The 144179-nt window shown below is 35.9% G+C and overlaps 3 protein-coding genes across 3 annotated transcripts; all 3 read left to right on the top strand.

The window, feature by feature from the left end:
• The first annotated feature begins 26606 nt into the window (after window positions 1-26606).
• On the top strand, window positions 26607-84624 carry LOC149559876 (SNF1-related protein kinase regulatory subunit gamma-1-like). Its single transcript, XM_089824342.1, has 7 exons — window positions 26607-27141; window positions 44306-44475; window positions 44619-44804; window positions 44934-45092; window positions 45189-45271; window positions 83556-83756; window positions 84032-84624. Exons 1-7 carry the CDS (start codon window positions 26841-26843, stop codon window positions 84441-84443), a joined length of 1512 nt encoding a protein of 503 aa, XP_089680468.1. The 5' UTR covers window positions 26607-26840; the 3' UTR covers window positions 84444-84624.
• Window positions 69148-75926, top strand: LOC149559877 (uncharacterized). Its single transcript, XM_089824344.1, has 5 exons — window positions 69148-74574; window positions 74697-74929; window positions 75047-75199; window positions 75285-75685; window positions 75790-75926. Exons 1-4 carry the CDS (start codon window positions 74429-74431, stop codon window positions 75584-75586), a joined length of 834 nt encoding a protein of 277 aa, XP_089680470.1. The 5' UTR covers window positions 69148-74428; the 3' UTR covers window positions 75587-75685; window positions 75790-75926.
• Window positions 76064-77089, top strand: LOC149559878 (uncharacterized). Its single transcript, XM_089824345.1, has 2 exons — window positions 76064-76195; window positions 76338-77089. The coding sequence occupies exons 1-2, from the start codon at window positions 76162-76164 to the stop codon at window positions 76919-76921; spliced, it is 618 nt and encodes a 205-aa protein (XP_089680471.1). The 5' UTR covers window positions 76064-76161; the 3' UTR covers window positions 76922-77089.
• Window positions 84625-144179: the final 59555 nt, after the last annotated feature.

Raw genomic sequence — 144179 nt, forward strand, 5'->3', positions numbered from 1 at the left:
CAAGCAATTGTTACTTAGCTTCCTCTATCTTCTGCTTTTCAACTTCTATTGGCCTCTTCTCTTCCTTGATTTATTTCAACTTTTCCTCAACATCTTTGGTGTCTAGTACATTTGGTTTGGAACCACCAAATGGATTAGTGTCATCAATGTTAAGAGTAACATTGGTTTGATCAATCTTCATAGTGTCACCATTGACTAACACTTCTGAGGTTCTAGGAGTTGGAGGATATGTTGCCTATGACTTTGACAACATCTTGTTGATAGTTGTTGCAGTCTCCTTTCTCAACTTATCCTTCTCACCAACCATAAATAAGAATAGCCTCAACTTATTCCTTAGGTATAGTGCAAGGTTGTTCAGCAATCTCTTAATCTCATCTTCATCATGAGTTTTGCAAATTGTCCTTAGCATAGACTTCCAAAGTTCAAGGTCTTCTTCTCTTGCTGGAGTCTTCTTTTCTATAAGTTTCTTATAGACTTTCTGGTTCACTACTCCTTTGATATCCTTCATACTTAGATCATTTACAATGATATGTCTCATAACAGATATATCAATTTGATCTTTCTCAAAATTATTGTATAGATCATAAAACTTTTTCATCTGAATAGAGTTTCCCTCATTTGCAATTGTTGTGTTTATCTTCTCAATCTTCAACTTCCATGGTTGTCGAGCTTTTCCTATTGCTTGTTTAGGTGGAGTCACCTTTTTAGCTCGATTGGTTTCCTATCCTTCAACCTCTTCATCATCACTAGATTCAGTTGTCAACAATACTTTATGCCTCTTGTCATGTCCTATAGCCATCTATTTGACTCTCTTAGTCTTTATTGACACTGTTTCAATCAATCTCTCTAATTTTCTCTTGTGATCACTAGGATGAACATTAGATATTGTTGCATAAGGAATGCTTTGTCTCGAAGTTGTCTCAGCAACTGAAACTGACAAGGGTTGTATGTTCAATACACCTTGTTTCATTACCTGTCTCACGGCCTCAGATTTACTTTCTATCATTCCAACCTCAGATAATGCCTTCTTCATGATTGACTCAACCTTCTTATGAGATGCCAATCTCCAAGGTTGCTTGATGAGCATGCTGTGTAATCTCATCATACGTGCCAAATCTATACTCAGCTAAGTTATCTTTGTATGAATTCAACAACAAGTCAATGTAGCTAACTGCAACATCATCACTCAACTCATAGCTCAAAGGATACAAAAATGTTTCCCAAGGTTCTACTGCTAGAATGTATGTATAGTCTGTATCAACTAGAATACATATGTCCTCTTGGAATGTATCCACAATTGTAGGTGAGATCCTAAATCTCTATTTCGTATCATTTTGGAATGTCCTCATAATCAAATTACCACTGTTCAATACCTTGTCTGCAGGGTGCCTTCTGCATACCTCTGTAATCTTTTCCATAGTGCATCTATCACTACTCATTATATGTGTTACTGTCAAGTAAGGAAATATTTTTAGCACATGAAAGAATATGTGATTTATCAGTGATTGGAATCTAAATACACCATTCTTTTTTCTCTTAATCTTTTCAAGGTTTTCCAAGAGTTGCATCCTCAGTATTTCACTCAAATTAACTTTCTCTTTCTCAACACATATCTTGTAAGCTGCATAAATAAATCTTGCTAAAAATTCATCTATCTTAGAACTTGCAAAAACTGAATAAGCAATAATTTTGCTAAGAAATCTCACATCATCTTACTTGATGGAGTTGATTACCATGGCTTTCCCATTGTATACTACCTTAGTGTAACTTTCTACTTTCTTCTTAACCATCTTTTCACCTATGGATACTCCTTGTTTGCTAAGACCAGTTACCTCATGAATTAGGTTGATAGAAATGTCTACTACATTGTTTGGCATCCACAATTTTCCATCATGTATCCTACTCAATATGATTTGAGTCCATTCATCTGTATCTAGATCACAGTAGAAATGATACTTAAACAAATCAAATTCCTTTAAGTGATCAAATCTAGGCTTCATAGTCATGATGTGGTTAAAGACTAGTTCCATATCCTTATTCATATATTCACTGCCAATCGACTCAAACTTCCAATTCAATTTTTTTTTTGCATCTTTAAGGTAAACTATGTTGTTTGAAGTAATAGACAATGTAGAGTTAGGGTTTCCATCACTAGGTTTTACAGAAACTACCTTGTGTATCACCTAATCTAGTAGTGCAAATTGAATACTAACTATTATTGAAATCACTAACAATACTAAATAAGTTAACACTCATGATAGGACCAAGGTTATCATGAAGAAGGAAGGCAAACCAAGAATGGTAAGCTCCTTGGGTGTAGCCTACGATGATGTAGATATGTCCCTGATGGATGGAGGATGTATGTTCACAACATGCTCAAGCTTCCAATAGGTAGGTGTTTTAAGAGTAATGAGGGAAGATGAGTGTGTAAGAGGGATGTAAGAGGCTTTTAATGGCATGTAATAGGTATTAATGGCATGTAAGAGCCATAAATGCTCTTGGATATGGATGAAAGAGGATAAGGGAGACTTTTTGACTTTGGCTTGGGTTAGAAAGTCTTAACCCTTGCTTAAAGTTGTGCACATGTCTAGGAGGGGGATTAGAGTTAGTTTAGGAAGGGGGTTAGGGGGCAAGTGGCTTAGCTTTGATGGGATGGGTTAGTTAGGTGGATAAGTGAGGTTAGTATGGGTGAATGGGTTGGATTAGGGGTAAAGATAAGGTTTAGGGATGTTTTTAGGGATTAGGAATGATTTATTAAATGATTTATTTGATAAAATAGGGGATGTGGGATTAAATTAAATAGGTTTGAGGATTTATTTAATTTAGTAGAGGAATAGGGTTTTAATTGATAAGTTGATTTTGGGTTATCATTTGATTTTATCAATTGGACTATAGTTAATTAAATTAATTACTTAACTAGGGGATGACGATTAATTAATTAAATAATAAATATTTAATTAGTAATTTCCTAAGAGATGACTAAATATGATTACCTAGTGATGTAATTAGATTTAGGTGTCTACATTTTTCCCCTCTTTTACATAGTGTTGGGACAACACTATTTCAAAGAAGTTTGAATATAAATGATGTGAAGAAGACTTTTTAAAGAAATATGGTTGCCCTAGTTTTGAGTAGAAGAGGAGAGAATGGATTGCGCAATGCCCCCTCAAGAAGGTGGTGAGGAGAGAAGGTGAGGCGCGATAGCTTCTTGAAAAGTACAAGAAACTAGGGTGAGAAGGAGGACTGAGAGTGGCTAAGAGAGGGGATTTATGGAAGCTCATACTCTCACTATGGGAGAATGATATAAAGGAAAACCTTGTGCGCTAGGATAACCAATAGTTAAGAACACTAGTTATAGGGGGGTGATTGGCTTTGTACATTGGACCCAAGGAAGTAATTTGGAAGATGGTGGGCTTGGGGAGATTGTGATTCTAGGATTGTGATTGGGGATGACTAAGATTATGAGTGATGTAGGAGCTATGATTATTATTGATGTAGGAGCTATGATTATGATTGATGCAAGAGCTATGATTATGATTGATATATGATCTATGATTATGATTGATATAGGATTGGATACTATGGGATTGATGCAAGAGATATGATTATGATTGATGTAGGAGCTATGATTATGACTGATAGATTGGTGGGATCATGATTGTAGGATTGATTGGATGGGATGCTTGGATAGGATGGGATGTTTTGATAGGATTGGAGGATGGGATGTTGTGATAGGATGGGATGTTTGGATAGGATGGAATGCTTGGATAGGATGGCAGTGTGAAGGAATTCATTGAAGCTTGAGCATGGGGGTGTCCCAAAGGGGAGCACCACCATATAGTTGAGCACTTATTTTGATATAGGAATATTGGGTATATTCCAAGGTTACTATAAACATCAAGGCCTTTGCACCAATATTGCATAGGACTGACATGAAACAAACACGCAAGGATTGCCCCAACATCACACATGAATCCCAAAGGCATCAGAGTGGAAATGATACTAGGTAACCCACAAGCAAATGATATTTCCCAAGTGCACCATGTAACCACAAGTGATCACATGTTTGTAATATGCAAGGGTCATATCCTATTAACTCACAAGAAGAAAAAGAAGATGAAAGAGACCTGATCAAAACCTTGCCCTTGAATTTCCCCATTTGTAGCACACCATGATATAAAAGATCATGGTAACCTTGAGGAGGGAACAACCCAAATCACTTGGAAGAGATGCACTAAGAACCAAACTTGGAACCCCGGAAAGAAAATAAATCGAAAGAAAATGTAAATCCATAAAAAAAGTTAAACCTTTTGCCAAAAAGATAGGTAGGACTAGATATTGACGGACCAAGATCAGACAAGAGGAAGGATGCATCCTACAAGGATCTATTGGTAATATCAAGGACTAGGATGAGTAGGGAAATCAAAACTTTTTAGGACAACATTTTGATAAGGGATCTCGTACAAGGATTTGCTAAAGCACCTAACCAAGATAATTGCAATTTGTGATCAAGCATGAATGGACACAAAGAGATGAGAGATATACAATGGTAAAAAGTGAAGGAATGACACACAAGGAATATACAACTAACATACCAAAGTATATACAAGGGATTATCGTACAAAATTTCAACATGATAGGATAGCGGCAGAAAAGATAAAGATGAGAAGATATTGGATGAAAGGTTTGGGATGAGAAGATTAGTGAATAAAAAGTGTGAGATAGAGAGGATGAAAAGCTTGGGATGCGAAGATAGTGGATAAAAAGATCAAGATGAGGTGATAGTAGATGAAAGCTTAGGATGAGGAGATAGTAGGTAAAGTGTAGGATAGGGAGATAATAGATGAAAAGCTCAAGATAGTAGATGAAAAGATTGGGATGAGGAGAAAGTGGATAAAGTGTAGGATAAGGAGATAGTGGAAGTAAAAATCTCAAGATGAGGAGATAACAGGAAAATTGCTCAGGATGAGGAGATAGCGGGTGAAAATATTAGGATGAGGAGATAGTAGATGAAAAGCTCAAGATGAGAAGATAGTGGGGTCAAGAGCTCAGGATGAGGAGATAGTGGAAGAAGCTTAGGATGAGGAGATAGCGGATGAAAGGCTCAAGATGAGGAGATAGCAGCTGAAAAGCTTAGGATGAGGAGATATACCTAAATATAGGGAGTGGGAAGGATGGGTCCTAATGATGATGACTGGGGTGTGACCAAGGCCTGCAAAAAGGTTGGGCAGAAGATTAAGAATGTAATTGGATGTGCAATAGAATGGTGCAGTTGATGGTTGATTTCTAGGAGCATGAGGATATGAATGGATGACATTAGGGTATATGGGGATAGCCTAGTGCTAGATACCAATGACAAGAGATGTAGTAGGCAATGAAAAGATGGAGAGATGGTGAGAAGTGCAAGGATAGAAGAAAGGGGGATGACTGGTTTTGGGGATGCCAAGATGAAAATAGAGCTAGAATGGGGGGGATAGAAAGATGGGCACAACACAATCTCCAAGGAATATAGTATCCCCAATTATCATATGTAATTCAAGAGGAGGTTTTATGAGGGCTGTGATAGGATAGAGGGTTGGATGATAAGAGGATAAGGGAGATAGATGGAATCTAGGAGGAGTTTTTTTTTATGAGGGGTGTAATAGGATAGAGGGTTGGAGGATAAGAGGATTATGAGGTAGAGGGAATCTAGGATAGGAAAGGTGAATGAGTAGGGAAAATAGGGGATAATAATGTTTGGTGGATGAGGTTTGAAAAAGAGGAGGTGGAGGAATTATATGGAAGAAAGGGTGGGTGGATAAAGGATATGTGAATACAAACTTTGATGGGAAATGGATGTCAAAAGGATGACCAAAAGCATGTATCTGTTGGGGGACTTTATTTTTATCAAGATCCAAATGAGGATGGCAGGTGAAATGGATAAGATGTGGTTGGTATGGTGGGTATATTGGGTGATGGAACATGCCCCCAAGTATATAGAGAATTTGGATAAAGGGTTTACACTTGATGCTTGTTTGCCAAGTTTTCATCAGGGTACTTGTGCAAGGCGCTTGAATTGCCAAGTTTTCACCATTGGATGTTTCTTTTTTTCTTTTTTCTTTTCTTTTTTGACTTTTTTGATGCATTTTTACTCATATATGTTGGTATGATGGGTGTAAAGAGATTGGATTAAGTGAGTGGAATGGTGGGTGGGAATTGGCAGAATGGGGAAGTGAAGACATAAGACTTGTGGGTAAATGGATGAGGAAAATGGAAATACCATCATTGGCACACACCCTGAAAGGTGATGAAATAGCAAGAAAGATGGTGTTGAACAAGGTTAAGGAGAAAATGGAGGAAGAGAAATATAAGGACTAATAGTAAAGTTGGAAGATGGAGGATTGGAAATCTAGGATAAGAAGTATATGGACTAATAGTGGATTGGGGGGATGAAGGATGTTTATATGAAGATTTGGATAAAGTATGAACAAATGAGGCTTTTTGAGTAGCGGGAATGGATTCCCATTGAGATTTTTCTTTGAGATGCATTTCTTTTATAACCATCCTAGGGATCCACATGATTTTTGACTTTTTCAGCTTGGGCCTTTGTGGCCCCTTGACTTTTTCTTTGATTTGGATTAAATGTTTCTTTTTTGGAACATGTATTTTAGAAGGGACATGTTGAAACTTGGATTTTTGTGGATTTGTGGATTTGTGCTTTTTAATATTGGCATCCAATTTGCTTTTATTAGCCATGGAATTGGAACAAGAGCATGGAGGATATGGAGGATTTATGGATGGAATGATAGAGGTTGAAGGTTGGAAGGGATTCAAGGATGAGTGCCTTTGATGATCTAGCTTTTGGATTTGAGGGGATGAAATGATAGATTGGAATACAGGATATGGATGCATATAATTTCCCAAAAGGAAGGATAGGGGCCTAAAACAGATGGAAATGAGGAAGGAGTAGGTCCCAAAATAGATGGAGGAGATAAAGGATTCATATGAGGTATATAAGAACCCAAAATGGATGGAAAGGGTGGGGGATTTAGATAAGGGATATACAGACCCAAAATGGAGGGTTGGAAATAACTAGTAGGATATGAGCCCAAAATATATGTAGAACAAGAAGGATGGGAACTTTGGGATGAAGATGGGAGGACTTGTGACCATGAAGGGATAGAAGGGATTCCAACATCCAGAGATACACTTTTATTTCTTTCTTCGATACAATGTTCATTATTTGGAACACAAGATGTGAGTCCATTACTAGCTGAAGGAGTCAAAGCTTTGGATATGATAGTTAGTTGTTCTTATATGGATCTATCATCATGGATTATAGGGTATGTATGATCATGAAGCAAATGGGATAGAAGGATAGGATATTTATTTTGATGGGTTAGTGGGAATGGATCTTGAGATGGAGTAGGTATGATGGTAGGATTCAGATATGGAGGGGATAGTGAATGCTCTTTAGATGGGGTGAATGGTAAAAGTGGATCATGTAGGGGAATAAGTGGGATGGTGGGTTCTTCTTTTGTGTCATGGGATATTTCAATATACTTTTGGACAAGATCTTGACAAGAATGGATGGGAGTGGATGGTATACTAGGAGAAGTATGGATGGTTTCTTTAAGTGAGGTAGATGGATGGGTAGGAGGTTCTGCAATGGGGATGGATTGATGGGGGATGGACTCATTAGGTTTATTACATGGGATTTGGGTAATGCTAGCAAGAAGAGATGTAGATGGAATTTGGAGGGATTTGATGGATGGTAAGTAAGAGATGGAAGGGGTTTGATAAGTGGGGTGGATGAGATAGGGATGGTAGTAATAGGATGATGTAAGAGGAGTGATGGGTGTGGGAGGTGGATTTGCTTTGGGTTTCCTTGTAAAACTCCTTGGAGACATGTGTGTTGGATTGGGAAGAGTAAGGGGATTGGGGTGAAGTATTGTATGACTAGGATGGGTTGGAGGATTTGGAAAGTGGTTTGGAGGATATTGGGATGGTGGGCTTGGACTAGGGGTGTAGCTATTAGCATTGTTCTGGAAGGGTGGAGATTGGGATATGAAGGTGGAGGAAGATGGAGGTATAACTAGCATATAAGAGGAATATGTGGGCACAATATAGGAAGGAGGTGGGGATGAGGACAATAATGGATTTCCCTTGTCAAAGACATGGTAAGGAGTACTAGTGGATATGCACACAGGAATGTTTGGATTTTGGAGGATGTTGGGAGAAATATCTCTAAGGCTTTCAATATAACCATCATAGTCGACAAGATCTTCATCATAATTGGAATAGGATGGAGTGGGAGAAAAGATGGCATGACCAAACTCATCATAATAGGATTGTGAGATTATATAATGGGGATGAAGGATGAATACGGAAATGCATATTAGGATAATTTGGTAAACTTAGATTTGGATTTGGATTAAGCTTATGATAGGAGGAAAGTCTAACTCCAAAGGATATGGAAATGGGGTGGGGAATGATTAAGAAGACTTAGCTATCTTAGGATAAGGAAGACTTGATGGAAGACTAGAATGACGTAAGAGAGGATGTGATTAGGATGACAATGATATGGAAGTTTTGGACGAATCTCTGATGAGGTAGTGACTACGCTAAGTATGCCTTTCATTTGGGTTGAATGATTTACCATTGGATAAAGCAGAGCAAACTGGACTCAGAGTTGTTGGGAATAGACTTGCTAACAACTATCTCAAAGGACATATAAGTGATCTCTTTAGCTAACAACACTCAAGCATGTCAAACACATCAATAACCCTATAAGGTTTTACTAGGATATACAAGCTTAGCTAAGGGTGTCCTCGATATATGCAAGGTACATGAGGCCCAAATCTGTAGATGAAAGAAAATAATGTCACACAGTCAGGAGGAGATAGTAACCCAAATCTCCACCTTCACTTCCCAAAGGTATAAAGTTCTTTGGGGCTTAGCTAAGAGCAACAAGATTATGCTTCCAAGAGAGGTGTCTTTTGATTCACCTCCTAATATTTATACTTTGCCAAAATTCTGGAGTTGAGGTCGTCCCAAGGGGTGATGAAATCCCCAAGCAGGCCTCCTAAAAAGTGTAAAACAAGACCGCATAAGTGATCTTGGGTTTAAAAGACACTTGTTTGTTCCCAATTGATGATTTAGATTTTGTAATCTACAATTGAAGACACTTGTGTTTATGACATACAAGGTTCTTTCAAACTTGACATTGTCGTCAACATAATGAAAATCAAGAGTTTGTCAACATAATAAATTCGAGTTTCATCAACATGAGAAATTCGATAAGGGATGAGTGAATGAGCCAATTCATTTATGCATTCAAGATTGAGTGATTTTTTTTTAAGCCCCAAAGTTGAAGTGTGAGGTATAGCAATGATTAATTGATCCGTGGCATTCAAGATTGTGTTTATTTTTTAAACATGCATTCCAATGAAAACGTTAGATTTTAGTCCATGGCATTCAAGATTGATTTTAGCAACACGCATTCAAAGACAAGTTTTAAAACATTCAAGTTCATTTCCACAAGAAAACATTTAAGGAAAACCTGCAAGAAACATGGTTAGTGGTTTCTTAGAACTCTTCAAACTGCAATGCTACAAAATATCAATTTGATTAGTCACCCAAAAATCCCAAAAATCAAAGCTTAACTATGGGGAAAAAAAAGTTTAACTTTTTTTTGTTCTTTTTGATAGGCATAAGAATGCTTAGAAAAACACCTATCCTACATAACCACCAAAAATCAAAATTTGATTTATACAATCTTAATTTTTTTTTTTTTGAAAAACAATGATCTCGCGAGTCAAACAATGATCTCGTAGTGTAGGATTGTAGTACATAGACTGGTGAAAATAGCAAAAAATTGGGCAGAGAGAAAAATACTCATAGTACAATCCCATGAAAGAGTTATCCTACAAGTTTTTGGAAAGCATTCCTGCTAGCAAGTATATCTACAAGATTGAGGGCGAAAAGATAAAACTAGATTTCTGGGCTCGACTATTTTGGTCCAGCCTTCTCGTAGGTTTTACAATGATCCCACTAGTATAAATTTATGTTCCCACAAGAGGATTGGTCAGCGAGATTGATGGGGAGGGTTTTTACTAACAAATTGTGATTCCACCCTTGCGGGTTCGCATTCCTGCCGATAAAAGATCATGATTTCATGGTTGCAGGATTGTGATTTCCTGGTGTTCGCAAGGTGTTTTAATAGGATTTTGATTGGATGGCCAAGAGCACACTTCCTGGTTGGGGATTTTGGTACTTGCAAACAATATGAAGAAACCAACTATATACAAAAACAAGTGCAAATAGCAAAAAATTGGGCAGAGAGAAAAATACTCATAGTACAATCCCATGAAAGAGTTATCCTACAAGTTTTTGGAAAGCATTCCTGCTAGCAAGTATATCTACAAGATTGAGGGCGAAAAGATAAAACTAGATTTCTGGGCTCGACTATTTTGGTCCAGCCTTCTCGTAGGTTTTACAATGATCCCACTAGTATAAATTTATGTTCCCACAAGAGGATTGGTCAGCGAGATTGATGGGGAGGGTTTTTACTAACAAATTGTGATTCCACCCTTGCGGGTTCACATTCCTGCCGATAAAAGATCATGATTTCATGGTTGCAGGATTGTGATTTCCTGGTGTTCGCAAGGTGTTTTAATAGGATTTTGATTGGATGGCCAAGAGCACACTTCCTGGTTGGGGATTTTGGTACTTGCAAACAATATGAAGAAACCAACTATATACAAAAACAAGTGCAATATGTCAGTTTGGTTAGTTAATAAAATAAGCAAAAAGACATGATTATGGTGACCTGAATGAGGGGTCCCACTGGGCATGCCAAAATGTATCACCTAATTTAGTAGTGCAGATTGAATACTAACTATTATTGAAAGCATTAACAATACTAAATAAGTCAACACTTATAATAGGACCAAGGTTATCACCAAGAAGGAAGGTAAACCAATAATGGTAAGCTCCTTGGGTGTAAACTATGATGACATAGATATGTCCCTGATGGATAGGGGATGTATGCTCACGGTGTGCTCAAGCTTCCAACAGATGGGTGTTTTATCAAGCGTGTAGGTGGGTGAGAGTTTCAACAATGGAGGTGTGGATGGATTTTAGCATGGTAATAGTGTAAAATAGTTGTGATGTAGTGGTCAATGGGGCATTATAAGTTTGCATAAAAGTGGATTCTATTTGTGAGAGGGAAGGGTTTTATTTATAGGCCAAGGGGTAGAGAGATGGATGGTCAAGATGCAAGGATGGAAAAATGGTGAGGGAGGGCTAGGATGCTTTGAAAGGGGAGCACATGGATTATGCTTGTGCAAGGCTCTAGCCTTGTGACAAGTGTCACAAGGGGATTGGGTGGTCAAAATGGAGGGTCAAGGGGAGTAATGAGGGAAGATAAGTGTGTAAGAGGGATGTAAGAGGCATTAAGAGGGATGCAAGAGACATTAATGGCATGTAAGAGTCATAAATGATCTTGGATAGAGATGGAAGAGGATAAGGGAGACTTGTTGACTTTGGCTTGGGTTAGCAAGTCTTAACCCTTGCTTAAAGTTGTGCACATGTTTAGGAGAGGGATTAGACTTAGTTTAGAAAGGGGGTTAGGGGGCAAGTGGCTTAGCTTTGATGGGATGGGTTAGTTAGGTGGCTAAGTGAGGTTAGTATGGGTAGATGGGTTGGATTAGGGGTAAAGGTAGGGTTTAGGGATGTTTTAGGGGTTAGGAATGATTTATTAAATGATTTATTTGATAAAATGGGGTATGTGAGATTAAATTAAATTGGTTTGAGGATTTATTTAATTTAATAGAGGAATAGGGTTTTAATTGATAAATTGATTTTGGATTATCATTTGATTTTATCAATTGGACTGTAGTTAACTTAATTAATTAATTAATTAACTAGGGGATGACTATTAATTAATTAAATAATAAATATTTAATCAGTAATGTCTCAGGAGATGACTAAATAAGATTACCTAGTGATGTAATCAAATTTAGGTGTCTGCAGTACGCAAGTATTGGGAAGTGTCCTAGTTTTTTTTTGAGATGACCATACACTCATTTGGGGTGTTAGTTGTGAAGTTGGGTTGTTTGTGGTGTTAATGAAGAGGAAGCAATAAGGTCAATGCAAGCCTAGGAAGTTGTAAATGAATGATTATTCTACCTAAATGGTGTGCACTAGTTGAAGGGACTAGTATCTCATAAATAGGAACCTAAGAAGAGTGGGGTAACTAGCAACCCTATTAGGTCAAGAGAAAGGCCTAAGGAGATCCTAGGATAAACTAGGGTAGGAGCAAGACTATTTGTCACATCATGGAGACTTCTATTCGTTTGATGTATCTATGTATCATGTGTTTTGAGATCCTATGAGATATTGTATTGTATGTTGATGTACTTGTATTTATGATTGCATACCATGCAACATGAGTAGTGGATGATGTTATTTGAATGTACTCTATCATATCAGTTAAATGAATGTATGCATATATGAGATTATGTATGTGTTTATTCATTTTATGATTATGGACATTGTAATTGAGACTTAAACTTATTAATAAAACTTTTTAAAATGTGACTCAATGCGAAGGAACCCTTCAGGAATGAAATGTGTATTGTAATTACATTTGTGTAAATGTTGTGTATGTGTATATTGCTTTCAGATTGTTACTTTTATGTTGTTTAAATATTTTTTTTTAAAAATAGTTTCGTAAACTTTATAACATATTAGATTTATTTCTTTTGGGTTCCTGAGTGGGGCGTTACACTCCTCCCTTCTCTCACAATATATTCCCCCAATTTATCATCTATATCTACCACACGTCTCTCATCCTCACTCTTTATGTCAACCTCATGTATCTATCTCTCTATATCTCCTTATGTTACTCTCTCATACATGACCCCTCCGTCATGTCTCTTCATATCTCAAATTCTCTCTCTCTCTCTCTCTCTCTCTCTCTCTCTCTCTCTCTCTCGTTGAATATATATAATTGTAAATATATTTAGTTTTACCATTTTAATTAAAAATGACATTTGTTTGTACTCTTAAGCTTAAATATAATAACTTAATTTTATATTTAGTTTTAATATATTAACTCAATAGATTATTTTTAAAAATACTTAGATATAATATACTATTTAATTTTGACAAATAGAAGGTTGAATGCACAAATTATTATTTTAATGTAAACATATTGAAACTCATTATTATCATAATTTAAAAAGAATGAAAAAGCTTTCATATCTTTCCCTATCAAAATGTAATAGTATAAAATTTATTCTTCAATTTTTATTAAATATAAATTCGATCTCAAGTTTTAATATTAACTTTCAATAATAAGTATGGAATTTATTTTATTTTTACACTCCAAATCTATTTTGTCATTTTATTATTAGTTTTTATTTAAGTTGTAAATTATACAATCAAACACATCTAATAAACATTACTTATCTTTACATGATTAATGAAAACACATTTATTTTTTAATTTTAATCAAATTTAAGTAATAGCTCTACTATATAATTTTTTAAATTAAATGTTGTAATAAAACTCACTTTAAAATCTAGTTTCTGAATATTATATGTTTGTTATTACTTCTAGCTACTAAAGAGGAAAGACAATATTTTTGTATTAGAAGACGTAATGCACAAACTGAACCATTTGATTTATCTGAAACTAATTTTCTTCGCATCTTGATCTTAGACAGAATGACCATAGTGATGCAAAGCATCAAAAGCTTTCTAAATCTACATATTTGAAGTTAATACTTACAGTATAAAGACAAGCTTCTTTCAAATGAAACCCATATTCCACTGATTATGTCCTATACCAAAACTCGATCAAAACTACATTACTCATACCAAACACATTCCATTTATGAATCAATATATTCCACCGCACACAAGTCAAATAAAGTAGAATCATAAAAAATTTAGTGCTCTCCTAAATTCATAACATAAATCTTTTGAATTCAGAAAAAGACAAATACCATATAAATCTTGATTGATCTCCATATGATATCATGGTCTCTACTAATATAACCAATGCATGCATGTTGTATGAATCGGGCCAAAAGACCGGTTGCTTCCATTTTATGTAACTTCATAATAGTAGTTGAATGAACTATATCAAAAGCCTCATAATATTAGACAATAGAAAATGGGTTTTACCACCGATTATTGAATCAGGTCTTTGGATGACCATAAAAGATGATGATATGCCATGTAAGCAACGTTGGAAAATCAACAATTAAGGCTTGTACTTTGTAACCATTTATTGTTGATATTCTATTACAAATGATAATAAGGGAGGATGATGTCTTTACAATCAATACACAAAACAAATGAGTCTGCATGAACCGATAACCTATGTAATTTTAATAATAAAAAGTGATTCTTGGAATACCATAAAATTTCTAATACTGAAAATTGATAACAAATTCCCAAGACCAAAATTGGTAACATCCATTTACTTATGATTGTGATAGGCCAATACCACAATCAACGACCATGAAAGACCCCCTAAACTAATATTCTTATCTCTGTCTTATAATCGATTCCACAACCAAAGTCTTAAATAATGCCTTCGATCCTAAGCCATTTCAAATAACACAACACCCTTAAATAAAAGAATCACTCTTGAACACCTCTCTACTTGATTATTATTATGTGTTGTGATTATTTGTTATTATTATTAAGTTGGAGTAGAATCGAACCCAAGACCTCCTAGATAAGAGGCTCACAATTTACCGTTGTGTTGTAGGCTCTTGTCTAAATGGAAAATAGATATTTATTATGATAAAATTTTATAATAAATATTAGGTAATGTTTTAGAAAAAAATGCCTTGTAAAGTGTGAGTAGCATTGTGTCTCTATGAAATCGATGCAATAAGACTTCAATTAATTAGCCAATCACTTTGTAGAAAAATAATTTTGATTGATTAACAACTTCAAAATTTGACCATGTGTTTGGATTGATTTTTTATAAAAAAACTTTCAAGAATAAAAATACATAATAATAATTAGTTGAAATAAAATTTATTAATAACTAGTTAATAAAACTGATTTGATTCCAATAGTATATATCCTATGACAAATACTAGTACGTCTATACAAATAAATAAACTTTCATATAAATTACGTAGAATATTCAAATTAAAGCACAAAAAAAAAAGAATCATAAGATAAAGACATGTTGAGATAGATATTCATAAATACATGTGATAATATTCTATAAAATTTGGGTACTTAACTCTACTTGCAACACTTACATGATTCTAGAATAACCATTGTGAAATTATTCTTTTCTATTTTAGAACCTTGAAATACTTATTGCCATTGATGTTAAAGGATGACATGCCAATTGTTGGTTGACCCCTCTTATATTGGAATATACGACATATTAGTTGCTAACCAATCTAGACCTTTGTTTGTGGTACTTGATAATATTATTCAAAATTTCCTTTAAATATTTATAAGAGTGAATCCTTTGTATTTATCCTCCTCCTTGTCAAATTAGTATGTAGTTAAGTTATATTTTCTTAAAGAGACCAACCCCTCATAGAGATTTCCCATGTCTTGAGACAATAAAAAAGAAATATTATTTACAAACCTCCCCAACCTTTTGGAAGAGTCATCTCTTTTAGTGAAGATACTTTTATTATTAGATATAAAGGACAATAATTTGGTGTTGTAACTTATCAATCAATCAAAGTATGGGTTAGAAGTTTTGAGGAGAAAGAGTTAAGGTAGATATCAAAGATATTTGGAGTAGTCATTTTAGACATGGTTATATAAATTTTAAGGTAGATTTTGAAGGAGTCTTGTTTTGCCCCCTCAAGACCTCGAAGTACCCATCCCTAAGACATCCCTACACTGGGTATATGGAGTATTCGAGTAGCCCCACCTCTGTCATTTCGCAACCATGTTGCCACTTGGATGGGTACTTGAATTTCTATTTGCATTTTGGTTTTTGAATGTTACTATTGAGTATTTACTATGTTACTGTGTTGAATGTTCTATGGTTCTAGTTCATGTTACAATTTTGCTATGTTCAAGCATTCCATTTTGGTATATTATACTGAAACAACATTTCATAATTATCATTTCAAGTTCTATATGTATAGTAAACAACATCCCTCCTTGCCCCACCATCCCCTTGCTATCGTCCCCTGGCCATCTCCCCACCATTGTCCCCCCATCTGAACAACTCATCCCAATATCCCAGTATCCCGATGTACCCCAAGGTTGATGTTACACAAACCTTTTTTTTTTTAAAGTTCAAGGTTGGTGCTTCTCATTCAAGGAGATTGGTGTCTCTCCACCATCAAGAGAGGATTTGGCGTCTCCTATTAGGTTGGAGCCTATGGAATTTGTAAGAAAGTTTATACAAGTAATATTTTGTTGTGGTTATTTCTCATAAGAGTTTCCATGTGAAATCGTGTGCCTCTTATATGCACGAGTCTCTATGTTGTATAATTATTTCATTATTATTATAATAGTTAAAAGCACACCAAACAAGTGCCACCTAGCGGTTAGTACTTGCGGTTAATGAATAGTTTTAAATTGTATTGTAGAAGAAAAAGTATATTTTTTGTAAATGATAAGATTGCAATTCTATTTTAAATATTAAATTACATTGTTGATATTAGAGCAAGTGCTATAAGTACTGTTTTGAGAATCCATAACAATAGTTATGCCACCTAGAATCCAGAATAATGTCCAAAGTAATTCATCAAATTCATTTAAATAACAATGTATTATCTAAGTAGTGGTAGAATTCCCCAATAATTTAGGAAATAAATAAAAAATAATAATATAGTGAAAGCACTAATCTATAGGAGGTGACAAACCACATAATAGTGGGAAGCATTAAGTAGTTCATCTAAAGACAAATAATAATAATAGTCATAAATAGTTCATCTAAAGACAACCAATAGGCATAAACAATTCAATCACATATTCAAATAATGATGTATAATATAAGTGAAATTAAATGATTGGTGTTAAAATTTCAAAATTAAATTTAACAAATAAATAATAAAATTTAATAAGTGAAAGAGAAGATCTAAAGAAGAGGTGATAAAGCACTTGTTAGTGGTAAGCATTCATAGGTGGAAAAGAGAAAATTGAAAAGCTACCAACTTATATTAATAATGATTTTAGAAGATAACACAATAATTGTCAAACAACATAATGGTGATAAGAAGGCAACTATTCAATGTATATTAATTTAGATTTTTAATATTTCTTAAGTGTACATGTATACCTAATTAAAGTTTCTTGTAAACGAAATTATCATTGGACTAGATTTATGGATATTGCTGAGGAAAGCAATACATTTTAAATAATCATGGCAAATGATTGGGCAAAAAGTGTATTTGGATAATTCAGAAAGATATGACAATATTTTTTGCAGTCTAGTAGAATATAAACAATTCTTGAAAGCAATTATTTGGTAGAAAAATTCTTTATATTGTCTTCCAAAAACATATTACCTTATTATTATATGTATCTTGTAGAAAAAAGAAGTAAGAAGTAATCAATATACACTATATATATATATATATATATATATATATATATATATATATATATATAATTTTTGTCTCTATAAGTTCACATATGTTGAATATATAATCTTAACATGAAAACAAGTGTCATATAATGACTTAGTACTTGTCGTTATTAGTATAAATTTACTTTTTATTTAATATATTATTATAATATATATAACATTTAAATTAATAAAAATATTATATAGTATTTTTATAATAATGATATATATAATAGTATTTCTTAAAAAAATTAATAATATAAGTATATATAATATTTTTAATTGAATGAAAATAATTAATTTGTCAAATATAATATTAAAAATTCTAAAAATATCAACCACATTATTAAAAATATAATTCTTAAAAACTATCATGTTTTACAAATTTTCATGTTTTTGAAAAGTAATTTATAGAAATGATTAAGTTAAATTTTTTGCATCTAACTATTGTACAATGTATTTATATACTTAAATTTAAAAATGATAAATTTAAACTATTTGAAAAGAAAACTTTGAATGAGAATGAATACATCAAATGCAAATGGTACTTTAGAGTAGGACAAACCAGTACTAATAATAAGAGCTTTAGAATAGGACAAACAAGTACTAATAAAAGCTTTACATATCATGTTTTTATAAAGAATTAAAGCTCACAATAGTTGTTGTCAATGAAGTCACTCTTGGATAAACTTCCTAAGCTAAAGAATGAAGTAGGGGAGAGGACCCAGTAGTCGTGCACCCTAACTTCGGACGTCTCAAAACCTATCATAACGATGATAAAATTTACTTTTTTTAAATAAATATTTTCTTCACCTAGTTAACAACTTATAACTAAGGTTTGGACTCATCACCATCAAAATTGGTATCATTTATATGTCTCGTAGTAAAAATGGTCCATAAACTCATTTTTTGAAAGTCCTACCTATCGTAGTCAATTACTACCCCCCATCTTTGATATAGCGTGTCCCAATACTTGTACATTTTATAATGCTAATTTTTTCATATAGAGGTAATATATGAACAAATAATATTCATATTAAGTACAATATACCATATATATTTATATGAAAACATTCCTAATTTAATTGCTAACTATCTAATTATTAAACATATGTTATTACAATATTAACATTTTTAAATGTAATAATTAATTATATGATTCTTTATATTGGGTCAGAGTTGACCTAACCCTAAACCTATATTCCCAATTGTCGTTTCACAACGATGCCATCTGTGATAGCCGCCGCCATGCCGTCTGTGAGCTTGTGGATCTCGGATCTTGTTACAGGTAAACTGGAGAAATTGGAGAAGATGTTCTTGGGATTCATGAGGTAAAATCACATATTAAGGGTTCAATTTTTCAATTCCATCACAAGGTTAGTTCATGTTGTCTCTTGCCCACGACTACCATATCCATGGCCAAATCTCATGCTTATTATTTGTGGCGGTACGGTGGCATTATCATTATCTTACTGAGGACTAGTTTCAACAATGTACAATGTTGGCGCACACAAAGTGAGAAACGCATGCATAGCATTTCGAGCATACTGTGATGAGAACGACTGTGCAGGGTAAGAAACAAATTAAAATGTCACTTCTTGTCATGTGAGTTTTGATTAGGGTTTGATTAAACTATTTTATTCTATAGTCTTTAATGGCAGATTAGGGTTTCAAATATAAAGTAGTAACGTAAATCATCTCCATTGGTGGATTAGGGTTTTAATGGTGGATTGGGCTTGTTAGTTAATATTTCAATTTATGTACATGAGTTGTGTTTGAATCGGTTTCTTTTTAGCCCTCTGTAATGGTGCCTTTATTTTTGTGTGCTTTGAACATCTAAGAAATCAAACTCTGAATTTCTCACGTTTTGGCTTACTTAGTTAAACATAAATATCTCTATCCTAAATATCTTGACTTATATCTGCAGATTCACTCGGCAAGTGCCCTACATTGTGGCTTCCTAGTACCTTTGTCGCCAAGATCCTTCATGGCCCCAAGTACAATGCCTCCAAACCAGTACCAAAACCAGGTTTGGTGAACTGTTGGCATAAATCTCCACTTCCTCTGAATAAATTTTAGGGGCATTAATGCTTGAGCTCTTCTCGAGCACTAATGTTATATTTTCATCAGTGTTCAGGTCCATTAGCATTTCAGAGGGTGTTACAATCGGATGTTATGTGTGTGTTATTTGGTTCAATAGCTTATGTGAAAATTGTAATTCTAGTAATCTTACCTAGTGCTCAAAACGACATTGATTAAGGATTCCAAGCTTGTGCTCTCTTTAATCTTAATCTTCTTGGAATCACAGTACAAAAACGTTGTGGGATGTTTCTACCCTGCCTCGGAAGAAGAGCTGGAAGAGATTCATGGTGTGCTACCTGTGGCCATTGGAATAGGTAGTGTTTGATCTTAAAAATGAATTTTAGTAGGGTTTGTATTCTAGATTATAATAGGTAGGGTTTGAACACTGAACTTCTATTAATTTTATTATCCATTGACATGTTTTGACTATGTTTTTTGTTTACATGCAAGTTGCAGAAAGATGAGGGTTTCACTCACTTGTAAAATGTGTCTATTGACACAAAAATTATGAAGAATTTGACACTTTTTTGAGCAGGTAAGGTCTAAAAGACCTTACTGGGCAATGACTCATCCATGATTTTTCTTTCTTTTTGGAATTTATAAGTTTACTGCAAAGGATTTTGTTTGATAAATTCTTTTTGGAGTCCAATCTTGCAATCTACAGAATAAGTATTGTTTATTTCTTTTATTAAATTTACAATATACTTTGGTTTTCTAATTACTAGAATAGTCTGTAGCATTAAGTATCAATTTATGAAATGATTTCCATTTCAGTCTTGATAAGATGCAATTATATAGAGCTATATTCAATCTCTAAGCATTAAGTATTCTAATACCAAAATGACCAGTTTGTAGCAAAATAACCAGTCTATAGATTTCCATTTCAGTCTTGACAAGATACAATTATATGGAGTTACAATCAATTTATAAGTGCTAATTAGTTTGATAGCAAAATGACTGTTCTGTAGCAAAATGACCAGTCTATAGCAAAATTATTTTGCTGTCCAAAACAATTGTCTCTGCATTGCAAAATGGCTAGTCTGTAGCAAAATGACTAGTTTATAGCAAAATTGTTTTGCTATCCAAAATAATTGTCTTTGCATTGCAAAATGACTAGTCTGTAGCAAAATGACTAGTCTATAGCAAAATGACCAGTCTAGAGCAAAATTGTTTTGTTGTCCAAAACAATTGTCTCTGCATTGCAACATCATTAGCTCACAAAAAAAAAATTTGTTCTTCATTTGTCATTACAGCATCATTAGTTCACCATGAAGCTAGGAAAGGCATCTGGTCCCTCCTCAGTACTATCATTTGTAGGATTTTCTACCTCCTCCTCAGTACTATTAGTTTTATCCTTCCTTGGACTAGCTGAATCAACCTGCGGGGTGATAGGAATCAAATGCCCAAACATATTTTCATCCAATAGTCTACCAATTTGGAATTGTTTTATTGGAGAATGAGGGGGGCTTTGGCTACTAGTTGCTTGGTTATTCTGAAGGGCAGCATAGTGAGGGGATAAAATGTTGTACATATCCCTCAAAATTTGATGATGCTCAAGTAAGGGGGTTGATGGAGTACTATGTTGGCCTACTCTATTTGCATTTGATTCTGAAATGGTGCCATAACCAAGCTGTTGGTTATCTGGAGTAGGGTATACGTGGGATATAGTACTCCCTGCTCTGTTTGCATTTGATTTTGAAATGGTGTCATAACCAAGCTGTTGGTTATTTAGAGTAGGGTATACATGGGATATATTATTGAATATGTCATTTACAATTTGATGGTGTTCAAGAGAAGTCATTAATGAACTCCCCTCACCAATATTTGTAGGTCCATTGTTGCCTTTTCCTAGCTTACCTTTTCTGCAGTCCAACTTTTCTTTCTTTTTCAACTCCCTCTCCTTCTATTGTTGCACCTTTTCCTCTTGTTTTCTTTTTTTAATAATTTGTCTTTCATTTTTTTGCTCATCCTTCCTTTTTCTCAACTCAATTTGATTCTTCTTCTTTTCCTCCAATTGCTTTTTCTTCCTTTCTTTCAACTCTTTAAGTTCAACCTTCCTTGCTTCTTGTTGCTCTTGCATTGTTATGTACTCATTAGATGTAAGTATTTGAGATTTTCTTCCCAATCTAAGAGTAGAATTATCTGATGGAATGGATCTCTTTGCAACCCTTTCGATTGGTAGCTTCAAAAAACTTCTTAATGATCCTTGGCTACATAACATTTGTTCATCTTCTGTCTCAAAAGCTACAGGTGTCTTAAATGCATCTACATTATGTTCAGTGTAGCCATCTTCATCTTCATTAGGTTCCAAATTTGAAGTTTCCCAATTTTTTGTTTCAGCATAATAATGAACCACCTCATCTCTTGGCATTGGAAGTGGAGAAGGAATGGATAGTGAAATGTCTTCATTTTGAAAATCAATCTGTAGTCCCGATTCCTTTGCTCCCTCTTTAATCCAAATAGGTGGATCAAACTGTGTTGGCAAACTCATTTCATCATGCAGATCATTTTCAAATTGTGTCTGGCTAATATGTGTTGGTGAGAACACATCATCTGCTACTAAACTTGTGTTTGCATTTGGATGCTCTTGCTGTTGTATCATCATGGCATCTGCTGCTGAACTTGTGTTTGCATTTGGACACTCTTGCTATTGTGTGATCACATCATCTGTTGCTGAACTTGTGTTTGCATTTGGATGCTCTTGTTGTTGTGTCATCACATCATTTTCTGCTGAACTTGTGTTTGGATTTGGATGCTCTTGCTGTTGTGTCATCACATCATCTACTGTTGAACTTGTGTTTGCATTTGGATGCTCTTGCTTTTGTATCATTTCTGCCACACATTTTTCAATGGCATCACCCTCATAACCAGCTATTCGTAAAATGCTTTCAATTCCTGCAGCATAATTTGCAATATCATTTGCAGTATCATTTGCAACATCATTTTCATCTTCAACATTGAATGCATCACTTGGCTTCATGTCATTACAAAGAGCATCTCTATTCAATGGCCAAATTCCAGTCCTTTGAAAACCAGCTGTAATATTATCAGGCACAAGGGCTAGTTTGAAAGCTTTGCTTGCAAGTTATGCTAATTCCATTCTCCTTATTTCTATGTGTGGATGTTTGGCCATCCATTTTGACCTTTCAGATTTGAAATATCCTTTGAATGGAGAAAATACACTTACATCTAAAGGTTGAAGTCGATGACTAGTGTGAGCAGGCAGTGTAAGAAGATCAATGCCTAGAGATCTTGCCTCTTGAATTGTAGCAAATGCAATATGGCTTCCATGTCCATCAAAAATGAGGAGATGCCTATTTGTAGGTGAAGCACCACCTGGAACAAATCTAGCAAAGTGATGTAGCCAATTTAAGAATAACTCCTTCGTCATCCAAGCATGTTCTTGTGCTGCCATGCAAGCTCCCGATTCACAATTTGCAATGTAATTTTTAAGTTTTCTTTTTTCCTTGAAAAGATAGAAACCTGGTATTTTATTACCTGCTGCATTTATACAGCAGAGTACTGTGATCCATTCTCTACTTTTTGATAAGACTTGAGGCACACTTTTACTTCCCAACTTTGCAATCACTTTCATACCACAGTTTCTTCCTGCTTGAACCCCTGTTTCATCACAGTTCCATATGTGTGTTGGTTCATAATGATTAGAATCATACAATGTTGACAGGTTATCATAAAAGTTTGCCACAATACTTGGTCGTAGCATCACTGCTCTATCCCTATCTAGACCCTCTGCAGTCCTTATTGTCAAATCTGGATGGCATTTGCGAAATCCAACCCACCATGATCTACCTGGTAAGCCATTTTTGAATGGATTTGGCCTTGTTTGGTAGATGTGAGCCACATGTGACTTAAGATGAATAACCTCTAATCCGCGACCCAATTGTGCTAAATCTTTACACCACTAAACAACTTCTAGCTCTTCTTCCAAGGAGAGAATCGTTCGTGGTCCCCTAATTCTTGTTGTGGTGAGCCCTACTAACCAATATGATAAGCTGCTCATATGGATGCCCCACTTCTTTGCTGCCCCTCTTATTGAAAAGAAATTATCTTCAACATCTTCAATGGCATGCTCCATATCCTCTTCTGTCCACTGAATTTCTTGGCACTTTTTCTTATTTTTGTGACATTGAGAAGATTTGACAGCTCCATTATGACCATCTATATTTTGGGCAACAAGATCATGATTTGTGTTAATAGGAGTTGGCTTGGCAGAATGGTCCCCATCATCAGAGTCAACCACATGTAATTTAACACCTTGTGGATAGCGAGGTTTCAATTTTCGAGCAGTTCTTTTGCTTCTTCTCTTTCCTATTGTCATAATGTCTGAATATAAAACATCATATATTAACTAGCATAAAAAATATTATGGAAAGTTTCAATATTTGATTGAATTATTAAATATAGTTTTGCAAAGAAAATATCATGTCTAAGAGATATACTGAACAATTTTTTTGCATACAAATGATATGTTTACACTTACACCATATGGCAGGACTAACATAGCATTTGAGAGAAGATAATTGTTCAATAACTCTCTTAGAAATGAAATTGTCACAGTTCTATCATATTCCATCATATGGTCAGTTATAATCCATCATATATTATGCTATTTTTTTAAGTTATACTCCATGATATGTTATGCTATTATTTTTGGGAACAATAGTACACTAATATCCATAGATTCGCCATAATCCATTTTGTACTCAAAAACTTCTTAATCATCTAAATATTTAATGGACTGTACATGACATAAATGTAGTCTATTGTCATTTTTCAAAGAAATGTAATTTGCTGTCATTTTTCACAGAAATGGACTCTGCTGGCATTTTCATATATGCTATTGCAAAATTTGCAAAATCTGGAGCATGCATACAATGATATGGTACATGGACAACAACATATATAGATTATAATAGATTTTATAGAATGGATTATATTCTCAGAGATAATAGCATACTATATGTGGATTATAACAAAGTTATATTATCGATTATGACAGATTTTATATAGTATGTGGCTTATGAATTTCAACAGATATATAAAATGGATTGTGGCATAATTTATATAGTATGTTGTTATTTTTGGAAGAAATAACTTTTTTAGCAGCAATAATAACATTTTCTATTATTGACAACACTTTTGAGAAATTCAAAACTCATAGCTGCAATAACAATAGTATGTTCTCAGAAATAACAACAAACTATATAGATTATAACAGATTTTATAAAATGGATCATATTCTTAAAGATAATAGCATTTTATAGAATGGATTATATTTTCAGAGATAATAGCATACTATATGTGGATTATAACAAAGTTATATTATGGATTATGATAGATTTTATATAGTATGTGGCTTATAAACTACTTTAGTAACTACATTGAAAAATAGATCTATGATTATTTGGTATAATACCTGGACTGTGATCTTAAGCCTTGATATGTTGACTACTTGGATATTTTCCTTTATCCAGTTCCTCTATGCAGTCCTTGTCAGATATTCTAGAATAAGCCCACAAAGAGAATGCTGACACAACTGTGCTTAGATTGCTCAATAAGCCCACAGAGAGAATGTTGACACAGAGAGAATGCTGACACAATGTTAAAACAAGGATTCTGTGCTCACAGATTGCTCACAATAGATGTCATTGCAAGTCTTTCTGGTCACAGAGATTGTAATTGGCATTGTAAAATATCTCTTTCATGAAATGCCATATTAATAGATTTTTTATTCCCTCCAAGAATTTGAATTTGAATTTTGGAAAGAGCTTTCATCAGTGTCTTTTTTGTAGAAATCTGCATTAATGGTTTGGATTTTGTAGAAATTTGCATTAATGGTTTGGATTTTGGAAATTGCTTGATCCGTGGCATTCTTAGTCTACATTTTGATTGGTTGTAAAATTTGCTTGATCCATGACATTCTTAGTCTAAATTTTGATTTGTTGCATTAATTGTTTGATATGACTCAGATTTTTTTAAAATGTGTTTCATTCATTGCTCGATTTGATTGGATTGATGAGCTCACATCACTCCATATATTGAATGCAGGTACTCCATATTTTGAATGTAGGTACTCCAGTTTGCTTGTCATACACTCCAAGTGTACATTGATTTATATGATTATATCTATAATGGTATTGGAAGTTATTAAAAAAGGCACATTGCTTAATACTTATAAGCAAGTTATCAGTTGTCTTGTTCATATGTTTGGGCATTTTCTTTTGTAAAATTGAACACATTTAAATATAATATTTTGAACTTGTTTCTTTATATTGTGTATAAAGTAATTTTATATTTGAAAACTATCATTTTACATTGTTTGATGTTTAGTATATAAAGAATGTACCTTGTGCAGAACTTGTTTCAAATTTAGTAAATCAATGATATATGCTTTGTAAATTTGTAATGATTTAATGTTTGTTCAATACTGATGAATAAAGACATAAAAGTCAATATTTTTTTGCTCAATCAATAGGTTGTATTGTTACAATAATTGGATCAAAAGATCACAACAACCATCACAACAACTGATACACGCCCAACTACTAAGTCCTCTCCCCTAACGCTAATTTTTCCAGCTCTAAAAATAAACGAGTAAACATATCATTTTTGTAAAGTGCATTGGCCATTGTGTTTATTATTTGTTGTAAAAAATCAATAGCCTTGATAAGAGATCTTTATTGTGCATAAAAGCAGTAGTTATTCAAGGGCTACAAGAGCGTTGCTGAAGAAATTTGAAGCTATTTCATTTGCATACATTTGTTTACCTTAGTTTCAAATACTGATGCTTTTTATTTTATTGTTTGCAAGGCTCAACTAGTCTTATTTTTTATAATTTAAATTTAAATTCAAATTCTTAAAATACTGAAATAAACTATTCAAATTGAAACCATCAAATTTTATATGCATGACGGCACGAATCGAACACAAAAAGTGCGGGGTATTCGATTTCCCCCTCACCCTGTTTAATTTTCGTTCTACTCTAGTATTTCCGACGAGCAGCTTAACTAAATAAGTCATGGAATCAGCATTCAAAATGGTAAACCCGTATAGATTCTATGATACAAATCAAAATCCATATCAACTTCACACCTGTAAGACAAACAAAAATCGCAGACCATTTTCAAGATTTGCAGGGAGGCCAGAAGAGACACTTGTCATGGTTATGAGCAAACTCGATGTCCAGCACAGCACTAATTGCCGAGAATTCTACATTTATATCTCTCATGCGGGCTTTGTTTCGGAAATCTTTGCAAAATTCTGGCAACTACAGAAAAATGGACCATAGAAGGTTAAAGAAAGCGTTGGATGATTTAAGTGGAGGAATTGCAGTAAAAAAGGAAGCCATTAGTAACACCCTGGAGAATGAAAAGAACGAAGAAGAAAATGCTAAACCTCCTTTGCAACCAAATAAGGCCCTCGAGCTTTTCTTAGACCGCATACCTCTCTCCTCTATCCCAGGCATTCGCAATGCTGCAGGTGCAATATTATCCTCATCCCATGAACTTTGCGTGATTTACAAATTTATATGTACGCTTTTATTTTCTCAATATAGTTTATAAGAAATCTCTGAGGCCACGTTAGGGTTCTCACTGTTTTCCTCTTAGCAAAGAGATTTTGGTTGCCTGTGTTCTATACACATCTGTCCTCGTCAGCCCTGATGGCAGAAAAAATTCTCATCACCCAGAAAACAAATCTCTCTGGCTTTTTGCTGATTTATCAGCTAAAAACTGTTTCTATATGCCTTGACCCGGGGCCAAAATAGTACTTAATGATAAAAACAATTGCTGTTTGAAGAATAGAACCGGAATAGCATTAGTAGTCCATGCGGTTAGCTGAAAATGGCCTCTTCCTTTTTGTAGAAATAAACCAGTCAGGAAAGTACGCCTTTTAATTGTTGGTTTGTCGAATTATAGCTTATTGTGTGTTACCCAAACATTTTACAGGGAGGTTTAAGTATATTAATTAATCGGAGGGAGGTTTAATTATATTAATTAATCGGAAAGAGAGAGATTAGTCCTCAAGTAAAACCAAACTTTCTCTCTCCACGTACTAAAATTTGTAGAGAGAAGTTCGGGTTTGGATTTGGATTTTCTCAGTCAGTTTTTCTCTCTCCATGTACTAGCCATACTCTCTCTCTACATACTCAAACTCTTTGCCCTAATCCCAACCTGAACAATTCTAACCCAAACTCCCACTTTAAAACAACTGCTGGCTGGAAATGAAGTTCACAGATGTTTGGAGTAGTAACAGGTGCGCTGATTCTCAACGACACAGGAGTTCAATTTGCAAATATAAAAAGGGTTCCTCAGTAGTTCGAGTATTTTGTAGAGTGCCAAAAGAAGGTGGCACAGATTGTTAGAGGTGATGAAGCGGGCAGACTTGTTGAGGAGGGTCTTGTTTCCGTAACTCTTGGAGGAAATGACTGTTAACAATATTATTCGCTTCCAATTTCATTGAGATCAATGCAGTATTCATTATCAAGGAGATGGCACAAATTGGGAGCAAGCAGAGCGCTAATGACATCAACAGAGTTGTTTTCGGTTGCCCCTGTAGTTGGGTTTGTCACCAAAGAAAAATAGTGAAGATATAGCGAAGGAAATGGCAAGAGACTGGGAAGGATTAAGAGTTACTGTCAAACTTACTGTCCAAAAACTGTCAGGCAAAAGGTGCAGTGATTTGAAACGTTGCAGCTCTAGTTATCAAGGTGTTGAAAGAGCCTAAACGGGATAAAAAAAAAATGACCCAAAACATCAAGCATAGCGGGAAAATCTCACTGGCTGATGTTATAGAAATTGCAAAGGTAATATGTGGGGAGCCAGAAAGATTGTATGAAATAGGATTGCAAGAAAGATATACATTACAATAACGATGTCTCAGAAGTCAATATTCCATCGGCAGAGCCTGAAACCATGGAAGACGATTCTCTCCCTGTATCACCAACTGCAAGAACAATGATCTCAGAAAATGTATTTGGCGAGAGTCAACAAGATTGCACAAATACCAAAAATCTTGATCAAGGCAAGCATTTCCATGCAATTCTAATATATAAAAAACTTTGGATATGAGACATTGGCTTCATTTTCAAATATGAACCTTGTTAACACATATGCCAAATGCAAGAATACAGACCTTGCACACTGAGTGTTTGACAAAATGGCCGAACGGGGTGTCATATCACGGACTACTATGATCGCAGGTTCTGTTCAAAATGGGGATTGTTGGGAATGTTTAAATTTTATTTTATTTTTCACAATACAAATGCAAGAGAAATTCTTTAGACCGAACGCATTCACCTTTTCTTTGCATGCTTAAGACATGTGTTGGCCTAGGTGGAGATGGTCTATGGCTCAGCAAACAGGATTTATTTTAAATGCTTGTGGTGACAAAGGAATCCTCCCTCGAATAGTGGAAGCAAGTATATGGTCACCTTGTAAAGAGCAGATTCGAGTTGAAAGTGACTGTGGGTAATGGATTGGTGGATTTGTATGGAAGATTAAATCAAAGGATGCACATAAACTGTTTGGCATCATGCCTGAACAAAATGCAGTTTCCTGGAATGCATTGATTGTGGGATACGTTCAAAATGGATATAGTGGAGAGGTATTGAGTATCTTCTCACAATTGCATCGAGTGGGTAGTAATTTCGGATCCGTGGATGATGGAACAATCAACTGTGACTCGGTTTGACTCCTTGTGGTCCTTTCTCTACCACGAATGCTATTCCAATGGTGACAACAATTGGGTCAAAAAGAATCATCCCTTGGAATCCAATTATAATGTCCTCTCTCAAATTGATTATCAATTCAACCTCCTAGCAGTTCTATTAGAGCATGTAGAGGGATTGAAAGAAAAACTAAGCAACCATAAAAAGATGTGGTTATACAACAGAGATCCTAAGAAGATTGGTCACTTTAACGTAAAGATAGAGTCCGTAAGGGAAAACATCAACAGAAAAACTAGCATCCATATCCTCTATATTGGCAGGAGACGGTGTCTGCTTTATGCTAACAGTAGAGAGAGAAGCTGGATTGCACAAAGAGATTGAGAAGCAAGTAGTATTACATGGCACAGCTGTGAGGAGGAAGTGTTGAACTAAACTTAAGAATACATCTGAAAGCATATGGAGTTTTGATAAATTGTGTTTGGTCTGATATCATGGAAATTAAGATCCCTACCAAACAAATAGAGGTTCCAAACAGATCTCTGAGAATTTTATTTGATTTTATGTTCACCCATTGACAACTGATTTCTTTTTCAACCAATCATTTACTTATCATGGGTGTCAAGTATGGAGTGCACATGGGGTTTCGGGTTATCACCTTGTGAAGGGAGCCATGTAGTGGCATTTGATTCAAGCACCAATGCATACCATGGAGTAGAAAGAGCTTCACATCATTCTTTGACTTCTAGAAACTACATGGAGTATGGAGAACTTATTAAATGCATATATGCAGATAGAGGACTCCTCTTGCGGCAAGTAATGACCAATGGTATTGATCATTGAAAAGTCTAAAGTCTATAAAGACACATTCTCAAACCCCACCTCCATCTCATGGTTTCTGGATGTTTTGTTGAAGGAGGAATATCATGAGTTGATGAAAAGTGAATACCCACAAAAGTAAAGAAAACTTTGGATGTCATTAGTATGGAGCTAATGTCAATTATGATTTGTATGACAAAATGCCTGAGATCGATATTGGTTCTTGCTCAAAGGAGTAAAAGTGAGTGAGGTCACCATGTTTTGATAATCATTTAAGGGAATTCCATGCAGTTCAAAGAGATTGAGTGGCTAGTTAAATCATTATTTTACAAATCAGCATACCACAAAAATATGTTGTTCCGGCGCAAGCACTCTTGATGATGATCATGGTGATAGCAATTATATGGTTGTTCATGGGTGTGGGAATTTTTATTTTAATTCAACTCTATATAGTTGAAAGGGATTTCAGAAGAACATTTAGGTAAAAGAGAAAGTTCCTTCAAGTTCTCCTACTTCTTATTCCATTAGTTATGGTTAGACATGAAAAGTTGGAGTTGGTTACGAACCTTCTTAGAATAACCCAAACTCTAACTTTTTGAGTAGTTACGAACTCGAAAGGTTAGTTATTCTAGGATAGCTATAAATTCCTGAAAAACAATGTAATAAGGGACTTTTTTTGGACTTGGAAAGAGGGAACACTTATGCTCTGATAACAAAGCAATTTTTGTAAAGTGTGTACAATTGTTGTTTTTTGTAATCAATTATTTCTTACTTTCTTGGTGCAAAGAAATAAAGGAAGTACATTTGGAATTCTCTTTCTAATGAATTTAAATTGTTGAAGTGTTGATTCATCATATGAGTATTTTCATGGTATGGTGTGAGTATTCATGAATTATTGAATTAGCATTGTGTCAGTGATAGTTCTCAAGCGTAGTTCTTGATTGCTTTCATTACCAGTTTACATTGTTTTTATGGAAACATTGAAGTTGTGTGGTGCATGCGCTCTTAGTGATTTTCTTGTTATTTTCTAAGTTCAATCCATCTTTATTGAAAAATCCAAAATTTTATCTTACGAGGGAGCTGCCCCTCTAAACGCAGAGGAAGGCCGGATATCAAAGGCCTATCCAACTGTTGTGAACGGTTTGCCACATACACTCCGTTGGGCCATTTCTACGGTGACAAATCTATTTACCAACATTGTGAAAAAGTAAATGGCTTGACTAAGTCCTACAGTTCTACTCCAGTGTCCTGCTTGCAGCAAATGGATTTGCTACTTTATATTTCTATTTAATGTGTTGAACAATTGGTATAGGAGCACATTTTCTGAAACTCAAAACAGTGACATTATCAGGACATTTTTAAAAACAGTACGAACTGTTAATTTGGTTTCTCTTTTGCCTGACGTAAAAGTTTGGCAAATTAGAGAGTTAGATTACATTTCCGAGCCCAGGACTTATCATTTGGACCCAATCCTGCATTTTGAGGTGGAATCTTAAAATGGGATATAGTCTACCGGCTAGACCAGATTAGGGTTGTTTATGCCATTAACGTAATTAGTCATCTAATTGTTCAATTGAGGCATTCATGGGGTTAAATAGGATTAAAGTAGGTGGTAATCAACTTTAATAATCCTAATTGGCATTTATAAAATGTTCCACTTAACGGGGTTTTATTCTTATGTAAGGTTAAGGTCCCATGTAGGGGGATTCCAAAAATATTTTAAATATTTAAACTCCTAAATTTTGCTAAGTTGGTGGTCTCATGAAGAATGCTGAGAATAAAAATTTGTTCTTTTCTTGGTGGGAAACAAAAACCTGATAAACATAAGTTTCCATCTATTTCTTTCTTGGTGGGAATCTTAAATATTAGCTAATTGACAAGTGGGAAAAATAATCATAAGCTGGTGGGGCAGTTTCCATCCTACCTCAATTTCACTTGTTGAAATATGCAGTCCTAAAATGTAGGGGGCTGCTATTTTTCAGGAAAAGATTTCAAATAATTCTGCAGTATAATTTTTTTGGTTTCATTGGACCATTTGCTCCATGAAAATAGATCTTGAAGTCTCACACAAGACCTTACCCAAACTCTTAAACAATGTAAGCCCATCCTTGGTAGACTATAGGCCATGACAGTTTGGCATGCTCGGATTATATTTTGCTTAATTCATGTAAAATTATAGTTCTGAATAACTTCGTTGAGTGGTGATGGAATACACCTTGAGCATCGGAAAACTATAGGGCTTTATAAACATGAGATTTTCCTAATTCACGAGTATGAAGGTGAAGGCTTGTGGAAATAACAAAATAAACATAGGTATATACATAAACCTTCATGCCAATACATGGCTTCTAAAGTTCAAGGTATGAATCATGGATTTTAAAGATTATTACATATTTTTATAGGAAATTGTGCCTTTCTCCACTTGCCATGAGCATTACGTTACAAGTCCTCATCTAAAAATTATCCCCCAACTTGGGTTTTGTAGTCAAGGATTTTTCTCTTCATATTGTGTAATTCTAGATACTTCTTATTTTATAATGTGTTGAGTACTTTGTTTTACAATTTTGATTGAAGGGAGTACTTGATGCAGGAGTAATTTATAGTACAGCCAACAAAATTGTTCACAATATAAATAAAGCATAAAGTAAATAATAGCACAATATGCATCGAGAACACAATTTAGAAGATCAAATTCATATTTCATAAGGTTCAACCATTCAAGCTCCTGTTATGTTTTGCAAGCAATAAAATCTCCTTGATCCCTTCATATGCACAGATTTAATTCCCTTTCACTCAAATAGTAATGCAGCCTTCAAACATTCTTCTAATTGTCATGCAATGTGCTTTTAGTAACTGTACCATGTAAATTGCATCCCTATGCAATTTCATGCTCACCTAGGCCTCATTCTAGCATTCATGGCCTCCCATGTTCACTTATACACAAACTTGCTTGCACTAGCTCAAAATTAGACATTGTCACGACGTTCTGGGCCTCAAGTCCTTGACCATGCCTTTATCGGGAGGTCAAGGTCGCCTAGGGTGGCCTTGTCCTAGGACAAGGTCGCTCGGAGCGACCTTGCCTTATAAAAGGGGCCCAAAGTAAAATCACTTAATAACTAGTTTGTGGGAGTGGGAAAATGTCTTCTGCGTTGGCTCTCTTTGAAATTAGAAACCTGATTTTAGAGGGCAGAGGTATAAAAGCAACCTTACCCCTCCGCCCCACCCCCTATTCGACAACCAATAATCTGAACTACACACCAAGTTCAAGTATTCAAATGCAAGCATTCAAAGCAACATTTCAGCCCACCCTATTATCCAAATCTAACATTGTGGCAAGCTTGAACAACTTTCATGCAAGCATGTGTTTATGATTGATTTACTTTCAAGTCTTGTCAAATCATGTTATTGCATCGACACTTGTGAACACATTCAAAGAGCATTGCATCAATGAGGTGTAAGGTTCAAATACTTCATTTTCGGATGTAGCCTTGCCTACATTACAACACGCTTCTAGTTCAATTCAATTTCTGTTTGATTTCATGGTTAATTCAAAAACTATGTTTTGACCTAGGGAAACCCTCATCGACCAAACAATCTCCCTTCCCTTTGTGTGCAGGTGACAAGTTATGAAGGCACAATTTCAGATTCAGATCTAGGAGATAGAGATCTATAGATCCACATTTAGTAGATCCGAGAGAGTAGGGTCAAGGCTGCCCTGGCCGATGTCACCCCAAACCTTGTTGACAAAACTTTCAGAGAACCTACTAAGCAGCTTCTTGATCCTAGATCTTCTATTGTTGCCTGCGTTCGATGCTCCCAAGTCAAGGTCACTCTGATTGATAGTGTCCCTCAGATCTCGGCCCAGGTTCCTCCTTCTTTCATCACTAGATCTACTCCTGTTGTTTACATATCTATTTTTAGTATCTTTATATGTGCTGAAAACCCTCACTTTTCCATCTTTTCTATAGCTTTAGCAATTGTTTTACATAATTGCAGTATCGTTTTCAACTCCTCACAAGGGATTGTTGAATCTGTGTTCAATATCTTAGGCTAAGTGGATCACTCCCCTCCAGGTAATTAAAGCAGAAATAGACCTAGTTTCCTAGCTAGTAAACTTTATTTCCCCACATTATAGTAACAAAAGAAGGATTTAATGTTTCACAAATGTATGCAGAAGATTATGATTTTTTTGGGCTTTTAAAACCTTAATTATGTTCTGCTGGTGTTCCAGTTATCCGTTTTTGGCATGGTTACCTGGAGACTTGTCTCCCCCCTAAAAGACACGTCTCGGAGATGGAGACGTGTGTCAGAGTCTTTTCACGTCTCTGGAGAGCTCAAAAAAGGTTGCAGACTTCATAATGAAGTTTCCTGAAGTCTCCCAGTCTCCTAATCCAAAAAGTGAAGTCTCCTCGAAGTCTCTTGATAAAAAATAAATGTACAATATAATATTAAATTATTTTATGTATTTTACCCCTCATTCAAATGTTTTTTAATGCAAAAATTAAGACGAATGACAATTTAAATGATTTTGAGAGCATGATAGCTGAAGACCTTGAGATGGATGATCACAACCTTGTGCAGTAGATGATAGTACCATAAACATACTAGTACTAGATAGATTCCTGGTTTCTGTTTACTGTACTAAGTTTGTTCATTTTTGTTTGCATCTCGGCAATTTAGCATCAAACAGCGATTATCAATATGATATAATGATGATAATATGCAATATTTGGAAAACAAGTATGACTATGAGATTCAGTAATGTGATTATGTGAGTTTTGAAATATTTGACTCTATATAAATGTAACATTACTATTATTATTTACTTTAGTCTTTTAGTTTCATAGTATTACTATTTTGTATTTAGTATTAGACTCTTTAAACTATGAGTTTTAGTTTCTGGATTCAATTGTGTGTAGTTTTTTATGATGATAAAAAACTACACACAATCAAATCCAGAAACTAAAACTCATATTCATGGATTGTGGAAATCTCATAGATCTCTTTAAACTATTTAAAAAAAATTGCCATCTCCAAGTACCCCCGTCTCTTATTTTTGAAAAATGTTGTACCGGTACTAGTACCAGTACTAGAGACCTTCAAGTCTTCCTGTCTTTCGGTGACCTTAGTTTTTTGCTGTAGGGTTATCTCTTTGTAGTTTTTTGAGATTGCAGTGATCTTACCATTTGTAATCTGCATAAGCTTAAATTTCAATTGTTAAGCATCACTTATTCAATATCCTTAATCAAGAACTTTTTGTTTCTCTCTATTAAACACTTATTTATTCTTCTTCTTGGGCAAGTGTGGTGTTGTATTGATGCAACGAGGTCAAGTTCATGAGACCAATAATCAAGGATTGGTTTGGGTCAGAAAAAAAGTTGATGTAGGGTAAGGTCTGAAACTTATGTAACTTAAAGAAAATTTTCCCATTGAGATTGAACATATCAGTTAGTAGCCTTAAAGGTTGAGGAAGCATTGGTTGTTGATGTCACTCTCACTGGCACTATCAAACCTGCATCTGGCTGTGAAATTATTAAGGATGTTAAAAAGGTGGAGGACTTATCACAAAAATTGAGGCCATACTACTCTGAGAAGAACAATTTGTAACTGATTTTTTAAAAGAAGAGTTAAGGTCTTGTAACAAATAAAATTCTTTTACTGTCAACTTTTGTTAGAATCAATACTCATCAAAAGATATGATTAAATAGGCATTGCCCATTTTGGATTGAGAAATTCATGCTGGTAGGAGTGGTAGAGTTTATGAAAGTGTGCACTTTGGGATTTTAGAAATATAGGATTATTAAGCAGGATATCAAGTTGAATACTCAAAGTAACTTGAGAAGCCTCACACTTAGAACTCAAGTGTTTGTCAAAAATTTACGTCTTTTGCATATTAAAGGGGGAGCTGCAACTTACCTGAGCTAGTTAGTTGCAAAATGCTTTTGGTGTAACTAAATTTCTGAAGTTTTTCACGTCTTTCCTTGACATAAAAGGTTGCAATCCAATGTTTTATATGTTTGGTTTGAGTTTGAAACAATATTTGAGAATCAAGGAGCCCATTCACCTGGTGCTCAGTAAACAACACTAAGTTGATCATTCCATGAAAATCGATCATCTTAGTATCTGATGACTAGTATTTTTGAGGTAGAGTTCCTTTGTTAGTTCTTGTGTCCAAGTGATATTTCAAGTATCATGTACCATGCTCAACTAGCTGTAAGTTAGTTGAGTAAATAGGTGATCCCATCAACTTGGCTATTTCAATGACAGTTCAATTCATCAACCCAGATTTATATTTGCTTGTGTGCTGTTCTGTTTTTCTATGCTCCTGAAAACAACCTCGGACTGCAAAGTGATGTAAATACAGCTGTATTGCTTTCTTCTACTTTGTAAATCCATTATAAAATTGTGTACTTGCTCACATACATTATTTATGGTGCCCATATATCTGATTTTGTTATCCTATTCTACTGCCAACATGTAAGTTTTCTTTGTTGAATGAGACCAATAGTACAACAAAGAGTGTGCTGTTTCTTTAACTTATTTGAGATTGAATTCAACATCAATTTGCTACTAGTAACAATAACATTTTACCATTGGCTGGAAATATAAATTTAAGGCTTTTTTAAGTTTCAGAAGTACTTGTATGATATGAAATCAAGCAAGCAAAGGAATCAAACACGTTGAAAGATAAATGAGCATATGGATGTAGCCTCGAGAAACCCAGTGTGGAAAAACTTATGTAGGGTCAATTTGTACTTTCTCACTTCTAGTAGGTCATTTTGTCAGTTTTCAGAAGCCTGTTGCTCAGATTGAGCTTCCAAGTGCATTTTACCTTTTCCTAGCATCTCTATAATGAACTTCTGTTTTGCCTTTCTGTGAATTCGTTTATTTGATATGCATGACAAGTGCTCTCAGCTGTTCCATTCATCTCGTACCCTGAGAACCATGAATTAGATTTTAAATGCCTTTTTCAATGCCTATACATGATTTCCAAGGGGTATGTTTATATATTATTCTTGTATATGAGCAACTAAGTCATACCTGCTTTGTATGTTCCTGCTGTATGAAGCTAAATCCATCTCACATGACTGATTTTCACTTGATGTGTAATAGAATGTCAATAAAATATGCTCCAGGGGAACTGATGCTCTGTTCTGCTTCAAACTCCACCTCTCTGCCTTGCATAATGCTATAATTATAAGGTTTCAAGAATGTATCAAACTCTTCATTACTTGCACAGCTTAAGAAATACAGTCTACAATCTGAATCAACCAAATTATGATAATTTTCAAGACTCAATTTGGATTAACAACCATTGTTGATTTCAAAAGGTTGATCAACATTTGTAATCAGTTGCAACCATTTAATATTCAACAAGAGGACAGTATAATTGTCATGCTTAGATTACATTAAGTAAAACATTTTCACAAATTTAGGTCCATAATTCATTGTGAAAGCACTTGATTTTTTTTGTTTTTTTGATAGTTAATGGGCCGAAGCCTAGATTATGTATTATTCAATTATTATTATTTATTGAGATTAATTGTTATTATATGCTAAGCTTGAGTAGATTCGAACACAAGACCTCCCAAATGAGAGGCTCACAATTTACCGTTGTTTTGTAGGCTCTTGCCTAGCACTTGAGTTTTTCTTAGTGGACAGTACTTTTAGAAATAAAGCATTCGAAAGAGTGATATAATATGACTTATGAATATGATCTGCTCTAACTTCTCTCTTGTTTCGATTTGTAGAAGGCATTGTCTTTGCAAGAGGCCATTACTAATTCATGCTTATATTTGAATATGATGAGTAAATACAATATATGTGGATTGTATTAATTTCAAGTGTCTTCCTACCACAGAATATATTTCAACAAATGCAAATAACTAGATACAGTTTAAAAGAATTATTGAGTTAATTACTAGAAATCTGAAGTATTATTGTATCAATGAGTTGCTCGACTGATAACACAAGGTTATTGTTTTCAATATATATGCCAAAAGAAATGGTGTAGTTGATATGAAATAACAATGATGCTCCTAGTTGATAGTGAGATACCATACTAAAATGAAACACCAAAGATTTGGAGAAATTCTTAACATCAATGTTGGTCCATCAGGCATATTCTTTATTAATATGTAAGAGGAGTCAAGTATTAAATTAAAAAATAATAATCTTATTAATCTAACTAATTTACTGTATCAAAATTGGGAATATGCACAAATATGTGGGTATGTAAGGTCTATACAACAATTTTTCTTGGGGGGCTGAGTGTGTTATGGATATGCATACCTTTGATCACGCCTACTACATATACAAACATATGTCCCATCACTTGGAATCTGCTTTATTATTTCTAGAGATCTCCACAAATGTGAACTTTGGTTGATCCTGAAGTAGGATTCACCAATGGAGCTAGAATTGGTTGCCATCACAATACAAAAGCAACTGCAAGTGGCAACATAGAAATACAGAAATAGAAAGATCGAAATGGGCTTTAAGAGTATGCTGAAACAATCCTGATTCCTTATCTTTTCTGCTTTATTAAAATATGTTTGGGGTTTCAATCTCCTGGGAAACCTATCTGAAGGCAGTATATTATGCACACTAATGTTTTTTCAAAGTGCAAAGCCCATTGGGTGCGCAACACTCCATATTCCCCACCCGTGAAAACCCATATATCTGAGAAATTAACATTAGGCACATTGTTTGGTATTGTTAGAGTTTTAGGTGACTCTACAACACTCCTAGGATCAAATGAAAGACCAAGATAACTTCCACAAGAGATTGACAAGACAATTGCATGAAAATGCAATAATGCTATTATTGATAATGAACTTGATTGACATCCAATTGATTGATTTGAAATGTACATAATAGGCCTCCTTATATAGGAGAGGCAATAAGAGACAATGATAAGGAGAAGATAAGCTATCACCCACACAAGGTGGAATCACATGTCCACCAAAGGTGAACCATCCTCCATATGCAATGAAGTATGTGCAATGATGAGGATGATAATGTGATAAGTGCATTAAAGGTGTAATGAGATAACAACTATGACCACCTAGAGTGTAATTCTCCTACACCATGTGTTTAATTGAGGTGCGAACTCCTAAGTGTCTCAATCACAAACTACTATGCAATGCATTATCCTAAGTAAGCTTAAGTAAGTGTAATTAGTGAATATTTAATTACACCAACACCCCCCTTAAGTGCAACTTAGGGGAATGCACTTAAACTTACAATGCAAGATGGGTCCCGACTACTAGGCCATTTTAGGTACCCATGTACAATATGCAAAGCAATACATGAAATATAATATCTAATAAAGTGGAGAAAGAGACAAAACCTCATGGGAAAAACCCTCTCCCAAAAAGAGAGATGAAAACAAGATGCATGGATGGATGGAGTACTCAAGACCCCCCAAAAATTTGCATACATCATGTATATACAAAGAATGATCCCCCCATAGGAAGGAAATAAGGAGACATGATATTCCCCTCCATAATGAAGAAGCTCCAATGTAGATGAAGAGTACCTGCAAGCAAAATATAATCCAATGCCTACAAGAAACATATCTCCCCTTAGGAAGAGATAAATACGTCAAATGATGACGCCACTCCATGTAAAAAGTGAGAAAGGAGGAAGAAGGTCTCCATGTATGCATCTTTGAAGATTGAATAGGTGTCTCCAAGCTCAAAGATTCTATCACACCATCAAGCTGACCTATGAGATGTGAAAAAACAAGAGAACATGAAGAGTTGGGAAATCCAATCTCCAAAGAAGGTGAAGAAGTATCTCGAAGAGAAACCTCCTTAGATGTATTAACCAAATCTACATTAACCTCCTTAGATGTATTAACCAAATCTGCATTATGAGATTTGTCTGAAAGAGCATCCAGGAATTCATCCCACAGTGCAAGATCTGAAGCACAAAGATCATCCTGCTGAAAAGTAGAGCTCATGTTTTAAGAAGCAGGAGCTAGAGGAGTAGGAAGTTCAACACTTGTCTCAAGAACAAAATGATTCAAGTGTCCAATGTTCTCCTCACATGAATTATTCACCCTTGCCAAAGGGTTAGGTACATTATGAATATCATCATCACGATCAATAAAATGTGCAAAAGAATACAAGTGTGATGTATGATCAACAACTCCCATAGCTATGACATCTCTAGTCTCCATCTCCCTAATATAGACATAATTAGGAGTGAACTCAACAATTTTACCTTGTGCCCCATGAGTAATTTGGTAAATGAAAAAGATATTAGTGGTCAAGGATGGTATGCAAAGAACATCATTAAATGTACCCTATCCCATAGGAATAGAACCTTTCCTACAAACCTTCATTTATGTATTATTACCCATTAATATAGGTGAAGTACAAGGCTCAATAGAAGAAAACATATCCATAGAAGATGCCATATGATGTGATGCACCTGAATCAAGAAGCCATTTACCTTGCTCATGATGTGTGGAAGCAATGAGTGCTTGTCCTTTACCTTTGGATGATGATGCAGATGTAGATGTTGTCTGATATTGAGAAGAAGGAGAAGACACAAATGAGGGCAACTGGATATAGTTTTTTTGAAGAATGTGAGTGAGCTCATCAATCTTCTTATGGAAACATTTATGCTCATCATATCCTAGCTTTCTACAATAAGCGCATTTATCTCTCTTTCTTCTAGATGTTTCCTCTCTTGACGAGGACTTGGATTCAATATTAAGTTGTGAAGGAGAGTCATCACCTTTGTCATGTTGCTTAGGATCCTTGTGTTGTTTGTTTCCCTTTCCTTTGGGAGCCTTTGGAGAGGAGTCATTTGCAACCAATGCTTGATGCTTTAAAGGCTTCAATTGACCCATGTGTGCTAACTTTGCTTGTTCCCTTGTGAGCTGAGCTGCAAATTCATCAAGAGAAGGCATTTTGTATGCACTACCAAGAGCATCCATAGTAGCATAGAATGTGAAAAAAAAGATTGAATATTCAGCAGTGTTACATGGGGACTCGCACCCCCCTCCCAAACCTCGGAGTACTCGTCCCTGAGACATCCCCGCATCGGGTACTCATGTACCCAAGTACCCCCACCTCCGACATTCTGCAATCATGCTGCCGCTAGTATGGAGACTTGGATTTCTATTTGACTTTTGTTTTTTGAATGTTACTATTGGGTATGTAATATGTTACTATGTTGAATGTTCAATGGTTCTAGTTCATGTTGCAATTTGGCTATGTTCAAGTATATTAATTTGGTATGTTTTACTGAAGCATCATTTCATAATAAGCATTTCAAGTTCTATATGTATACAACACTCCTCCCTGCCTCGTCCTCCCCTTGCCACTGTCCCTTGGCCGTCCCCCCGCTATCTCGAAAATGAGGCCCATTTTCCCTCTATCCTAAAAACTCGTTCCACTGTCCCGACATACCCTAGTACTGGGGTAATATTGATATTCAGGACTTAGCTTGGAAAGAATAGATAATATCAATTGCTCATCATTTTTAGTAATACCACAATTAGAGAGCTCCAATCTAATGGAATTGAACTTAGAGAAAAAGTCTTGAATATTATCAAAATCACATGGACTTAGAGCTATAAGCTCATTCTCCAATTTGAATTTTCTTATTCTATCAGGTTTACCAAAGATTCCTTCCAATTTTGTCCATGCATCATGAGGATGTGCACAAGATGCAATATGATATAACAAATCATTGGAGATGGTAGACCTAAGAGAGCCAAGTGCTTTATCCCTTCTATCAAACCATTTCCTTCTTTTTGCAACACCTGTAACTGGTTCTAGATCCTGTCCAAGAATCATTCTAAGCAATCCAATACTCATCAATTGATTAAAAACTGCTTGTTTCCATTCATGATAGTTATATGGAGTGAGCAATGAAACTTTTGAAAAATCCATAATGAAATCAAATAATGATTGAAATAAATTGATAACTCCTTCAAATTACTGATTCAGTTAAGAAAATTGAAATCCAAGTATTCACCAAATGCAAATGTAGCCAAAAAAGACCTATTTCTGAAAGTGATATGTCCACTCCAAATCATTGAAATCTAATTACAGATCTGGAAAGTAGAGGAAAATTCATGCACTTTCAACAAAAATTGCACCTGAAAATGTTACCAGATGTGCCCAAATAGAGCCTTGAAAGTTGCAAAAAATGGGATTTGCAATTTTTAGAAAAATTCAAAGACAGAGATCCAAAATCACCTACACCACTGTGTAGATTGTGAAATTTTACCCCAAAACAAAAAAAATTTGCTCAGAAAAAGGAGTCCCATATGAGGGAGATATCGTTGTTTGAAAATCGCCTCTGAAATTTTTTTTTTTGAATCGCCACCGCCGCACCTTCAAAAATCAAATGGCTGTAGATTTGGCGTCAGATGTCCAATTTGGGTGAAACAAAATTTGATTTAGGAGTTTTTGAACCTCCTCTATATGATGTCAACCTCTGATTTGCACCAGCAAACTCCAATTTTTCCTGCATTAGAAGGTCACAAAATATGAATCCTGAAATCTCCTCCAAATTGTGATGTCCAAATTGCCAAATGCTGCACCAATAATAAGTCAAGCTAAGATTGCACTTTTTGAGAAGAGGACTTCACTCCATGAGAGCTCTGATATCATGTTAGAGTTATAGGTGACTCTACAACACCCCCAGGATCAAATGAAAAACCAAGATAATTTCCACAAGAGATCGGCAAGACAATTGCATGAAGATGCAAGAATGCTATTATTGATAATAGACTTGATTGACATCCAATTGATTGATTTGAAATGTACATAATAGGCCTCCTTATATAGGAGAGGCGATAAGAGACAATGATAAGGAGAAGATAAGTTATCACCCACACAAAGTGGAATCACATGTCCACCAAAGGTGGACCATCCTCGATTATGCAATGAAGTATGTACAATGATGAGAATGATAATGTGATAAGTGCACTAAAGGTGGAATGAGATAACAACTATGACCACCTAGAGTGGAATTCTTCTACAACATGTGTTTAATTGAGGTGCGAACTCCTAAGTGTCTCAATCACAAACTACTACGCAATGCATTATCCTAAGTAAGCTTAAGTAAGTGTAATTAGTGAAAACCCATATATTTGAGAAATTAACATTAGGCACATTGTTTGGTATTTACAGTTTTATATGGTTTAAAAGCAAACAAGTAACATTTTCGAAGTGCTTAGAAACTCATATAAGACAAAATCAAGCTTCTTGTGATTCCTTTCTAGAGGTCCTTGAGGTTGTATATGCCTGCTCTTTTTGAAACATCACCTTTCTGCTTACATGCCAAAGAAGTACTTGAGAGCACAATTTCCAGTTCTTGTCTTAGTAACCACACTGTCAGAGACTGGATTTCAAACGCTCCTTTCTTTTTCGTCAGCTTCTACTCTTGAAATCGGTTGAAAATGATTGTTGTTTAGGGTTTACATCACTCCTTTCTTTCTTGTCTACTGCTGCTTGTGAAAATGATCTTCATTGTTTAAAGTTTATAGAGGGCTTTTTCTGGTCAAAAGTAACGAAATGCCTGGCATTTGTGGCCGACTGCCTGAATTTCCCTGGAATCGCCTTGGTCAAGCTGGAATCTCCTGGGTGTGCTAAGGAATGATTCCAAAATATTCCACCCTCAAAAAACGAGCCAGCGACAGTTTCAGAAGTGTTTCATTCTCGAATTTGATTTTGAAACGATTTGGACCCAAGAATGCTGGTTTTCTTGCTGATTTGTTAACAAAATAGATTATTTTCACTTTGAGATTTAAGATCTATATTAGAAGGAAGACTACATTACGCTTCCATAGAACAGATATTTAAGCCATTTAGGAAAATTCTCAACAAGTCTAAAGAACAAACCATCACCATGATAATCATTAAAAAAAGAGATCTAATTACTCCAGTCTATATCAAAGTTAAGTGGGAAAACCATGGTCAGAAAGATAGACAACTGATGTAGCCAGTTTTTTTCAGATCATATAAGTTTAATGTTTCTTAAAGCAGACTTACAGATAGAGAATAGGTTTAGGTGAAATAATTTTGATGTTGAATTGAGCCATGAAATTTTTCAATAACGCAAGTATCTAATTTGATTTAAACTGTGTTTTCATTGTGTGACATCTTTTTTTCAAGCAATTTGCTTTTGCAGTTCTCGAGATCAAATCAAATGACTCAATCCAGGTTGCAATTACATGCCTATACAAACAAAATGTGATGGGTGCACCAGTATTAGACGAGTCAGCATCCAATCAAAATCCTCTTACAGATCGATACATTGGGTTGGTTGAGTTTGCTGGCATGGTTCTTTGGGCTCTTGAGGTGTGCACATATGGTAGCTCATTATATAATTTGAATTAAATGGGATCCACAGCAGGATAATGTTCCAATGCACCTAATATATATATAATTTGTTTGATAGACTATTAAGCTTAATCAATTAAAATTTTCCTTTTTCCTTCCAGAAGTTCAAACTAGCAGAATCTGAAATAAAAAGCAGAGGACTGGCAATGAGTAGCGACAAATCCAATCTCAACATTAGAACATCAGACAGGACAGAACAAATTAATCCAGCACATTATGTAGAAGAAATTGAGGAGGACGATTTCTTTTCCATGATGAAACACATTCCTAAAGTTGGGCTTGCAAAAGTAAGATGCATAATTCATTTGACCTTGCTAAAGTATTTAATTCAACACATAAAATGAGACATGGCATGAAGCATCGAATTCAACACAGAGAATGTAACATTGCCTAACCTTTTCATTTGTAATTGACAGGTTGGAGAAATTGCAAGATCATTTAGATGGGGACCTTTTCTTCCTGTTCACCTAGATGATTCTTTATTACATGTCCTATTACTTTTATCAAAGCATAGGTTAAAGGCAGTTCCTGTGGTTGACCCACTTGATATGCATGTTAAAGGTTTCATCACTCAGGTAAGTTCCCTTTAATTTTCTCTGACTCCAATTTTCTTTCTCTAGAACTCACTCTTAAAGATTAAAAGTATGATATGCATTGATTAATTATTGCAGAATGCAGCAGTGCAGATCCTTCTTCAGTGTAGCGGATTGGAGTGGTTTGACATGATAGCACAAAAAAAACTATTTGACTTTGGGTTGGTAAATTACATTTAGCAACATTAAATATCTTTTGTGGTCAAGTTTGAGGAAGCAGCGCTATTTCTTTTTCTTTTAGTTCTTTCTATCATAGTCAATTGGGTGCCACTATGCTAGTTTATAGAGATGTTCTAGTTTTTCTTCTGCAGTTAACTTGTTAAGGCTGTAAACTCTCCAAATTAATATAGCCTTTCCTTATAATTATTTACAGGAGAAAAGATTGAATATGGTAGATGCAGTTTTACAGTGATTACTTCCTGTTATTAGCCATATTATTTGATCCCCAGGTGCACAATCCAACCCTTAAACCCTTGACACAAAGAGAGGACCCTTTCCAGATAGCACTTGTTATTGCTTCTTAGCATTTTGGGTTGATGCAAAAAAGTGAATCTTGAGTCTCGAAAACCTATATAAAACTGCATGCCAAAGGCACATTAACTTAATAATTTATTAATTCTAAGTGTCCAGGCAGATTTATTTTCCAAACCAAAATGGTGAGAACCCCTTCGGACCAGCAATGCTGGTATCTAGTTGTGTTACTAATACCAAGATTATTATCAGTCCCATTCTATTTTTTAATATGTTCCTTTTATCTTAATACTCTGCGAACTCTCAACACCTAATCCTGTGCTTGTACTGGTAATTGTACTACTACTTGGTTGCCCCCGATTTGGTTGAGCTATCCCTGGAGTTTTTGTTGGTCTCTCACTCTGATAATCTAATGGCCAATCTCTAGACCTCCTAAATACCTTGTCCTCCATGAATTTGACTTCATGTCTGACTATAATCCTTTTGGTCCCTAGAACAAATATCAGATTTGCCTTTGATGTACCCCACAAAGTACGCCTCTCTGCAGTTTGATCTAACTTGGTATGTGTATCCCTTGGAATGTGACAATATGCAAAACTTCCAAATATCCTGAAGTGATTGACATTTGGCTTCTTCCTTGTGGAAGTCTCCTTTGGTGTCATCTTTCCCAATACGTTATGTGGAACCCTGTTTTGCATGTATACTAGTACTAAATGCTTTTGCCCATAAAGTAGTGTGGCATGTCTTGGTCATGTAGCACAACCCTTGCTGCCTTCGATATAGAACAATTCTTCCTCTCAACAACCCCATTTTGTTGCGGTTTGTAAGGAACAATTCTTGATTCCTTCCCTGGTATAGAAATCTTGGAATTCATTCCCTTTGTACTTTCCTCTATTGTTTGACCAAAGAACCTATAGCTTCCTTCTTGTCGAGTTCTCCACAAGAGCTTTGAACTCTTGAAAGCAACGAAAATCTCATCTTTGGTTTTCAGAAGTAAATTTAGGTCTTCTTGGAAAAATCGTCAATAAAAGTAACATGGTGTACGTATCCTCTAAGAGACTTTATTGACGTTGGTCCACATATTTGAATTTACTAGATCAAGAACGCCCTAGGACTAGTTATCACTCCTTGGAAAAGCTTTTTTTGCAAACTTTCCCAATACACACCCCTTACATACACCATCATGCTTTGTGCTCACCTCTAGAAAACTTATTATTAGCATGAATGCTTGATGTTGCTAGAGGTATGACTGTATGGGGGAGATTATCAGTATGTCAGAGAGATGATTGAGTGCTTATGTGGTGCATTCATGTTTGTGTTTGTCATTGATGTCAACATGTCAGTTTTATGGATAGTTTAGTTAGAGTTGCAAAGGAAGATTCATTCGGCGAGGTTTGTGGTTAGAGAGTTATGTTCTACACACTTAGAGGAGAATTCAGGAACACGTTATAATGTGTCTATTTGCATGAGTTACAAAAGAATTTGTGGAGATTGCTCTTAGAGTGAGTTTTTGGCAAGCAAGTATTGGTAATTTTGCTGTATCTTTTTGGTGAAGCTGAAGATTGCTCAACGGACTTGGATTATGGTAGAAGACATGTTTTTAGGATGCTATGGTTAATGTGGCGGAATCAGATGTTCATTCTGTGAAGATTTGTGATGTTTGTTCAGCGTGTTCCTAAGAAGCCGACTATTGTTAAAATCATTATGGGAAGTGTAAATTGTAAATGTGGTCCTATACTATTCATTGTAAATTGAGAAATCCTCAAGGCTGACTTAATACTTGTTTTATAACATGGTATAAAGGAAAGTTTGTTTCCTTGGGTTATGTGTGTATCATCAGTGAGATCATATTGTATGCGAGCTTTGGATGTGAATTGTATAAGATCAAAGCAGAGATTGACATGGAGAATGTACCATGAGCTTCAAAGGAATTGTATTGGCAAAGAAGTTGTTGTTTAGTCAGTGCATGTACTTGGATATGTTATCCTGAAGATTGTTTAGTGAAGACAGTCTTGAAGGAATTTGGACAGTGTGTTCAATTGTCTTCCTATCAACTCCTAACAGGGTTGACACAACTCCTAATAGGGTTGGAATCTCCTAACAGGGACTCATCTATATGGATTGTATTTCATTGCTTCCTAACAAAGTCTATCCTTTCGCAAGGAACTTCTATATTAGTACATCATCTTGTGGGCGTCATTCCCACTGGGGTTTTCCCTCTGATCAAGGGTCAAATCTGGTGTTATTGTGTATGTTTATCTTTCTATGGTTGTTGCATCTTTTGATTACATGTTTCAAGTTGTTTTAAGCACAATTGATTCATCCCCCTGCGCCCCCCCCCATATTGGTAGAATTTACTTTCTAACAATTGGTATCAGAGCATCAGGTCCTTGAAGGAAAAGATTAACAACTTAAGGAGATCCACGGAAAGAAAGTCCAAAGTTTGATGGAGTGAATTCTTATAGTTGGAAGGAAAATATGGACTCATTTGATGTGCATGGGTCCAAAATTTTAGCTGGTTACACTTGAGAAGAAGGATGCAATAGATGACACTATGCTTGATTCATGTGAGCAAGATGCTAAAGACCTATTCATGCAAAACATGCTTGCTAAAGAAGCACTGTTGTCAGCTCTTCCAGAATCTGAATATGCAGAGGTGGTGCAGGAGCACCTAGGGGTAAGGAGGAAACATAATGCATTTTTGGTTTGTGAATGGTCTAACCAACCATGAGGAAATAAGGACTAAGAATAAAGTCCCATGGTGTGGTTAGGAGGTTTGATCAGGTAGGATTTGGAATGTGAGTCAAGTTTTATCAATTAGGTCTTGTTAGGCAAAATTGCTTAAAGAGGCAAAATATGGAAAAATGCCTTAAAAGGGGGCAAGATGTGTGTAAGAGTGGTCCTTAGGTGTACTAAGGTCATTTTAGAAGGTTTGGAAATAGACTGGCCAAGTTTGAAGGTCCAATGTGCAAAATTGCAAAAGTTGTCAAAAAGTTGCATTGACAACTTTGCAATTTTTGCAAAATTGCTTAGCAACTTTTTGTGTAGTTTTGGAAGAATGAACTACTTGGGTAGTTATGGTTCGAACTAAAGGCCAGAATGGAGGAGGGAGTCTATTTAATCCTTCTTCAACTCATTTCCAGGGGTTGGATAGTTGCTTGTACAAACAACACTTGTAGTGGAGCAATTTTGTGAATAGGAACGTGGTTTTGAGAGATTGAATAGAGAAAGTTGATTGAATAACCTATTGTTTTGGGTGAACTAGAGTTTTGGGATCATGTTTTGCATCTATGCATACTTGTTTTGGTTTCAAGCTTTCATTTAATAGGGTTTAGAAAATTGATTAGTTTTGGTGATCCTGCTGTCTAGTTTTGTATTGCCAGCATTAAAATGGCTATGGCTTGAGTTTCCTTGGTTAAAACACCATAGCTCTTGGAAATCAAGCACTAGCCTTTGTAAATAGTGTACATATTGATTTTGGTATTTGTGCAAGACAAGAAGCTAATTTTTCAAGTGAGCCCTAGGCAAGCAATGTAAGCTTAGCAAGGTGCAATGAAAGCTTGAATTGGAGTTTTGAGAAGAACAATGGATTGGCACATGCCAATCTTGGTTAGGCAATGAAGGGGTAGAGTATTAAGGGTTCATAACTCAGAGGAGGTTGGAAATGGAGTTTGAAACTAATGGTGAAGGGATCATGGTCATTGCCTCTAAAACCCTTAAAATGAGGGTTTTCTGAAGCTGTACTGTATGGTCATCCTAGGGGCCTAAGACCTGAAAAATCTTCAAGTTTAGGTCATATGGAATAAGAATTTTGAAGACACCAAGTGGTCTTGTTAAGAGATTTTGGGAGTTGTAGCTTGTTCCTTATTTTTAGGAGGGCTAATAGGGGCTCCAAGGGCTACAAGGTTAAATTGAGTAATTTGGAGCTGTGGGAGTGTGAAACTCACAAGAATGATGCAAAATGGTAGGAAATGGGTCAAGAACCTCATAATGAAGGTTCAAACTTGATTTTGGTCTTTTAGGTGCACTTGGTGAAGTTTTGGCATTCTAGGTCAAAAGGTGCATAGTTGGTGAATGGGAGGTATAGGATTGAAACTTGAATTGTTGGGAGAGTTTTTTGGTGAAAGGGGATTGAGAAGAGGTCCTCTAGGTTAGGGTTAGGAGTAGTAACCGTAAGTGGCTCGGAGTAGCCTAGGAAGAGCAAGAAAGCTTTGAAGTGAAGAAACTCCCCATCAAGAGGTAAAAACTTTAAAGCTTGCACATGAAATTGGGATTAGATTGCAAAATATATTTGAAGGTGATGAGTATGCAAATAAGTCTAGATTGCAGAGTTGGATATGTATGTTTCAAAGTGCTAAAATGCAGGAAGATGAAACTATAAGGGGATACTTTAGTAGGATATTTGAGATTGTTGCAAGAATTAGAAGTTGTGGTGGAACTAAATCAAAAGATGACATTGTGTGGAAGATTCTGAAAACTTTGATACCTCCTTATCATCAAAAGGCACCAATGATTGAAGAAGTTATTCCTTGCACACCTAACTTTTCTAGAGAAAGTCTTTTTAGAAAGTTGTAGGCATCTGAATTATTGATTAAACAGAATGAAGGATTACCTAGGGTTGAGACTTCTTTTAGCATGCAGAGAGACAAACCTACACTTACTAGGAGTGCGAGTACAAGTGGAGATTATGCTATAGAGAGGACAATAAAACAAGAAGACAAGAAGATTGATGAGGACTTGCATTACTTATGAAGAGGGAAACCAAAGGTAAGAAAATCCTTGTTTGTTGGACATGAAAATAACTTGGTCCTTATTCATCTAGTTGTCCTAAAAGAGAGAAAAAGATTAAGCTGAGGAAGCCTTACAGATCTAGAATTCCAAAAGATCTCTTCTTTGTTAATGAAGATGATGAAGTTGATTTGGAGATGGTAAATTTTCTAGATAGTGATGATGAGGATGATGAGATAGGATTTGTTGTTATTAAAGAAGAAAGTCTTGAAAAAGAAGAAGTAAGGGAAGAAAAAGCTTTAGTATCACATGTTGAAAAGAAAAAATCTGATTGGGTTATAGATAGTGGATGTTCTCATCATATGACTAGAGATATGAACAAGTTTGCTGAATTCAATAGTTATGATTAAGGGATATATGAGTTGGAAATAATGCACCATTTCAGGTTAAAGGAAAAGGAGCTATTACTCTTGATGGAAAGACTAACACTTGGGATGGATTGAAACATAATCTTTTGAGTGTTGGATGGCTTGTTGACAAGGGATATCAGTTGCAACTTACAAAGAAGACTTGCATAATTAAAGTAAAAAATAACACACTAATTGGTACAGGTACAAGAACTAAAGGTAATGTTTATCAGTTGAATCCTATTGAGATGACATGTTTCGTTGCTAAAGTGGATGATGGTTATGGCATAAGAGATTTTGTCACATTAACTTTGATAACATTGTGAAGATCAACACAACACATGCAGTTATAGATTTGCCTAAGATTGTGAAACCTTCTAACATAATTTGCAAAAAATGTGTGATGGCAATTCAAAAGAAAAGTTCATCTCCAAGAAAAATGTTTACTACTACAAAAAAGTTGGAGATTGTGGACACAGATTTGAGTGGACCTACAAGAACAAAGGCATTTCATGGTGAAAGGTACTTTATGCTTCTTATTGATGATTTTACTAGGATGCTGTAGTAGCATTTTTTAGAGAGAAGTCTGAAGCTTTTGAGAAATTCAAGATATTTAAGAGTAGAGTTGAGAATGAATCTGGTTTGAAGATTAAGTGTTTGAGATTGGATAGAGGATGTGAATTTATTTCAAATGAATTTAACATCTTTTGTAAGGATAGTGGTATAAAGAGACAACTTTCAGCTCCTAAGACACTACAGTAGAATGAGTTAGTAGAAAGGAGGAACACATCTGTTGGTTTGTGATGATTGATCAGGGAAGTACTGTACACACTCCATAATTCCCCGATGGGGTTCGGGGTTGGGTCGGGCCTCGAGCGGGGGTTTGGGGGTGGAGCCCCCAAGATTTTTTTGGGGGCTATTTTATCGGCATTTTTGGGCCGACATGTTGTAACTAATTTTAACCCTAAAGCGGCAAAGATATTTGTATAAAAGGGCTTAGGGTTAGGGCTTTCATTATGTGTGATGCGATAATTGCTTCTTGTGGTGGTATTGACCTATAAGGGATTATGGATTGTAATAAGGTTGTAATAATTGGATAATAATAATATTAGACTCGCTGTTTGGTGGACGTAGCCTAGGGATTGGGTGAACCACGTTAAATTTTGGTGTCTTCTGTTCCTTTCTGTGCGATTTATTATTTTCTGATATTGTTTATATTTGCATGTAATTGTTATTTCTTTCCATGGTTAATCCTAACAAGATCGGTAAGTGAAGCAACTAGAGAAATGATGTTTGAGAATAATGCATCACATATCTTTTGGAGAGAAGCAGTGAACACCGTAGTATACACAATGAATAAAGTACAGATTAGACAAGGCATTGCCAAGACATCTTATGAACTTTGGGTTGGACATACACCTACTCTGAAACACTTTAGAATCTTTGGAAGTAAGTGTCATATCAAAAGGGATGAAGATTCTAGAATTGATGAATATATGTTTCTTGGATATTTATGAAAGAGTAAAGATTGAAGACTATTGTTGAAAGTGCTAATGTGAGAGTTAATGAAAAATTTAGAATTCAAGAAAGGATACTTGATTATGATTTTGATGGAGAGACTAATCAAAGGACTAACAATCAAAATGTTGAGCAGGAATTGTTTTATGAAACTGACATTGATTTGTAGACTGAATTGCAAAGGGAAGAACACAGAGAAGAACCAAGAGCAAAGATTAGAATTGAGTAGGGAACACTTAACAATACGTTGCAAAGAATCACCCTGTGAACCAAATCACTGGGAGTGCAAAAAAAGGAGTGATGACAAGAAACAGGGTGAGTGAAGAATTATGTTTAATATCTCAAGTTGAACCTAAGAGTACAGATGAAGCTTGCAAAGATAAATTTTGGATAAAGGCTATGAAAGAGGAACTTGAGCTGATAGAAAAGAACAAAACTTGGGAATTAGTTCCTAGACCTAAAGAGAAGAACATAAGTGGAACAAAGTGGGTATTCAGAAACAAGATGAATGTGCAAAGTGAAGTAGTGAGAAACAAAGCAAGATTAGTATGCAAAGGTTATTCACAATAAGAAGGAATTGATTTGAGGAAACTTTTGCACCTGTTGCTAGATTGGAGGCAATTAGAATGTTTTTGGCATATGTAACGAACAAGAATTTTAAGGTTTATCAGATGGATGTTAAGTCAACTTTTCTTAATGGAGAATTTGAGAAGAGGTATACATTGAACAGCTTGATGGCTTTCCTTTGACAAAAGAAAAATATATGGTTTGAAGATTGAAGAAAGCATTATATACACTAAAGCAAGTACCTAGAGCTTGGTATGCAAGGTTGGACAAACATTTGATCAGTTTGGGATTTGGAAAAGGTAATGCAGACAATAAGTTGTATTTAAGGAAAAATGAAGATGGTTTACTGATTATTGTAGTATTTGTGGGTGACACAATTTTTGGAAGTAATGATGAAGCTAGCAAGACATTTTCAGAAGAGATGAATGAATTTGAGCTGAGTATGATTGGTGAGATGAAATATTTCTTGGGATTACAAATTGTTCATTATAAGGATGACATTTTCATATTACAAACTTGTTGATGTCATTTTTGTACCACTACATAACATATAGTGATTGAATACTTGATAGGGAATATCAAACACTCAATCCCTCTCTTGAAAAGTAAATACTCATGAAGACATGAGAATAACTCCAATGTTCCTTACACCTGTGGATACTAACTTAGTTATATTAATGTGATTTGCTGATCAATCACATAGGCAGCCTTACGTTGTTCATTCAAAGGATAACTTGAACTTTTGGTGTGATGTGGATGAATCTAGCTTTGTAATGTGTATGAGAGCCAAATGATGTTGATGGTGGTGATGATGGGGGTGTGTCTGCCAATGGTGTTTCTCCTTTTCTAATTTTCTAAGAATGAACTCCAATTACTAAACTACTTGCTGCTCTACTCCTACTCCTATGCATGGAAAGATTAGCAAATGGACGGGGATCAAATCTGATGAAAGCTTACCAGCGTCTCTACCTCCGTAGATGTAATGATTCAAGGGAAAAAAGACTAGATTACCATGCACGGCTTCCTAACAAACCGCTAGGATGCTAGTGGCCTAGTTATAGATCCCTATCAAACATCCACTAATATCACCATGCAACTATCCATGTATTCTTACTCTTAACAACTTTCTTGAAATGAAATCTACTTTAACAACTTCAAAGAATCTAACTTTAACTATTGGAAGTAGAAACCATGCAACAACACCAAATGTTCTTAATCACCATGCAAGTCACAACAATGATAAAGAGAAGCGATTTGGTATTATCTTAGCAACAATTTTCTTCAACCCCTTACAAATGAGAGCAAATGACCTTATATAGAGGCCAAAATTACAACCAATGGTAGAGATTAAGAGGCAAAATCAACGATCTAGATTGAATCACAGAAACCCTAATTAGGGTTGCCACCCAATTGGCCAATGAGAAGATGCCATCTCATCAATGGACCAATGAAAAAAAAGGAAAAGTGGCAACCAATGAGAAGGCACCAAAATGGTAGCCAATCAGAATCAGACACCTATTCTACCCAAAAGAAAGGAGAAATTGCCACTTGGGCTTACATCAAATGATCTTCTAATATAATTCTACCCCTTTCTTTCATCTTTTTAGCCAAGGCAATGAACTTGGCTAGCATGTTGTTGACTTCCTTCATGGGAGGGCAAAGTGTATGCTTCACCTTGAGCTCAGCTGGATTCATCATGTTGCTTGCTGCTTGCAGTGTCTTCTCATGATCCTTCTCATATTCTTTCGCATATCCGATAAAGGCATTGAGGGAGGCAAGGGTGCCCAAATGTTTCTTCTTGATGGCAGCCCAATTCATCCAATCTCAATCCAAATTCTGTCTCATTGACGTCCTCCTCTTTGGTATCTTCAAAATCAAGTGCTGCCCCAACATTGCTTATCATGGTTGAAAAGGAAGTGTCAATGCCTGGGTTGTGCTATACAATCTCATTCTATATTTCTTCAAGTATCCTCAATCGGATGGTCAAGGCAACAAACCAAGACTCCACCGTACTCATTCCTACTTCATCTACCAATTTGGCTCTTTCCAAATATCTTTCCAGTAGCTTGATAAATGCTTGTAGCCTGGGAATAGCTAGGTCCTTGACTGGAAGGAAATCCTTCCACTCCCCTTCTAATGTTTTGAATTTGTCTCTAATAGCCACCAATGACCTGAACGTCAAGATAAAGGAAGGCAAGAAATTTTGCCCATCTTGAATCGTATCATGGATCCAATCCTTGACTTCGTGCAATTGAGCCGATATCTCTTCTATGTTGCTCCCACTTTCTTGAGGAAGGGTTGCCTGGTGCAACTGTTGGATAGGCTGGCAATCTCTCCAATACCTGTTTTCAGTCTCCAACTTTATAATCCTTTCATTTGCCTTCCTCAACCTTTCTCTAATTGAAACCATGCCTTCCTGGATCTCCTCACATTCCATGTCATTCGTGATTCTTCTCAAGTTATGCTCTACTATCTCATACTCTTGAGCTACAATCTCATCCAATGCCTTGCTAACCTTTGGTATAGCAATCTGAACTTTTTGGTGACCATCATTGTTGCTTTTGATTACTTTTGCCACCATTTTTGCAATTTGTTTTTGGTTCTCACTATCGCCCTTTTCCACTAACCCTTGGATATCTTAAACTGTTCAAGTAGTCACTACCTCGCCTCTTGGCATAAGCATTTGCCTTCACCATAGTGGTGTAGTGCATCTCCCCAAATCTGGATTTGGTTCGACTAGCAAAGCATCATCAACTGCCTCAGGCGCCTGACTTATTTCCTCGATATCAATTGGCTTATCTTCTTCTTCACTACTGACTGTCACATCATCTCCATGTTGGTTCTTCGAGAGAGGAGAGTACTCAGTGCTGTCACTGTAACCACTTGATTCTAGTTTCAAAGCTCACCTCTACCGTGGCCCCTTGTCCACTTGTTATTATCCTCTTGGCTTCTAGCCTCAATTATGCTCTCCCTTGACAGTGTTGCATTCTGTTTCTTTGCTGGAGGCTCTGGATGCTCTTTACTTTTCTCAACCTTCAAACTTCTCTTCTTGCTCTTAACTGTTCTTTGTTGCTGGCTACTGCCTTCACCTTTCTGTCCGACTGACTCCGTTGGACCTTCTTCCTGTTTCCTCTTCTCATAAGTAAGGTGTACCTTCCGACTTTGTAATTACCTTAACTTCTCATTGTACCACGACTCAGTGTGTAGATCAACTGTCCTTGTAATTGCCTCTAAGGAAGGATCCTAATGATCATCCCAATCTACTAGACTCAACTCCGTTCCATCCACTGTATCAAAATCTCCTCTTAGCACATTTTCATCATCTTCCAGTTGATCGGGAATATCAAGGCCTCTCCATCTAATTGCCCTCATCATACCCACTGACAACCTTGAGAAAGCTAGCGTCCTCACATGAAAGTCATCCTGTGCATTAGCCCAAAAATCTTCTATAGTAGGAATATGTTTGAATGTATTTCCTTGAGATGCCTTGATAAGATCATTAGGATCGAATCCTTGTCTTACTCTACACCATCCTAGATGATACCATTCTAACTCCTCCGCAGTTGCAAAGGCGATAGGATTGGGGCAAGTATCATTGCCTATTCCAAATGAGAAGGTAATCCTTGTCTCACCTTTAAGTTTCATCATTTTGTCATAATGTTCAAGTTGCCTAGCCAACTCCATCAAAACTACCTTTTCGGGTCGGTACCTTTGATGTAGGAGCAACCTGGGTGCAAGGGCAATCTTGCATCACCCAAAAATATTTTATTTTCAGTCTTTTCTATTTTAATAATGACTAGTAGATAGGGTGGTTACTATTTATGGGAAATTACTATTTTTAGTAAGTTTGCGATATGAGCTTGGAATGTTCTCATTTTCTATAGGAAGTTTCATTTTAGAATTGTAAGCCTCCCATAAAAATATCATTGCTCAAGCATAAGTATCAAAGATTATTGCAGATTTTCGGTGGAAAAATTTGTAGAAAAATCTTCAGGCTCACTGTTGGAGGCCTTAGAGTGTCTGGATGAGGTCCGAAAACTCGACAGAAGGGTGCTAGCGCCATTTCGAGTTTGTAGATTAGGAGTTGGTGTTTGCGAAAAGTGGTTATAATAGCCAATTGGAGAAATGGTTCATGAGTTATGGCCTTTCAAAGTTGGGCTACCCGAAATATCTAAAATAATTGTCAAAGATATATTTGGCCGACTCTATATGTATTGTTAGGGTCTGTCGGCCCTAGGTGTTAAATTTCAAATGTGTAGAACCTTCCCGGGCAGCATAAAATTGCCTATTTAAGAAATACCCGAACACTATCTAGGACAACTCTAGGTGATAGTTCGCAGCCTGTCTTGTAGATTATTGTAATGAAAGCGCCCATGTGGGTTAACATATTGTACTTGAGAATTTTGTAATTCCGCATTTGCGGTGAAAATAAGAAGTCCATATTTTGTTCTCGCATTGGCTGTTGTTTCTTTGTTTTTGTTATGAGTTTATGGTTTTAAGGGGAGCACCCTGCATCAACCTTGGAAGTCTCTTGGGACAAATTGTACTTCCTGCTACTTTGATATATGTAAATTGCGGAAATTGGATGAACCAACTCCCATACTTCTTAACTTCTGCTTCCGCTTCCATTGAGAGCCTTCTAACAGGTGTCCCTTGTAATATCCTTACTGTCTTCATGGCAAAGGCGTCATAAAACATTTTATAATCTTTGGTGTTGTGCAAATGAAGCTGTGAATAGCACTCATGCACCAAACATTGCCCTGGCCCATTGCCAATCACTCCTAAGGCCTTAAGTCTAGGATTTTCATATAGTCTCGCAATTAAATAGAAAAGATAGGACCCCATATAGAATTGCTTTTGATTTTGCACTGTTCTAAGTTGCAACTCCAAATTTTCGCATATAATCGTAGCCCAATCAAATCTTCTCTTCCCATTTCCAATTTCATCAATAGAAGTACATCTAGTTTTCAAATTGCATACCTTGAGCCACGCCCATGATTCGGCTGAGAAGCACAATTAGATCGCCATACTTTGATTTGAAATCTGACCTAGTGAGCTTTGATGCCTTGGTAACTCCCTTCTTGCCTTCGTGTAACCAATTTTACTTTAGGTGAATGAAGTAAGCCTCCTGATTATCATGAAATAACTTAGCCGCTTGATCCATCATTACCACTGTCATGCCTTTATACTGGGGAATATTAAATGCTTCTTCGACCACTTGTCCGCTGATGTTGGCCAACACTCTCTTCCCTTCATAAAAAATGGTGGACTTAGTAACAATATCAAACTGGGATGCACACTCCATTACCAATTCTAGACAAGGCAAGGTAGGAGGAAAAGCCGCTGCGTGTACAATTCCGCTCTTGTAGATCTTCTTCGCCATGGGGGATTGTCCTTCCTTCAATCTGTCTTTCAACTATATCATGTTCACTGTACTGATATTGGTGTCACTTATTTGCCTCACTTTCGAGAAGAAGGTGGTCTTAGGCATCACGCCTTCTTTGCCTTTTTTAGTATTCATTCTCTTTGGGTTCTTGCTTGTACTAACATCTACCATCCTAAACACTTATTTCTGCCCCTTTGTTCTAAATGATATGGACTACACTTATCAATCTCCAACCTTCTTTCTATCGATGGAATCTAGTTTATTTCTGCCTCTCCAAGTCTTATTTCTACACTTATCAATCTCCAACCTTCAACTTAGGGGTGGGACTGCAACTTATTTCTGCCTCTTCGTTACCTTAGGATGGACTACACTTATATCTCCCAACTTCAATCCTAGGGTGGTCTAGCTTATTTCTGCCTCTCCAAGTGTCCTATCATGAAATCTACACTTATATCTTCCAACTTAAGCCTATCAATGGAATGATGAAGTGGTGGATGATGAGTGCAAGAAGAAAATAAGGCAAATGAACCAAGTAAGAACAAGGAATAGACTCCGCCTTTAAACCAATCTTCACCTCTAAAAATGAATAGAATTTTACCTTAAATCTGCCTTTGCCAATAACCGGGCCTTCTTCAAATTTGGATCAGATTTCGAAAATTTCAACCTTCCTTGCAAATAATGATGCCTTAGCAAAAATCAGAATTTTGACTTCCTTGAAATCACCCACATTTGCCAAAAAGAAATTAGACCTCGAATCATATAGCCTCTTCACCAAATAAAATCACCCAATTCTTAAATTTGCTGCCAAGAAAATGGAAAAATCTGCCTTCACAAAATCGCCCTAGCTGGAAAAAATTAGAATTGCTCAAAAAATCGCCTAAGGGTAGAAATTCGCCCAAGCAAGGAGAAGAAAATGCCACCAAAAAAGGAGGAAATCTGCTCCAAGAAGAAATCGCCCAAGTCTGAAATTTGCCTCTAGAAGAAAATCGCACATCCAAGGAGGAGGAGGAAAAAGGAATGAGAAAATAAGGAGGGGAAGCCTTTCTTATACCACCCCTTTTGCCTCTCCAAGTGGGCCGATCTGCCTGGAGGGAGAAAAAAATTAAATTTTCTCTTTAATTAATGGCCCAAATTTAAATGCATCATAAAAATTACTAAGCCCATAGTGAAATTAGCCCTTTTCACCAAAAAATATAAGATTTTCCAGAACAATTAAATCTAAAATTCATTCTGAAAATGTCCTAGCTTATACAATTATATCAAATTTTCAAAATTTGTCTAAGTCCAAAAAATTTGCAAATTTATGCTGTTGAATATCGTTCTAACCATCGAACAAAATGTTTTTTTTGAAACTTGTTTGGCCTAAGGATAAAATTGTATGCTTCGGAAAATCAAGTTAACACCGGGTGAAAAACACAAATTACATCCCTCGTGGCCCGAAGGCATCCAAGGTGTAAAAAATTTTCAAATTGAAAACCTTTGGACAACTCTGAAAAATTTGCCAAGGCAACCGAAAAAAGGGGTTCCCCAAAATTTTGGGGTGATGATGTGAAAACCTCACAACAAAACTAAGTATCTTAAGGACACGTTGACAAGATTTGGATTGGAAAATTGTAAATTTGTTGGAACACCTATGGTGATAGGATGTAAGTTATCAAGCAAAAATGAATCTCCTAGTGCATTCAAACAAGGTGCAGATTTATGATAGGAGGATTGCAATATTTGACACATACTAGACCTGATATAGCTAATGCAATTGGAATTGTGGCAAGATTTCAAGCAGATCCTAAAGAGACACATCTGACAGCAATAAAAAGAATTTTCAGGTACTTGAAAGGAACTTTAGATTATGGGCTATGATATGACAAATCACATGATTTCACATTGTGCATTGCCATACATTGATGTTAATTGGGCAGGAAATGTTGATGATAGAAATAGTACAAGTGATGGAGCATTTTTCTTGGGAGGTAGATTGGTTTTTTGGCTAAGTACGAAATATGATTGCATTTCACAAAGTACAGTAGAAGCAGAATATGTAGCAACAACAATCAATTGTAATCAAATAATTTGGATGAAGCAAATATTGAATGATATTGGAATTGAGTTTATTGAGTATGTTATCATACATTGCGATAACACAAGTATAGTTAGTATGTCAAAGAATCCACTGTTACATTCAAAGACAAAACACATTTTTATTAAGTACCACTTTTTGAGAGAAGAGGTAGTAGAGAAAGAGATCAAATTGGAGCATGTTAGCACAAAGGAGTAGATAAAAAACATATTTACAAAACTTTGGCAAAAGACACATTTGAGTACTTGAGAGGTATGCTTGGGGTCATGCACCAACCCTCTTCAGAGTAGTTGATGTAGAGATTGCATCACTCTAGTATGAATCAGAGCACTGTTCTTTTGTCTGAATTGGATGCTTGATGCTTCTCCTATGGGGGAGTATATGTGTCTAAGCTAAGTCATTAAGGACTCTTGGTAATGATATTCAAATAGTGTCTTTGGACACTTGTAGAGCTCATTAAGTGAAATTTCAAGTTGCAACTTTTGCAGATTAGATTAAAGATAATTTCAAGAATTGGCATAATGAAACCCTTTGTCATTGATGTCAATGGTGGAGAAGTATACATGAAAAACATTTTAGATCAACGGGGGAGATTAGAACATGAAAAACTCTTTACAACCTGTCTATAAGAGAGAGATGTGTTTATACATTTATGAGAAACATGAATAGGGAAGTAAAGGTAGATCAGGAAGAAATATATTTTGGTATTCATGGTAGTTTGATGTTTTTCATCATATGTTGCCCTCAATGCTAAAGAGGGAGATTGTTAGCATGAATGCTTGATGTTGCAGGAGGTATGACTCTATGGGGGAGATTGTCAGTATGTTCAAGAGATGATTGAGTGCTTATGTGTTGCATTCATGATTGTGTTTGTCATTGATGTCAATATATCAATTTTCTGGACAGTTTTGTTAGAGTTGAAGAGGAAGGTTTGTTCGGTGAGGTTCGTGATGAGAGAGTTATGTTCTGTGCACTTAGAGGAGAATTCAAGAACATGTTCTAATGCTGTGTCTATGTTCATGGAAAGAGTTATGTAGACTTGCGTGAGTTACAAAAGATTATGTGGAGATTGTGATGTAGTGCAAGGTAGGAGAATCCCCAAAGAAGATGTTCTAGCCCCCAACAAATAACCACACAATGGAATATAAACAACAATGCAAATTTTGAAGCCAAATCACAATAATTTATTCATAGAGATAACTAATTACATGCAATGTGCTGGGCTGTAAGGCCTTCCTGGTTACGGCCAAATACAAAGCAAGTAATGGCTCTACAAGATTCCTCAATATCCAGTCCAAACCCTAGCTAGTCCAGATCCACTCTTTGGTAGAAATCTCCAAGGAAGATCCAACTGGTACTTGTATGCCCACCAAGCAATCTCTTTGTTTCCCAAGCCTTAGCTATTAGCCCTTTTCAAAATTCGCTCCTCTACCACCTCTTCTCCAAGATGGATGAATAATCACAATCCTATTGTAAACTGCCTCACATTCGGCGCTCTGTCCATAGACTCAGGAGAAAAACTCGCTCTCCAGCTACTCTCCACACTCACTCCTCCAAATGAATGAATAATGATTAAAGACTTTACCACACCCCCTACTTATACCTAACTAAGCCACAAGTCGGCCCGGTAAGCTACAAATTAAATATCCCTTAAATTAAATACTTGAAGAGCCACAAGTCGGCCTTCAATAGAAATTAAATACCTAATGCCTTTAAAGGCTTACAATACTTATTAAATACATGAAAATTAATTACCCAAGACCCAAATAGGTCCACTCAACTTCACTAAAATCCCTTAATCATGCAGGATAGCCAACTACCTCAGGATGCTCCTGCATCAAACTCCCCAGGTGCGAAAAGAAAAGTGTGTTCTACACTTTGATGCCCAATGAAAATCCACAACCGTCTTCATCTTCACCAAAGGCTTCCACTACAACAAGGACAAGAAAACCAACATGCAAATCATCCACATCTGCATCACTCTATTAAACACCAGAATCTCAACCATCCAATCAACATGCTCACTGCCAGAAACAAATTGAACATAATGCTTCATCAACAAACCCTCATCCACATCAGCAACTAGTAAATCCACACTAGTAGTGACAACCTCCATATCAGCTTCAATATGTAGATCTCCATCAACACATCCCAAACTCACAACACCAACGGTCTCATTTCTCACAACAAGATGCTTTGCAACATACAAGTCACCACCAATAACAACCGGATCATCCACGACTGAATGCTTTGCAATCTCCATGTCAAACCCAGTCGACTAATCATGAAAACCAATCCCCATCCCAACATCAACCAGGTTAGGAATATCCTCAGCAACAACCTCTAGTTGCTCTACAGGTTCTGTATCAGACTCCACAAACTGATCAACAAAAACCAACCTCTTCCGCCTCAATCTTGCTATGCCATCTTCTCTCTCAAACAAGTCTTCTAACTGGCCAGACAACTCTCTTCTGGATTGGTAGATTCCAACTCCAGTAACTTACAACCAACTTCTTCTGTTTCTCAACTCCTTTAGAAAAAGTAGCATCCACAACAACATCCACCCAAGCTATTGTCTTATTAATCCTCTTCTCCACTATATCATGAAGATTCGCAATCATCCCGGGGTCCAATCCTCTCGGAGACATCTTCCAAGATCTTTGCAGACCCTCTGCAACAAATCACCAATAGATTAATCTTCCTGAACAAGATCAACCTTCTGTCTTCGCAACCATAGATCCATTTGGATGTCCTCCCAAGGTCCTAGTGCAAATTGCCTCAACTTCAGCAATCTGTCTACATGTTTAGGAACAACCTTCGCTTTGATACCACTTGATGTAGTGCAAGGTAGTAGAATCCCCCAAGGAGATGTCCTAGCCCTCAGCAAATAACCATACAATGGAATATAAACAACAATGCGAAATTTGAAGCCAAATGACAATAATTTATTCATAGATATAATTGATTACATGCAACGTGCGGGGCTGTAAGGCCTTCCTGGTTACGGCCAAATATAAAGCAAGTAATAATTATGCAAGATCCCTCAAGATCCATTCCAAACCCTAGCTAGTTCAGATCCACACTCTGGTAGAAATCTCCAAGGAAGATCCAACTGGTACTTGCAACCCCACCAAGCAATCTCCTTGTTTCCCAAGCCTTAGCTACTAGCCCTTCTCAAAATTCGCTCCTCTACCACCTCTTCTCCAAGATGGATGAATAATCACAATCCTGTTGTAAACTGTCTCACATTTGGCGCTTTGTCCACAAACTCAGGAAAAATTCGCTTTCCAGCTACTCTCCACACTCACTCCTCCGAATGAATGAATAATGACTAAAGACTTCACCACACCCCCTATTTATACCCAACTAAGCCACAAGTCAGCCCAGTAAGTTACAAATTAAATGTCCCTTACATTAAATACTTGAAGAGCCACAACTCAACCTCCAACATAAATTAAATACCAAATGCCTTTAAAGGCTTACAATACTTATTAAATACATCAAAATTAATTACCCAAGACCCAAATAGGTCCACTCAACTCCACTAAAATTCCTTAATCATGCAGGATAGCCAACTACCCTAGGATGCTCTTGCATCGGATTGCTCTCAGTGTGAGTTTCTAGTAATTGTGCTATATCTTTTGGGTGAGGTTGAGGATCGTTCACCAGGCTTGGATTATGGTAGAAGACATGTTTAGGATGCTATGGTTAACGTGGCAGAATTAGATGTTCATTCTATAAATATATATGATGTATGTTCAACACGTTGTTCCGAGAAAGTTGACTATTCTTAATATCATTATGAGAAGTGTATATTATAATGTAACATGTAATGTAATATCTTAATGTGGTCCTATACTATTCATTGTAAATTGAGAAAGCTTCAAGGCTAACTCAATACTTATTTTATGACTTGGTATAAAGGAAAGTTTGTTTCCTTGGTTATGTCTGTGTATCATCAGTGAGATCATATTGTGAGCTTTGGATGAGAATTGTATAAGATCAGAGTAGAGATTGATATTGAGGATGTACTGTGAGCTTTAAAGGAACTGTATTGGCAAAGAAGTTGTTGTTTAATCAATTCATGTACTTGGATATGTTATCCCGAAGATTGTTTAGTGAAGACAGTCTTGAAGCAATTTGGACAGTGGGTTCAATTTTCTTCCTATCAACTTCTAATAGAGTTGGCACAACTCCTAATAGGGATTCAAAGTTTCCTAACAGGGACTCATATGCACTAATTGTATTTCGTTGGCTCCTAACAGAGTCTATCCTTTCACAAGGAACTTCTATATTAGTACATCATCTTGTGGGCATCATTCCCACTGGGTTTTTTCCTCTGATCAAGGGTTTTCCTAGTTAACAAATCTAGTGTTATTGTGTATGTTTTTCTATGGTTGTTGCATCTTCTGATTACATGTTTCAAATTTGATAAAGTTATTATAAGTTGTTTTAAGCACATAATTGATTCACCAGCCTGCCTCCCCCAATCCCCCTTTTGAGTTATATTGGTGGACTTTACTTTCTAACATTTGTCATTGTCTCACGAAGAAAATTAAGTGCTCCATGGTGTATATGGACCATCCTCCTATACAATAGCTCTTCTTGATCTCTAGGATTACCGCTGTTCATGAGTGCCGTAGGAGTATCAAACTATAGCCTATAAAGCTAAGCACTCCTAATTCTAATAGATATGTGTGATATCCAATCCTTATGCTTGATCAACACATTTGCCGCTCTAAAGAGTACATTATACCCTTTATCCTAAAGACAAATACATAAATCAGATTCATATGTAAGCCTGACACACATAATACATCATGAAGAGGAATCAGCTTTCCATTCTCCCTCTAAAACCAAACTGTTCCTTTTCCAACTGGGTTGAGTTTGGACAAGTTCCCCATAGAAATATTGATTTTGGTGTCCACCCTAAGTCACAAGGTTCGCGTTCAATAACTATAAAATTTGGATGAAATTTGACAAGGCCAAAAAACTCAAAAACAATTCGACATTAAATTCGCTTTATATAATTTTTAAAAATATAATTATATAAATATATCTAATCATTTATTTCTTATATTTTTTCTTTTGACTCAAATAATACTATTTTTCATTTTAAATAACATTAAACTTTAACAATAAACATATAACAACAGGTTTAGTAAGATTTCAAGCTTTGCAACTTGCCGCTCAACTTTGAATTTGAATTTTGAAACTATGGCGGGCCTTGAGCCCCTGGATTCATCTCCTTGCCCGGACTTGCAAATGTTGCTTGTGTTATGTAGGGACTTAGAGGACACGAGGGATGGTTGTGGGTCCAAGGGTGATGTTGGGATGCTTCTGTTGACACTGTTGTCTTGGGTAGTGGTGGCCCTACTGGTTGTCCTCCAGAGCGTAGTTAGATGGTGGCTAATGGGGCCCTGACGGGTTGGAAAAATGTGCTTGTGGGATCCTCGGAGACTAATGTCCATTTGGAGGGGACTAATGCCCATTCGGAGGATCCCAAGATTGCCTGTGGTTTAGATGGTCCGGTGATCTCCCTGCCTAATAGTTTGATGGACAATGTGACTTCTGGTCTCAAACTTTGTGTTGTCGGCAGATTCGTTGCTTTCAGACCCACAATCGAGATGGTTTGAAAATAGGTGAGTCAGAAATGGAAAGTTAGAGGTAGTGTGGAGGTCTCTGCAATGCCCAGTGGCCTCTTTTGTTTCAAATTTACATTGGAGGAAGATACCAATCTTATTCTCTTAGGTACCTAGTATTATGGGAAACATTGTCTTGCTTTGACAAAGTGGCATCCAGGTTTTGATGCTAGTGCAAAGCTAAATAAATTAGCCCCAGTCTGGGTTAGATTACCTGGATTGCCCCTTGAATTTTGGGATGAAAAGATCCTAAGATGGGTGGGGAATTCTTTTGGTCATTTTGTCACAGTGGACAAGGTAACTTTGCAAAAATCACGTTTGGTTTATGCAAGGTTCTGTGTGAATGTAGCATTGAATCGTGCACTCCCAACTGTGGTTACACTTAAGACCAAATGGGGAGAGAAAGTCCAGCCCATTGAATATGAGAATGCAGGCTTGTTCTGCTAGAAATGTGGCTAGTTTGGACACCTTATTGTGGATTGCAAGGCCCAAATGTGAAAGGAGAAACAAAAGGAGGGTACTCCAGGGATAGTTATGGAAACTATGGGGGAACCTTCGGAGGCCCCAAGACAGGAGGTGGAGACTGTTGATACACAAACTATAGAGGTTCACCCCATGTTTTCCACCCCAGGCAAAGAGCATAATGCTACTGGGGAAGGGGAAGCCTTGGAGGACAAGAAGAAATTGGAGGAATATCCCTTTAGAAGGGAATTAGAGGAACTATTGAGTTCACCCATGGGGGGACTTAAGGAAGGAGAGTTGTTGAAATAGAGGTCTGCCACCCTCTTCCTGGCTCACCAACAAATCGGGGAGGTAATAGCTTGCAGGGTAAGGCCATAGAATGTGATACTCAAGTAAAAGTTTGTACCCCCTTAAAAATGGTTAAGGCCTCCCTAGCGGAGATTGCAACTAAAGTAATGGTAAGCATTGATAAGGGTGATAAGGAACATAGCCCTACCTCACCACAAGAGGAGGATAATGGGGAATGGGAGTTTCAGAAAAAGAAAAGGAGGGGGGGTAAAAAACCAGATGTGGGAGCCTGTGGGACTGCTGGAAGGCTGTCTAGCAGAGCAACCAGGACAAAACAAGCAGCAAGAGATGTGGTTAGTGGTAAGCATCTTACACTGGAGATTGTTACTAGAGGTACGAAATGAAATTCCTTTCTTGGAATTCAAGGGGGTTGAATAACCCCCAGAAGTAATATGCTCTGAAACAATGTATTTTTCAGGAAAAAGTTGACTGTGTTCTAATACAAGAAACTAAAATGTCTAGTGCCAATTTTGATAAAATTGTTTGTCATGTTTGGCCTGGTGTTGCTTACATGCATATGGAGGTTGATGGAGCTTCGGGGGGTATTGCTACTATGTGGAACCCGAACTCTATGATGGGAGTTGAGGTTTGGAAGGATAGAAATTTCATAATAACTGATTTCCAATCTAGTATTCACTGTTGGTGACTGATTAATATCTATGCCTCTAATAACAAGCTAGGGGGGGAAGGAAACTTATGATAAATTAGCTAGGATTACAAAAACTATGAAGGACAAGCAATTGATGTGTATGGGCGACTTTAATACTCCCCTGTACCACTCAGAGAAATTGGGTGGTAACAGGAACTGCCCAGATAGCTTGCAAGATCTAAATGATTTTATGAGCCGAATGGACTTTATAGATGTGGAACTGAGAGGGAACCCATATACTTGGTGTAATAATAGAAAGGGGAAGGATCTTATCCAGGTTAGACTAGACAGGTTATTGGTGATAGGGAACTGGAATCAACTCGGTAATTCCCATCTGGAGAATCTCACTAGAACTGCTTCGGATCATTCTCCCTTAATCTTTCAGTGGGAGGGTAGTTTTAAGAGAGGGCCGAAACCTTTCAGATATGAAATAATGTGGCAGGATCACCTAGAATTCAAAGAGAGTACAAAAATGGTGGAATATAAGGATAGAAGGTACGACAATGTATAGACTGACCCAAAAACTGGATAATATAAGGAGAAATGTTAAGGGCTGGGCTAAGGACTCATTTGGCGATTTGTTTAAAATCAAAGGTGAGGTGGAGGAAAAACTTAAAAAACTCCAAGGGTAAATTGCTGAAGGTATCAACCTAGAAAGTGCAACTCAGGACGAAGAGAAATATAGAAAAAAGTGGAAGGATATTTTGTTGAGGGAGGAAATTTTCTGGAAACAAAGATCAAGAATACAATGGCTTATGGAGGGGGATAAAAACACTACTTTCCTTCACAGGTTTGCCTCTAACCATAAAAGAAGAAATACAATCAATAGGTTGGATGGTGAAGGGGGAAGGATTTATAAGGATCAGAAAGAAATGGGAATACATGCGGTGGATTACTTTTGCAAGGCTTATGCTAAGGACAATAAGGTTGGGAACTCAGTGATCAGAAGAAGCTTGATCAAAACGATACCATAGGTGCTGGGTATGGTGGAAAACAATCACATTCTAGGAAATGTTATAGAGAAGGTGGTGAAATGCGCTGTGTTCTCTATAAAAGCTTATAAAGCTCCAGGTTCGGATGGGTTTCCCCTTGCGTTTTTCTAGCATTTCTGGGAGGTAGTTAAACCTGAACTGGTTTGGGCCACTAGGGATTTTTTCAGAACTGGGAAGATGCTAAAGAGGATTAATAAGACTTTTATTGCTCTAGTTCCTAAAATTACCACACCGTTGAGTCTGTTGGATTTTAGGCCTATAAGTTTATGTAATATTATTTATAAGGTATTTGCTAAAGTCTTGGTAAATAGAATAAAGCCTTTCTTGGAAAAAATAATTGGCAATCCACAGAAAGATTTGTTATGCGGCGATAACTACACGTGAGGTTATTCACTCAATGGAGAAAAACAAACAACCGAGTATGGCCCTCAAATTGGATATCTCCAAGGCCTATGATAAGGTCAAATTGGATTTTCTCTATGATGTGCTTGAAAAAGTGGGGTTTAATAATAGGGTTATAAATCTGATTAAGGTGATGGTAGGCTCAGTTCAATATTCTGTTCTCCTAAATGGCTCTCCCTGGGGCAATTTTGGAGCGGAGAAAGGTCTAAGACAGGGTGACCCACTTTCCCCTTACCTTTTTATCATGTTCGCAGAAGTTTTAGGGAGTTCTTTCTCTAAACTAGTGAATACTGGTTGTGTCAAAGGGGTCAAGCCTGCTACTATTGCTGAAACCGAAGTTCTACAACAATTTGTAGATGACACATTCCTTTTTGGAGAATCCTCGGTTATGGAGGCTGAAGCATGGAAGACTATTTTGCATAATTATGATGAAAGTTTAGGGCAGCAAGTGAACTACCACAAGAGTAAGATTTATTTCTTTAACATTGATGCCCCATTACAAAGGAGGGTAAGGAATATTTTGGGATGTTAGTCTGCAAACCTCCCGGATACTTATCTGGGATTACCATTAACTACTAAAGAAGTGACTAATGAATTTTGGAATATGATAGTGGACAAAATTCAAAGGAAAATTGCAGGATGGAAAGGGAAGATCTTGAGCAATGTTGGAAAATTGCAATTGCTCTCAGCAGCTCTCTAGGGCATTCCCATTTACTTCCTGTCCCTTTTCAAAATTAACCAAAATATGGTGGAAAGGATTGAGAAAATACAAAGGAATTTCCGCTGGTCAGGAACAGAAGAGAAAAATAAATTGAGTCTGGTCAATTGGGAAGAGGTGTGCAAGACAAAGGAAAAGGGGGGTTGGGAGTAAGAAGAATTAGTGACCTTAACAAGGCTCTTCTTACGAAGATTTGCTGGAGATTGGGTGAAGACAACACTGATTGGGGTAATATAATGAAAGCTAAATATCTGTTGAATTCCCCCTTCAATTGGAACCTATTCAATAATGACATCCCAGGAGGCTCTAAAATCTGGATGAATATTGTTAGGAGTAGAGGATTATTGAGAGAAGGGACAAGGTGGATAGTGGGGAGTGGTCATAGCATCAGATTTTGGGAAGACAATTGATTAGGAGGGAAATCGCTGGTCTTCAGCAGATTCAAGAGAGTAATGGAGTTACTTAAAGAAGACATGGGAAGGAAGGTAGAAGACTATATTGATCAAGGGAGGAAGTGGAAGAAACTTTATAAAGATACTTACTCTCAGGAGGATATTCAACTGCTAAAGGAGTTGGAAGAGTTGTTGGGAACACAGAGACCCCCAGTTCTGCTCCAAGAGGACACTACTGTCTGGAACTTAACTTCAAGTGGTTGCTTCACAGTCAAATCAGCTTACAAACACCTTTTTAGCAAGGACCCCCGCCCACCATGGTGGAGTAAGGTTTGGATTAGTCACCTTCCTAAAATCAACTTTTTTGGTGAATGGTTCAGCATGGCAAAATTTAAACCTTAGACAATTTGAAAAGAAGGGGATTTTATATAACAAACCGTTGTTATCTTTGCAAGGAAAAGGGGGAGACCATTTCTCACCTATTCCTTGAATGCCAGTATGCTGTATGGATATGAGCGAAGGTCTGGGAGAGATTTGGTTTGAACTGGGTTATGAAAGACAATATGGGTCAATTCGTGGAGAACTGGTGCTACCCATTCTATCACCCAAGATTGATCTTCCTATGGAAAATTGCCCCACCATATATTTGTTGGCATATATGGAAAGAAAGAAATAACAGAATATTTAGGGAGGAGGAAAAACCGGTGGAGGTAGTTTTGAAATAAAGGAGAAATTACTGAAGGAAAATATAAGGGTTGCCAAATGTAAAAAGCTGAAGGAAGAACCAAGTAGGCAAGGAGGACAAATTGTAGAAAAATGGGGTTGTCATGAGGATTTTTCCTTTTTGAAAACTCAAAAATGTTGAGGAGGCAACAAATGAGATGGAAACCACCTACCCTTACACAATTTAAACTAAATTTCGATGGTGCTGCTAGAGGAGGTATTGGAGCGACGGGTGGAGTGCTGCGGGATAGGAAGGGTGATGCGTTGTTAGTCTATGCTGGGAAGGTGGGAAATGGAAGTAATAATCTAGCTGAGGCAATGGCTTTGTTCTGGGGGCTGCAGCTGATTAAGGAAATAACAATAGAAGAGGACTCCAAATAAATCATTGATTTGGCTAATGGGTGTCCCAACCAAGATGGAATATCCAGACTATCATTATGGATATCAGACATATTTTAGATGGGATGGAAAGAGTCCACCTGCAACACATCTACGGGGAAGGAAACAAGGTGGCCGACGCGGCGGCTGCTATGGGGTTTAAATCTACGACATTCACGTGCTGGAGGAATGTGGTGAATCTTAACGAAGATATTAAGTCCTTGATAAACAAGGAAAGTAGAGGGAGTATCATGTAATAATGTCTAGAATATTTAATGCTGGGGCCAAATTTGGCAAGTGTGAGTCGAAGTGTGCTAAAATTAAGAAAGGTTTTAGGGAAAAGAGGAGACGTGGCTGTACAAACGAAAATATGAGTGATTGCAAATTAAGAGGAATGTTACTTCATCATTATGGTAACCCATAACGGAATTCAAATTTCTCCCCATTTAAAAGTACGAATGATATCATTTATTAGATTGTTAGAGATTTTCAGGGTGTTAAAATTATGATACTATACAATCACGAATTCCATAATGAATACGCATGGGATTTTGAAGCTTATCAAGCACGGGACTGTAAAAATTTTTTGCTCATTGTTGAAAGACTCAGGGTCGATTGTAGGTGCAGTGCTTTCACAGACAAGGAGGTTCTGATGCACATCACTGAAGTGGGGGAACGAAAAATTGGTGGGATAGATATGGGTACGGACTTGCATAGGCTAGAGCCCACGAAAATGGAGAACTTCAAAGATAGGATGGTCGCCTGGTTTTTGTTGGAGGGGGGCTTTCTGCCCTACATGCAGTCGATGGCGAGGTATTACGAGAATTGTGCCCTTCAATTTGTCAATGGGTGGGATGACTGCAAGGTCACCATTAATGGAATCACTTTTCAAGTGAATGAGGAGGTGATAGCCATGGCTACTGGTCTTTCAATGAGAGGAAAGAAATGGAAAAAGGTCACTAAAACTACGGACAAGGCTAGTATGAATAGTTTTTTTGCGGATGGTGAGGAACCTGTGTGCTATAGAGGAGGATTTAAGAGGGACAAACGGCCAGCTCCTTGGGACAATGTGTGCTTGGTTCTTATGAAATATCTGACGCTGGAGGGCAAGTTAGGTGTTTGCTACTACTATCATTTCCCTTTGTTGAACCATTTTAGGATTAGGGATTTTATTTCTATCCCCTTTTTTCTGCTGCATTCTTTTGAAGATATGGTTAGTGATGTTAGGGAGGAGAAATAATGGGCAAAACTTTACCATTATCCACCAAGGCCTTATCTTTCGCTTGTACCAATTCCACCTTGCCTTTTGTCCCCCTAGGGTGGTGGTGGTTGACAACCAGTGCCACTGTCAGAATTCACCCCCGACCACCAGTACTGGTACAAAAATTCATACCCCACAACCCTCCCCTAGCCATGAAAATAAGAAAAAGAAAAAACTTGATACAGTTGGGGAACAAAAGGGTAGTAAAAAAATTAAAATGGAAAAACCAGTGGTGGTGGAAGAGGAGGACTCGAAGGAGGAGGCTGAGGGAAAGGCTAGGAGAAGGTCTGGGAGAATTGCCTAATCCTAGGCAAGGCAAAAACAAAAATCCAACAGGTTCAGGGTTGAGGAGGCAGAAGAAGAGAGTGCAGAAAATAATGAAGTAGAAGGGGAGGAGGAGGATCCCAAAGGAGAAGAAGGAAAGGAGGAGGTAGAAAAAAGTGTTAACTCGGCAGACAATTCTATTGACAATGCACAGTTGTATGCGGATAATACTCAAGTGTCAGCTGGCAATGCTGCAACCACAGAGACTACCCATGTTTTTCCCAGCTTTACCCTTCAGCTCATTACCTTCTGTGAGGATAGCAGCAAAGTGGACACTTTCCCCATCACTATCTCCTCTCCGGCCAAAGAAAAACTTAAGGTTTTTACTAACCCAAGGGTTTTGTAGGATGATAACAAGGCGTAGATTGCTAAAGAGGAAGCTAAAAAGGTGGAAGCGGATAATAAGGAAGAGACCGAGGAGCAATTGGAGGCGTATGCCAAATTGGAAAAGAGGGTTAAAACCTTAGAAGAAGGGTTCTTCCCCTTCTCTAAATTTTCCCTTAAGGTCACCCACGCTGCTGCCACTACCCTCTAGCTGCTGGCTCAGGAGGACACTGGAATGGATATGGAGGATCATAAGCTCCTCTTTAAATTCCTTGCTGATGATTGGGCTCGGATTCTGCTGGCTACAAAGGGAAAGGAGAAAACTGTGAATTAAGTTTTTTTAGTTTTTGGGGATCCTCGGATCCAAGTTTTTATGTTTATATCAGAGTAACGAGAATTGCCATAAAATCGCCTGAATTGGCGATTCAGCGATTAGATTCAGCAATGGCAATTTTTTTGGAGTCGGAAATCACCATTGCCGATTTCATCAGGTGAATCGCCTGAATCGCCGATTCAGGCGATTCATCCAAAAAATCGCATGAATTGCCTTAAAAAATCGGCATGAATCGCCTGCAGCCAATAAAGTATAGACTTGTAAAATTTAAAAAAATTGCTTGTTTTTTTTACTTTGTTTTTGACCTATTCTCTTTGTTATAACCCTAAAGGGCCTTCTATTTGTTTAACATGAGTAGAAGAGAGGAAAAGTGAGAGAGAAGAAGAGAAAAGAAAAGCCATAGGTTTCTAACCGGCAAGAAGAAAGAGCACAAAAGAGATCAGCAATCCATTTGGGGAGGCCATCAATTGCATTGGGAGCATTAAGGAGCCAATCTCAACACTCCTCAACTCATTTGCAAGAGGTAAGTGCTCTTTTTTTTTTTGCATGTTAGTGTATTATGCATTTTTTGTTAAATGTTTATAGTTTTCAAGATTTTTAGTTTAGATCTTGAATGTTCTTTATTTTTACTAAGTTGCAAACTAGGGTTTGTTGTTTTGTAGCTTTTATTAGCTTCAAACTTTGATATTTTACATATAAATTTTTATTGCAGCAGCCTTTGCTTTCATTTTTCGCAAATTCGCAATGGGTAGAAAAGATGAATGTTGAAAATATAACGAAGAGTTTCCTGGAAGAACCAAATATCAAACAAAATGTATTTTTTGTAAAGAAAAAATAACTTTTGGGGGTATTTATAGATTGAAATACCACATTGCTGCTATACCTGGACACGATGTTACAATTTGCACTCACCAAACTCCTGAGGCAAAACGCACTTGCTTAATGGCATTAGAAAAAATTGAAAAAGACAAAGCCAATAGGAAAATGCAACTTGAAGGGTTAAGGGGTATTGGCTCCCATGTTCCCACATCCGCATCCGCAGCCGCATCCACATCTGCATCTGCATCAGCTTCTGCATCTGTAGGTTGTGTTGGAGAGGGTTCTTCTAGGCCTCCTTTTTATCTTAGTTCTTCTGCTCATGTTAGTGCTAGTCGGTCACATACTGAGACATAGTCCCACACCAACCTATTGCAGCCTAGAGTGCGGAAAAACAGAATGGATAATTACTTTGTGCCCTGCACTACTCCTGGTTCCCAACCCACGCTTGAGGGCATGGGTTTGAACAAGGAGATTCATGATGCTGCCAGAAAGGAGATATGCAAATTTTGGTACTTTTGCAACATTCCATTTATTGCAGCCAGGTAATTGATTCTTTTTTCGTTGTTTTCTTTAAAGTTAAAATTAAAAGTAAAAGTAAAACTTTAATTATATTTACTTGTTTTATAATTTGAGTCTTTGACATCTAAATTTTTATTTGTGACAGGGCTCCTTATTGGCAGAACATGATAGATGTGGTTGCTATTTGTGGTCCGGGGTTTAAAGCCCCAACTGAGGCTGAGTTGAGCGGATACCTCTTGGATGAGATGGTAGAGGACATGAGGGTTGAGCTCGAGGAGAACCGAAAGGAGTGGATTGCAAAGGGTTGCACCATCATGACTGATGGTTGGACAGATAGGAGGAATAGAACACTCCTCAATTTTCTTGTATCCTGTGGAGGTAATTGATCATTCTACTTTCCTACATACATAATTGTAAATTTTGATTTGTTGAATTCTAATTTGTTGATGATCCATTTAATTTTAATATTCTAATTCGTTGTTTTGTTACTTGTAGGATATACCATGTTCATCAAATCCATTGATGCTTCTGCACATGTAAAAAATGCCACATACTTATGTGAGGCTATTGAGGAAGTCATAGCAGAGGTGGGAGAACAAAATGTGATCCAGGTGGTGACGGATAATGCAACAAGTTATGTTGCTGCAGGTAAACTTTTAACTTTTCAAGTTTTGAAAATAAATTTATTTGAATTTTGAAATTTGAATTTCTAATTGACTTAAAATTGTTGTAGGTAAACTTTTGATGGAGAGGCACCCCACCATATTTTGGTCCCCTTGTGCGGCACATTGCATTGACCTCATGTTGGAGGAAATTGGCAAACTTGAGTTTGTCAAGTCATGTGTGGAAAGGGCAAAAAACATATGCAAATTCATTTATAATCATTCATTTGTCCTTAGCACAATGAGGAAGTATACAGAAGGCAAGGAGTTAGCTCGCCCAAGTATCACGAGGTTTGCCTCGAATTTCATCACCTTGCAGTCCTTGTTGACATCAAGGGATGAATTGAGGAGCATGTTTGTTGGGCGGGAGTGAATTTCCTCTTCCTATGCTACGACCACTGTAGGGATAGATGTGGCGGATTGCATATTTGATGAGGATGGTTTTTGGAAACCCGCTAGAGAAATCCTGCAGGTAAATTTATTGCAATTTAACATTTAGTATTTTACTTTTACTTTAAGTTATATTATTTTATATTTAAGTTTTGACTCAAGTTTTTTGTTTTACTTTATATGTAGGTCACTGAGCCCCTTGTAGCTTTGCTACGAACTGCCGATGGGGAGAAGCCCTCTATGGGCTACATTTATGAGGGCATGGATAGGGCCAAGGAGACCATCAGTGCCCAATATGCAGGAGTGCAGGAGAGGTATGGCCCTATTTGGGACATCATCGATAGGAGATGGCAGAATCAGCTCCATCGACCCGTCCATGCAGCAGTTTACTTTCTGAATCCGGCATATCGTTTCCGTCCTGAGTTCAAGGCAGATGCAGAGGTTCTCACTGGCTTATACACAGTGATTTAGAGGTTGAGTAGCGATGAAGATAGCGCTGCTGCGATTGTTGAGCTAGACCAGTTCAACAATAAAGAGGGGCCACTTTTCTCTGGCAGGATGGCCATAAATGCTCAGACAATACTACAGCCAGGTAAAAATTAAATAATATATTGAATATTCAATGTTCATGAATCTAGATTCTAATCTTAAAGTTGATTATGTAATTTTAGAGTTAACTTGTAATTTGTAAATGAGACTAATTGTTTCTATTTTCAATTTTTCCCTTATTGCAGATAGATGGTGGCAAATGTTTGGGGCCACAATCCCAAAACTTCAAAAAATTGCCATTCGTATTCTGAGTCAGCCAAGCAGCGCTTTTGGATGTGAGCGCAGTTGGTCCATGTTCGAGCACATCCATTCGAAGAGGAGAAATAGGTTGACAGTGCAGAAGTTGAATGATATTGTCTTTGTTCATTACAACCTCCGTCTTAGGATTAGACAGATTTTAGGCACTGACTCCTCTCCGATCATTTTGGAGGAGATTGATCCAGAATTAGAGTGGCTCACAGAGGTTGTGGATCCAGTCTTCATTGAGGAAGACCGTGTGTGGGTTGACCAGGTGGATATAGAGGCTGAGGCAGCTAGAGCACGTTCTTCAGGCATTGGTAGACGCACACGTGCACGCACAGGCACAAGTCCTAGCGACGTTCATGAGCCCATCTTACATGCGGGAGATATGGCTCGGCAGTCCTCTAGGACCTACATTAGACGCCTTGCTACTAGGCAGACTGGATACTCAGAGGCTGAGGCTGAGGCTACAGCCGAGCTTCAGGATGATGTTGAGGATGATGATGATGACTATGAGTCTGAGGCTTGAGCTGGAGCCTTGTTTTTATATTTTGTTTACAGATATTGATACTGAATTATTGATAGACATATGTTTCAAAATTTCATGGATCTTCATCTTAGATTCTTACATACATTTATGATTTGATGTCTTATGGATCATCTTACATACATTCTATGATTTAAATCATTATGATCATTTGATTTCTATTTACTTCAGCTAGCCTACAATTTACATTTTAGATAACAAAGTTACATATGTGATGGATTTTATGTTCCATGTTTATGTATGTTAAGTTTGAACTTCTATTTGATGATGTTATAGTGTGTTTAAGTTATATTCAATAAAGGGTGCATGAAATAAGTTTTAAATTGTTAAAATCTTTAAATTTAAAGGGTTTTTTCAAATTTGCCGATTCATCGCCAATTCATTGCCGATTCATTGCCGATTCACGATTCGATTCGGCCTTGCCGATTCCGATCCGATTCCGATTCTTGTTACTTTGGTTTTGCTGGTTTTTAGCTGTTGCTCTGACTTGGTTTGGCATGGTTATATCAATAGTTTTTGTGATGAACTCTCGTAGTTTGATAGACTTATTAGACTGCTACTATAGTTTTGATGATTTTGTTCATAGTATTATGCTAGTTGGCAACATGCATAAGTTTTACTATGGTTATGTGGAACTTTAGTTTAATTTGTTAAGGTCCTCAGTTGGTTTCTGCTGGTAATGTGTTGGTTACCAGCTTTTTGGTTGTAAGGGATGACCCCCTTGTTTTTGGTTGCTTTTTACTTCAAAAACATTAAACTTTAAAAAGAAAATAAAATCACTAAACTATATTTTTTAAACATAAAATAGAAGTATATTTAGTTTTATTTAAAATTTACAAAAAAAAATAATAAATAATAAAAATAAAAAGATCAAAATTATTGTATTTGACATTTTAATATAATAATAATAAATAAGCTTATAATGATAAGAAATAATTTATATACTAGATATTAATGTTTTAGTAAAAAAATAATATACATAAACTCTATTAATAATAAATAAAATTAAACTTTTTTAATAGTAAGAAGTAAACAAAATAACCTTATTATAAACTCAAGCTTAAAAAAGTTAAAAATAAAAGTTGAAACCTAAAAACAAGACGCTATGTTAAATTGAGAACTTTCAACGGCCTCCCTTCCCTCAATTGCATTTTTTGGGCGGTGACAGGAAAGCTCAACAAGGCAACGATAGAGATCATTTTCAAAGTTAAATTTGCTGCGAGCAAAAGGAGAGCTTCCGAGATGTGCAGAAAGCCCCTGCTGCATTGGGATGATCTTGAAGTTAGCTCAAGTTTTTTGAAATTTTGGAGATTTTTGATGAGAGGGAGATCAACTTGAGGAACTCTGAGTGAGAAATGCCTTGAACGGACTATTATTTCACTAAATCGAGGGCATTATTTACAGAGAAAATTAGCAGAAAACCTAAAAAAATGCTTGATAAAATATGTTTTAAGAGAAGCAGACGTGATTTTTCCTACCGTACAAATCTCAACTGAATTCATGCGATTTAAAAAAAAAAATACAGGTTTGCCGAATTTCAAATTTGAAGTTGAAAATTTTGCAAACCTTGTGACACAGTGTCCACCTTATAATTGGAGTACTCTTTAACTTCTATCATATGAAATGATGCCCCAGTCTCTATATACCAAACACTTTGTGAGGTTGAGCTAATCATACAAACTATTGAGTGCAAGATTCATTCTACTAAGAGAGCTCATTTGCATTTGCTGAAGCTGCTATTTACTTCTTGCCTTTGTTTCCGTTCTTCTTCCTTTGTGGGCATCACTAACATGGTGGCCAAACTCGTGATGGCCATAGCTCTTGATCTTAGACAAATCCTTTTGTTTCTTCTCACTTTGTAGATTTGATCCTTTGCTAGACCCCTTCTTTGCTTTCCCTTAGAATAGGGTAGTGTTTTCTTGTTCCACCTCATTTTTGTGACTCTTATTGTTGGCTCCATTGACAAGACTTAGTCTAAGCACCTCCTGAGTGAAACTACCCCATAGTCTATCCCAACTCGATAAGGTGTCTCATCTACTAACAACTTGAAAAAAGACACCCCACTGCTTAGTAAACCCATTTAGGGCTATTTTTACTAGCTTGTCATCATCTAGCTTATCTCCAACAATTGCTAACTCATCCTTCACAAGTCTAAGCCTAGTGAGGTAACTTGTAACATCTTCTTCCTTGTTCGTCTGGGTATTCTTCAACTTTTCTTTAAGAATCATCTTCCGATTAGTGGTAGCATTTGGTACAAACTTAGAATAGCATCCCACATCTCCTTCACTGTATCTAACTCAACAATATAGGGAATTATATGGTCCTTGACACTAGTGACTATATCTAACTCAATGATAGTTGCAGCTATAGCCTCCTCATCTTGGCATTCTCCTTCTTATATGCTACGAGTTGTTTTGGATCTGTAGGTACAACTGCAACAGTGGTCACATATTCCTTGATACCATTCTCTTCTAGCAATTTAAAAATTCTACCTTTCTCGACACCAAAATTTGAGGCTCCATCCAATCTATCTTGGTCTCTTGAACCAGCTGAGGCTATTTTAAAGAAATAATAATTTCTAAAGAGGTCAAACTAAGTTTTATGAACCTTCAATTTTCCATTCCTTTTTCCTAGGGTAAACCTTTTCTACCCTCAACTTAGCTCTAATACCATGTGAAAATTCTATTGCAGTTACTGATTATTAATCTCCTATCTTATATATAGATTATTTGACTGCCGGAAATTAATTCACAACAAATATTGAATAATAACATAACTGCAACTTCACAAATAAAAATACAGAAAGAAATATGCAACACAATGAACATGATAGTTTTAGACAAATTGTCCTTGAAAAAACCAATACTGCAGATGAGAAATATATTAAGCTTCAACAAATCAAGAGATATAAAATTGCTTATCTCTTACTAGCAGAGCTTCAACAATCTCCGAATTTCTTCTGCTGGATCCCACAACTGCTATCACTGCACCCTTGCTAACACTGCAAGACTATTTGCTAAAACTGCAAATTCACTTGCTAACACTACAAATGCATCTCAAACTTGTGTTTTCCAAATGCCCTATGACCCTCTTTTATACTACTTTCATTGGAAAACCAACAACTGATATTTAATTATAATCAGCAGCTGAGATAAATCAGACCCTAACAAACCCTAACTAATTGGTTATTACGTTTCATAAGAGTCACATAATTTAATAAGTAGTTGTTTGCATTCTCAACAACAAAACAATTATTTACTAATTATTTACAAATGGACGAAGAACTGTCCAAGCTACTAAAACTAAAAAAGTAAAAATTAGGATTTATGTGTCCATGTATATAGTAAATAGAGCAGTTCCAACATAAAATAAATTAGATCAAAACCAATAAGTCTTGGTGTTTTTTAGATAGATGTATTTAATATATCCATACCGATTACTTTTTAGTGACAATTTTTAATCAAGAGTGGCACATAGCTATAAAACTCTTGAATCGAGTGTTTCAAGGTTTCAATTTTCTTTGTCCTAGCAGCTGCTCTCATTATTCGGTAAAGATGTTTGCTATGATATTTGACAAAATCTCCCATGGCTTAAAAACTGGGAGTGAAATCCTTCTCCATGGAATCACTGCCTAATAGGTAAATGGAATTGAATGAGGTTGTCAAACGTAATTCATGAAATATGTTTATGGCACAGAGTTATGCACTTGCAAGGGATATGGGTAACCACAAACACCTTTTCTTTGTTTTGAAAAGAAAGGACTAGCTAGGAGTCAAATTCGGGATTTCCGAGGTGTACCTTCTATTGCTCGGCCATTAACTGATGCCTAACAGGTTTTGTTTGTAGGGAGAATGAATTGAGCCTATGTAGTCACATTCTTGAGCCAAACTGTGTGACTGCACCTATCCTGACTCAAGTATCATTATATTAGAAATGCTTAATTTCAACAAGGACTAGCTAGGAGTCAAATTAGGGAGGTGTACCTTCTATTTGTCTGATATCAAGTTACTGACCTTGAGCAGGTTTTGTTTGTAGGGAGAATGAATTAAGCCTTTATAGCTCCCATTCTCGAGCCAAATTGCTCGAGTCCATCTATCTTGACTCAAGTATCATTGTATTGTGAATGTATAATGAGCGCTTCATGCAGCCTTCCTCTTAAAAGCCTTGAAGATGCTCCACATCAATTTTACCAACGAGATCACCTTGGAGAAATATAGTCTTCATATCCATATATTCTACCTCAAAATATGTGCAACTAGCACTTTGAAGAACCATCATGTAGAAGTGGCCTTCTCCTTTATAATCCATCCTTTCTTTTTTGATGGTAACTTTGGAAACAGGTGGTTCTTGTACATTTAAATAGATCTGTGTGGTCTAACTTCTTTTGAAGGACCCTCTTTAGTCCACAATGTTTTGATTCAGTGGTAGTTTCTTCAGTCACCATGCTACATTATGATGTAATGCATCATCTTTATCCATTTTTTAATACCATGATATGCTCTAGATCCTCAATTATCATTTAGGTTCCTCTCTAATGTGCTCAAAATAAAATAGTCATACTCCTAGGTGATCTTTTTCTTTACGATAAGGTTGTTCATAATTTTCTAAGTGGTTTCTTCGAGTCCACATATGATTGGTATGCTCATCATGACAGATTCCATTACATCCTTTGTCACTTCATTCTAGTGAATGTCATAAACCTTCTTACCATTCTCCTTTCTGCACTGGCAAAACCAATTTGCTTTGTTCCTTCTTACATTATCTCCAAAAACTCTATTTCTTTGTGCTCTTTTAGCAAAACCAATTTGTTTGATCTCTTTTCATTACCAAGAAATATCAACCTTTTTCTTTACACATGAAGATGTCTCATGATATGATGAGATTGGTCTATTAAGCTCTCTCTACAAAACAAGGTATTCTCCATCATGGCATTTTAAATGGAGGTTCTTGTTGTTGGAAGTGGCCTAGCATCCCTCATGGGGTTCACAACATGGCTTAACCACCCCTTGTGGATTCTATAACTCTAGTGGTTGTATTGGCAATTGACAGATCAATCTTTTGGTGCAACAACTACCATAGTGGTTAACAAGTGGTATCAGAGCTTGGTCACAGGTTTGAATCCATGCAGACCACAAGGAGTGACGCTGAGAGGGGGATTGTTGGCAGTGGGCCAGCATCCCTCGCGGGGTTTGTGACATAGCTTAACTGCTTCATGTGGATTCTATGAGTCTAAAGGTTGTATCTGACATTGAGAATTTGATCTTTTGGTGCAACAACAACCTTAGCTTGTAACACTTGTTTCATGATGCAACAATTGCCAACAAACCTCCTCCAGTTCAGACTCTTATCACCTCTGCTATCATTCCAATCACCGACTTATCCCATGAGTTTGAGAAATCAAGTGAGAAGTAACACACTGATATCCCTGTCATATTTACTGTAATCACAGGCAATCAGCTTACCTTATTGGTGTTCTGTTATTCAGCCATACTAAGAAGGTTTAATTTTTTCTTGAGGGATGATTTGTTTGTCAATGATTTAGTCTTATATAGAGATTCTCTCTTGTTCCGGCTGTCTTATGCTGTCTAGGAGTGACACACATTTGTTAGAATAGAATGACTAAGGCAGTTTAACAATCTTGAACCTAGAAGCATAATAGCCTGTTTGATGCACATGCCTTCCAATCCACTATTGGCAAGTATGGGTTGTATCTGACATTGAGAATTTGATCTTTTGGTGCAACGACAACCTTAGCTTGTAACACTTGTTTCATGATGCAACAATTGCCAACAAACCTCCTCCAGTTCAGACTCTATCACCTCTGCTATCATTGCAATCACCGACTTATCCCATGAGTTTGAGAAATCAAGTGAGAAGTAACACACTGATATCACTGTCATATTTACTCTAATCACAGGCAATCAGCTTACCTTATTGGTGTTCTGTTATTCAGCCATACTAAGAAGGTTTAATTTTTTCTTGAGGGATGATTTGTTTGTCAATGATTTAGTCTTATATAGAGATTCTCTCTTGTTCCGGCTGTCTTAAGCTGTCTAGGAGCTACACACATTTGTTAGAATAGAATGACTAAGGCAGTTTAACAATCTTGAAACTAGAAGCATAATAGCCTGTTTGATGCACATGCCTTCCAATCCACTATTGGCAAGTATGGCATTGGCCCTTCTTTGAAGTTTTTCTGTAAGCAAAACTAGACCCTTTTCTCGTACTCAGTTTAAAAACAAAAGTAATGATTTGAAATTGCCCTGAAGAAAATTTGACACTATTTTAGTTACCTATTTTATTTTCTGTGTATAATTTAAGCATTAAGATTGAGTTCATCTTTATCATTTGCAGAAATGTGATGGGTAGATCAATTTTTCTGCCATTGCCTCAAAAATTGATTCTCTAAACTTGCATACTGATATCTTATTTTTGGCCAGTGTATGGATGCTGGATTAGATCAAGTGATTAATGTGCTTCATTTTCGTCTCATACCTTTCAGCAAGAACACTAAGACAATCATAAAATGGCAGATTGCATAATTGCATTAAGAATTTTGTAGGCATACACTATACCACATTAATCCACCATCACATGTTTTTGTTTGAGCAAGCAGATTCCATAAGGAGCAAACTTCTGGACAAATTGTCAACCTATATGGAAACTCCCATGTAATTGATGCCATTGACTGCCTGTGGGAACATCGGATTAGTGCAGTTCCCGTTATTGATCATAAATCAAAAGCAGTTCTTGGCCACATAAGGAACACAGATATGCGTCTTTTGCTTGATGATCAGAGGACTTTTAGCCAAAGGAGGTAATTTTGATTTTATATCCATTTCAGTATGCAGTTTCTTTTCCTTAACATATGCATTTTTCATTTTAATTGATGATTGACTATCTATCAAAATTCATATTGAGATAATTGTTATACACAAATTTTGGTCCAATATATGTGAAAAAACGTGGTAGTGTAAGGGGGCCTCCTATCAAAAATAGGTGGCGGTGGTAAACGAGGAATTAAAAAATAATAATAATGACAGACATGCTATGTGTTTTGAACTTGTTTTACGAAGTGCCTGTTGGTAACAGGACCATGACTATTGAAGAATTCATGAAGTTAGATGATCAGAACATTGAACCAAGCTCTTCTTCCACTAATGCAATGCAAACAGATTTTGCTGCTCTTCTATCAGCTGGAGTTCTAAGGTTGAAGAATATTTCACTTCCAAAAATGATGGATCCTCCCACGAATCAAGTGACTGACACTTTAAAAATGGTCATGGAAAGAGTTGTCCAGGCAAAGAGTGATCGGAGTTTTCTGATTAATGAGAACCAAGAACTTATAGGTGTTGTAACACTTAGGGACATAATCACTCAATTTTCTCCTCCATCTTTGAACTCTTCAGGCCAATTCGGGGGATTTTTCCAGTCAGTTTTAGAACAGGCGGGATCCACAATGGAAGGTGGAACCATTGTGTCTAGCAGTCAGCTACCATCTTGAACTCCAGATTGTTTATGCCGACTGAATTTCTTCACATGGCAGCATGCAATTTGTTTTACATTAAATATTCATTAATTTTCTGCTCTATTACTTTTCATATTTATTGGAGATGTTGATCTTTATTGACAAAATGATTAACACTATCTATTGCCAAGTAAAAATATATTACAGAATTATGCCAGGGAACTTTCATCAACGACTGCTATTTTCATTCAGTATATTACTTTTACAAAATATAAACTAGAGCAGCAAGATCATATTACTTTCCCTGACTGTAAGAAATATAGTCAAGGTGTCTGATGGTTGGTGGATATAATACATCCATTGTCAATTACTTGCAACCAGTGTATAGCTACTAAGTAACAATACAGCTGGATACAACCATATTAACAAAACAAATTGAAATCACAATAGACTAACTACTGTTGACACTCCTTACGTCTTACTTAGCATATTGTTCATTAAAGTTCTGATTTTATTTCTTTTGCTTTCATCGGTGAACCATGTTTTTGCCCGTGCATGCTTAATTTAAATAATCTTGTAGATTATTTGCGAGATACAGCAACTATGGCCCTGTTGCTCTGTTACTTTGGACAGAATTCGTTGTACCTTTTGTTTATGTCTACTGTTTTATCCGGGTACCATGCATAGGCAGTTCCACTTCTTTATCAACGCACCCTGCTGATGGGTAGTAGTTTTATTATTATTAGTATTAATTATATTTTTTCTTTTATTCAAAAAAATTAACAGACAGTAACCAACATTTTATGTTTATTACAAACATTTTAGGTAAACAAGAGACTTATTGTTTCAAGTTCCTGCTTAAGTCTAACATGTAGCAGATATTGTTAGGTAGAGTAGCTATGATTGTAGTTGGATTAGTGGAAATATAAAACATTCATCTACAACGTACTCATCTCCAGATTTCTCTTTGTTGGGCTAATATCCAGATTTCTCTTTGTTGGGCTTTATATTAATCACATGGTTTATTGGTAAATACTGCCAATGTTATAGTAAATGAAATGAAATGAAAGATTTTTAATGACGTCCATGAGACCGTCTATGGGACCAAAAGATACTTTAGTTAATCTGCTGTGATTTCTCCAGGCTGTTCCTTTTGCTGTGGATCTGCATAAGTAAGATGAACCTCTTGTGAAGTCTTGTCCCTTCGAAAAACTCTTTTATGTTGATCATCTGTAAAGTGTCCTTGTGCTGGTTGCAAATGTCATCGTAGGTGGTGCAATCTTTCACATAATACCATTCCATTTCTACCACTCCTTTGCAAAACATACAAATTCTGTCCTCCCACTCTTCTTTAGGGACCTTCCATCTCAACTGATGCGATCTAGACCTTAGTTGGGCAATTATAATTTTTGCTTTTCCTTTGATCTCGGCCCCTAAGTATTCTTTCTCACCATGTTCGTATGTGAAATTAATTTCTTTGACATAATGAGCCTTTTATTTGCCTAATTGATTTGTCCACATGGCAGACCTGATTTTTTCTACCACCCATTTTTTAAATTTCTAAATTGGTTTTCAGGGATTCTTGGTTGTCAATGTTCATTTTCTGTTTTGTTTCTTCCATGTCCTCTTCCGATGGTCAAACTCCTTTTCAACCACCATTCTAGGCATGTGATGTGTTTCCATTTTATAGCTCCCTTTTTTTGGTGATGTGTAATAGAAGGAATTTGAACACAAAATTTCCCTCCATCTTTTTATTTTATTTTTTCAATCAATTTGGTCTAATGTTTGTTTTCTTCAAGTGTATTTGAATAGGTTCTCAATGCAATCAAGATTATTTGTATCATTAACCATGGGTTTCAATTAATAGCTTGTTTGTTTCATTTCATACATGAAATTTCTTGTGAGTAAAAATAATTATTAAACTAAAGTATTATTAGTAAAAGTCGTCATTATTTAGAAGTATTATACAAATAATTTAAATATTTGCATATATTTATTTTTATACAATAATGCATAAATATGCATTGTTACCAAAGGACCAAAAATCAGAATACAAAGCGTCACAGTGAAAAAACTTTTGAAATTTAAAGATTTTAATGATTTAAAACTAATTTTATGCACCCTATATTGAATAAAACTTAAAAACATTAACATCATCAAATAGAAGCTAACATACATAAATAAGAAACATAATTAACAAATCCATCACATATGTAAAATATAAATTATAGCTTAAGTAAATAGAAATCATAGGATCATAATGAGATATAAATTATAGCTTAAGTAAATAGAAATCATAGGATCATAATGAATTGACATAAATATATAGAATTATAAATGTTGTTAAATCATAAATGTATTTAAGATGAAGATTCATGAAATGTATGTTTATTTGTAAACAAAGTGAAAAAATTAGGCTCTAGGTCAAGCCTCGTCATCATCTTCAAGTTTGGCCACAACTGTAGCCTCACCCTTAGCTCTCAGCCTCTAAGTATCTTGTATGCTTTCTGTAGACATCCAAAAATTAGCAAAGACTTAAAATAATGCAAATTTCGATCAAACAACGCAAATTAAGGACAAGATTAGATAACGAAGGAAAACAATAGACTTTCAAATCAATGGCAAATCATTAATCAATCAAATCATCTATCAAACAAAAAAAAACCTAAATCACTTCAAAAAAAGGAAAAACAATTCATAAAATCATAAAATGAAATAAAAAAGGAAAAAGGAAAAGATGAAAGTTGAAAATAAATGGAACATTTAATAAATCAATAAAAATTCTTTCGTCTTTTTAACATTTAAAAGAATTGAAAAATCCTCATTTATCCTCACAAACTAAGTCTGTTGGAATCCTCCTCTTGGTGCTTTATGAAATATTTATAATTTCACCATTACTCTCCAGTCAAAAGTAAAATCATGATTCTTACCCTAACCCCTTTTTGAAATCTTATAAATAGGAGGAAAATTCAAGAGCAAAAGGACCCAAGTTTTAAGCATTTGTACTATAGGCACATTTAGAGTTATCATCTCTTTTAGCATTGTTATTATAAAAAATTCATGTCATTTTGATATCATTTTAACATTCTTTTAGTGTCATCTAACATTATTTTGATTTACATATGTAAATGATTTTTGTTAAAATTAGAGCCCAAAAATCCATAAAGATAACCAACAATAACAAAAGAGAAAATTGAAACAAAGAACATCTATCTTGGGAAAACCCTTTGAGAATGAAGGGAAAAACCCAACAACACAACACAAACATATCTTTATTCATAATGGAATGTTCAAGTGTACCATATCATTTGCTTGATGCGAATATATAACAATAGGAGATACCCTTCACATTATAACCAAAAAGTCTCTTAAGATTCTCTTAACTCTTATAATTAATTGTAACTCTTCGAATATTCATGCCTCAATGCATGTGAATGACAAATGTCATTTACATTTAATATTACACATTAAATATAAGTGCCCTTTTTAGTTGAAGGTGACAATATCGGTAATAACATCCATATTTTGAGAGATAAAGATCTCTATCGCAACTACCATATTCAACACCCCCTCTTAGCTAGAGAGAGATCTTTAGTTGAACAGTCACACAAAGCTGCAACCAAAAATGTCAATAATAGATTCTGATCATATGAATTCAAAACCTAATTCATGGAGGTACTCAACATGAAAAACCTATAATAATGAGTCATATTCATGGAATCACCCAACATGAAAACCTATAATAATTACTCATATTCATAAAATCACTCAACATGAAAACCTAAAATAGTTACTCATATTCATGGAATCACTCAACATGAAAAGATTTGTAAGACTCACAACTAAGCCTTTATTCACAGACTTTCTCAATGTGAACTGTCATGGAATCTCTCAACATGAGATGCAACTCTGATCACAACATCTCTCAACGTGATGACTTCATGGATTCTCTCAACATGATGTTCACTATCGCATAGTGAAAGAATTATCATAGCTGATCTTACAATCTCATTTATTCCACAAGAATAGAAATAAACATAATAAAAGCAAAACTTGGTTCCATTTAAGTCTCAAATTTTACAGATACCGCAAGCATCACAATCATAAATGAGAATGAAGGGGATTTCTTAAGCACTTCCTCTTAATTATGAAGCCTCCATCTAAAGCTAAAATCTCCCTCTCAAGCTCAACATCTCTCTCTAGAGCTATAATCCTTATCTTGTTGCATCCTGCAACCAAGAGAGATTATTAAAATCAACTATCAATGCTAAAAAGAATATCTTTTGAGCAATATAACAATAAATACTCATCTCTTTATGGTCTAATTTGATACATACACAAAGATTCAGAATAATGCCTCTACAACTAATGTAAATTTTATAGTATCAATATAATTATAAGAATACTTATCTCTTCAATTCCATGCAATACTTACTCTACAACCTCATGCAATTCTGTCATTCCACCATGGTAATGTTGTAGATGCTTTTCCTTTACTTTATTGCAATATTTCAAGTGCTGAAAGATAAGCATGGATGTTTGTATTTTTGTAGCCCTAACAGTCAAGATTTGTGATGATGGTGAATTTTTTCCTGATCTCTTGGTGAGCTAGCACATATTTTTTTAAATCCATAAACAACAAGATGTTTAAAATCCTAATCAAACATGGACAAAGATCACTCGAAGACCTTCAAGAGTCTTAACACAAAATAAAATAAAATAAAGTGACATTAGTTATGAAGGAGAAGTCGTTATGAAGTAACAAAAATAACTAAAAATATGCCACCATCAAACAAAAAAGACCATGACAATCCTTAACAGATAGACAATGAGCCACGTTATAAAATTCCAAACATGAGAAATGATTGCCAACACAAACTTGATAAGCACCGTTGGAGTAGAGTGGCCTTTCGACACACTCTCAACATACTCTTCAATAATCAAAGATGCAAACTCGATGCTCAAAAACTATGACACCAAGAAACAATACATGGACACCACAAGATGATTTTGTTAGAGGGGATTGTCAACTAAAAGTAATGTATATCCAAAAAATCTAAATAAATAAATAAATAAATAAATAAATAAATAAATAAAGGAATACTTATTTGAGATGATTGCATCTAATATGTCTGTGCCGCTAGTTTGTATGTATCACTCCAAACATTTTATAGCTACAAGAAGGTCACTGATGAATCTGCTAAAAGACAAATGCAGAGGACATGATACAATCTTTTATTTAATCTCTACAAAAAAGCGATTTCCATTGGAGAAGATCACCCGATGAGGCATCACCTGAAAATATGATTTATCTTTTTAAAATAATAATTAGTGACTTGAAATGGTAGAGGTCCAACATCCATGCTCGATCCAATATTCAATTTGGAACCTAGTGTAGCAAGTAGATTTTGATCTACGGGATGTCTCCTATCTATCACAATGATACTTTTTCTAGCCTGCCATTACAAGCTTCTCCTGCCATTACTAAGACAATAACTCCATATTGTCAAAAATAAAGGGCCGTAATGGTAAAATCATTGCGCCCTTGCCAAAACTTGCACTTTCTAAAAAATTCTTAGACATCATGTCCAGAAAAATGAAAAAGACACCATGCATGTCATTGAGATTTTCCAAGAATCCGAAAAGCTTTCACCCGAGCACATGTGAAGAGTGATAGATGTAATGCTTGGCAGTCATAACAGGTAAGAGTTTCCATTTGAATATAATGTAGCCTCTTCATCACAGAGAAATGCAAATATCCAAAGGAAATTATTATTGCATGATATTTGTCCATTGTGATGTGCCTTCTCCCTTGTTGATATGATATGATATTAGCATGCAAAAACATAAACACCCAATAAAATTAAATTTATATATATTATCAATGAAAATAACAAATCAGGTGACCCAACAAAATTTGATCTCCTATTGAGATTTGAGAGGAATTCCCTTTGAACCATGATGAAAAGATTAATAGAGGAATCTGCAGACAAACTCCAACTTCAAGCTTCATGCTACTTTGAACAAGATTTCTTCATTATAGAAATCATGACTAGGCTCTGATACCATGTTAAAACTAGAGCCCAAAAATCCATAAAGATAACAACAATAAGAAAAGAGAAAACTCAAACAAAGAACTCCAGAATTATCCTAGGAAAACTCTTCAAGAATGAAGGGAAAAACCCAACAACATAACACAAGAATATCTTTATGTTCAAGTGTACAAAATCCTTTGCTTGATGCGAATATATAACAATAGGAGAGGCTCTTCACATTATAAACAAAAGGTCTCTTGAGATTCCCATAACTCCTATAATTAATTATAACTCTTTGAATATTCATGCCTCAATGCATGTGAATGACACATGTCATTTACATTTAATATTACACATTAAACATAAGTGTCAACTGAAGGTGACAATTACGGTAATAACATCCATATTTTGACAGATAAAGTTCTGTATCATAGCTACCATCTTCAACAATTCTAGCATTCTTGTTTTATTATCTTCACATAATCTACATTTTCATATAGATCTAGCATAGATTTTGATAGATCTGCATTCATAGCATACTCTCGTTCTAGAACTGTTACTAAGATGCTGGTTTGAGAGCAATTTTAGCGGTTGTAGTTAGGGAAAGATGAGATGTTTGTGGAGTCTTTGTTTAACAATGATTTCTTGGGTCTAGATTAGCTCATTATTACTTCAATTACACTCTGCTCTAAGGTCTCATGAATACGTGATTCCACTATGTACAAATTGGTGCCCACAATGGGGCTTCATGTTAAAGCCTCTTTGTTCTCTAAGTTTTCTTTCCAATCTTCTACTTTTCCTGTAGATTTGCATTTTTTTCTGGTTTCTTGTGTAGATCTGACTTATTGCAGGTTTAATAACATTTGGGAAGACCCATAACAACAAGAAATTTTTTTTTTTGAAGACATTCCCAAGCTCAAAAACATCGGATTTGAAACTTCTTTGACGCTTTGACGCTTTTGAACACTATTTTAATGCTTCCGCATAGTCTTTTAACACATTTGAAGTGTTCTGTAACACATTTGAACTGTTTTGTAACTCATCTGCTTTGTTTTACAACATTTGCTAGATCCCGTAGTGCATTTGCATGTTTAAATAGAACATTTGACTATTATTAGAGTGCATTTACTCATTTTTGTAACACATATGCCATTTTCTGTAGCACATTTGATCAGAGTTATAAATCACTATATCTAACTTACAGATCTAATTATTGGCTATTTACAGATTTTTTTGGACTAATAGGAACTCACAAGTCATTAAAATTTGCGAGAAGGGAATGAAGACACTAAAAAATGTGCATAGCCTTTGCTAGTGTCGAATTAGGTAGGTCTAAACCCTTTTCGATTAAATTGTGACATTTCCAAATTTATAACCTAGTTTAAGTAGAAAGTTTGGTTTCACTAATATGTTCGGAAGCAGACTTATGTTCTCAACTCATCAAGTTGATCAAAATGCCAAACCTTCTGTAAGGGTCAGTAGCAATCAAGTTGGGAACAGACAAACACGTAGAATTAAATAAGAGCCTCCAGTCTTAAGTAGGTAAAGGCTTGTAACTGAACAATCTTTGTCTTTTGTGTTTGGGACATAAAAGTAGTAGGGATATGTTCTCACTCTTTTAGAGTGATCAAACTCTCAAACCTGCTTTCGATTTCTACTTTTCCTGCTTTTCACTAGATAGATTATTCAGCCGTAGAAAGAGTACCTTTAGAGATTTTCCTTAGTAGGGCCAATGAGAAGGATCACCTTCCATCTTGCATTCCCAATTGAATGCAAGCCAATTGTGTTCAAAATATAACCTTCCTCTAGTAGTCTCACAAGAGATTGCACCCAACCTCCCTAGTGTTGGTGGGAAGCTCTCAATTACAAGAGAGGTAAATTCAAACACTATTGGTCAAACACTAAAACCTTGTAGTCACCAACTTTAGTCAGCCTTGTTAGGAAGCCATTTCTTTCATTTTCTAGGTTCATGTGAGTTTATTTCATTATCATTTCTACTACTGATGTTTTTGGATGTGTTTGCTTTAATACATATTAATAAACTTTAGATCACAATCCTTCCGAGAAAATGCAACTACAAATTCGTACAAAACCCAACACAAACACTGTTGTATACCTTGGAATAATGCATTTAGTACTTGAAAAAATGCATTTGACCATTCTTGTAATGCATTTGCCTCATGTAATAGCACATTTTATTGAAAAAGAAGCACATTTGAAGACTTAAAAAATGCATACATCCTGCAGAACAGTGCCTGACACATCATAAACTAGCACATACAAGCATTAAAATAACACATCTAAAACTTACTGTAGCACATTTGAGGAAAATCTTAAAATAGAGGCTATCTGCATCAGCAATATTCATAAATGAACAACAAATTTGGATACCCTTTTTCTTTGTCGACATTCTATAGACTGAGGAATTCTAAAATTGACCGCCACCTTTAAAGAAAGCCATGTTCCAACATGATATCAGATCTCTTATCCAACAGTTATCATTACTTCAACTTCACATATCAAGTCAGAAATGAATGGACACACACATTTGTCCCCTAGCCGACTTCACAAAATTGAGTTTATCATCATCAACATTACCAAACACTTTTTTTCTAAAAACATAGTTTGCTATTCCCACGAACTTCAGTCTAAAAGAAATCCTTATACTGCTAAAAATGTAGAAGAGTTAAGGGAGTCTCATCCATGTCTCATGCCACTGCATAAAACCAGTGTAGCTGTGAAACAAAAAGAGCCTATAAGATCACCATACGGGTAAGTGCTAGGATAGCGAAAATAACTATCAAATCTATGAACAACATTGAGCCTATTACATCCATTGACTGCTTATCAAATACCACTACCAACGAATCACCCTTGTTCAAACAGAACTCATACCCCTTTAACAAAATGGGTTCATTTAACATATGGGACGAAAAGAGTCTTGAAACTAAAATCGAGGATTTCAAACAAAATCTTGAGCTTGTTGACATAATGGACAAAATACTTGAACAATACCTGCTATCATTGGCATAACAAGGTGTGAAATTACCACCTGACTTAGACATAACAAACCTTAAGCGGGATGAAGAAGAATCAACCTTGGAAGTTTTTGCACAAAAAATCCAAGATTTACAACTTGAAATGGAAAGAATGAAAAGAGGGAAGATCCAACCCACTGAATTCAGCCTTAAGAAAGTATATCCCCTCCTATTCGACAAAAGTGTCACCTTCACATTTTTTCCACGGAAGTTGCAACTACCAAAATATGATAAGTATTTTGGCACATCCAATCCTCAAGATCACCTTTGACAGTTCTATAGTTGAAGTATGGAATTTATCCATGACATGACCTACCTGATGCAGTTGTTTCCTAGAAGCTTAGGAGGGTAGGCTATGGAGTGGTTCTCCAAGCTACCCTCCAACATCAAGTCATTTGACCAATTGGCTTCAATTTTTATTGCACAATATTCATACAATATTGAAAGAGAAGTCACTATGATCAATCTGTGCAACACAAAACAACTCCCTAGAGAGTCTTTTAAAGTTTTCTTGCAAAGGTGGAGACACACTTTCACTAAATACCATCGAGACATCTCGGACAAGGAAAAGACAAACATATTCATCAATAACCTCTCAAAACCCATGAACTACTAGTTGCAACTTGAAGGGTCTAAAGACTTCATAACTACTCTAGAAAATGTGACCAAAGTAGAGGAAACCCTAATAAGTAATGACATCATTAAGTTATTGAAAGATGACAAAGTTTTCTTGAATAACTCCTCACAAACACATAACTCACCTGATCGGTCAACCGATAAACAAAAATCAAATTGGAGAAGTAACAATAAAAACATAGTCAATGATGGGGTGGTTGAAGCAAATCATGTTAAATCACAACCTCACCCCTATCCGAACCAACACTATCCAACTATTAATAATACCAATGTAAATACCCATCAAAACCTACCCAAACAAGACAATGTTCATCCATTCTACCGATGAAACACAACTAATCCTTCAACTTCAAATCAGCAAGTAGCCTACAATCAAGATCCTCCCCTGAGAGGATAACAATCTTCCAACATTCCTAAAGAATACACACCCATTGGGGAAACCTATGAAAGAGCATTGCAAACACTCTTAGAGGATGAGATCATCATCCTATCGAAAGCCAAACCCTATGAACCACAGGTCAAACCTAAGTGGTGGAATGAATAACACTTTTGGACCTACCACCAAAATAGGGGTAACCTGAACAACAACTATTATGCCCTTAAAGGGGCTATCCAAAAATTGATCAATAATGAAACTATTGAAGTGAAAAATCTTCATAACAATGAAGACCATACGACCTTCAAAAACTCCTTCATAAGCCATGAGAAGGGCGAATACTCCAGAGCCAACCATAACACATCTTCTAATGATAAATTCAATTATGCCCATAATTATGATAATGCAATCAATATGATCTCAAGGTTTGACAATGTCATCGTGGTCAATGATAAACACAAGAAGAAACCATTAAATTTTATTACTGAAGGCCAAGCCTCTAAGGTGGTTCTGCTAGGGGCAGTCACTAGTTCAAGCCACACAAGTACAAGTTCCACTGTACCCAAATATAGTTTAGTCAACTAGTTACTGAAAACTCCCACACATATTTCCATCTTTGAATTGCTGCAAATATCACCGAAACATAAAGAGATCCTTACCAAAGCTTTAGTGCTAAACAACCTTGATGTTAACAGATTTCAAAATATGGTAAGTAACCTTGTCACCCCCCATTGTGTATCCTTCTCAGCCCAAGATGACATGTCTATCATCCATCCACGAAACTCTCCATTACGCATTGAAGTCTTCATTCATAGAAATAGAGTCAAAAGAGCTTTGGTTGATGGTGGAGTGGGTCTAAACATTTACATTTTGAGTTTGGTAAAGAATTTAGGGTACACAGAGGATGTTGTTGATCCCAAAAAGAAAATCATGATTAAAGCTTATGATGACGAGGAGAGATCCTCTAAAGACATGGTCATTTTTCCAATAAGAGTTGGCCTTTAGTAAAAGAAACTGTCTGCCAAGTCTTGGATTTGAAGTTGACATATAACATCTTGTTAGGTAGGCCATGGATCTATAACATGCAAGCCATCCCTTCCACCTACGACCAATATTTGAAATTTCCTTACATGGGCCAAGAGGTGACCATACCCGGGGACCAAAATTATGCACAATACTATAACTCCCTTGTCCCTCACAATAGGGAAGATACCAACATTTTGACAAGTGTCATTAGTCAATTCACATCAGCAGGTGCCTCAACATCCAAAGGTCTAAGAAAACAACCACTTATCCACATCGACTACATGAAAATAGAAAGTAGGTTGTTCCAGTTCTTCCACTCCTTCACCATCATCATCAAAAGAATCTAAAGAATCACATTATGAGAAAATGGATTGCTTAATGAAAGAGTTTAATTAGAAGTGTAAGTTACAATGTAGGGGTGTAGGCTATTATTCAGGTTCACTTTTTGATCCCTTGCTATCTCCAAGATCTCATGCCAAACCATCTCCAACTACTAGACCTTATCATGAACATTTTGTCAAAGAAAGTAGTGTATCTTTGAGTTCTATAGAGGAAGCAAGGGAGCAAATAAAAAATATTGACATTTCCCCTTACCTCTTTGGAAAAGGTTTTAATCTAATGAAGAAGATGGGTTACATGAATGATGGTCCTTGAGGGAAAGGAAAAGGTATTGTTGAACCCCTAATAGAATAGTTTAGATCCAAGAAATAAAAAATAGGGGTAGGGCATTTAGAACAAGAAAATGAAAAGTCCATTTCTAGATCCTGTTCCAATAATGGCAATTCCTCTTCCTCCACCTTGGTGTGGGTACCAAAAGACAAGGATGTCAACAATAAAAAAGAAACCAATACAAAGAATGTGAATCTATTCTTCCCTAATTTACCCCATGCAAGAGAACTGTCCACGGACACCCCTAATAAAGAAGACGATGATGATTCCACCAAGTGCGAATTTGACTTGTTATCTAAAGAATCTATCCATGAAAAAGAATGTGAATTTTTTCACATTCTAACACCCAACAATTTCACAGCACAAGGATCTACTTCTCATTTTGGCCTTACTTCATCACAAAGATTCAATACACATTAGAATGGCTTAGAAAATGACACAGAGAAGACACCTAACATCACATCGCACGAGGATGATGAACCTAATGATGGGTTCCAGTTTCAAACCTTATTTCCAAACTTCTTTCTAGTAGAGGTCAAAGATGAGTATTATGAGCAACTCACAAGCTCTACTTTCCCAGACACTTTAGAAGAAGCACATGTTATAGATCTAACTGATACATCATATGAGTCACCAAGCGAGGTCATGTCTTTAAACCCCACTGAATCCCATTCATACTACGAGTCACTATCCTTAGTCCATCTTGAGCCTATTAGTTGGGACACAATCAAACCTCACAATATCTCACATTTTGACACTGACCAAGATATTTTTGTATAACTTAATGTAGCTGAACTATCTCATTTAAAAAGAAAAAGATAAATACATATGGATGGGTTTGATATCAATCATCTTTTCCACATGAGAAAGGGCTGAACACATCAAAGAACCAATGACCCACACTACATTGTGGCTAGTCTTGAGAAAAAAGTCGAAACAAATAGAAGCGATGCATCAAATGGTGAAAACCCAACTATGGCATCCACAAATGAGATGATTGATACCTTACCCAAATATTCTAAGGAAAGGCCCTCTATTTTGATTGAGCCCAAAGAGAAAGTTAACATTGGAATAGAGCAAGAACCTAGGATAATTCATTTGACATGGTCCTTAACTACAGAGGAAATAAGTGAATTCATTCACTTCTTCAAAGAAAGGAAGAAAATTTTTGCACGGTCCTACATTGACATGCTAGGGTTAGATCCAAATCTAATCCTTTACCATCTCAACATTTCTCTGGATGCCAAGCCTATTAAAGAGAAGCTCAGGAAAATGCATCCTTACATAGCATTATCGGTCAAAATAGAATTGGAGAAATTTCTTAGTACCAACTTCATCAGGCCATTGGCCTATGAATCATGGATATTGAATATTGTACCTATCTCAAAGAAAGATGAAAACATACAAATCTATATTGAATTTTGTGATCTCAATAAGGTGTTTCCTAAAGATGATTTCCCCCTTCCAAAGATTGACACAATTGCGGACTTAACAATAGGACATTCCATTTTCTCCTTTATGAATTATTTTTTGGGATATAACCAAATCAAAATAGCACCAAAGGACCAAGAAAAAATAGCCTTTACTTCTGTGTGGGGCACGTTCTGTTGGAATGTCATGCCCTTTGAACTCAAGAATGCAGGGGCTACCTATCAGTGGGCCATGACCACCATTTTTCATGACGATGCACACTTTTATGGAAGATTATGTAGATGACCTTCTTGCCAAATCTCATACCTGAGAGGATCATCTTACTATCTTAGTGATGTAGGAGCATCATGGCCGTTGCATCATCCCCTTGATTTTGTTAGTTGCTGCCGAGTTACAAAAATTGCCGAGTGCCAATAATTTTGTAGTGTAAGTTGAGTTGAGGTTATCCCACATCATGTTAACACTCGGGCTCACATGTTATCCCATCTTGCCACTGTCGTGTGTGCTGAGTTCCATAGTGTGTATCAAGTGACTCTTCATGTGTCGAGTATCTCTTCAGGTGCTGAGTGACTCTTCATGTGCTGAGTTTTTCTATTTATGCCGAGCGTCAGCATTTTGGACATGATTTCTACATTTTTGGTGCGAGCTGATTTGCAATTTTTTTTTTTTTTATCGTGCCATTTATGATAAATTCTTTCCTTGGGATGTGTCTAGACCATTGTTGGGTCAAGCTTTTTGTTTTCTATGTTCTAGAATGATCTGTCAGCCATTTTGGCAAGTATAAATAGGGTGTTTTGGCTTAGAGTTTTGTAAGTTTTTGGAGGAGGATTTTGGAGTAGCGAATTTGGGAGTAGCTGAAGGGAACATTTTCTCAAGTTTGTGAATAGAGCACCAAATGTGAGGCCATTTACAGAAAGATTGTGATGGAGTTGTGAGTGTGTGGATAGAGTGCCAAATGTGAGACAATTTACACTTGGATCTTAGATAAAGTTGGAGAAGAGCTAGTGGCTATGGTTTAGAAACAAGGAGGTTGCTTGGTAGTTTGCGAACACAAGTTGAGATCTTGGAAGTTTCTACCAAATTGCTATTGTGTTATAGATCTAGGCTAGCTGGGGTATGGATTGAGTTGGATCTTGAGGAATCTTGCAGAATGAGTTTGTGAGCAAAGCTAGAACTATGGCTTGAGAACTAGAGAATAGCTTGGTGGACCTGAGGGTACAAGTGTGGATTCTTCTTGGTGTTCTTATCTAGAGTGTGGATTTGGACTAGCTAGTGTTGTAAGTTGGATCTTGTGGGATCTTGTAGAACTGTTATTGTATTTGTTGTTGTATTTGGTCCTAACCTAGAAGGCCTTACAGTCAGGCATATTGCATGTAAATGCTTATAAATAAAGAGTTGTGGTTTGGTATCAGATCTTGCATTATTTCTTGTTGTTGTTGTATTTCCACTGTGTGGTTATTTTCTGGGGGCTAGGACATCTCCTTTGGGGACACTCCTACATTGCACTACATTATATGGTATCATAGTGAAGGTTGTTCCTGAGCATGTAGACAGATCACTGAAATTGAGGTAGTTTGCACTAGGACTTGGGTTGGAGAAGTAGATTTGAGAATATCTTGATTTGGTTGTTGTTGGTGAAAACTTGTATGTTGCAAAGCATCTTGTTGTGAGCAATGAGATTGTTAGTGTTGTGAGTTTGGCATGTGTTGATGTAGATCTATATATTGCTGCTAATATGGAGTTTGTTGTTGCTAGTGTGGATTCACTATTTGTTGATGCAGATGAGGATTTGTTGATGAAGCATTATGTTCAATTTATTCTTGAGAGTGAGCATGCTGATTGGTGTTGTTTAGTGTGGAGCCTGATCAGTCCCCAATTGGGAGATTGTTAGATTATGGTGACTGATCAGGAAAGTACTGTACATACTTCATAATTAGTGTGGCTCAGGCCGTGGCTGACATTGTAGTTGACATATTATGGTCGACATATGGACGACATGTTGTAACCCTAAAATGACATAAAATACTTGTATAAAAGGGTTTAGGGTTAGGTATTTTTCATTATTTTGTGATGCGAAATTGCTTCTTGCGGCGGTATTGAGCTATAAGGGATTACAGACTGTAATCAGGTTGTAATCATTGGATTGTAATAAGATCAGACTTGCTGTTTGGTGAACGTAGCCTAGGGATTGGGTGAACCACATTAAATCTTGGTGCCTTGTGTTTATTTCTGTGTGATCTATTATTTTTCTGTTATTGGTTATATTTGCATGTAGTTTTTATTTCTGTCCATGGTTTTACCTAACAATTGGTATCAGAGCCTAGTTGTTTTTTCAGTTATCCTCTGTAGGAAAGTTTCATGGTTGAGTGGGAGTCTCATAGTTGAGTGAGAGAAATGGCAGATGAGGGTAAGTTGAGGTTTGATAGGTTTAATGGGAAAAACTTCAAGTTATGGAAGATACAAATGGAAGACTATATGTATTAGAAGGATTTATGGAAGCCATTGGAAGGCAAAGCTAGTAATCAGGGAACTATGTCAGATGCTGAATGGGATCTTTTGGATAGAAAAGAACTTGGAAGCATTTGGTTATGCTTGGCACCATCAGTGGCATTTAATATTACAAAAGCAAAGATGACAGAAGAGTTGATGAAAACCCTAGCGACACTGTATGAAAAGCCCTCCGCTTCAAACAAGGTATTTCTCATGAAGCATTTATTTAATATGAAAATGGCAGAAGGTGGATCTGTTGCAAATCATTTAAATGAGTTTAATACAATTACTAGTCAGTTATCTTCTGTGGGTATCAATTTTGATGAAGAAATTAGGGCTCTCTTGATTTTGTGTTCTTTGCCTGAAAGTTGATATGGCTTGGTAATGGCTGTGAGTAATGCTGTTCCTAGATCTAGTACCCTAAAATATGATGATGTGATTAGTGTTGTTTTGAATAAGGAAACTCATAGGAAATCCTCAGGTGGATCTACATCAGGAAGTGCTTTGAATGCACAAAGCAGGGGTAGAACAACTGAGAGAGGAAGTAACTCTAGAAATCATGGGAAATCAAGAGGAAAGTCAAAAGGGAAGAGGTCTTAATCAAGAGGATCGAACGACTGCTGGTACTGTGGGAAACCAGGGCACAAAAAGAAAGATTTCTGGAATCGAAATAAAAATGAAGGAGATAAATCAGATGGAGACAAGGAGGCAAATGTGGTAAGTAACAAATTCGAAGAGGATGGTTTGCTTCTATCTTTAGAAAGTGTTGATGATTCATGGGTTTTAGATTCTGGTGCTTCATTTCATGCTACACCTCATAGAGGTTATTTCATTGATTATGTCCAAGGGGATTTTGGGCTTGTTTATTTGAGAGATAATGAACCCTATTAGATTGTTGAAAAGGGAAAAATTAAGATTAAGTTGCAGAATGGGAATCATTGGCTACTACATGAGGTAAGACATGTTCTAAGGCTGAGTAGGAATTTAATTTCAGTGGGGCAACTCGGTGATGAGGGTTGTGTAGTTACTTTTAATGATAAAAATTGGAAGGTTTCAAAAGGTTCCCTTATAGTAGAAAAAGGTGTGAAAGTAGGCACCTTATATCTTTGTACAAGTCATATTGTTCCTTCTACTTTGATTGTTTTAGAGAAAAATGAATGTTCAGGAAAAATTATTGTAGTTGAGCAGGGAGAACAAATAGCTGCTGTAGATTCTGATACAATGTTGTGACACAATAGACTTGGGCACATGAGTGAGAAAGATATGAAAGTACTTCATTCAAAGAAAGTTTTACCAGGTCTGAAATGTGTTAATATGGATTTCTATGAAAGTTGTATGGAAAACAAAAGAGAGTGAGTTTTGTAAAGACTAGGAAGGAAAACAAAAAGGAGAAATTAGAGCTTGTGCATACAGATGTATGGGGACCCACTCAGGTATCTTCTCTTGGTGGCTCTCATTATTATGTTACATTTATTGATGACACAACTAGAAAAGTATGGGTTTATTTCCTTAGACAGAAATCTGATGTATTTGAAACTTTTAAGAAATGGAAATGCTTGGTTGAAAATGAGACTGGTAAGAAATTAAAATGTCTTAGATTTGAAAATGGTGGTGAGTATTGCAGTCATGAATTTGAAGATTATTGCTCCACTAATGGTATTTGTAGACAGAAAACTGTTCCAAGGACTCCACAGGAAAATGGAGTGGCTGAACGCATGAATAGGACTATAATGGAGCGCGCAAGGAGCATGAGGTTGCATGCTCGGTTACCCTTACACATGTGGGCTGAGGCTGTCAATACTGTAGTATATTTGATTAATAGAGGTCCCTCTACTCCTTTGGGCTATGGTACTCCAGAGGAGGCATGAACTGGTAAGAAGGTGAGTTATTTTTTTCTCAAGACCTTCGGTTGTGAAGCTTTTGCTCATATAGACTCTGAAAATAGAACCAAGCTAGAAGCTAAATCAAAGAAATGTGTCTTTGTTGGATATGACATTAATGAATTTGGTTATAGGCTTTGGGATTTTGAAAATCTTAAAATTGTTAGAAGTCGGGATGTCATATTCAATGAGAAAGTGTTGTACAAAGATCTGTTGCAGCACCATGAGAAGAAAGAAGATGATTATGTAGTGTTGGATGATACTCCAAAATCTGATGTTCCAACCATTCCTCATGATGTGCAACAACTACAACAACAAATACCACAAACACCGATGAATGTTAGATGGTCAATGAGGCAAATTAGACCTCCACAAAGCTTTTCTCCCTCTTTGTATTCTATTTTAATTACTGATGCTAGTGAACCTAAAAGTTATGATGAATCTATGCAGGTGAATACTAAGATTCAGTGGGAGTTTTGCAATGAAAGATGAAATGGACTCTTTGCTGCAGAATAAGACATGGGATCTATGCAAGTTGCCTACAGGTAAAAAGGCTTTACAAAATAAGTGGGTTTATAGGTTGAAAGAAGAGGAAGGAGGTTAGAAAAGATTTAAGGCCAGGTTAGTTGTAAATGGATTTGCACAGAAAAAAAAAAATGATTTTGATGATATATTTTCTCCTGTTGTTAAAATGAATTCTATTTGTACTATTTTAAGTCTTGTGGCTACTAAAGATTTTCATTTAGAGCAATTGGATGTTAAAACAACCTTTCTTCATGGTGATTTGGATGAAGAAATATATATGGCTCAGCCATAGGGTTTTGAGGTCAAAGGTAAGGAGAACTTAGTGTGCAAAGTGAAGAAAAGTTTATATGGCTTGAAGCAAGCACCTCGGCAATGGTATCTGAAATTTGACAGTTTTATGCATGAGCATGGATATAATAGGTGTCATTCAGATTACTGTCTTTATTTTAAGAGGTTGGATGATGATAGCTAAATTATTTTATGTTTATATGTTGATGATATGCTTGTAGCTGGGTCTAACATGGATCATATTAAGGGGCTAAAATTCCAGTTAGCACATGCATTTGCTATGAAGGATTTCGGGGTAGCAAAACAAATCGTAGGTGTGAATATTTCAGAACATTGATGCTATCTCAGGTTGATTATATTAAGATGTCCAAGGTACCCTATGCTTCAGCTATAGGAAGCTTGATGTATGCTATGGTATGCACTAGGCTAGATATTGCCCATGCAGTGGGAGTCATTAGTAGGTATATGAGTCATCCAGGATTTGAGCATTGGAATGCTGTCAAGTGGATTCTTAGATATTTAAGAGGAACATCCAATAAGTATTTACACTTTGGGGGCTCTACTACTAATTTGTAGGGCTATGTTGACTCAGATTTGGCAGGGGATATTGATACCAGACAAAGTACTACAGGTTATGTCTTTACTATTGGTGGAGCAGCTGTGAGCTAGGTTTATAGGTTACAGAAGATTAATGCTCTATCCACTATAGAGGTAGAGTATGTTGCTACTACAGAGGCAACCAAAGAGATGATATGGTTTTAGTTCTTGTTGGAAGAATTGGGACATCCTCAGACGGATAATTATTTGTTCACAGATAGTCAGAGTGCCATTCATCTTGCAAAGAATTCAGCTTTGCATTCTAAGACCAAACACATACAGTTACGGTACCATTTCATTTTGTCAATTTTGGAGGATGGACAACTAAAGCTAGAGAAGATCCATACAAATGAAAATCCAATAGATATGTTGACGAAGGTTGTAACAATGGAGAAGTTGAACTCCTCTTCAGCTTTAGTTGGTCTTTTAGACTAAACATGAATCACAGAATAACAGAGTTCAGGGTGGTTTGATCCAGTGGGAGCCCCATGTGGTAGTGGTATTGCTATAGGATTAGTCTCCAAGTGGGAGATTATTGTTTGGTGTGGAGCCTGATCAGTTCCCAAGTGGGAGATTGTTAGATTATGGTGATTGATCAAGAAAGTACTGTAAATCCATGGCCGATGTTGTAGCTGACATATTATGGTCGACATATGGCCGACATGTTGTAACCCTAAAATGAAATAAAATACTTGTATAAAAGGGTTTAGGGTTAGGTATTTTTCATTATATTGTGATGCAAAATTGCTTCTTGCGGCAGTATTGAGCTATAAGGAATTACGAACTGTAATTAGGTTGTAATCACTAGATTGTAATAAGATCGAACTTGCTGTTTGGTGGACGTAGCCCAGGGATTGGGTGAACCACTTTAAATCTTGGTGCCTTGTGTTCATTTCTGTGTGATCTATTATTTTTCTGTTATTGGTTATATTTGCATGTAGTTTTTATTTTTGTCCATGGTTTTACCTAACAATTGGATGGTTGAGATTCTAGTGTTTGATAGAATGATGTAGATGTGGATGATGTATAGATAGGTTTTCTTTTCCTTGTTGGAGTGGAAGCCTTTAGTGAAGATGAAGATGGTTGCTGATCTTTCTTTGGACATGAAAGTGTGGGACACACTTTTCTATTTACCTAGGGAGTTTGATGTAAGAGCATCCTGGCCATTTCATTATCCCCCTAATTTTGTTGGTTGCTACCAAGTTACAACAATTGCTGAGTGTTAGTAATTTTGTAGTGTAAGTCAAGTTGAGGTTATCCCACATCATGTTAACACTCAGGTTCACATGTTATTCCATCTTGCCACTGCAGGGTGTTCCAAGTGACTCTTCATGTGCCGAGTTTTCCTATTTATGTTGAGTGTCATAATTTTGGATGTGATTTCTACATTTTTGGTTCAAGCTGACTTGCGAGATTTTTTTTCGATTGTGCCATTTATGATAAGATCTTGCCTTGGGATGTGTCTAGACTATTTTTGGGTCAACCTTTTTGTTTTGTATGTTCTAGAATGATCTCTAAGCCATTTTGGAAAGTATAAATATGGTTTTTTGGCTTAGAGTTTTGTATGTTTTTGGAGGAGTATTTTGGTGCAATGAATTTTGGAGTAGCTGAAGGGAAAATTTTCCTAAGTCTGTGAATAGAGAACTGAATGTGAAGCAGTTTATAGTAGGATTGTGATGGAGTTGTGAATGTGTGGACATAGTGCTGAATGTGAGGAAGTTTACACTTGGATCTTGGATAAAGTTGGAGAAGAGCTAGTGGCTGCGGTTTAGAAACAAGGAGGTTACTTGGTGGCTTGCAAGCACAAGTTGAGATTTTGGATGTTTCTACTAGATTGCTATTGTGTTACAGATCTAGGCTAGCCAAGGTATGGATTGAGTTGGATCTTGAGGGATCTTGCAGAATGAGTTTGTGAGAAAAGCTAGGGCTATGGCTTGAGAATAAGAGAATAACTTGGTGGAACTAATGGTGCAAGTGTGGATTCTTCTTGGTGTTCTTATCTAGAGTGTGGATCCGGACTAGCTAGTGTTGTAAGTTAGATCTTGTGGGATCTTGCAAAACTATTATTGTATTTGCTATTGTATTTGGCCATAGCTTGGAAGGCCTTATAGCTAGGCATATTGCATGCAAACAATTATTTTATAAATAAAGAGTTGTGATTTGGTATTAGATCTTGCATTATTGCTTCTTGTTATTGTGTTTCTGCTATCTGGTTATTTGCTAGGGACTAGGAAATCTCCTTTGGGAGCCTTGCATTGTATCACTTAGATAATATATTTAACTACTTAGAAGAAAGTCTTCAAAGTTAGGAAAAACCCTAAGAAATGTACTTTTGGCATGAAATTTGGAAAGCTCCTAGGGTACATTGTCTCTTCCAAAGGAATCGAGGTTGATCTCAAAAAGGTACAAGCCATTATCAACATGCAACCTCCTAAGAACTTGAGCCCGCTACTCCCCCTCCAAGGGAGACTTCATTTAGTTCTCCACTTCATCTCTCAACTAGCAAAAAAGTGTGTGCCTTTTACTCATCTCCTTCACAAATAATTTTCAAATAGGATGGTTAGTGCTAGATGGCCTTTAATCTTCTCAAGAACTACTTGATGAATCCACTTGTGTTGGTACCTTCTATGCTGCACAAACCCTTATTCTTTTGTATCTCTCTGATAGAAAAATAAATAGGAGTCCTCTTGGTGCAATAAAATGATCAAGGCAAGGAAAGAGCTATCTACTATATCAGTCACACACTGGTCAATTATGAGCTAAATTACACTTTTATTGGAAAAGCTTTCTTGGTAGTAGTTTTTTTTTCACAAAAGCTATATCACTATCTTCTAACACACAAATTTAAGCTCATATCCAAAATTGACCCTCTCAAATATCTTCTCAAAAAAAATAAAATAATAGATAGATTGGCCAAATGGGTAATGATCCCGAGTGAGTTCAACATTGAGTACATTGATAGGAAAACTATAAAAGGACTAGCCATTGTAGATAAATTGGAAAATGCACCCATAGAAAGCTCAAAGCCTATCCTAGTAGACTTTCTAGATACACACATTCTCTAGACAAAATTGGACACATTGAATTTCTACTTTGATGGTTCCTACACACATCATGGTTCAATTGCCAACATATTGTTCATCATGCCCCTAGGAGTTACCATCTGCAAGTCTTATATATTTCTCTTCCCATGCACAAGCAATATGATGGAATATGAAGCATTAGTTTTGGGTCTCAAGCTAGCGTTAGAATGGAAGTTAATAACACTTGAAGTCTATGAGGATTCTCAACTAGTCATCAATCAAGTTACATACACGTATCAAACCAAAGATGAGAAATTGTTACCTTACAAACATATGGTTGATACACTTAAGGAATTCTTTGTTCACATTAATTTTGAAAAAATTCCTATAGAAAATAATAGGGCAATGAATGCCATGGCCATCTTGGCCTCCTTGCTTCAACTACCTGATCGACGTAAGCAATATGAGCTCTTAGTTGAAGAGGTGGTTCAACCTATGTTTACTCAACCTAAATCCCACACTATTCTCTATTTAAACACCCTAGAATCCCCTTGGTTTGACTCCATTACCACCTATCTCCGTGATAACATTATCCCTTTTGACCTCTCAAGAAACCAAAAATATAATTTCATCAGATAGACCTCGCGTTACACTTTGGTGGCTGATATGTTATATAGGAAAGATCTCGATGGTACTTTATTTAGATGTCTTGAAAAGGATGAGTCTAGGGTTTCCCTTCAAGAAGTTCATGTGGGCGTTTGTGGGTCACATTCTAGTGGATTCAAATTAGCAAAGAAACTTCTCAGAATGGGCTATTTCTAGCTAACCATAGAAAAGGATTCTATTGACTATGTAAAAACTTGTAAAAAGTATCATATCAATGGAAATATTATTCATGCACTAGTATAATAACTCAACCTATTGGCCACACCATGACCTTTCTATTAGTGGGGTTTTGATTCGATTGGTGCAATCCACCCACCTTCCTATGACAGACATAAATGGATCATCATCGCAACTAAATATTACACCAAGTGGGTCAAAGCAACACCCCTAGGGGACTCTGTCAAAAAAAAATCTCTTCATTCATACTGAACCATATCATTTTTTGGTTTGGAATACCTCATGCCATCCCAATGGATAATGCCTTGTATTTTAAAAATCAAACAATTGACGAGCTATGTGAAAAGTTTCACATTATACACCATTCATCATCAATCTACTATCCCCAAGGCAATGGCCAAGTAGAGGCCACCAACAAGAACATCATCAACATTCGCAAGAGAACCATTAATGATATTGATGGAGATTGGCATTTACAACTAAACCTTTCCTTATGGGCCTACATTACAAGTGCTGAAACACCTATGGGCGCCACCCCATTCTCCTTGGTCTACTACAATGAGGCCATACTCTGTCTAGAGGTTGAGATCCCATCTTTGAGAGTCACCCTCCATGATATCCTATCATATGAAGACTATAGAGTGGCTCATTTAGAGAAGTTGGAACTCTTAGAAGAACATCAACATATAATGCAAAAGCATCTCAAAGTGTATCAAAATAGGTTGTCTAGACACTACAACAAAAAGGTCAAACCATGTGTCTTTCAAAATGGAGACTTAGTCCTTCGAGAGAACCCTAAGAGTCAGGTAGCTAGGGAGAAGAAATGAAAATGGGAGGCTAATTGGATTGGTCCTTACATTATCATAAAATCCTTTGGGATTGGTACTAACAAACTCTTAGATTGTGATGGAGAAGAACTAGCAAAACCCATCAACAACACCCATCTCAAGTAGTTCTATGTCTAAAGCTTTGAGGAAGCACCTCATTACTAATAAAAATCAAAAAGATCAAATAACCAAAAAAATCTAGAAAAATAAATAGAAAACATTCAAACAAAATATAAATAAAAATTAAAAATTTAAAAAAAGAAAAGAAAAGAAAAGAAAAAACAAAAACAATACCACCTTTAGTTTAAAAGGAGTGAGAGGTAACACCTTTAGACTTCCCTAAACAAAACAAGTCCTTCAACATGATAATACAATAGGGCATGGCTCAAACAATCCTCTCTAAGAAAAATTTTGTTTGTTTGTGGCCTTTTCACTTCATATCACTACACTACCTAGAACAGTTGAGTTATTTTTACACATACCCAATTGAGAAACACTTGTGGGTTGTAGTTCAGTGGTTTGTTGGCATCAAAAATAGTTCATAGTAGCAGAGACAAGTAGGAAAAAACAAAACAAAGGGAAGACATGTAACTCAGAGGCAATATGGAGTCCGACTATGTTCTAAGATATCACATGCATGAATTATAGGAAAATTAGTGCACATCTCAATAATCTGCCATGACTAATAGTTCCCAACATCCATTTTAGCCTTCATAAAATCCATTTGAAGTCCCAAAAATCCTTTTTGACTCTTGTAAGGAAACTTTCAAGAAAGAATATAACCATTCCCACATAGCCCATAATAGATTTGAAATAAATATGTAATTAAAATCCACATGTATGAAAATAGATAACATACCCACAAAAAATGTGACACAAGATATACCCTAGGAAGCCCTCATTAAGGGAAAAAACCCACCCTCCTAAAGCATCCATCGCCATGTATTATTTAGCAAAAACTACCATTGAAATACAACCATGGAAGCCTTCAAAGCCATAGCCACAACTAAGAAATCTATGTGAGCAGCATGAATGCACACATCCCATGCCATGCTTCCAACCTTCACAAATGCTCCCTTGGCTAACCGGTCAAGCCTTGTCCTGCTTGACTCTTTTCCTTTTTGCCTTCTTCTTTTTCATACAACAACTACCCTTGCAGTTGCTTATATAGTAGCAAGTCCCAGAAAACCACCAAGTGGTATTACATAAAACATGTGCTAAAACTACATGCTACCTAACCCATTTATCCCACATTTAATATTAGAAATTTAATTCTTTTTCCCAATATTAAATAATTACATGAAATATTATCACAATGTTACAATACAACTCATCAAGTATATCCCATGGGAATCTTTATATGTTGCACATCCATCTAGGTGCAACATTACATAATAAAATAAAATAATACAATATAACAATATTATGCAATGTGTGCAACACCCATTATCTCAAAAAATCCATTGTCTCACATATAGCTCTCCAAGTCCACTTTTAGCCTTCATAGCCCAATTTTGGTCTCGTTGACTCTTTATGTATTCCAATAGGCCCTGATTATCTCCATATTCCAACAAATCTTACTCACATCCTCCTTTTCTTACAACCAGATCAAAAATCATCAAAAACAATAAAAATTATAAAAAATTGTCAAAAACATTCAAAAAATATAAAAATAATAAAAAATAGTCAAAATATCTCAGAAATATCAAAAACATCTTGAAACTTAGGCCAAACAATACCAACCTCATCCCGAATAGGCTATTTAATTTTGCATGATTTTTTTTTTTTGTATTTTTCAATCCAATGATCCATTAATTTCATGTCGAGTTGGTGTTTGTCTACAATTGTTGCTCCTTTCAGATATGTTTGTGTATCTCGACTAGTTTTATATGAAATCAATGCCGAGGCCCATGATATTGAAAAATATTTAATATTTTATGGCATATTTTATCCCTATTACCTATGGAAAAAATAATAAACAAGAGCATCCATTAGTTAAGAAGCATCATAGTTATGTCTTGAAACATCTCTCTAGGGTTTGGAAAATTTGGCACACCACTGATAACTAAAAAGGTTCTGCTGGTGTCCCTTTTCTTTCCTCCTTTCAAGAATAAAAATTCTCGATAGATTTCCAATCTTATTTATGTTGCAGAGACCATGATTGATCCAACACCCTTCAACAAATATATCAATGCTATCTTGAAAGGTCCTTACGATTTCATTACTCATCTTTACAACTTAAGCATACATTGGTCATCCAAAAATCATTCAAATTGCCATAGATATCCATCATACTCTTTCATCTCTACTCAACAGTGACATAACATAAGGAAGCCTACCTTTGAGAGACTGCAATGACCTCCCACACTCTTTTTCAAGGCCCCATAGAGATTTTAAAGGCCCAAATTCCTTTTTTAAGGCCATATTTCATCTTTTTAGGTCCCAACACCTTTTTCAAGGCCTTGTTCATGCCTTTTTAGGCCCAAATGCCTTTTTCAAGGCCCTGATAGCACCTTTTATGCCCAAACGCCTTTTTTAAGGGCCCATTAGTGCCTTTTTCGGCCTAAACACCTTTTTCAAGGCCACATTAGCACCTTTTTAGGCCCAAATACCCTTTTCAAGGCCTTGTTAGCACCTTTTAGGTCCAAACACCTTTTTCAAGGCCCAGTTTCACCTTTTTAGCCCCAGACGCCTTTTTCAAGGCCCCTCTAGTGCCTTTTTTAGCCATCAAAACCTCGCATGGGCCCAAATGCCTTTTCACAAGCACCATGAGTATCCATCTTAGCACACAGCTAGAGAAAATCCTAACTTTGGCCCTAAGTTTGTTTGTAAAGGCTATCAATATATACATAATTGTGCTTTGTAGTTCATTGTTTATCACTTGTTGCTTTTTCCACCTTGCACACTGCTGCTCTCAAAATATCACACAAATTTGTACTCATCTTTTATTGAGAGTTGATGTTGACATTTGATTCCCACATATAAGTGAAAGTCAATATTCCTCTAACCATCCCATTGTTCCTACTTTTATGGATATTGACAACCTTCCATATATTCACAAAAATTTCAAAAAAAAATCCACATATTCCCAAAATTTTTAGAAACATCCAAAAATTTCAAAAAGATACCAAAAACATCCAAAACATATCAATAAAATATAAATAACATAAATAACACTTCTTATCAAACTTGGGAATAACAAGAGTGGGGGATGAGGTAATTGATTCATTGATTTCTTCAAAACGAGCTTTTCCCTCCTTAGTCTAGGTGAAGGTCGAATTCTTTTTTAACATGGCATTAAGAGGTTTGACCATGGCATAAAGGTTTGGAATAAATATTCTCACAAAATTAATCTTACCAAGGAAACTTTGTAGCCCTTTCTTATGAGTAGGAAGTAGGAGAGAAAGAATTGCTTCTACCCTCTCTTATGAGTAGGAAGTAGGAGAGAAAGAATTGCTTCTACCCTCTCTGAATCTATTGTCAATCCATCTTTGGACACAATATGTCCTAGGAGATTCCCCTATTTAGTGGAAAACACACATTTCTTATGATTTAGGGACACACCATATTCTTTGCATCTAACAAATATCTGCCTCAAACGATCAAAGTGATCTATTGCATGTTTGGAAAAGATAGTCATATCATCAAGATACACTAATACAAAATTCTCTATCACGCCTTTGAAAACTATTTCCACTACCTTCTGAAATGTGGCACCTACATTAGTTAGTCGAAATAGCATCTTAAGATAGGCATAGGTACCCCATTTCATGGTAAAGGCTATCTTATATTGATCTGAGTCCTTGAAAAGCACCTGATTATAGCCTAAAAAACCATCCACAAAAGAGAATCTCTCTAAACCACTAACCTTGGATAGTATCTAATCCATAGAAGGAAAAGAGTGATGGTCCTTCAGTGAAGCCTTATTAAGGTCTCTAAATTCTACACAAAGTTTGATTTCTCCACCCTTCTTCCTAATAGGGACAAGATTAGCTACCCACAAGGAATGTTTGATAGGGAAAATGATATTATCTTCTAAGTTTTGACAACTCTTTTCTCATTAACAACTCAATCTTGGGGTTAATTGGCCTTTTTTTTTGCCTAACATGTTTGGTATCTTGGTTCAAATCTATAGTATGTTGAAATAAGCTTGGGTAAAAACCCTTTAAGTCTTCATATTTCCATGCCATGACATCATTAAATTCTTGACATAACCTAATGAAATTTTTTTGTTCAGCTTGAATACATACCTTCCCTAATTTGAGACTCTTCACGTAAGCAACAACAATGGGTGTATAGTCATCCTTACTTGTAGTTAGATTTGAACCCTTGTTCCTTGATCATCAGAATTGAAAATTCCTTCCAAGGTAATGAGACCCTTAGGTAATTTTGTTAGAGTTAAAATTCATGATCTGGTCCCTATATTGACTTTGGAGTTTGGACTGATTTTTAGTAGAGAATTTTTCCTTATTTTGCAAGAAATTTATAATTTACACATCAAAATCAAACACCTGCTAGTTTATGCAATTATCAGGAACAATAGGAATCACAATTATTCTGATTTTTTGTTCCCTATCATCAACAACATACTTTGGTATGTCATAGTGGGCACCAATGGCTCCAAACCTATCAACATGCTTGTTCTTGCTTCTAGGGACACTTTGGATATTGAAATCCTAGAATCCTTCAAGAAAATCCCATACTTTGTGTTTGTATGACTTGAGGAGGTTATTATTTGTGATACTTTGATTCCTAACTTGATTTACAACTAGCTCATTATCTCCATACACTTTTAAAGATTTGATTCCCCTCCTTTGTGCAAGTTGAAGACCTTGGATCAGAGCTTCATACTACATTACAATATTTGTGCAATTGAATTGGAGCCTATAAGAAAAATAATACTTCTCCAACTTAGGAGAGATCAACATAACACCAGCCCCTAGACCATTTTTTTTTGTGAACCATGAAAGAAAATCTCCTACAATCCATTTGTATCTTCTTTTGTTTTCATGAGATCGGGAATAGGTACACTTTCTTCAAATATATAATAGGTCCCAAGACATGTCTCTTTGGCCTTTTGTATTAGATCAAAATGATGGGTAGTAGCCCACTCATCCAAAAGGTAGTTTGGAACCTTTGCTAATGAAGTAGCAAAATCATAGAATGTGTACACTTCTCCTCTTCCCCAATTGTACAATTCATGTTTATAGGGCTTGGGGTACAAGTCTCTATGTGGTTAAGGGCTAAATTTTCTACCCTTAGGGAAGATCTTGCCCCATATCTTGTCCTAGAGAACATACATGACCAATTTGATGCAATATAACCCCCTATTTGTACAGTAAGTCTCTAGAAAGATAGATAGCAAAATAAGGTTCCAGCTTTGCTATTGATATATCTTGGGTTACAGTGCAACTAGAGAAAGCATGTAATGCCATCTCCACATTTTTTAAGGATTCCTACAGTCTTGACAATACTACCATCCAACTGAAGGGCATCTCTAACTATAGGCTCATACTTGATATCAAGGAGTTCAACTACACTTTTAGGCATTACAGAACTACTAGCTCTGAATCTATCATACAATTATGGACTAGTTTATCTCCTCCGATAAAGGAAACATAAAAGGGGTAGGCCTGATTCTCTTACTTTTTCCCCCTTTCTTTGTTGGCTGCATTGAGCTTATTGCATTCTCCTCTCTAGGTAGCTGATTCTTGGCCTTTATGTTCTCCAACTCCTTGTGTAGCAATTCCTTTTGTAATGGTATGGTGGAAACAAGATCCCATATGGAGATATTGACATTAGTCCTTTTCATTTGATCCACCACATTAAAAGGAGTATTGACTATCTTGGTTGAAGCTTTGAGAATTGCATTGGTAGGTGGCTGAAGTTGAGTAACCTGAGGTTCAACAAGGTCCTTGTTGCTTGTGTTCTACCTATGCTAAGGAGTAGCATTGGATTGTACATTCATCACTAGCACTTATTGAGCATCATTTAAGTTGAAGCTTGACTAAGTGATAGGGGTGTAGCATCTTCAACAACTCTTCTTTTGCTCCTGGTATTGTGAGCTATAACATCATAACTATCATGACAGTGTTCCCCCAGTTGATAGTTCATGAAAGAACACTCATTTTGTTGTTGTAAATAAGAAGTATTAGTAGGCTGACTAACACTATATGATTTTCCTACTATAGGCTATTGGGTAGTCAAGTCCAAATAAGATTATGCCTTCTAGCACATGCAATAGGCATATGAATAGTTGCAAAAAGGACATAAATCTTGCTCTTGAGAAAAATTGTTTTGGGGAACTAAGGCTCTATTTTGATTTCTATTGGCAGTAGGGGCATTATTATGATTTTGATTTAGGAGCTTATTATTAATAGGGGATTGATACTATAGTTGGTGAGACTTACTTTTTTGAGGTTGCTTACTTTTCAAAGTCACCACCTTGTTGCTCACTTTTTGAATAACAGAGAAGTTATCTTCCAACTTCTTCCCAAGATATTTCATTAGGGCCCTCAACTCTCCTAGCTTACTAGAGGATGTGGAAGCTTGAGTGGGTAGAGTCAGGGGTTGACTTGTAGACATGGTAGGGATGGGGGCCATAGTAGGATGATGATTAGGCATATTGGGGAAGAAGGGCATTGAGGGCCTTGGAGCTAACTTTCCTCCTTGTATCAAAATAATTTCTACCTTTATGGAAATCTCATAAGCATCTAGTAAAGTATCCCCTCCCATAGTTTTCACTATGGTAGCTATATCACTATTGAAAGCTTTAAGGTAATGCAAGAAGGCATTACCAGGGGAGGGCTTTACTAGAGTAGGTATTGTATCCCATATTTTCTAAATCTATAGTTGGAATCTATCATGCATTCATGGGGTGCTCTTTTGATAGTTGTTAACTGCTCTAAAAGTGATAGGTGATGACTTTTATCCTCAAAATGGTTACATAGCTCTGCTCCCAACCCATCCCAATCAGTAATAGAATTATGAGTTAAACTTCTATACCATTTTAGTGCTTTTACTTTCAAGGATGAGGCTAGAAGCCTAACTGTAACATCATCTTTAGTATACCATGAATATTACAAATATTTGAGACTTTTTGAATATGTTTTATTGGGGAGATGGAGGTTTCACTTTTGAAATCAGGTATACTTTTGAGAGCTGACATTGGAATATCATGCCTTTGAGCTAATAGGAGAGGACTCTCACATTAAAGGTGACAAAATTATGAGCTCTAGCCATATAAACAAGTGGCCTATTAATATGAGTAGATGGTATTCCAGGCTAAGATCTAACAATAGTAGGAGTAGATATGGATCTTATAGGTGTATATATTTCTTCTATACTCCTAACTGGTGATAGAGATAATCTAGTCTTCTTTCTTCTAGGATTTGAAAATGAAAGCTCAGAATACTCAAAATTACCTCTAGAAGATGCCCTTGTGTGTGCCTTGGGCATGAATCATAACAAATTTGGTCTGAAACCAGATGTGAATGATGTAGAGTTGCCAAGTGCTTTGTGGAAATGAGCCTCTTGAAGCCTATAATACTAAGAGTAGCACTATCTTCTCAACATCAACTTGAATTTTTTTCTCTTTTCACACCAATAGACTTTGAAATAGTTTGAATATTAGTCCCATCGAGCGTGCCAAAAAGTATGTTATGATTGGTGGAAGTTATGGAATTGGTTTGACACAAAAGCTCACACTTTTTCCAGAGGGAATACTTCTCAGGCAACCTCGTGTAATATGGAAACAATCTCAAAAGTGTGGGACTTTGCAACTTGAGATTGAGTCTTCAGAGAAGGCCAACTTCCTTTACTATTAGGATGCACCTAACTGATTCTTGAGAGGAGAAGGAACAAGGAATGCATGTCAGTAGAACTACATAATCTAATCGAGAGGGTGATGCACCAAATAGTATATGGGTCTACTTCTTTTCCAATGAATGCACTAGAACTTAATAGATTTCTCAAAATATACCATTATCTACACCTTTTCAATCTCAACATATAGATAAGCCAAAAGATAACACAATCTAAGAAGGAATACAATGGATTCACATGATATGATTAGTTACCAAGTATGAACATGATCGCATGATATTTCAACTGTCAAAATACATTCAGTAAGTGAGACCGCAAGAGTATGCACACACTTGGCTGATAGAGAATGGATACAACTGAGAAGATCTCTATTGAGCATAGGAAAAATTATAGAAGAACTTTGAAAATTAGAAAAGGAAAAGCCCTTAGGAGAGCCACAAAACTTGCTTTTATAGTTCAAGCATAATTAGGATAGCTTCAACTAAAAGTAATAGTTCGACCACTGCCATTAAGTGTTCAGAGAATAATCAAGGCAATCCAAACAATAGATCCAATCCCGTACACTTGTAGAGGCATGAAAATCATGGAAACCCTGATTGAAGTAACCCTAAAGTGATAGAAACAATTCCAATCAATGCTAAAATTCCTCAAAATGGACAATTAGGCGATGGAAGGAATGCCTCTGCATCATTTCTAGTATAGTAATAACTCTATGATGGTTGGCATTGACTAGAAGATCGAATCATGCAAGAAAAAAACCTATCTCTCTCCTTCTTGGTTTACACTTGTAGAGGCATGGAAAATATGGAAACCCTAAGTGAAGTAACCCTAAAGTGATAGAAACAATGCCAATCAATGCTAAAATTCCTCAAAATTGACAATCAAGTGGTGGAAGGAATGTCTCTGCATCATTTCTAGTATAGCAATAACTCTGGGATGGTTGACATTGACTAGAAGATTAAATCATGTAAGAAATAAAACCTATCTTTCTCCAAACAATAGATCCAATCTTGTACACTTGTAGAGGCATGAAAATCATGGAAACCTTGACTGAAGAAACCATGAAGTGATAGAAATAATGTCAATCAATGCCAAAATTCCTCAAAATGGACAATCAGGAAGTGGAAGGAATGCCTCTACATCATTTATAATATAGCAATAACTCTGGGATGGTTGGCATCAACTAGAAGATTGGATCACACAAGAAAAAAAAATTTATCTTTCTCCTTCTTGGCTTAACAAATCAAAAAAATCGGCAGGTCAACCCAGTCAAGAAATTGAGATGAGCTACACGAACCAACCATGTTATTTTCTTTCACTAGCTTGCAAGGTCTTCATGGGTTTGACCACCTTAACCAACTAACCATGCCACCATTCAAAACTTAACTATGATGACTTACAACACTGTAACCTAACTGTGAGGTGGCTATAGTTGTTACCTTTCAAACTGGGCCCACTGTGTATATGTGTCAACCTCTCACTTTGTTGCATGACATAACTACCTTGCATCTTCATAAAGAGACACAGTGATAACCTTGGATCTTCTCACATCTGATGGCTCTGGAAACACATTAATCTTGTTAGCACAAAAACTAATAGGAAACGTAACCCCATGCTAGCTCATTTGACACTTTGTTCACTTCACCTGTGACCCACAACAAAAATAGGACCCACCTACCATATGTCAATCACTCAATTTATCGCATTGTTAAAAAACTTTGCAACTCCAAGATACAAAAAAGAAACAACCCTCAGATGATCTTTGATCTAACGGTGGATGAAAAACTCACCATTGGCTGTGCTAATTATAGGAAAATGGGTCCATGGTGCTACATGACAACATGTCACTTTGTTTTTGATTAGGAAAACAAGTTTTATAGGGATCCTAAAACCCAAAGTTTTATAGCATAAAACAACTTAAAGCAAAAAAAGACAGAAAAAAAAAAGCTGCCTCAAAAGGCCAGAAACAAAAAGGTCCAAAGCCTGAGAAACAAAGGCCAAAAACAAAGCCTGGCGGGGAGACTAGTGTCCCTTCTTTTCCATTGCCTACAGGGTTTCTGCAGCATCACTTTCCTTCTAGTTGGCCTCTTCCTCCTGGATTGTGGGGAGGAAATGCATCTGGTCCCCCTGACTTTCCTGGATTCTAGTCTCTTCTTGAGGATCTTCTCGACTGGTTTCATGCTTTGTACTCTGCTCCACGTTCCCCACAAGGCCGGCCTTGGTCAGATAGTCCCCCAAATTAACAATATTTTCATTCAAGGTATGGAGGGTATCCACAATCTATTTAGTCACAAGCTAGTGGACGAAATCCAGCCTTTGGACCTTCTGCTTGAGCCGGGTGATTCTGTCCTCTTGATTGTCTCTGGGGTCCTGGCTTCTATCTTTTTCCTAGCTGCCCACCTGGTCTTTACTACCTTTGGCCTCATGATCCTTGACATCCCCCCTGTTGTTGGTCTGGTTGGACCTGTCCTTCAGAGTCTCAATTTCTTGAAAAAGACACTTAATGGAGAAAAAATTGTCAATCAGGCTGTTCTTTGCATTTTTAGAAAGTTGAAACCCATTTCACGAACATTTTCAGAGAGAACCAGAAGAGTCAAGTCAAGGAGCTCGTCATAGTGGGTGCTACTGTCGAGATCCCCCAACACCTAGATTTTAGCAGGTTCTCTAACAATGTGCATATTGACACGATCCATATTGAAATTTCTCTAGGATCTTCTCTTATTTTTCCTGATGGCCTCCCCCCCCCCCCCCTTTTCAACCATGATTTCTATCATCTCTTCTGGGGGCAAAATGGGGATCTCCAGGGGGGAGGTTGGTGCAGTAGGGCTTGGGGGAAAATTAGTGTAGTCACTGATATGATCATGGGTTGGGGTTTGGTCCAATTTTCTTTTCTTGGGATTATCCTGGGTTACCAAGGGGGTCACCTCATTCTTGTCATTATCTTTCTCCTTGTCGTCTTCCAACTCACTTTCCTTCTTTTCCACTGAATCTGCCTCCTCTAACTTCGTATCTGACTCATCACTAGACTCCTTAGGATGAGGGGTAGGGGGGTTGGGGGGAGGGCACCTGGGGCTCTTCCTGCTAGGGAAGCGAGGAGAGGGTTTGGCATTTGGGGTTTTAGAGTTGACAAATTTCACAATGCGCACTTCCCCTGAGTCTGAGCTGGCAGTGTCCTCCAAGGAGCCACCCAAAACCCCAATGGACTTGACTCTTGTCTGGGTTTTCAAAAACTAAAAAATGAGGAGTAGAAGACCTTCGTGAAGGGCAAGGTTCTTGACAGGACATTTCTTGTAACTCTCTATATTCTTAGTCATAGAAGTAAAAATATAGAAACTTCTAGAGTGTGGCTGGCAGGCCCCTTCTCCTCTAGAGTGTGGAGTCTTCAGACTTCCAATATGAACTTCTATTGGTGCCTGCCAGCCAGCATCCAAGATTTCTTCATTCAGTGGAGTAGCAACCACAAAGGCCTGGAATCCCAAATTTTGAGTTCTTGGATTATCCCACACTTTTGCTGGGGAATCTAGAAGGAGCACAACAACAGGATATTTAGAGACAGAGAAGCTCCTGAGGGTATTATAGCAGAGAAAACTGATGGCCTCATGAAAGAGAATTATTCCACAACTAGAGATGGAAACATAAAGGATGAAGGGAAAATTAAGACCAGGAAAGAAGCCAAGATCAAAAGAAGACAGCAGGCTACTTGGTCCTTCTCCCCCAAAAATTGGCATAAAGCCAATTTCAATGGAGCGGCTAAGGGGAACCCTGGTCTTGTCGGATGCAGTGGAATCATAAGAAATAGCTTGGGAGGGGGAATTGCTGCTATCTCCTCCCCTATTGGTCACCAAACCAACCATTTGGCTGAAGCCAATGCGGCTAGACTCACTGTTAAGTTGGCCCTGGATTCAGGGATCGAACAACTGTGGCTTGAAGGAGACTCCCTAAATATAATAAATTGTATTTTAGGAGTAACCAAACCATCATGGACCATTGAAAGAATAATTGAGGACCTAAAAATGGACTTGAGAAAATTTAAAAATTATCACGTCAGCCATGTCTACCGTGAAGCTAACGTGGTTGCTGATTGGTTCACAAATGCAACGGTCACATTCAATTCGGTGATGACGTGGGGAAACAATAATCATTTTTTGGCGGCAGCTATGGAGCTCATCCGAAAGGAGAAAATTCAAGGTACCAACTCAAAATCTTTTTATGATGACGAGACATGCTAAATCATGTTTTAAAAAGGGAATCATTTGGAGTTATGCGGAACCCCCACTGTTTTGTAATAATGTGTACGGATAACACGAGCATAAGAAAGCCAGAGTTAAACCCAATAACACGTGCATTAAAGCTCTCGTCCTTAGCAATTTTTTCATCTTTGAGATCTGCAATTCTGTTAAGGGTTTAGGGTTAGAGAGGCATAATATCGCAATGGTGGGAGAAAGGATTAGAAGGGAGCCATGGGGAGAAATGGAGAGCTAGAAAGAAAAAGGGAAGGTTTTGAAAAAAATCCAAAAGGGCTGCATAACCAGCTTCATGGAGAGGCTCCATGGTTTCGACACAGGGGTAACCAAGATTATGGTTAATACCTAGCACAATGGAAAGGTCACAATTGATGGTGTCTCCCACCAAATCATAGAGGGTCTCATCATGGAGGTGATAGGCTTCTCCTAAGAAGGCATGAGTTTCTTTAGGGATAAGAAGATGTTCACCAATGCTGTCAACGCTTTCGTCAAGAACGATAAGGATAAAAGCAAACTGGTAAAGATTGACACCTACAATGACATTGAGTCCATCAAGAAGTTCTGGGGGCTTGTTCTGAGGATTATCATAGAGTATGTCACTTTGGAGCCCAGGTCTGATAGAATCAGGACCCATCATTTTGTTCTACTTAATCATTTTAGACAACATGTCACTTTGTTTCTATGACAAAAAAGACTACAATTTCAAACAATGACAAAGAGATAACCCTTGATGCATCTGCATCAGATGGTAGATGAAACATGGGCCCATGGAAAGTTTAAAATGGGAAATTACTTAGGAAAAGATATAACCTAAGGTTATAAAATATTATTGGCATGCGCTAATAAATTTAAATTTTCAAATATGTGAATGTTACTATGTTTAAATTCAAACCTCTCCATTTTGGCAGGAGGGAAAAATTAGCCAACAAACACTACAACACATATGTTAACCCTAACATTTACCCTCATTTTGACTCGATAAATGCTAATTTTAAGATGTGCTACTTGACAAGCTATATGTGCTAAAAAATGCCTCATATGCACTATCAAATTCATACACACTATAGAAACCTATGTATGTGCTATGGTTTTGGTGTATGTGCTATTTCACTATATAACTAGGTTTTTATATGCACTCTTTTATCTTACAGATGTGCTAAAACATTTTACATGTGATATATCCTATAATGTGCCAAAATGCCTAATCTACTCATTTATGGAGAAAATTCACTTAAAAATTAAAAAATCCATGCATAAATTCAAAAATCTTAAGCAATAGAGAATCTTGACAACTCACTGGGACACCATAGTTAGCTAGATGCTTGTATTTGTGACCCCTCTCGAATCTATGCTCTTGCAATGGTACAACCATTCTCACTAGCTCAGAGCTCCAAATGATAGAAAGTAAAAGGGGAGTGTAAAAATGACAAAGATAAAAGGTTTTTTGACCTATTTAACCCTCTTTTGGAGCATTTATATGACATTTTAAACCCTATTTGCCCAAATTAATGTCTTTGGCCCATTTTCTCAAACTAGGTACCATTCCAAAACAAGTTGATTGCCTACATCTACCCCACTTTACTATCAACTATTCTCATCAAAATTTTCAAAAATAAAATTGGAATATACCTATTTTTGCACATCAATTTTTCCAATTTAATTTCTAAGGGGGCAGTATACTGGGGCATCACAAATTTTCAAATATAAAAAACATTCTACCCCAGCCAAAATTTCAACATCAAATCAAATTGGGGCATCCAAAAAAGCTATTTTAAATAAAATATTTTAAAACATCACAATATCAGATCAAACATCAAATCGTTAGCAATCAGACATCAAATTATCAACATTTAGGCATCACATCAACCTTAAATTAAACAAACATCTTTGATCAGACACTCAAGCAATGAATTGGCTAAAAATTAGAAAATCAAGACAATCTTTGAACTAATATGCGTCGCATATTATCTCAAAGAGGGGCATTTGTAAACACCCTAAAATTGGCAAAGACCTAAAATAATGCAACTGTTGATCAAACAATGCAAATTAAGGACAAGATCAAATAACAAAGGAAAACAACAAACTTTCAAATCAATGGTAACATCAAGTCATTAATCAATCAAATCACTTATCGAATAAAAAATAACCTGAATGACTTTAAAAAGAGGAAAAACAATTCATAAAATTATAAAATGAAATAAAAAAGGAAAAAGGAAAAGAAAAAATTTGAAAATAAATGGAACATTTAATAAATCAATAAAAGCCATTTATCCTCACAAAAGTGAAAATCCTCCTTTTTACATTTAAAAGAATTGAAAAATCTTCATTTATCCTCACAAACTAAGTCTATTGGATTCTTCCTCTTGGTGCCTTATGAGATATTTATAGTTTCACCATTACCCTATAGTCAAAAGTAAAATCCTGATCCTTACCCCAACCCCCTTCTAAAATCCTATTATTAGGAGGGAAATTCAAGAGCAAAAAGACCTAAGTTTTAGGCATTTTCACTATAGGAACATTTATAGTTATCATCTCTTTTAGTATTGTTATTATAAAAATTTCATGCCATTTTGATACCATTTTAGCATTGTTTTAGTGTCATTTACCATTATTTAGACATACATATGCACATGATTCCAGCGTTCTAGTGTTATTATCTTCACATAATTTGCATTTTCATATAGATCTAGCATAGATTTTGATAGATCTACGTTCATAACATACTCCCATTCTAGAACTGTCACTAAGATGCTGGTCTAAGAGAAATTTTAGCAATTGTAGTTAGGGAAACATGAGATGTTTGTGGAGTCTTTATTTAATAGTGATTCCTTGGGTCTAGATTATCTCATTGTTACTTTGATTGAACTCTACTCTAAGGTCTCATGAATACATGATTCTATTGTGAACACCTTCTACAAAGGCATCTAAAGCAGGTCCTAGAGGATGGATGAGCCATAGTCCCCACATGTGAGATGGGTTCATGAACATCACTAGGCCCTATGCCTATGGCATGTTTTATGCAAGAACTTGTTCCTCTGTCAATGCTTGAACATGCCCTAGCCTCCTCCTTTTCCATGGCCACAATTTAAACCTCTCTATCTACCTAGTCAACCCTTTCATGGTCTTCCTCTATAGTGTTGAATTTGTAGCATCAATAAGCTACTCTAACTCTAGATGAATCTCCTCTAGAATGATCGAAGAGGAACCAATGGCTAAAATTTGTTTGGTCCTAAGGCAGATGTTATAATGAACAAATATAAGATCATTCAACCTCTGCACAGACAACCTATTTTGCCTCTTTGAGTGGATATGTTCGAACATGAACCAATTGTTCTTACATATAGAAGCATTGCTAGGTTGACTCAATATATAGCTGACAATCTTATAATGATTTGGGGTTGAGGGCCCAAACATTGGCCACCATCTATCTGAAATAAGGGAAAAGAAAAACTAGTCTCAAGCACAACTTTAAGGCTAAATTGCAAAATCAAAAACTAAAATTCATAAGTTTTAATAATTAACTTTAAGAGTATATTAATTTACTTGGTTGTAATGATGTGTGAGCCTCTATGGCTATCCTGTTAGAGAAAAGAGACCCCTTATTATTGAATTTATCTAGCTCTATGGTTGTAACTGATGCATTGCCCTCACTACTCAAACTTTGCATGATTGTATATAGGCCAGTTAGAACCTCATCTTCCCTGAAGTCAAGAAGGAAATAATATGTTGGGTTCAAGTAATAGGTAGCTACATGGATGGGCCTATGGAACTAATTATTCCATCTCATATCAATAATGTCCCAAATGGGGCCATACTTCTTCGACACTCTTGCATACTGGGCTCTAATGGCCTCCTTGGCCCTATCCATGCCCTCATTTATGCAGCTTATAGAGGGCTTCTCCCCATCAATAGTTCATAGGAGAGTTACAAGGGGCTCACTAATCTACATAAAATGTGTAATAAATATATGAGTCAAAACTAAATTATAAAACTAAGTCATTAAACAATTAAATAATAATTTAAAAAAAAAGTGGGGTAAACACTTTGACCTTGAGCTATGAACGAGTGAGGCCACAAACAAAGGACCTCATCCCCATTAGATTTGAACCTTGATGGAAAGGATAACAACTCAACAACTTGACCATCACAACATGCCACTATTGGCATTAAAAATTAAATAATAAATAATAATACTAAATGTTAAATTGTAAGAAATTTACCTTGATTATTTTTTAGTAGGTACCCAAAAAAATCCTCATCAAAGAGGCAATTCGCCACATTTGTCCATGTAGTGGTCGTAGTATAGGAAGAGGAAATCCACTCCTCCTCGATAGCCATGTGCCTCAATTCTTTCCTTGATATATCAAGGACTTTAATGCATTAAAGTTTGAGGCAAATCTTATGATGCTAGGATGAGCTAACTCCCTATTTCCTATATATTTCCTCATTATGGAGAGGACAAATGCATGAATTTATATAAACTTGCATATATTTTTGGCCCTTTCTATGAATTATTTGATCCACTCAATATTACCAATGTCCTCCAATTTGAGGTCAAGGCAATGTGTTGCACAAGGAGTCCAAAATATTGTGTGGTGCCTCTCCATCAATAGTTTACCTGTAACAATTTTTAATTAATTATAATTTTACACATGTTAAAAAATATAGAATTAGAAAATTTCAAAACTTGACAAATTAAACTTAAAACTTGAAACTTGAAACTTAAAAGTTTATCTGCAACAACATAACTTGTTGCAATATCTATCACCACTTGCACCACATGTTCTTTCCCTATCTCTACTATGACTTTTTCAATAATCTCACACATATGTGGCATTTTTAATATGAGAGAAAACATCAATAGATTTGATGAATATGGTGGATCCTACAAAAAATAAATAGAGTGAAACATTTAATTATTATGGATTATTAACAAATTAGAAATCAAAAAATCAAAAGTTAAATTATTGTATCATAATTCACAATGTATGAAAAAAAGCAAAATGATCAATCACCTCCATAGGAAATGAGAAAAATGAGGAGTGTTCTTCCCCTCCTATCTGAACAACCATTAGTCATGATGGTGAAACCCTTTACAGTTCATTCCTTTTGGTGGTTTGCTAACTCAATCTTCATATCCTCTACCATTTCATCTTAGAGGTAGCCACTCAACTCAACCTTAGTAGGATCTTTAAACTGCATACCACAAATAGTTATGGCATCTATCATGCCTTGCCAATAGGGAGACTTGTCACAAATAGATTATGATTAGAAATTTAGAAGACAAATCATTAGGTAATATAAATCTATGATTACACAAGTAGAAATAATTAAAATTAAACTTTGAACTTAAAGATAAAAATAAAAAAGATTTAATTACCTAATTGCAATAAATGGAATGTTGTAAAAGTACCAAAATTTGCAAATTTATTTTTTGACAGTATCATGAATCTCCTTATTCAAATTACCCATGCTCTCAAGCAATAGTAGTGAGCCAAGAGTAGTGTGTGACAATAAGTAACTATCCAATTTGGATTTCTTCACTCTACGCTGAAATGTAATAGGCCCAAGTTTAGAATAAGAATGACTACCACTAACACTAGCATTAGCACTAGGATAGAAGTGAGGCCTAGAAGAACCCTCTCCAACAAAACCTATAGATGCATATGTGAGAGAATGAGAGCAAATAGCACCTGACTATTCAAGTTGTCTTTTCTTATTTAACTTATCTTTTTATAATTCCTCTAATGCCATAGAACATTTTTGTTTTGCCTCAATGCTTTGTTTAGTGCACACAATAATATCATATCTAGGTATGCCTGCAATATGACATTGGAATCTACAGATCCCACCCGAGTATATTTGTTTACAAAAGCAATATTTTGTTTGATGTCTTGCTCTTCTAGAAATTCTTTGGTATAGATCGAAGCCTCATCCTTTTTAGGCATTGTTCAAATGAAAGTTAAGGCTACTACAATAAGAAAATTCAATTGAAAACTTAATTAAACAAAAAACAAAAAAAAACCCTACATTCTTTTTGAGAAAATTGTACATAGAAAATTAAATAGATATTTTTAATAAAAAATATTGCTTGGTTTGCAAGATTGCACCTTACAATTTAGTGAAAAAACATGTAAAAACTAAAACACATTCAATATTTACAAATGAAAACTAAAACAATTTGACAAAATAATGAAAAATACACCAAGATACAAAAATAAATCAACACTTACCTCTTGTAAATGAGTTGAGGAGTGTTTCTATTGGCTCCTTAATGCTCCCAATGCAATCTTATGGCTTCCCCAAATCGATTTTAGATCTCCTTGATGCTCTTCTTTCTTGTTGTTTGCAACCCTCTAGTTTCTCTTTTGTCTTCTTGTCTCTCACTTTTCCTCTCTTCTTCTCATGCTAAACAGTTAGAAGACCTTTTAGGGTTATAAGAAAGAGGAAAGGAAAAAAAAAAAAATATTATAAAAATTTGTATTCTTTTATGCTTTTAAGTCATTTAAAAGTCATGCCGTGTAATCGATTTTTTGAGTTGGGCTTTGGCAATTTTTTTTTTTTTTTTTTTTTTTTTTTCTTCTGATTTTTATGTGAATCACCAGTTTAGGTGATTTAGGTGATTTTTGCCTCAATAATTGGTGATCTAGTTTAATGAGTTAGCGAAAATTGCCCATGCTTCCTCACATTACTAAATCGCCAAAATTGCTTGTCACAACGATTTTTTCGTTTCTCTGATTATTACATAAAATATTTAAACAAATTATGGAAACAAACAAAACATGAAATAAAATGCATAAATTAGATAGAGAATATAAGTCAGGTATTTGTAAAATTATATAACATACCAAATATTTTCTTAAAATTGTCTATTGAAATGGATATATAGGAATAACATCACAAATGTCATTCAAAAGGCAACTTAATATTTTTTTATTAAAACCATTAGTATAACAAGGGCTATTATTAGTGTTTTATATAAGTAAACAAGTGTTAAAAGTCAACAAATGTTAAAAGTCAACAATATAATTTTATTAGATACATATAATATTGGATATGCTGTTTGACTCATTAATTGAAATGATAAAATTTATAAGAAAAAATAAGCAAAAGACCAGTACTTAGGTTGGTCCCTATTTATCAGAATGTACAATTTCTAACTTTTCACTTCTCTTTTCCTTCCCAATCCTTGAAAATATAAACCTCTTTTATTGTCCATAAATCTAGTTTTTACAAAAATTAAAATCAATTTGTTTCAAAACCAACAATAAATTCATAGAATGGAGAAGCTTCATCCCATTCTAACTTATGTTCCCAAGTTGATTGTGCCATAGAACTATAATAATTCTTGTGGAAGCTAGAGAAATATAATAATCATTATTACTAGTACTTAAATAAAATGTAAATACCTTTTTCAGTTTTTCTATTATCAATGAGCCTTTAGTAGCCTTCCATGAATTGTTTGTGAAGATGATTGTGCAACTTTCACTTCTCATTTTCTTGTTGATATTAAATCCCTTCTTGGATTAGGAAAATTTATCATTTTTTCCAATAAACTTTGGTTATTATTTGGTAATTTTATCTATATGTTTTACTTTCCAAAATTTTTTTATGGTTCATCATCACCTAAATAAACTTGTCTAAAATCACCTTGAACATAGTCTAGGAAATATTTTCTATGAGATGTGTCAGGAAAAAAAGTCCTTGAGTCTAACACCTAAGAATAAATAATATGATCTAAAGAAATAATTAAAGCATCTTGTAATATATCACCTCCTACATTTTCTTCCTTGTTATTTTCTTATTGTCTATTCCTTTTTTTCCCTTATGAGATCAATAATATTTCTTTGAAAGTCCTTTCTTTCCACAATTCCAATAGTCCACATTTAAGTTGGATTTGGATCTTCTCTTTCCATATTTCCTATGATTACCTAGGTCCTTTCCTCTTCCTCTCTATCATCCACTATTCTCAACAATCAAATATTAGCTAATGTCTCACTTGTCCTTTTCAATCGCATTTCCTCGCCAAGGATGACATCAAGGATATCATCGAACTTTAAAATGTTTGAACCTAGGACATAATTACTTGCAACAATGACCAAGAAATCCATCTTTTAGACAATGAGTATAAAATTAAGAGATCCCTAACCCCATCATGAAAATTTAATTATTCCAAACTTAGTTGACTAGTAACCAAACTAAACTGATTAAAATGATTACTATTAAACCTAACCTATAACATCTTTATTTAAAATAAATATCTCATATGAAAATACCTTATTTGAGGTCAATTGTTTCTCATATAGATCATCTAATGCCTTCATTAGATCCTCTATTATTGATGTAGTACAATATAGGTGTATCTTCAAAGGAGATGACCAAGCTCCTAGAAAATACAACACAATAGTTATACACAAGATATAATTGCAAGAAAAATACTTTATTATCAACATTTCCTCAATTATATCAAATATTTCCCATCCATTCCATTGATTCATAAGACAACCTACATGATAAAATATGCTATATGCCACTTGTAAGACCTTCTTGGTTAAAACCAAATACATTCCAAATTATAGACCATAGTTCTCTATCACAAGCTTCCTCTAAGTATATCCTTGAATGATATGTTCCTCCTTACAAGACTTTAGGACATTGCATAAATAGCCATCAGAACACACATGTCGGCTTAGAGTTTACAATCTCCAATAATAAGAAACATGCATTAAATTATAGGATTGACCCTCAATGAATTAATGACTAAATACATAATACATGAGATAACATTATGCAACCACATGTATAGATCGACATTTAACCAACCACTTAGATCTAAGAGTTTGTAAGCTAACTCATAAATATAGAACCTTGTTGAATTAAATCCCATACATCACATGGAGTACAACTTAGGAAATCAGTACTCGAGAAGATGAAGAATATCTTCTACTAGTTTTCACATAGCATTATGTGAAATTGGGGTAATGGTTCATAATTTGTCCACAATATGAAGCTAAGCTCACAAAATTTGGAAATAAAAAACAAGTGTTTTATAAATCAAACTGTCAGACTTGTAATTGTGCAACATAAATCAACAAATATCTTTTTGGGTGATGTAAAATTGCTAATAGCCCAAGGATGCTTCTGCATTAGGGTGGGGGGGGGGGGGGGGGGGGCGTGTTTGTGTGAATCTACTATATTCAATTATCCTACAATCCCTTCAAACAATTTTAGTACCAAAAATACTCATAATCATCATAAAGTTTCACTCAGTGTATTCATTCAACTTCACATTTAACTCATTTAGTCACCTTATTCAAAACCGTTCATTCACTATTATGTGTTAACCAACTGATAGTAATAAAGCTTAGTTATTATTGACCATAAATTAGTTGTTATCGAGTTGCAGTAAAATGAAAATAACATGTAAAATGATTTGCAACATAACAACATTCACACAATTAACCCCATTATTTTTAATGTGGAAACCTTTTAAAGGGAAAAATCACTTGGGACTAACAATCCAAAATTTTCACTCTTCTGAGGTGAACTCTATTAGGAGTGAACCTTGTTAAAGGTTACAAACACATTGTTAACTTGACCTTGTTTAAGGATTTCAACCAAAAGATCATCTAGGCCTTATCACTATTTGATCCTATCTAAAGAGTGGCCTACATTAAAGGATTGAAAAATAACATTAATTGATGATATCATATAGGATTTCACAAACTTGTTAGATCCACTTGGTCTACGAGATTTTCTGCTACAAAGATTAGAAAGTAACAATGTAAAAATGATTTGTTTAGGTATAAAAATAACTTACTTGTTTAGATCTACTTTCTAGTCTTGTCTCTTCCTATCTTATGATTTCTTTCTTGTCTCTTCCTATCTTCTAAATTTTTTTCTCCATTCTCTTGACTAGCTGATTCACTCCTTCTCTTTCTTCTTCTTTCAACTCTGCTCGATTCACCTGGCTTAACTACCTTCCTCTAGCTTTTTCAACAACTCACACTTTAATCTCTTCTTTTAGCATTCAACCAATATAATTAAAAAACTATCCTTGAACTAAAATTCTACTAGCAATAAAAAACTACCTTGAACATATCCTTAAATAGTCATTTATGTGCTTCTAGATTCTTCCATTTATTGTCACTTAATAAAAAAATTTGATCTTAGATTCAATGTACTTAGACACAGAAATAATTTTTTCATATAAATTTGTGATCATCCTTTTCCTTCTTTCATCCCCATCGTTAGATCCTTATTGTCCCAATCATTGATCTTGCAACAAACTTTGACTCACGACTTTGAACATCTCAAATATTCCATATTTCCATCAAAATTTGACCTTAAATTATATTTCTTTTAAGTTGTCTTTCCAGCCATGACTTAGTGAACATAATATTTCACTCAGGTAATATAGTACTCAATTAATAGTACACTCTCTCAGGACATATTGAATTTCCCTCTTATTTTTTGAACTGCTTGATGAACACTATAGTCACTCGATGAATAATGTCTTCCTTCTTTAACCTTCTCACTTAGTTAAGCTTGTGTAACTTAATATATTATAATATTACATGAATATAAAACAATCAAACCAATGTTACATTATCACTATCAAACTCCTTCAAGTGCCCATTGTATACCATACATATTAACTCTATCTTTAACATACTTTCTTCAAATCCTCTTCATCAATCAACTTGATATAGCACTCTATTTAGTTAGAATAATTTCTAGCAAACTAAGACTTGACATCAATGAAAACATAAATATTGATATGACTCTTTTACATACATTCATAGTATTACCAATTATATTATTAGTTGGGACTAACAATATCCCTCTTTTGCATTAATGACACGTCACAATATATGATTTTACATTAAAAAATGTCACATGAGATAACCAAATGTATGCAATGTCAACAATGCAACTCTTCAGCTCTTCATCTTCAATAATAGGGTCTCTGTAACTCAATATGTACCTTCAATAATAACAATCTTCATCAAAATTTTTTCTTGAATATGATCTTCTTATGTTTAGCTTCACTATTTCTCCCCCTTTACATAACATTCTCCTTACCAAATTCTCCCCCCCTTTTGGGCATAGTTCTCCATTTGATAATCTTCTCCCCTTTTGTCAACAATATTTGTAATATTCTCCTTTAATGTTTACACTTACATATATTCTCCCCCTTTGACAAAAATTCCAAAGATCATTATAAATTTTAATATGCAACTTGGTTATCCTTGTACCTTGCATTTATAGATTTCAACAGTTTCATTGCAGTCATCTTCACAACTTCAAAAATGTTTCTAAAGTGTAAACTCTTGCATCAACTGTTCCTAAAGTGTAAACTCTTGCATCAACTCTACAAAGATATTACAGTTCATCCATGAAGTGATGCAACATGCATTGAATTTAGGATAGGGTCATGACCCCTAGTTTACCTCTTAGATACTCAAAAGTATCCTTAGGCAATGACTTAGTAAATATGTCTGAAAATTTCTCTTTAAACTTCATTTATTCAAACCTCACTTGTTTCTCTTGTAATTACTACCTCAAATAATGATATTTGATTGATATGTTCTTTGTTTTTCTACCATTAATTTTTAAAAAAAAATATTTATTGCTCTAGTGTTATCACAATAAATAGTAATAGGTTCGATCTCTTCTTGCATACCTTCCAATAGTTTCTTAATCCATACAATATTTGAACAATTGATTACAATACCAACATGTTTAACTTCAACAACAAATTGTAAGATACAACTTTTTTTCTTTCTTATCCATGTAATTAGCCTTTCTCCTTAAGAAAAGCTCCATCACTTGTATTTTTTCTATCATCAATATTACCAGCCCAATCATCATCTGTGTAGACTTTAAGATTAAAGTCATCATCTTGTAATTTGTACCATAATCTATAATCTTGAGTTCCTTTAAGATATTTGAATTTTTTTTTTCACGATAGATATGTGTGTCTCTTTTGGATTAGATGAAAACCTTGCAACAATTCCAACAACAAGAGCTATATCTGGTCTACTATGTACAACATACTATAACTTTCCAATCATAGATCTGTATTGTGTCTCATTCACCTCTCTAGTAGTGTCTTCTTTTGATAATTTCACTCCATTCATCATAGGTGTACCAATTGGCTTAGAATCATCTATCCAAAATATTTTCAAGATTTTTTTCACATATATAGACTGATTCACATATATTCCTTTCCTTGTTTTATAGACTTGTAGTCTAATGAAAAACTTGATCTCACCAAACATTGACATTTCAAATTATGTACTCATTTGATCATCAAATATCTTACACAACATGTCATTTCCTCCAAATATAATTTCATCAAAAAATAATATTAAATTTATATCACCATAGTAAATATCAACACCAATTGGACCTCATTGATCATTATGCACCAATTCTAGGATATCATTTGAAGTCCGTGTCTTACTTGAAAAACTACATTTTCATCTTAGTTGATGCAGGAGCATCTTGGGTTTGCTTGAAATCTTGCATGTTTGGAGGAATTTTGGTTAAGTGTTGAGGAGCATTGAGCTTGGATTTTGGTGGAGTTATTTTTTCATGGTTATGGATGTGTTGGAGATACATTGGAGAACCTTTCCTCTTTATTTCATAGAGATTGGATGGATTGAGTTGAAGTTTCAATTGTTTTACCTTGCTAGTAGAACTATGTTTTTTCTAGTTTTTGGATGCCTATTGCAAGGCATGTAACTAATTATCCTTAATCAATGAGAGGATAAAAACTTTATTTATTTAATAGGGCCTAGATTAATTCCTTTTTTCAAGAGAACAAGTCCTAATTCATTATATGTTGGGAGATATGACAATTCTCCTAGAGTATCGATTTTTGGTAGTTTTGCATGATAGTCTGCTGTGCATGACTTTCAAGATGGATGCACACTTTTCCTTGGGAATCAACATTTTCTCATTTAAGGGATTGTATAGGACCTAAATTTATACATATTTTTTGAAGCACAAGTTATAATTCAATCGGAGCTAGGAGATATCATGATTTTTCTTAGATATTGATTTTTGGATATTTAATTGCTATTGTAGGCCGACTTGTAACATTTAGTTTATGTATTTGTATTTGATTTGTGTTCTAGGTTGAATTTTGGCTTAGATTGGTATAATTAGGTGCCTTATGGAGTCTTTTAGTTATTGAGTTGGGATGGAATGAATAATAGATACAAATTTTGGAAGAGCTAGAGCTGTGGCTTAGGAACTAGAAGATTGCTTGGTAGACCTACAGGTACAAGTGTGGATTCTTCTTGGTGTTCTTATCTAGTAGTGTATCTAGACTATTTGAGATTGGTTTTAAGTTGAATCATTTTTGATCTTTTAGAATTTAGTTTTTAATTGCTATTTTTATTTGGCCCTAACATGAAAGGCCTCACAGTTAAGCATATTGCATGTAATTAGTTATATTTTATGAATAAAGGATTGTGATTTGGTATCAGATCTTGCATTATTGCTTCTTGCTATTGTGTTTCTGCTATGTGGTTATATTGCTAGGGGATAGGACATCTCCTTTAGGGAATCTCCAGCCCTGCACTACATTAGATGGTATCAGAGTGAAGGTTGTTCTTGAGTGTATTGACAGATCACCGAAGCTGAGGCAGTTTACACTAGTATTTGCAAAGAAGGTTGATCTTGTGGCTGATTGATCTTCTGGATTGGTGGATTTGTTGCTTAGGTTTTGATAAAATTTTAGAATATGCCTCTAATAATATTTTACCCTAGGGAAATTAATGATCTTAGTGATGCTGTAGAAGAACGAACCTTAGAGAAGATGAGAGCAAACTTCAGATTTGAGATTGCATTAATGAAGAGTGACATGATTGTTAAAATTGTAAGTGCTTTAAGTGGTGTACCTAGGCATGTGGGAACTGAAGATGGTTATGAGGAAGTTGCTAAAGACTTTGAAGCTACTAGATCTAGTGGTGAGGATAGAACTAATCATGTGGAGAGACCTATTGGAACTAGGGCTGGTCAGTTGGTTCGATCTAGATCTCAGTTGGGTACTTTGAATCTTGAAGACCTGATTGATTGGATTGGTGAATTAGAAGGCTACTTTGAGCTTGGGGATATTGAGGATATACTCAGAGTGAGGTTGTCATAAACTAAGTTGAAGGGACATGCTACTCTTTGGTGCAAAGAACTACAAAGAGATATAGAAGAGGAAGGTGAAATGAAGATCACTAGATGGAGATTGATGGTGACTAAACTAAAAGATAAGTTCATTCCTACTAATTATGAACTTGAGTTGTTTAAAAAGTTATAGAATCTGAAATAAAAGAATATATTTGTGAAAGATTATATAGAGGAGTTCTACAAGTTGACTATTTGGTCTTGGCATAGAGAATTGTTAAAAGAGAAGGTAGCTTGGTATATTAATGGTTTGAGATTTGATATTTAGGATGAAGTTGGTATGCTGAATATTTTTTTAGTTGAGTATGCTTATCAGTATGCTTTAAGAGTAGAGGAGAAGATAAAGAGGAAGAATTAAGGTAGTTCTCAAAGGAAGGAGAAGCAAATAGTTTGACACAAGCTAAACCAAAAGCAAAAGGTGAACCAAAACATGTTGAACATAAAAGAACGATAGGTGGAGGTGGGTTCAGAGCTAATTGTTTCAAGTGTGGTCAAGAAGGGCATAGATATTTTGAATGTTTGATTGGGAGGAAAAATGCTATTGTGAATGAGGTTGTAGTCCAGGATAGTTAGCCTGAGCAAGGAGAGAGTGTGCTAGCTCGGTGAGTATTGGTTGGTGAGAGGACATTGGATTCTTGTCAAAGGACTAGCTTGTTTAGAACTTTTTGTAAGTTTGGTGACAAAATTTGCAAGGTGATTGTGGATGATGGTAGTACTGATAACCTTCTTGCTGAAGAGATGGTTCAAAAACTTGGTTTGAAGAGAATGAGACATCTTTATCCTCATAGGATTAGCTGGTTGTAAGGTGTGAATTCTTTGGAAGTGAGGGAGCAATGCCTTGTTAATTTCCATATTGAGCAGTATAAGGATCAAGTTTCGTATGATATTGTGGATATGAATAGTTGTCATGTGTTACTTGGTAGACCTTGGTAGTATGATTATGTTAGGAATGTGGTTACCATTGAGAAAGGTGGTAGGAAGTTTTCCTTGATTCCTTTGAAGAATGAAGAGCTCTGTAATGCCTCACCCAGAGATCTTTGGAGCAAGGATTCAATACAAGACAAGATATTTTTTTTACAAGTATGAATGCACATGACAACATCATATAGAGATCACATAGATCACAATGGAAGACTTCACTAACAAATCAAGCAACCAATGAATCTCCAAATGCCACTACCGAACAAAATGACAGACAATGAGAGACACAAAATAAAATTTGAATAGAAACATTTTGAATCCAAAATGTGACACCAAAAGATTGATGAACACCTAAGAGGGTACCCAAAAAACTTTCTAAAATGTTTGAGTCTTACTGAAAAATGCTTGCTGTCTGCCCGGACAAGTTTTCACAAATACAAGCAATACTTTAAATTAGCACCGGGTGATACTTTCTAGTATCGTGTGATATTTATAAAGAAGCAAGGCTACACCTTTTGGGATTGGGTAACACTCCTCTCAAGGGCATGCGATACTTCTAAGTTATCATATGACAATTCTTCAATGAGGGTATGATACTTTCTAGTATCACATGATATTTCTTCCTAAGGGGTGTGATACTTTCTAGTATCACACGAAATTTTTTTAATGGATGTCTGACACATGTTCGCCCAAGAAAACAAGGAAAAAATCTTAAAGGACAAAGAAAAGAGGCAAACTAAGATCAGAACCTCCACATCGGGGAGTACTGGATCCACATAGATCAAGGAATGAACACTTGAGTGCATAAACAACAAGGTGCCATGAACAAGAAAGAGAAACATCAATCCATCTAAAACCACAACAATAAAAGAACATACTGGAAGCAACATTGTAGTGAACAAAAGTAACATCGCAATGACTGAACAACCAAACTAAGTATGCGGTTCCTCCCAACTATCAATAGCATCATAAGACCATCATGGATCCTAGCCATCCCTCATGCATAACATCCCAAGCCACTGATCAGATCGTCAGTACTATTATAATAGGGATGTCACTACTAAAACATGCTACAATATAAGCATAAGAAAATATAACATGCTATTGGTAAAGCATAAGGTTATCCTACAAGTGGATAACATCACCTATCACATGCTAATCATCACAATAAGGAAATCTAACATGCTAAACCAATAAGCAATAGATAATCCAATACATCAATTCACATCATCTAGTCATATGCTAAACATCATAATATGGGAATACATCAAATAAAATAACATCATCTAAACATGATATCCAAGCATTCCAATGAAAGCATAAATCACAAGAAAGCATACTCCAAAACTTGAAGCATCAAGTGAAAACACCCAGCAATGGTCATGCTAGGATAAAAGACCATCTTTGTACATTAGTCCATAGTAGTGGTGGAGGTAGCTACACCTCCCAACCATGTGGCACCCATATGTCCATACCTACCATGCTGATGGAGATAAGGTACAACCACAAACACACACTAAACAACATCCATGACCAACACTCACGCTAGACAATATGATGGCTAAATCCAAGACATAGAAAATGCATAAACTATAGGTCTTGGTCAAACACTCAGTGGGCTACTCAGTAGGGGTGGACATCATGGAGAGTTGCTTGGCATCCAAAAGTCCAAGCTCAGATCACATATGGCAACACTCTTAAGGGACTCCCTTGGAACCATCACATGGATGTGGAACTTTTCATTGTCTTAAGCTTTATTAACACTCACACATTTTAATTTAGTTATCACTTACTTAAAACTTCCTATCCTTTGCCAACCTCTAGTGCCATGATCGTCGAGCTATGAGATAGAAGCCCCCTCTAGATGCTACCCTACCCTACCCATGTTCATCCTACAACAAGTGCCCATGGGTATGTATATTCCCAACCCAACTCCAATGATCATAACTTCCAAAAGTACCACAAAAGATCGAGACCCACAAGTCCTCCGAAAAATGTATGCACATGTACTCATGTGTGGCACACCACCATCATGAAGATCATAAGAAAAGGACTGGATGAGAACACAATACAAAGATATAATCCAACTAAAAACAATTTGGGAGGATAGATTCTACATGAATCCCAAAGCCACTAAAACCATACATCATGAAATCACTCAACCAACCTCAAACTAAGAGTATGTATTCTACATGAATCCTAATGATGCAACAAGACCAAACATCATGAACTCACTCAACTAGCCTCAATCTAGGAGCATGGATTCTACATGAATCCTAGTGTCCACAAAACAATAACAAAGGTCCAAAAGAAACCATAACAATAGGCACAAAATCACTCAATTGAATACAAAGTTAGGAGTATGGATGCGAGGTGCATCCTAATGCAAAAAAAAAATTGCAACAAAGGTCTAGCTAATATCCAAATGGATAATTCAGGTCCACAACCCAACTCATGCCAAAAAACTTGAGAAAACAAGGTAGCACACAAAACGAGGTAAAAATCCCAAATTTTGGAAAAATCTTGAAATTAAAACCCATTTGGTCTTTGGGTACAAAAATCCCAAAAATCTAAAAATAAATGAGTAGGAACACTGTATGCAAAAATGGCTAGCATAATGGCACAAAACCCCAAATCCTTATCCCAAAAAATAAGGAAATGCTCATACCCAACCAACCAGGCAGAACCAACAAATAGAAATGGAGGGGAACACTAGTTCTCAACCTCCATCCAAATAACTACCAAAAAAAGAAGCAAACAAATCAAAAATAATAAAATAGGAGAGCTCTACCTCATAGCCAAAATGGCAAAATGGGAAACTAAACTAGAAAATAAAAAGCCCATAGAAGTGGCCAAAAATCATGACAATCCAAGGTCTCCCTGAGTTGGATCCAACGAGCTCAACCCCGCGATGATCCCATGCCTGTAGCTCCCACAATGAATGAAACAGTAAATCCTCATGAAGAGGATTTTGGGTTTTACTCTCCAACTTTCGAATTCAAAATTGAGAAGTGAGGAATTAAATTCTTTTTTGGATACTTATCCACTTTTTGAGCAAATAATCGATTAGGGAAATAACTAGTCAACCTAGTTAAACCTTGAATCCACCCAAACAAAAATAGGCTATTCCTATAAATAGGAATTTATTTATGAAAAAGCTGCTAGAAATTAAAATAAATTAATTAAAAAGTCCAAAAATCCAAAAACACAAAAATATCCTTAACAATTTTTGCGACAATGCAAAACTCTAAATGAACAGACACGCTCACTGGGCTAATCACATAATACAAATGAATTTGGATTTAATAATCACCAAAAGGTTTAATTAAATAATTAAAATAAGGATATGTTGACCATACAGGGACAACATTGGTAAAATATGAATAGCTGAATCACTAACTCCATTTGCCACTGCTAAGGATATAAATCCTGTACACTAAACAACACGATCAAGTAAAATTGCTTATAATAACATAGATAAAGCAATAAATGTATTAAATCACCTAATTTAACCATTTATTTAATTATATTAAAATAATCTATTTACATTACTCACATTTGCATAAAGCATAACAACACAAGAATGAAGTAAATAACCATAGCATTAAATCCATCACATAACATAATCAAAGATATGTCCAAATAATGGATAACCCAGTATCATCATAAAACACACTATCATCTCACAATTGCATCATCATACAAATATGATCAAATGAACAAAATAGTAGTCTAAAATCTATGATACTAAAATCCAAGTAGAACATCTGACCCTCAGGTCATCTCACATGTAAATCATAACATAAGTAGATATTCGTAGCACATAACCAATGAATCCAACATGGAAAATCCATTTCTAACTATTTAAGCATTTAATAATGGTTGTTTACACAAAAATAAAAAGGTACTTAAAAAACATAAGGGAACACAGTCATATACATGACTAACCACTGCTATAGGAACCTAGTCCATTGTAGCATGGTAAAAGTACATAGTGCAATCTCTGCATGCATCTCAGGGTAATCACGTAACAACCTCATGATACCACATTGATCTTGGTAAGTATTGGCACAAACCTTAGTGAACTATAAATCACATCATAATCTCATAAACAACCATAAGCATAATCAAAGCAACTGATACAAAAACATAAATCAAATCACCTCAATGGTGTAGACCACTCATGGTCAAAATCATTATCCCATCTCAATGAAAGATCAACAAGGTTGTATCCATCAGGATGAATTATAGAAGTCAAGTGGGAGAGGCACTACATCATCCCCCCTAAAGACTAGGCTTACTCCTAGAAGCTTGCAATCCAAGAATAGAAACCAAAACACACTAGAACACAATCAAGATTGAACAAAAGGAATGACTCACTAACTTCTTCATAAGTCCAAAAAAATCACTCCAATGTTCTCAAACCATCACATCAACCCCCTAATAGATCTACCACAAGAGAAAGGTGTCACACTGACACAAGGTCCTCTAACAAGGAACCTTCTATGTGCTAGCAAAAAACCCATCTAGCCATAAACTCAACAATACAAGGTAAGGAAAAAGTCACTCTACCTCATCTACAAATGCCCAACTATGACTTGCACCTTCCACATGATCGCAAAACTAGGTCAAAAAACTAAACACTTCCAACAAAAGTTGGAATCATGGGGAATAACCATCCCAAAAATTCCCAAGAATACTGTCATGTTACACATGAACATCCTTGAATCCATATAAACTCACCCTTAGAACAAAGAGGATGATAGTTTAGTAACAAAATTAAACACTCCAAAAAATGTACTCACCACTACTAACCACCAAGCATAGGAGCACATAGCCTCTAGGATACAAAAACTCAATTATCACTGGGAACTAGGGTTACACAACCCAACCAAACAAGATATTACCTCTCCAGAAAGTTGCAAAGACTTTCATCAGTGGACACAATCATGTAAAATCCTCAGACCAACACATAAGATGGTAACATGTTCCCAATGATACCATGTACCTCCAACACCATGTTGGGAATACCACATCCAACCTACTACTAAACTCAATCTACATCCTCAAGTCAACAATCAATGAGAAAACTTGTCTGAGACAATCCTCTTGAAGAAACAAGATTAGGGAGAAAGAAAATCCAAAGTATTAGGATTGAGAGGGAGTCTCTTTCAACCTCTACACTAAATCAACCCAAGACATGTTAGAAAACTCACAATTCCACCAACCATCAACATACTCATTTGAAAACACTAAGTGAGCTAGTGGCATAACCATGCTAGCCTTCTCTCTCTCTCTCAAAAATGATACAAAGATGCACCAAAGTCAGCATCCAAAAAGGAGAATCTAGACTCATCAAAGAACTAAGTCACTTCCAAATGACAAGGCAACATCAACCTTGAGCAAGGTACACTCACAAACCACACTTCACCTCACAAGGGTGGGTAGGTGCAATAGGAACACACAAACCCAAGTATGAACCCCAAAAAGTTCCTAGTAGATTATGAAGACTAGATAACTCTTCCTTTAAGAATAACATGAAGAGATAAACTTCTCCAATGGTGATAAATATGATATGTCATGATTGAATTGGCCTCTACTTGATAAAGGCCACTAAAACATCGATTTGCAACTTTAGAAGTGTGAAAGAGATGATTGTTGTCCCCCAAATGAAATTTTGCATCAGCACAGTCTCACATGAAGTTTCTAAACAAACTAGGTGAGAAAGTGCAATGAACTAGGTGACAACATGCATGACCACTAGTTTCTTGCACAAAATTTTAGATTAGCACAAAAATTTCTTTCACTCTAGAGGCCATAACTTTCACATCTAGACTTGGATTGACTCCATTTGAAAAGTGTTGGAAAGATAATGACAAGAAATACAACACAATAGAGCTTAGAGAGTCCTAAGGTCTAAGAGTTTGAGTCACCACTCAAGACAAAACAACATAGGCAAAAATAATAGTCCCAGTTACCAAGACAAGCGACAGACAAAACGTCCAAAACCATTCAAGAACACACAAGCCTAGAACAACATAAGACATGAAATGAAAGGTAGTTCACACACTAAAAACCATCATTACTTATCTTTCATAATTTTATTAATTAAATATAACATAAGCACTAATGCACAATGAAACTAAAAGGTTTTCAAAGTAAGGGTTCAAGAGTCACCATAAAACAAGTACATATCTTTCAATTTTTTTAAAGAATAACATTATGTATACTCATCTTTTAAACTATCCAATTACATAAAAAACTTTAAATTTATCAAAGACACACTAGCATGTTCTTTATGATTTTATCCCTTATACGTACTACCAAAGGTTCGAGATGAACATGGTAGTCACAATACACAACTGGGCAATAGTTAAAACACATTTCGAATAGTCATCATGAACCAAAACAAAAATCCCAAATGGGGAATTGTCAATTCCAACAATAAAGTATCAAAAAATGCACATTTCAGCAATAAGTCAAATGTGACAACTGTCACAAATAGAGCAATGGATAAAATTTGATGACTATTCCAAGAGAGGAAAATACTAAAAACTAATGCTAGCCCAACAACATGAGGAAAGTACCTCTAGCCAAATAAAATAAGGCATCAATTAAATCACATTACACGTGATGATTGAGGACAGTTACACAAGAAAGATAAATCACCACACAATGCTAAGGAATACATCATCCCAACAGTGTTAGAGAACACACTCACACACATCAAGCAATATACCATCAATAGCCTTATGCATATGTAGACTACAATAATTTTCATGCAATGCAACATTTAGATATCCATCAATTTTAATACAAATTTTCATAATGCTTAAGAAGTAATTAAATTGGGGACTTAAGTCATTAACCTGAAAGATCTAATGCAAGACCTACCCCTTTGCAATGATTCACAATAAACACTTATTTCTTCATGAAAGGAATCATTTCATTACCATAATGACAAAACAAAATAAAAAATAAGATTCATTTATTTACTTACAATTAGGAGAAAATAGGGAAACAATGCACCTTACTCCAAAAGGAGAACAAAAGAGGCACTCAAAGCCAACACATGGACACCAATCAATGGTTCCATCTAAAAAGGGTCACACTAGCAACCAACCAATCAAGGCACATTGATTCTGCTAACAAAACTAGGAAGACTCACTTCCTTCTCCTTACACAGATCTAGTCACATCTACTAGACAAGAAGTTCCATCACAAGTACATACCAAAGCAACAAAGATCACAAGTTCTCACCAAGACACTCGCACTCACACAACACAACATCAACCATTTGGGCAACATAAACATAGAGATCCCAATTTTTGAACATGGGCTCTAATACCAGATGTAATGCCTTGCTCGAAGATCTTTGGAACAAGGATTCAATACAAGCCAAGATATTATTTTTTTTACAAGTATGAATGCACATGAACACATCATACAAGGATCACATAGATCACAATGGAAGACTTCACTAACAATCCAAGCAACCAAAAAATCTTCAAATGACACTATCGAACAAAATGACAGACAACAAGAGATGTAGAATAGAATTCAAATCGAAACATTCTAAATCTAAAATGTGACACCAAAGGATTGAAGAACACCTAAGAGGGTACCCAAAACACTTTTCAAAAAATTTGAATCTTATTGAAAAATGCCCGCTGTCCGCCCGGATAGGTTTTCACAAACACCAGGCAATATTTTAAATCAGCACTAGGTGATACTTTCCAATATCATGTGATATTTCCAAAGAAGCAAGGTGACACCTTCAGGGATTGGGTAACACTCCTCTCAAGGGAATGTGATACTTCTAAAGTATCATACGATAATTCTTCAATGAGGGTGCAATACTTTCTAGTATCACACAATATTTCTTCCTAAGGGGTGTGGTACTTTCCAGTATCACACAACAAAACTTTAATGGACTTGTGATACATTATTGTATTGCCCCATACTAAAACATTGTCACCCAAGAAAATAAGGAAATACTCTTAAAGGACAAATACAAGAGGCAAACTAATATTAGAACCTCCACACCAGGGAGTACCGGATCCACATAGATCAAGGAAAAAATACTCAAGTGCATAAACAACAAGATTCCATGAACAATAAAGAGAAGCATCAATCCATCTAAAACCACACTAGTAAAAGAACATACTGGAAGCAACATTGCATTGAATAGAAGTAACATCATAATGTATATAAATAAGATCACAATGACTGAACAACCAAACTAAGTACGTAGTTTCTCCCAACCATCAATAGCATCATAAGACCATCATGGATCCTAGCCATCCCTCATGTGTAACATCCCAAGCCACTAATCAAATTGTCGGTACTATTGTAATAGGGACATCACTGCTAAAACATGCTACAATATAAGCATAAGGAAATCTAAAATGCTAATAGTAAAGCATAAGATAATCCTACAAGTAAATAACATCACCTATCACATGCTAATCATAATAATAAGGAAATCTAACATGCTAAACCAATAAGCAATAGATAATACAATACATCAATTCACATCATCTAGTCATATGCTAAATATCATAATATGGGAATGCATCAAATAAACTAACATCATCTAAACATGATATCCAAGCATTCCAATGAAAGCATAAATCACAAGAAAACATACTCTAGAACCTGAAGCATCAAGTGAAAACATCCAACAATGATTGCACTAGGATAAAAGACCTTCTTTGTACACTGGTCCCTAGTAGTGGTAAAATTAGCTACACCTCCCAACCACATGGCACCTATAGGTCCACACCCACCATGTTGATGGAGATAAAGATGCAACCACAAACACACACTAAACAACATACATGGCTAACACTCACACCAGATAGTATGATGGTTGAATCCAAGACATAGACAATGCATAAACTATAAGT

This window comes from Cupressus sempervirens, chromosome 4 (assembly GCF_028749045.1).
Source record: "Cupressus sempervirens isolate cs-2001-9-10 chromosome 4, ASM2874904v1, whole genome shotgun sequence".
Classification (NCBI taxonomy): domain Eukaryota; kingdom Viridiplantae; phylum Streptophyta; class Pinopsida; order Cupressales; family Cupressaceae; genus Cupressus; species Cupressus sempervirens.

What these genes read in the sequence shown, in the direction of transcription:
- LOC149559876 (XM_089824342.1), top strand. Translation starts at nt 26,841, where the DNA reads ATGTCCAGCACAGCACTAATTGCCGAGAATTCTACATTTATATCTCTC. An exon ending in TGGTTCTTTGGGCTCTTGAG is followed by an intron (nt 44,476 to 44,618) that starts GTGTGCACATAT and finishes TTTTCCTTCCAG; the next exon opens with AAGTTCAAACTAGCAGAATC. An exon ending in TTAAAGGTTTCATCACTCAG is followed by an intron (nt 45,093 to 45,188) that starts GTAAGTTCCCTT and finishes TAATTATTGCAG; the next exon opens with AATGCAGCAGTGCAGATCCT.
- LOC149559877 (XM_089824344.1), top strand. Translation starts at nt 74,429, where the DNA reads ATGGATAATTACTTTGTGCCCTGCACTACTCCTGGTTCCCAACCCACG. An exon ending in ATTCCATTTATTGCAGCCAG is followed by an intron (nt 74,575 to 74,696) that starts GTAATTGATTCT and finishes TATTTGTGACAG; the next exon opens with GGCTCCTTATTGGCAGAACA. An exon ending in TTTTCTTGTATCCTGTGGAG is followed by an intron (nt 74,930 to 75,046) that starts GTAATTGATCAT and finishes TGTTACTTGTAG; the next exon opens with GATATACCATGTTCATCAAA.
- LOC149559878 (XM_089824345.1), top strand. Translation starts at nt 76,162, where the DNA reads ATGGCCATAAATGCTCAGACAATACTACAGCCAG. An exon ending in TCAGACAATACTACAGCCAG is followed by an intron (nt 76,196 to 76,337) that starts GTAAAAATTAAA and finishes CCCTTATTGCAG; the next exon opens with ATAGATGGTGGCAAATGTTT.